A 144179-nucleotide genomic window follows, 5' to 3' on the forward strand; every position below is an offset into this window, starting at 1 on the left:
TAGTTGCAGGCACCGAGTCCTGGCTAAAAAACGACCATTATACAAGTGAGTTTTTTCCTCCGTTCTTAGGTTATACTGCTTTTAGAAACGATATATTGAAAGGCAAAGGCGGGGTGTGTTTCTTCTTGTTAAGAACAACTTGGTAGTCTCTGACCAAAATTACAAACAGATTGCGAAATTGTGTGGGTTAAACTTGAAATAAAGGGTTGTAAACCCATGTATATATCATCCTACTATATGCCACATGAGTCTGACCTTCAGAGCCTTCTTGAACTTGAAAAATCACTGGACCTTGTCAGCAAATTAAAGGGCACAAAACTTATTCTTGGAGATTTTAACTTTCCAAAGCTTACCTGGGATTCAGAACATACGCCACACTTAAAACCAAGTTTCAGTCCCTCAACTGTCTATGACAAATTCCTTGATATCATAAATGATCAAAACATGACACAGATGGTCAGTGAAAACACTAGAAATGATAACATCCTGGATATTTTTCTAACAACCAACCTTACATTTGTAGACAAAGTAAATATCATACCTGGAATTAGTGACCATGACATCATTTCAACCATTGTTAATGCCCGTCCAAACATACTCAAACAAAAGCCTAGAATTGTACCCCTATATCGAAAAGCAAACTGGGATGATTTCAAACAATTCATGAACACTACCCAGTCTGATATCCTACAAGGTTCAGACAGTCTATCAGTTGAGGAGATCTGGCTTAATTTCACAGATGCTATCGAAGGAGGTATTACTTAATTTATACCTTGGTTGCAAAAGAGCACTGCCTTGGATTACAAAAAAAATAAGAGACTTGTTCATAGAAGAGATAAACTTTATACAAAATTGAAAAAGATTCGCACTAATTCAAACATTAATAACATATTTAAATCATTAAAGGCAACCATCAAAAGTAAAATAAAAACGTCTCATTTAACCAACATTGAAAACATCCTTGATATTGCTAATAATGAGCAATCGGTTGACAATCCAGGCAAGTTCTGCACCAAAAAATCATACTCATTACTAAAAAACTCTAAACAAGACTCAAGAGTGTGTCATCGCTCAAAGATCCTGTTACGGATAGCTTGAAATCTTTATAACACTGAAAAAGCAAACATTCTGAATAACCAATTTCAATCGGTCTTTTCAAAAACATCGGGCCCTCTATCTCTAAAACAAGCTTGTTTGCAGAAATTGAGAACTCTTGTACCACAAAATTATTGCAGTTACCCCCAGATGAGTGATATAACCATTCACAGAAATGGCAAACTGAAACTTCTTGCCAATTTGAAACCCAACAAAGCTGCCGGACCAGATCGGATAAGCCCTCTTGCCCTTAAAGAGTTGAGAAACGAGATTGCTGATATTATAACAGTCCTCTTTCAAAAGTCACTAACCACAAACTCTTTCCCTGTTGCCTGGACGAAGGCTTTTGTATGCCCACTGTTTAAAAAGGGTGATTCCAGCAACCCAGCAAACTATCGACCAATCTCACTTACATGTATTTTATGTAAATCATTAGAACACATTATTGCCTCAAATCTCTCTGCACATCTGACCGAACACAATATTGTCTATGACCTACAACATGGTTTTCGAGAAAAGCGCTCATGCAAAACTCAACTTATTGAGCTTGCCGACGATCTTGTAAGAATCACTTCCTCAGGCAATCAATCAGACTTAATTCTTTTGGACTTCAGCAAAGCTTTTGACAAGGTAAATCATCTTAAACTTCTCTTCAAACTACAGGATTATTGTGTTTGTCCACAGGTTCTCAAGTGGTCTGAGGCATTTCTCCTTCATAGAAGTCAGACAGTAGTCTTGGATGGTGATCATTCTGAAGAAGTACCCGTAACATCTGGTGTACCTCAGGGCTCTGTACTGGGTCCCTTGTTTTTCCTGATTTATATAAATAACCTTCCTTCTAGTATCAAATCACAAGTTCGACTTTTTGCAGATGATACTGCTGTTTATCTTACCATCAATTCTCCCTCTGACTCTGCTGACCTCAAACAACTGGAATTATGGGAAAATGATTGGGATATGGAGTTTAATCCCTCCAAGTGTCAAGTTTTGCACACAACAAGGAATAAGCATATCATCAGAAATCCATATATACTTCATGGCCAGATCTTAGAGCCAGTCTCAAGCGCTAAATATCTTGGTGTTGATATATCAGCAGATCTCACCTGGAACACTCATATTTTAAGAATTACCGCCAATGGAAATAATACTCTTAACTTCATTAAAAGAAATATAAAAACAAAAACAGAAAGTGTCAGGACCTTAGCTTACAAAACCCTTGTCCATCCACAGTTAGAATATGCAAGCACAATTTGGCACCCACACACAAAATCAAACACCAATAAAATCGAAATGGTTCAATGTCGGGCTTTTCGTTGGGTTAAACATGACTTCTCTCCTCTCTCCAGTGTTACAAACATGCAGGAAGGTCTTGATTGGTGCTCACTTGAACAACGTAGACTAGATTCCCGACTTGTAATGTTTTACAACATATACCATCATCATGTTGCTATTACGCTGCCATCTTATATTCAAACACCAATAATATTTACCAGACTAATGCACCCACTATGTTTTAGACAAATTCAAGTAAAAACTGACTATCACAATTTGTCATTCTATCCTCACTCGGTTGTACTTTGGAACAGTTTACCAAATCATATTGTCATTATCCCCACCCCTGACACATTCAAGGTGGATGTGGCAACCATTAAGCATTAGATCAGCGAGCAATGTTTTTATCTTTTTACCAGTTCACCAATCACTTTTTATCATGTTACCTTAATTGTGTTTTCTTTTATACCCCAGTTCTCACTTTTCTGATGTGATTTGCTTCATCAGTGTTTTATTTTCTTTCACTAACAAGCTGGCGCGCACCGCCCATATACCATCATCATGTTGCTATTACGCTGCCATCTTATATTCAAACAGCAATAATATTTACCAGACTAATGCACCCACTATGTTTTAGACAAATTCAAGTAAAAACTGACTATCACAAATTTTCATTCTATCCTCACTCGGTTGTACTTTGGAACAGTTTACCAAATCATATTGTCATTATCCCCACCCCTGACACATTCAAGATGGATGTGGCAACCATTAAGCATTAGATCAGCGAGCAATGTTTTTATCTTTTTACCAGTTCACCAATCACTTTTTATCATGTTACCTTAATTGTGTTTTCTTTTATACCCCAGTTCTCACTTTTCTGATGTGATTTGCTTCATCAGTGTTTTATTTTCTTTCACTAACAAGCCGGCGCGCACAGTTCATGTCAGTAACACTTGGAAGAGGAGTTGACATTGAACAGAGATAGATAGACATATATTTTTGAAACCTCAAACTATTCGAAAAAAGTGAGAGCACATATGTTAAAAATAATGAAATGTCAAGAATAGTCACATATAATAAAAGAAAAAAAAATATTAGATCTAAAAACTGCTATGTGCCATGCAATGAATAGTTAAAAAAAAACGTTTTATCAAAATAATGTGTCAAGGTGACATGCCGACTTCTAAAGTATACTTATTCACCTAAATTTATCGTTTTGGTAAATACAGAAATTAAATATCGATAATGTATTTTCGTCGGAAATGGAGTGAATAACACCAAAATACCAACATTTTACACAAAGGAAAACAAAAACGTTTTTTTCATCACCTCTCCTGTTTGTTTACAACTCACACCGCCATTTTGATTTGGTTTCCGTATTGGAACCATCAGTGCGTTCAGTAAGGCGAGCGTTTACAAAACGCTCGCAAACGTTTTGTTTTGTATCTCTGTTGCAACGCAGCGCATACACGTTAAGCGGGAAACCAAACAGCAAACGTTCGCCACAAACATCTTTACTGAACGCGTTGCTGGTCAAATGGCCCCCATTTTGGTCAAATAGCCCCCACACTTTTGGTCAAATAGCCCCCACTTGGAAAAAATTGGTCAAAACGCCCCCAATTCGGTTAAAACGCCCCCATTTTGGTCAAATAGCCCCCACTCCTTTTTGTATGAAAGTATATTTGAAGGTAAATTGTAATATTTTTAAGATATTTGAATGTTAGTTGTAATATTTTTAAGATATTTGAATCATAATGAATGTATATTTTAAGGTTAGTTATAATATTTTTAAGATATTTATATTTGAAGGTAAGTTGTAATATTTTTCAGATATATTGCATTTACATAATTGCTAATCAAACACAAGCATTTGTTGATAATTAAAATGTATTAAAATATAAAAAATAATTTGCACATATTAAAGACTTATGAATTAGAGAAGATAGGGCATCTAAATTATCACATTGTGCAATAATCCTTTGAAGAAATATTAAAGTGGGTTCACACTTAGTTTTATGACTGACTTCAAATAATTTAGTTTGCACAATATAAAAGTCGGTTCACACTTAGCTTAATACTGACTTCAAATAATTTAGTTTGCACACCTTCTCTTTGTTATTTTTAATTACAATTTAGATTTAGTTTAAAGTGATTGATTGTTAGCAAAGCTTTTATTGTAGAAATGAGTTCATGAAAGTGGTGCTGGATGACAATTCTTAAGTGTATATTGGATTATTCATGTTTGTTAAGTCGTATTCACAATTTTTAAGTGTATATTGGATTTTTCATTTTTATTAAGTCATATTTATTAATTGTGAGTGTTTGTTTGCAAAATGGACTATCCTTGTGTAGATTGTGAGAAGGAGGTGGGGCCTAGGCAGCATGGAGTGGAATGCAAGTAGTGCGGGAGATGGCACCAAAGTTACAATATATATTTTGTTTCATGGCGATCAGTATGTAATTGTCAGTTGTTGTACACCTCTCTTAGCCTGTAGATAGTCACATGTTGATACAATTCAAATGTTAAAATTAGGATATTTTTGCTTGAAACCAAAGGAAGTAAAAAGTTTATAATGAATTGATAAAAAAATAAGGATACTCCAACCTGTTAGGCCGAATGGAACATTGTTTTCCAGGATGTAAATTAGAAAAAGATCTATGGATTGGCATTGAGTATTACAAGAGATACATACTGGGTGAGTACCTAAATCGGAACAGTAACTTATTATGGCACACCCATTATAAAAGTGTTTTTTTCCGATCAAGATCAGTTAATTTACGAGTTTAATCAATACAGACGCTTGCCTTAGATACAAGTTCCAAAGAACACAATTCTCCGGTAAGTATTTCAAATACTGCTATCATTTTTCATGTTCAAATGTCAAAACATGGCACGTGCTTGAAAGACTTTATGCTTGCCACAAATCACAGCATACTGGTACAGCCTGTATTTTACTTCAATCATCAAACTTTACTCACAAAAATGAAAAAAAGCAAAAACAAACAACCTGGAAATAACAATTATTAATTTACTTTAAAAAGAACATGGTGCAATAATTTTAAAAGAATACATAAAGAACGAATTAATGTGTTCCATATTTATGTACTCCAAGAGCGAAAATGACAGTCCTTGATTGTGCGGATAATAAAGTACTTTTCATGCAGATTGGTAGTATCTTGAACAATGCCATTTATATCAACCAATTGGTCTTGAATCCTAATATGCTGATGGAAATTTTTGAGTTGTGGTGCAAGTCTAACTAAAAATATTTCAAAAATAGTGCTGAAAGTGTTCCGATTTAGGTACTCACTAAGTATATTCAATGGTTTCAAACAAGAATTATACATAGGATTTTAGCTAAACTCACTTTTGTTTAAAATGAGTATTGTTAATGATAGATTATATCATGGACCTATAAACCATGGACTGGCAACTGCCCCATATCGGTAAAACGATAAGAAATAATAATTTACCCACAATCCTTAGTGCGCGCTCGGCAAATATCGGAAAATTCCGCCGAATCTCCGAGCGGTGATTAACGGCGATCTTCGGTTATTTCTGCCAACTCTGCTAATAATGCCTTGTTCGTTATATATTTAATTATAATTAATAACTGTGATTTTTATCAGATTCAATTGGATTATTATCAACTCAAATGAAAGTACAGCGCATTTGAGTCAATTTTAATTAATGTTTTCCTATATGTATATATTCGGCCGATGTCGGACGTCTCGATAATGACCACACGGTAAAATCTCGGAATGAAATCCCGCTGCTCGCGTGAGTTTGAGATTATCGCATTAATACAGATGAGAGTTGCCAATCCATGGTTTATAGGTCCGTACGTGATTATATACATTCTGTTTGTCTGAAAAGGAAACTTTGATTTATAGATGTGAATATAATGTGAATTATTTCAAAATAAAAAAAGTTAAATTAAATAATTTCTTGTTGTTACTTAAACTGATGCGTAATCAATATTAAAATAAAGAAAAACACAAAAAACTAATGGCAGTTAAAATGTCGATTTGATATATTTATATATTATTTATAAGTAATATTTTAAAACGTTTGATATTCTTACTTGGTAAAATTGTCAGATTTAATAATATACAAATAATGCTAATTGCACTTCATTTTGTAAAATAAAGGTTTAAAAATGTTTTGGAATAAAATATGTATGCATACATACATATCAAAAAAAAAAGTGGGGGCGTTTTTCGGGGGCTATTTGACCAATTTCAAAATGTGAGTGGGGGCTATTTGACCAAAATGGGGGCTATTTGACTTGGCTATTTGACTAGCGCCTGGTATAGGAATGACGTCAGCATTACGTCATATGTACTTCCGTTGTGTGTAAAATTCTCAATAAAAAAAAATGTTCTTATGATTGATAGATATGTTTTCACATGCTCAATACACTGTAAATCAAAACTATCATTATTCCTGAAACTTTTATACCTTAAGTATCTATTCTTGCTTGATTTATCATTTCGAGTAGAGATTAAAGCATAAACCGCTGCCCTATAGTTGAAAGGTCATTTTGGAAGAACTGTCATGGCGGACGGTGCAATTTTTAGAGTTTGTTTTTCAAGTGGAGTGATTTTTCTTAGGAATAACTTGACCCCCCCTTTTTTTTGGCTTAAAATGTAATTTAAAGCTTGTACTTTAAGAACATATGTGGTTATCATAGCCTGCATTCGCTCGAAATGCCTTTAACTGTTGTCTAAAAATTATAATTTTACATTGAATTATATACAAAAAACAATGGTGGTGTGTAACCTTTAGCTGATACCGGTCTCTTTTTGAAGAAAAGAGAATGAGGGTACTAGTCTAAGTTCATAAACAATTCACCCATCCGTTATGACTAGATCTGTACACAAGGGCAGTGGTTTTTCATGAGTGACATACGCATGCGCACCATGAACGGGCGGAAATTCAAAGTTGAACCAATTTAATATAAAGGATGTGTATTAAAACCTATGTTTAAGACACTAGGTAGGAAACATTTTGCTTATATTTTCATAAACAGCGAAAGGCATTGGTCCTTGACATTTTATTCAGATGGTATATCGCAATTTAAAATCAAAACCATAACAAATAAACAACTCGCCACGCTTGTTTATTTTCACAGGCGCAAGTCACATAATCAAAAATCGGCCTATATATATGTTTATTAGTCAACTATTACGTACAGAGACAATTGCGGTAGCAATACCAGACAATAAATGCCTGAATTCGTTCAATATCGGCCAAACTCGGCTAATATTAGCTAAAGAACTTCAGCGAACACGTTATATATTACCTTTTTTGATGTGTTCGCTGAAGAGAACGCCGTATCAAAACCCTACCAGAATTCGTGACATTTTTATGTCACGCTGTTATTTCACTTGTATGCATTGTACAGACAAAATAACTGTATTCTCAGGTAAATGAAGTAAAATGTAGTTCACAAACACATTTTCAACACCAAGAAACGCTTTAAAGATAGTTGAATTAGCATTTTAATAAATCCTATTACAAGCATTCCTTTCCTAGGTCATAGTTGTGTTCAAATTTAATCACGGGACACCAAGATTTTCAGAAAATCCCCATGTGACCTACATTTGACCTCACAAATGAAGTGTTATTTTGCTGTTATTATTTCTATTTCGAATAATTAGTAAATAACTAAAAACAAATTTGGAATAAATCAATTGTGTTTACTTATCAAAAGGTATTTTCAGCCTTACTGCAATTGGATTCAACTATATGAACAATGTGAATCCGATGCTATAAATAGAATCCATCGACGTCATCATGGTCATATGACTGCATTGCATCATCAAACTCAGTTGATTCTGGTTGACTTTACTATGGGGGTTACGCCATAACTTTAATGTGTAGTAAACATCAAAAAAATAAATATCAACATTAAAGTTATGGAAGTCAGAACTAGGCTAATATGAGTTTCCTCCGTTTTTATTGGCTACAAAACTCGCCTAATATAGGATTTGAGAAATGGGCCATTTTCATTGGCTGTCGAAACTCGCCTACTATGAAAAATATGCTGGAAACTACTTTTTAAAGATAGCCATTTTGTTTTCTGTTTTCCGACTGTTTGTTGTTGTTATTTGTCGAATTATGGCGTCGTCGTCGCCTATGGTCTCTATGTACTTTATCAAATATTTTTGCCGATATCATCTTTGTGCTTTATTCTATGTACTTGTACTATTGTTACTGTTTTTTTTTATGCCCCCGAAGGCAAACGTGGCCAGCACGTGGTTAAGATGGTGTATATTTGTGAAATATGACACAAAAAATGTATTGAACTGAAAAACCCACTATATAAACATAATACACTAACAAGGTTTCCAGCTTCAAAACTGCCTGTTTTCCACATGACTTTAATTAAGGCTATTTTTTAAAGAGCATTTTCCGTTAAATTAATAAAACTAAGCATTATTATATAGCCAACAAATGTCTCTACCAAAAAACATTTACCTTAAAAACATTTGTTCACGCATATTTCCACAATCGCCGAACAACCTTGGAAATATAGTCCAGTTTTGGTTAGTCCATCGAGAAGTCGCAACACCATTTTTCGTCACTAAATCCGTATTGTGTATTATGTTTATATAGTGGGTTTTTCAGTTAAATACATTTTTTGTGTCATATTTCACAAATATACACCATCTTAACCACGTGCTGGCCACCTTTGCCCGAAGGTGGGCATATTAAAATCGCACCGTCCGTCCGTCCGGCTCTGTAACTTTCTCTTGTATGGACAGATTTTCAAATAACTTGCCACATGTGTTCCACATACCAAGACGACATGTCACGTGCAAAACCCGTGTCCCTACCTCAAAGGTCAAGGTCACACTTAGTGTTTATTCACAATGGAGTGCTGCATATAAGGACATAGAGTATAGGTTGTCGTGTCCGGGCTGTAACTTTCTCTTGTATGGACAGATTTTAAAAAAACTTGCCACATGTGTACCACATACCAAGACAACGTGTCGCGTGCAAGACCCGTGTCCCTACCTCAAAGGTCAAGGTCACACTTAGTGTTTATTCACAATGGAGTGCTGCATATAAGGACATAGAGTACAGGTTGTCGTGTCCGGGCTGTAACTTTCCCTTGTATAGACAGATTTTAAAATAACTTGCCACATGTGTTCCACATACGAAGACAACATGTCACGTGCAAAACCCGTGTCCCTACCTCAAAGGTCAAGGTCACACTTAGTGTTTATTCACAATGGAGTGCTGCATATAAGGACATAGAGTACAGGTTGTCGTGTCCGGGCTGTAACTTTCTCTTGTATGGACAGATTTTAAAATAACTTGCCACATGTGTTCCACATACCAAGACGACGTGTCGCGTGCAAGACCCGTGTCCCTACCTCAAAGGTCAAGGTCACACTTAGGTGTTTATTCCCAATTGAGTGCTGCATATAAGGACATAGAGTATAGGTTGTCGTGTCCGGGCTGTAACTTTCCCTTGTATGGACAGATTTTAAAAAAACTTGACACATGTGTTCCACATACCAAGACGACGTGTCGCGTGCAAGACCCGTGTCCCTACCTCAAAGGTCAAGGTCACACTTAGTGTTTATTCACAATGGAGTGCTGCATATAAGGACATAGAGTATAGGTTGTCGTGTCAGGGCTGTTACTTTCCCTTGTATGGACAGATTTTAAAATCACTTGCTACATGTGTTCCACATACAAAGACAACGTGTCGTGTGCAAGACCCATGTCCCTACCTCTAAGGTGAAAGATACACTAAGTGTTTATTCACAAGGGAATTCTGAATATAAGGACATAACAGTGTAGGTTGTCAAGTATGGGTGGTATTTTTTTATGTTCAGAGGCAATTTAAAATAACTTGCCATATGTATTTGACACGTAAAGGCAAGATCAACTTTTCATGTACTGACCTTGTTCGTAGGTCAATGTCACATTCGGGGGCATTCGTCACATACTGTGACAGCTCTTGTTTACTCATTTTTTGAATCGGACAAATAACTAGGCCAATATGAAATCACCTAATTAATAACATTATATTATTAAGATATATCTTATTATAGTACATGTATATAGCCCATACTGGTTGAGAAGCAGTTTCTGACGGAAAGCAGTTTCCGACAAATCGCTTTTTCGCGTACTTTGTTTTGATCTTCATAAAGAAGGTATTGCAATTCAATTAAATATGGTTACTAGGCAATCAAAAGTTGGAAGTTTTTACTGAGACACGTAAATAGCTTTTATTATTATTTCATGTTTATTTTTCAATTTGTACACAAACTTGCACGTGGGGGATCGTCACGCGCAGCGCATTGCATATCTATGAATAGCTACAAGGTTGTCCTTAATTGACTTATACAAACGATGATCATTGTGTACATATTTGCAAACACTGTTGCCATGCTAGTTTCACACCCACATTCACTAAAATGATTACAAACACAAGTTCTTATTAGAAATGAAACAAAATATCATTGATATTTAGTGTCTGCCTGATTTCCAGAATGATGATTGACTGGCGTAAGTTTTTAGGTCTAAGTTTTGGTAAAAGCTGAAAAATTAAATAATAGTTTTCGTATTATAGTCTTCCATTTAGTATATTGAATAAATGGATAAAAAACAATAGGCACCTAAAATCTGCCGCATATTTGATTTGTCGGAAACCGCTTCTCGTCAACAGCTAATCAGAACAGTGTAAGTACCCTCTTGGCGCCCCCATTAGATACACTATATGTGATGTCACACATGTGAAAAATATATCGACAATAGCAGCTTGAGCTGTAGTTATCTAAAATGTAAACAATTTTAGTAGGAATTTTAACACGTATGAATAAATCAATAAACACTTGTAAAAACTGTCGGAAACTGCTTCTCAACCAGTATAGAACATTAAAAAAAGTTTGTGTCAAGTACCTGTGTTTATTTTCATATTTTAAAAATTAATATCTTCAAGTCTTCATCCTGTCCCTGATATTAAGATTAAATATTTTAATTGTTTGACTTTTTGTTACTTCTAAGCTGTTTTTATGCGCTCTTATACTTGAGATGCCTCAATATAAGACAAACTACAATAGGATGGAGCAAAATGATTTGACACCAGTACCTTTTTGTAGTAGGCCGCCTACCTCCTTATGCATTGGCCCCTCTTTAACCATAAACATCCTGTGAAATTCCCAATCAATTTTAAATAAACCTGTTAAATGGCATCATTTTAAACTAAGTATAAAAACAAAATCAAAATTTCAATTCCTGTGTTCTTATTTGTGAGCAAAGCAAAGATAGATCCGTCGAAGGTAAATTCCTGTTTGAATGAGGTTATAACCCAATGGAGGGTTGTTTTGCAGAACAAAATGTGTCATAAAAGCATATGATTTTCAGACACTTTAATTGGCTTACCCTCCAGCAAAGTCAGTTAATAAATTCTGATTACTATCGATCAGCAATTTGTTTGCCTTTATTACAAATAAGTTGATAATCATGTTTTCTTTTGACATTTATCAAAAAGAAATAAAGTAATTCATCAAATCAGTTTTTGCATGTTAACAAACAACTCTACCATGGGGAGTTGTCTGTTTACATACAGTTTCATTCACAGACAGTGGTTTTACTCTGTCATTATTGCCTGTTGTAAAACTTCCCTCAAAATATAAATTATACAATATATATATTTTTTTAATTGCGGGATTTTTATACCCAGCTGGGAGACAGTCTGGCAAGGATAAAAATTCAGAGGAATTTTACCCGCCATAGATATGCCATATATGTTTTTAGATTCCTTAAATGTTGTTTTAGAGTGATATATCTACTGCTTTATTGATACTTCAATCCATTAAACAGACTGGGGCGCTTATAGGAGAGAGTCTTTTGCAGGAGGTTTTCATCTTCGGATATTTACCATCTGTGAAAGTTCTCTCTTTGTCAAAAGTGTTTCATTAATGAGAAAGAGACTCTTTGGAGGGAATATTTTTGGCAGATAGTTTGTCTCTTTGGAGTGTATCTTCAGCAGATAGTGTATCTTTTAAAAGAAGTGTACTTATAAACATTGTGTTTTCTTTCAGTTGAAGTGTACCTTTTAAAAGTAGTGTATACAATTGGGTATTCTTTCAGATGAATTGGTTATTTTAGGAGATAATGCTCTATTTTTGATAGTTCCTTTTTCCACATGGTTTCTCTTTGAGCAAAGTGTTTGATTAATACCCAAAATCTTGAATTTAAGGGCTTTTTTCAAAATCACCAGGATATTTTGGGTAGAGGAAAACAAAATATCTTTTTCATAATTTTACTTTCATAGCAATCCCAGACAGATGATGGTATGAGAAACCTATTAACCTAACCCTTGAGTTTTAGATTTCAATCTTAGTCCTATACCGGTATGAATGACAATTGGTGTACTGGTCTGACAGACAGCTCCGTTGTTGATCTCAATCTGGGTTACCCCAACTTGAGTTTTTAAGCAAATATCTTCATCTAAGAGTCATCAATTTGAACATTTGAAATTTGTGTACATTTTTTGTATATTTATAACATCTTTGTTACATCAAAGAAATACAATTATTACTGTAATAATAGGATTATATAAGATTGTTACTGTTAAGGATTCTCCATTGTTTTAAGATTTATTTCAGGGTGACCGGTCTTATTTAAGCGAGTCGATAAAATATTAAAAAAAGGTTCATGTGAATATCATATGAACATTTTCACACATTTGGAGGAATTAAAAGATTTAGATTTGATTAAAAATTGACCCCGTCTTATAAACGAGTCGAAACAAAAAGTACCAAATTTCATGGGCAAAGTTAGGGGTCGTCTTATAAGCGGATCGCCTTGTAGTCGAGAAAATATGGTAATTGCTTTCTTTACCAGGTCCCAGCAATAAAGAGACAAGATGAGCTGGGCCGCTGATGAATGGAAGGTGGACCTGTCCCACCAGGCACGGCAGAAGGTGGAGCAGCTAGAGGGACAGCTCAATCGCCTCAAGAAGGAGGCAGAGATGAAACAGTTCAAGATGGACAGCATGGAACAGGTACTGACTACTGATTTGTAACAATAGGGCCACTTTTTTCAATTATGCATTGAAAGTAGATTTTTTTTTCCTTTCATTAGGCCACACCAAATTAATGTTTAGTTCCTCGGATTTTTGCCAAAAAAAATTGGAGCGAGCGAGCGAAAAAAAATAAAAATATAATTTTGTCAGTTTTCATAAAAACCGAAGTGAGCGAAGAGCGAAAAATATATTTTTCCTTATATTCAATATAAATAAGAAAGATTGTTCAAAATAATTGCCCTTAAACCCATTTTAATGCCATCTTGAACTGAACCTCTAATGGACATTGGGAAAATGTCGGAATACATACTATTTATTCATCCGTGTTCAGTACAAACATTATATGGATAAATCTAATTTCTTATATAATTAAAACGTACTTTAATATGACATTCATTTATAATAATAAATAACCTTGCTTTTAGTAAAAAGTTTGAAACGACTTATATAAATCTACCTGAATCAGTTTAACATAATATGCAACTGTATTTAGACATAACTTAGGATTGATTTTGGATTTGTAAAAAATGATCACTTACACAATGGCATCATCAAACATCAGATTCCATATAACATAGACTAAATTTTGTTTTTATTATCACAGGAAATGCAATGACATGTGCTTATTAAAACAAAAAGAATCAGGGTATTTTTCAGAGTACTTTTTTGGTTATTTAGATGATTTTATGCACCAGCCAATTGTATATGCCCCCCCCCCCCCCCCCCCCCCCCCAAGTACGGAATAGCGGGGACTTTGACTTCCGGTCTCTCAACACCCGGGTAAAATACCCAACCTACTGGGACACACTGCTGGTAAAATCCCTGCCAAATGACCCCGCAACCCTGAATACCTATGTGAGGCCCATTCCCGACAATTTTCAATATGAAGACAAAACCACATTCACTAGGCACTGCAGGGCCACCTGAAAGGTAAAAACACAGCCCATTGCCTCTGCTGTCCCCGGTTTACCCCTGGAACAAGGGCAAGGGGTGGGCGGGGCAGTGGTTACAATTGACAAGCGCATTACAATCCCGGATTATGTTGCAAATAAAAACAAAATATAAGGTGATAAACTTAGGCTTACTTATGTTGAGGTATATCCAGACCAGTGTTTATATCGCTATTTGTGAAAAGATATTTGTTCAAAACTGTTGCTTTGTCAGAATTTGATCAAAAATGAGCTTGATACAATCATCAATTTGGACCAAACAATGACTCATGTTCCAGTTAAGTTGACCTGTGACATCTTCAGCATCGTCGTAACGAGGTAAAATGTTGGTCCCTTGTATTATGACTTGAATAAAATAGTACTAAGTTGATCATTCCAATTTCCATTCAAAACGAGTCACTAATTACGCAATATAATCGCTACCAGTCTCAGATACACATGCTTTATTGCATAATGGTTGCTTTAAATAATGATCCTTTAGTGTATGAGACGATCAACAATGACTTCAAGCATGCTCAAAACATATTTATTGTCAAAAATAAGATTTTAACTTCGAGCCACATTGTTTATTATAGCGGCCATTTTGATTGAATTTATTGAACCCATGCTAAACCGATCGATATACAGTATAAAAACACTACGCATCGGTAACTTCTCTTTACAAAAACATGAAAACTAGCGTAGAAAAATAATACGTGATTATTTTTAGCCTTTTAATAAATTATTACCTGAAAAAAATCTGCTTGGCGATCAAAATGGAGGTGCGGGCGCACAAAAAAAATAAAAATATTTTTTTTACATTTTCAAAAAATAGGAGCGGTAAATCCGCGGAACGAATCAATTTGGTGTGGCCTTATTTTTAAGAGATTTTAGGTCTATTGTCAAAAACATGAACAGCAGTTTAGCTATAATATAAAGAAAGCAATTCCCTATTCCTTTAACCCTTTACTTCATAGATACGCAATTTTACTTATCTATCCATAGCTTCATAGATACGGATCTTAACGTTTTATCCATAGCTTCATAGATACGTAATCCTACGTATTCGTAATGTAGGGGCATTTATTTTCATACCTGATGCTTGTTTATGCGCTATAAATTCATATTCATAAAGTATAAACATCGATAAATACAATGCACTAAAAAAAACACTATGTTACTATTTAAAGAATTTCGGAAAATCGCGAAATAAGGTCACTGGTATCAAAGATGCGTAAGACGTTGACTGCGCAGGTTTGTGGGCATTTCTGTCTCGTTTTCCTCGTGGAAATTTACACAATACTGCAAGTTATAATTAACTACCAATAATACAACTATATTTTATTGATCACGCGCCTGACGTCACAGGTCATGGTTCGAAAACGTGTCAAAATGTCGGCCATGTTGGATAAACAAAAAATCATCTGGCTTGTATAAACAAAGGCCATAAATCATTATATGGGACATATGTGTCACTTCTGTTTCGCTAATCCGGTCATAAAAATGCGCATCTGCTTCTACAAATTGAAAGTAAGTACAAATGTGTTATAAAATAATGACTATCCCTATTGTTAAACTTTGACATGACCCAATTTAACATCGATCAGCTGTTGAAACACGTGTTTTCGAATACACAAGAATGCAATGTAGAGCTAATTTCTGCCCTTGTTAACTTCAGTTTAAAACAACATTCCTGTATAATGTCATTTATATTTCAGTGTTTGTCTGACGAATCGGAACATTCTGGCTTCAATTAAAATGAGTTTGAGACATTGAGTACGACGTCGAGAATTCAGACCTCGGCGTCACGCACACAAGGATACGAGAAATGAGGATTTTTAAAATCAAACCCAAATGACAATACATGGACATGCAATAAACGATATAAATTTAGTAAACAATAACATGCAGGCCTCATTTAGTAGTTGAATAATAACTTTATTTGTTCATTGTAGTGTTAAATAACCGAAAGTTATACGTACTGTGACTGTTGATCAACTTTTTTTTTCTTCTGTATCATATATATAAATATACCGTGCTTCTTTGTTGTGAACTATTTTTTAATTCTGTCCATCTTTGTTTCAATTCAGGTTGCATTAAATGAATTATAAAAATATGTTGTTTATATAATATTTCGTGTTGTGTTTGATTAATAAAAGTGTAATAAAAATTAATTTTCATCAAATTTGACATATTTTTCTGTTTGTTTATGAATATCATGCGGAAATAATTTAGATAACAAAATAAAATTTATATGACTGGATTGGAAATTTAATTCTCTATAAACTTTACATTGATGACTTATTGATTAAACCAAAAGAAATACTAAGAAAATAGGTTTGTAATACATTAGGGTTAAAATTCCAATAATATCAATAATCTCCTATGAAGTAGGGGTACTGATATGAACTGATAAGCCATGAACTGGCAGCCTGAAATGGCTTAGGTTTACATGAAGTAAAGGGTTAAGTTACATTCTCATTCTGCCCATAGGTTATACAAAAGGAGAAGCGACGTGCAGAAGATGAACGTTCTGAACAGTCCGCACTTAAGCGTGAGGTCCAGTCATTGTCCGAGGCCTGTCAGGATGTGGAACAGAAAAGACAAAAACTTGCCACTGACTTACACAGCAAGGACAGCCACATTAACGCTCTCAATGGGCAAATAGCCCACCTCAAGAAACAGCTGGAAGCTGATAATGCCAAGGTTCATATTTAATGTTATTTTTGAATACTTGAACGGATCACTAGGCACTGAAAAGAGACTATATCCTTAAAGGTTCGAATCATTTAAACTGTAATTTAGTTTTACTTAATGCTCATTGCTTTTATATAAGTGAATTAAAACATCTTATTGTAATATAATAAAATAAAAAATAATGGCGATAATCGCTCAGGTCTGGTAGTGTTTCAACATTGCCAGAGTAGATTTGCCTTATATGATAAAAAATGACTAAAAGTGCTTTTCTATATACCCTTTAATTATATTTAGTATGCAGATTTAGCCTGTTTAATAGTCAAAGACTAAGGAGGGCTATTTTGTTTTGCTCAGGCCAATGACTGATAGTTCTTGTTTCATTCTTTGAAAATGTCATTTGATTCACTTTTGCAGGTATCCCAAATGCAGGCAAGCATAGAACGTTTTGAAATGGAGCAGATGGGGCAAGGAGACAAGTATGAAAAACTTGTTGCAGACCATGAGAAACTGAAGCAGCTGAACCAGCACCAGACGAAAGACGCATCAGCACTGAGATCTGAATGTAACACACTGAAGCATAAGGTCTCAGAGCTTGAAGGTCAAATCCATACAATGCAGGCAGACAATGAGGATATGAAGATAAATTTGAAAGAAAAAGGGTCCGTGAAAGAGGCTGATTACAAGCACGTGTCTGAGCAACTAAAACTTGAGAAGGAAAATATGAAGATTATGGAGAAAAAGATGAGTGATGAGGTTAAAACACTGAAGGATTTGCTTGAAAAGAAGGAAAGAGAGTATTATAAGTTTGAAGCAGATATGAAGGCTAAGGATGAGAAGACAGCAACTATGATGAAAGCCATAAGTATTGAGGTGCAGAATCTTAAAGATTCAAACAGTAAAAAGGCAGCTCAGGAAACTCAAAGCAAAGCCAAGCTTGAAATGGAGATTGGTGAGTTAAAAAGTCTGGTTGGCGAAAAAGATCAAGAAAATGCCAAACAGGCCAAAGATATAAAATTCTTGAGGGATTCTTTGACTAATGCACAAACATTATCAGAATCAATGAAAACTGATTTAAAGAACAAGGACTCTGTAATTGCACAGTCTAAAGAATCAATTAATAAAATTCAGAAAGATTTGGACAAACAAACAGAAGACGGAAATGATAAAGTAAAGAATCTTGACAAAAGAATCAAAGCATTAACAACTGAACTCGAGAATGTTAAGGATGGTAAGAAGAACTCTGAAGCTGTTCTTGCAAAACGAGAGAGAGAATTGAAAGATTGCGAAGCTGAAAAGAAAAATGTGGAGTTAGAGAGAGACACCCTGGAAAAGAAGCTTACCGGTCTTGAAAAAACAAAAGATCAGCTTGTAACAGCGCTTGGTGCTTTGAAACAAGAAACCGAAAGACTATTGAACTTAAATGGATCTTTTAAGCAAGAAATAGAGCAGTTGAAAAATACATGTGCTGAAAAGGAACGTGAAATTTCAAACTTGAAGAATGAAATGGATCATAGAAATAATAATATTGAAAAGATGCAAATAGATTTGGAAAAGGCAAAGTCAGGCCAACACGCAACTGAGGAAGACAACAGAAATCTGAAAAGTGAGTTGGATCATGTAAAAACCAAGCATGAGAATGAGAGCAAAGATCTGAAAAACGAATTAAACAAACTTGAGAAAAAGCATGAGATGCTCATGGGTGACTTTGAAAAGGTTACAGAAGAAAAAAAGGCACTAGCTGAGCAAGTAATGGATACAAATGCAAAGATCAATGAAATGCAGTGTCAAATTGAAAAGGCCGATCAGGAGAAAAATGAGCTGTCAGAAGCAATGGAAAAAACATCAAAGGACAAAAATGATCTAGTTAATCAGATCACTCAACTGACCGAAACACTAAGTGAAGTATCCAATGAGAGACTGGGTTTGAATAAAAAGGTAGAAGAAACCTCCTTTGCATTAGAAACTGCACAGTCCTGTTTGAAGGAAAATGAGGAAAAGCTAAAAACCTTTGAAGATGAATGTCTCAGTACCAAAGATGACTTAAACAGCATCAGAAAAGAAAAAGAAAATCTCGAAATCCAAAATAAAAGTAAACAAGAAGAAATTGATGATTTACAGGAGCAACAAAAGAAATTGAATGACCAGCTTGTAGGTGAAAGCAACAGAATGATGCAACTTACAGAGGACATAAAGAAACTGAAAGATGAACTTTCTATTAAACAAACAGTCGAATCAGAACTGCAAGCAGAGCTTAACACGGTGAAAGAATCATTGAATGGTGAACTAAGCGAATGCCAAAAACAAGTTAGTGAATTAAAAGAAGAGCTATCGCACAAAGCAGAAAATGTGCAGAAAATTGAAGGGACATTGTCAAGTTTAATGCAAGAAAAGTCTGATGTTGAAGTCAGCAATAAAACACTAGAAACTAAGGTTGAAGAGCTAACATTTTCCATGGATAATTTGAAATCCAAAGAACAACACCAGAAAGAATTGATCAGTGGATTTGAAGAAGAAATTAGGCAATTTAAAGATATGATCAATAAAACTGAGATGGAAATGTCTGCAAATATTGCCAAGAAAACTCAAGAAGTTGAGGAACTGAAAAATGTGTGCGAGTCAAAGGACAATGATATTGAGAAGTTGCAAGCTGATGTTTCAGCAAAACAGGTTACTGTTGAACAATTAGAGGTAAAACTTGATAATGTCTCTAAGAATTCATCAGAGTTAGACATGAAAATTGCGGAATCAGAGAAAGAACTTGGGGCAGTCAAGTTTGCTTATGAAGAAATTGTTAAAGAAAGAAGTCAATTGCAAGCAAAAATTGTTGAGTTTGAAGCATTAAATACAGAGCAAAAGGATAAACTTGATGATTTGGCGCATGAAAAGGAATTTGCTTGCGTTGCACTAAAACAAAACATAGAAGAGATGCAGAACATTGCAGAAGGAAAGGATCATGAAATAAAGACACTCAAGGATGAAGTTAATCACAAGGTTAAAGAAATAGAGCGACTAGATCAAGATCTTCAGAGTGTTACCTCAGAAAGGGAAGAAAACCAGCTTAAAATTTCTGCAATACAGGCTGAATGTGAAGAGACCAAATTTGCCTTCTCAGAAATGCAAACAAAGTTTGAAAGTATAACTACAGAACATGAGAAGTTGGCTTCTGAATGGCAGCAATTGAAAGACAACATAAGTGATAGTAACATGGAGTACTCTGTGAATCTTGCAACTCTGAAGCAAGAAGTCTCTCAAGCTGTTAATGTAAATGAGGAAAAAGACAAAAGAATTACAGAACTTACTAATGAGTTGAGTCATAAAGATGAAGAACTGTCTTTAAGGTTAAAACAGCTGGAAGAAATCACCACTGAAAAAGAAATTCTTTCAACAGAAGTAATTGAACTTAAAAAAGAAGCAGAATCAGTGAATTTGTCTCTAAAAGAAACACAGATGGCTAAAGAGAAGCTGAGTGCAAGTGAAGTGGAATTAAATCAGATTATCAGGGAATTGAAAGACCAACAGGCCGAACATACATTGGCTGAATCATCATACACTGCAGAACTATCTCAAAAGATTTGTGAACTTGAAAATATGGTGTCTGGTAAGGATTCGGAGATAAATGGTCTTAGAGATGAAGTTTCACATCTGTCGATAAACCTTGAAAAGGTAAATAAAGTTTGCGAAGAAACAGTCTCACAGAAAAATGATTCTGATGAAATGATGAATGGGTTGAATAAGAAAATTGAGGAAATCAGTTTTACGCTTGAAAATACAAAGGCTACCGAAGAAAAGGCATTGGAGCAAGTGTCTGTTTTGTCGAAAGAAATTGAAGCATTGAAAGATGAAATCAGTGACCTATCTGTTGAGACTTCAGTGACTATAGCTAAGCTTAAGCAAGATCTCACTGGGGCTTCTAATTCTTTGGAAGGCAGAGATGAAACCATTAAAGAATTGCAGTTGGAAGTTGATCACCAAAAGGCAGATTTAGAGAAGAGAGAGTGTGCATTGATAAGCATAAAACAAGAAAAGGAAGACCTAGAATTGAAATTAAATGAAGTACAGACTTGTCTTGAAGAGACAAAATTCACTTTATCAGACATAACCTTGTCAAAGTCAGAATTTGAAAAACAGGTGTGTAGTTTGACAGAAGAAATTTCTCAGTTGAAAGATGACTTGAGTGACCAAGCCATGGAAGAATCCGTTAGACAAGCAACATTGAAACAAACAAATGAAGAATTGAAAAACATTATTCAAGGGCGAGAAGAGGAGATTAAAGCATGCCATGAAGAAACACAGCACAAACAAGAAAAGCTTGATTCAGTTCTGCTTCAACTTAATGATTATTCTGCAAAGAATACTAATGCTGAGTTGCATGTTTCAAAGCTTGAGGGAGAGCTACTGAATTTCAAAACATTAATTGATGAATTGCAAGAAACTGACAAAAGTCGCCAACTTAAACTAGCAAAATTAAATGAGTCATTAACCACTCTTCAAGACATTTATCATCAAGTGAAATCTGAAAGGGACAATCTTGAAGGAATGTATGAAACAACTCAGAATGAATTACAGAATATTACAAGTGGTAAAGAGGAAGAAGTTTCCAATCTTAGGACAGAATTGTCACATGTGAGTAAGAAGTATGACGAAAGTGTCAGCCAATCAGAAAAGTTTCAGAATGATTATCAAACAGCAGCACTGAAAATTAATGAGCAGAAGGACAATATTGAGTCAATGGAGTTCAAACTCCATGAATGTGAAAAAGATATTGCAGAAAAATCTGCTTGTGTGATAAGTTTACAAACAGAAATTAAATCACTAAAAGATGAACTTCACACTATGTCTGTAAGTGAGACGGCAAACAAAACAAAATTGACACAGGAAAATGAAGAGCTGAACAATCTAGTTGAAGGTCACAAGGAAGAAATTGAAAAACTGTATCAAGAACTAACACATGTGAATCTTGAACTGGAAGATGAAAGAGAGAAACTGAAAGTCATGGAAAATAACATTGAAAAGTATGAGACAGAATTGATTGAAAACAAACAAAGGTGTGAAGAACTGGAAAACATTAAAATGTGCATGGAAAAAGAAATGAGTGATGTGAGAGAAGAACTTAGTCATGCCAATGAAAGAATACTGGTTATAACAAGTGCTTTGGAAGTTTGTGAACAACAGAGAAATGAATTACAGTCTGAAATCACCAGTAAAACATCAGAACTAGAACTTGGAGAAAGGAAAATTGAGGAACTTCAAGACATGCATAATGATCAACAACAAAAGATGGTGGACATTGTAAGTGAATCAAACAGTCTTAAGGATAAAATAAATGTTATTTCTGGTGATGGAGCTACAATGTCTGCCAAATTAAGTCAGGAAATTGAAGGATTAAAAAATACAATGGAAGGAATGAAAGAAATAGAAAATACATTGTTGTTGGAAAATGAAAAATTAAAAGAAAACATTGAACGATATGAAAATGAACTTCAGGAAATGGCAAATTCAAAAACAGAGCTGTTAGGTAAGCTGTCAAGTGAGAAGAATGAAATGGAAGAATTAAAACATTGTTTTGAAGTGGTACAACAATCAGAAAAAGAGTGTGCAAGAAAAACCGAGAAATTGGAAAAAGAACTGGTTGCATTAAAAGATGAACTCAGCGATAATCAAGTTGAAGAGTCGATGCGAACAGCAGAGATGAAACAAGACATTAGTGAAAAGGAAAATATTATAGACAGTCTTGAGAAAGAAGTACAGTCATTGAGAGAAGAAATTGGCAATGTTACTTTATCACTTGAAAAAAGGAGTGCTGATCTAGAAGAAGTCGTAAAGGAAAGAGATTCCATAAATGTCAAATTAACTGAAGTAACAAATAGTAAAGATGAGGTTGTCTTTGAATTGAGTGAAGAAAAAAAGAAGAATGAAGAGCATTCTGCATCAAAAGAAAAACTAGAAAAAAAACTTATTAGTCTAATGGAGACTTTAAATGAACAGTCCGTGGATATTTCATCAATTCAAGCCAAATACTTAACAGAATTGGAAGAAAACAAAAATGTTATTGAACATTATGAAAAGAAAATTGAAGAGCTCCATACTGAAATTGAGCATGCAAATGATAAAATTAGTGCTCTTGATGTATCTAAAGATCAATGTAGTAAGCAACTCTGTGATACCCTTGAGGTCCTCAGAATAGAAAAAGAAGAGAAAGATCAGATTAACTTTGCTAAAGCTGAAATAGATTTAAATATGTTAGCAGCCCAGAATAAAATTGATGTACTTGAGAAAGAAACATTGGAGCTGAAAGACAGTTTAACTAAAAGCATGTCCGAAAATGAGCTTCTGCAAAGTGAGATAACTAATCTCAAAGAGGAATCAAATAATGTCATTGAAGGAAAGGATGAACACTTGATGGAATTGAAATCTACATTGGAGCGAATGGAAGAAGAGAAAGAAACTCTCCAGAAAAACCTTGATGAGGTTCTTGCTAAGCAGAAAGATGAGACTGCTTCCAAGATTGATCTTCAGAAATCATTAGAAGAAACAATATTTAACCTTCAGGAAACAGCTAAGGAATTAGAAAATAGCAAGAATGAAGTCAACATTCTGCAGAAACACATTCAGGAGTTGAAAGACAATGTCAGTGAACAATCACAGAGTAATGACCAAGAGAAAGCAAGCCTCAACTTGCAGCTTGAAGAAGCAAACAATGTCTCTAGTGGGACTTTGAAAAAAATCAGTGAATTGGAATCTGAACTTCAGCACAAAACGGAGGAAAATGAAAAGTTGCATGCATGTTTGACTGAAAAAGATGCAAAATTCAAAGAACTCGAAAGTGACCTAATGCAAGCATCAAGTCACTATGACGCTTATAAATTGGAGAGAGATCATTCAGCAGAAAATGCTGATAAAGAAGTAAAACAACTTGAAAAGAAGATAAGTGAGCTGTCGGAGAAACTAGACATTGAGAGGAAGGAAAAACAGAATGTAGAGGATCAGCTGCTTAAGAAGCAAGGCCAGTTGAAAGTAAGTCAGTGTGACTTTGAAGACATTCAGGAACAAAATTCAGAAATGGATAAGGCAATTGAACGTTTACAGAAGGAAAATGGTTTGCTTGAAGAACGTGTTAGTAGCTTGACAGACAGGCTTACTTCATTGGATATGGAGAAAATAAGCTTGCAACAATCGCTTACAGAAATGAAGAATATAAATAGTGGTCATGAGAGCAAAATTGCTGAATTTGAAGAAAGCCTGAAAACACTACCATCTAGATTAGCAGACAGTCAGGATGAAAGGGATAATCTGGAAAAACGCCTGCTTGATCGTGAAAATGAACTGTTTTCATTGAGAGATAAATATACTTCTGTGAAAGTAAATTTAGAAGAAAAAGTAAGTTGTCTAGATGTGGATATTGAATCATTAAATGAATCATTATCTACCACTAAGAGTGATTTACAAACAGTGTTAGATCAGAAACAAAATATTGAGAATGAGTTGGAAGCCCTCCAGATGCAAGCAAAAGAATCATCTGAGACTGTTGAACGTCTTGAAGAACAGATTGCACAGGTTACAAGTAATTGCAATTCTCTTGAGGAAGAAAAAACAAATTTGATTGAGACTGTTGATACTCTGAAAAAAGAAATAAGTGAATTAAAAAATGAGCATCATCACACAACAAGGGTTTTAGGTGATAAAGAAAGTGAACTGCAGTCAACACAAGTTTTTACACAGTCTCTTCAAGAACAGCTTGATCAAGTGGACAATGAATATAAAAATCTTCAAGAGCAAGTGTATGTTTTGACCTCAGAGAAAACAGACCTTGAATCTTCATTACAACAGTCCAAAGTTGAAATTGAAAGACTGCAAATTGAATTGCAAGAGAAGACTGTAAAACAAACTGAAGAAGTAAGTGAAGCTATGGGAAAGTATCAAGAGGTTCAAGAAAAAGTTTTCAGCCAGAGTGACACCTTGAGAAATAAAGATCAAGAAATTGCTCAGTTGGAAGAGGAGCTAAAGGCAAGTTCCAAAGAGCTCCAGCAGGCAAAAAAAGAAATAGAGACACTTATTGAAAAGCTTCATGTCCTTGAAAATGAGAAAATTGATCTTGAAGCATCAGTTAGTAATATGACCATTAAACTGACTGAAGTTCAAGAAAAACTTGATGAAACTGCTTCAGATCAAAAGTTTGAAGAAAAAAATAAGACTGTGTTAGAAAATGACAGAGCAAGGTTAAAGGATGAATTAGAAGCTTTGACATCCGAGTTGAATGATGTGCGCGAGACACTGAAGTCCAGCGAACAAGATTTTACTGAAAATACCATGGCTGTTGATGATCTTACTAGAACAAACACCTCATTAGAGAAAGACATTGAATCTAAGTCAAAATACATCACAGAATTGGAAGACTCTATACAAGAGAAAGAAGAAGCAATAAGAACATTGGAAGAAAATGTTAGTGATAACAAGAAGGAAATCAGCAGTTTAAACGGAGAAATTGAGACTCTACAAAATGAACTATCAAAGTTTGAAGGGGAATGCTCACAAAGAAGTAATGAGACTGATTTACTTGCTGCAGATTTAAGTGAGGCTAAAGAACAGATTAAGACTCTGACAATGGAAAATGAAACCGCCCTGGAAAGGCTAGGAGTGATCAAAATGGAGTGTGAAAAGTACAAGAAAGTGGAAGAAAATTTGCAATCTGAAATAGAAAGTTTGAAGATGACTTTGACTGTTACCCAGGATGAATTGAATATTAGTGAAGACAAGAATAAAGACACACATGCTAAGGTTGAAAAATTGCAGGCAGATGTTGAAACACTTGAAACTAAATTAAAGAAGATGGAATCAGAAAAAGAAGAACTGGAAGGAATGGTTGAATACACTAGCATGGAGAGTTCAGGAAAAGATGATGAGATAAATGAGTTGAAAGAGAAGCTGAATAATGTGGAAGGTAATAAAGGCAATGTGACAAAAGAATTAAAAGAAAAGGAAGATGAGTGTACAAAACTGAGACAACAACTGGCAGAAACTGAAGACTGTTTAACTGCTGTTCAGACTGAGAAGACACTTCTAGAAAAGGAAATTTGCAGTGGGCAAACTGATGCTTTGAAGAAATCAAGTGAATGTGAGGAATTGCAAGACAAAGTTAGGTCATTGGAAAACGATTGTGATAACTTTAAGGACATGCTGGAATCAATGGAATTTGAGCATAAAACATTGGTAGACCAGAATGAAATATTGGAAAAAGAGGTAAAGTCATTAAAAGACATTATTGAAAAGGAATCAAACAGTAATTTAAATGCTGAAAATATATATGAACAGAACTTGCGCTCAAATGAGCTGAAAATTAAAAATCTTGAAGGGGAGTTGGAAAAAATGAGAGTGAGGAATATTGAAATCGTAGACAGCTTGAATATGGAACTCAGTGACTTGCAACAGCAGTTGAATAGACTTACTGAGTCAGAAAGGGAACTCAATATAGAAAAGAAGTCTTTGGAAGACCAGATCCGATCAATGAAAGCTACATACAGTGAAGCTGATGCTATCCAGCAAGATTTGAGGGATGCCAGGACAGAGCTTGCCAGTCTGACTTCCGTGAGGCTGGATCTTGAACAGCGTGTAGCCACACAGGAGCGGGAGAAATCTGACCTATTGGGGCAGTTCCTGGCCCTCGAGGACAAGCATTGTGCCCTGCAGAAAGACACAGACACATGCCGGGCTCAGGTGAGTTAAATAGGAATTTTTCACAGTGCATGAACATTTCATTCTTGAATTAAAGTCTTTAACTAAATCATTTTAATATGAATGTGGTTTTTATTCAACCAGTGACCATCATTAAATGCCTGCAAACATAAGATTCAGATGATGATAATAATGACAATGATTTTGTTATACATGTAAATAAAAGTACTTTTTAATAATCACTGTTAAGATAAAAAAATTAATAAGTTCAATATTTGTATATGAACATAAAAATGTTATAATTAGCAAATGCGTGAATAAAACTAGATAACTAAATCTAAAATTCCTAATACAAAACTTTAAATTCAGTAATTTATAAAATATGAAACAATAAATTCCACAGTATAATGGGCAGATTGTTCAGAACTTTGTTATATTTAACAACTTTGTTAACGTCATTGTACATGTAGTTTACCATCAAAATGTTACTGCTCTGGAAGATCATATTTACTCAATTCTGTTCCATTTTATTTCTAACAAGATTTCAAACAACTGGTTCAGCTGTACTTGTTTATATTTAAATGTGTGAGCACATCAGCAAATATTTCCTGTTTGAAAGTTAACAACAATGCCTTTAATCTTGTGTTAACTTAAACAAATTTCTGATCAATCAGCCCAATATAACTTAATACTTGTATCAGGTGAATGAGCTGGAGGGTGAAGTGCAGGCTCACATGTCAACTGTAAAACAACTAGAGGTTGAACTAAGGGAGGCACAGCATTCAGCAAGTCAGGCCAGGAAAGATGCTGGCAACCTTAAGACTGAGATGAGCGACCTTAAACAGGTCAGTATAGGGCAAGGATATTTTTGGGGTTGAAGGGTATTAAGAGGACCAGGTTCTGGAGGTACAGGATACAGGAAGCTAGGCTAGGAAAGATGCCGACAATCTGGAGACTTGAGATGAACTACCATTGACCGCCCAGTGAGAATTGCTTGAGGGGTTGGATATGCTTAAATAAATGATAACAATACTTTCTTGCAAATGATCCGCATCCAAGTATTCATAATTATCATGGACATATCAGTGAATACTAATATGACATAATTTTATGTTTCTAATGTAGTTGTACGGTACATTGATCATCATTATTCATATTATACAGGTGAATGTGGAGCTAGTGGAAAACTTGACTGCAATGACCAGTGAGACTGACAGGCTGAGACAGGAGGTGACCGCTCTACAGGCTGTGAACGACCGACTACAAGCAGATAGAGACAACTTGATCGCGGTCCAGGGGGAGCTTGACCACTTGAAGGAAAAACTGACCACTTTACAGGACAGGGTGTTGTTGGTGGAGACAGAAAAGGTACATGATACAGATTTTAGCGTGTTAAACACATTTAACCCCTATTTATTGACTGTGGTTTAAGATCAATAAATTCTATTCAGTACTAGATATGTTCAATAGATTCAATTTAATGTAAATAAACTTAATTTGACCAGTCAAACAAATTATCTCACAATATAATTATAAATACTTATTATAATGAAGTTGTATGTTTTTCTTGTTGACTAGAGAAGGACATGTTACTTAAATATTGGTTTGTCAATAACACTCAATCATATTTATTCATGGTCTTAGTAGCATTTGCAAAAAGGTATGGCCCACAGTCATTTCAAACAAATCTTTGTTTCTCTTTACAGTCTGAGCAGAATGCAGTGCTGCAAGAATTAAAAATGGAGTTAAATGATATGAAAACAGACAATCAACGTTTAAAACATTTGGAGACTGAGGAAGCGGAATTAGGTCCCTTGAGGACTCAACTTGAGGCACAAGGAGTGGAGCTGGAGCGTAGGCAACAGGAAGTTGAGAGACTGAAGGGGGAGTTGGAGAAGGCGGGGCAAGTCACGCAGGAGCAGGGTGGGGCACAGGCCGACCAGGATATGAAGGCTGTAAGTTGTGGTGGCCTGAATAATTGATATTCATAAACTATTGTATTTAGTAAGAAAGGCACAAAATATGAATCCCTTTGAAAATTCAAATTATCAGCTTTATATTTGCAATCATATGCCTTTTTTGTAAATAATAAGCATTTAATAACTGAAATCCATCATATTTATCGAAACTTTGATTTCAAGATTAAAAACAAACTTATTATACATTGACACTTTGTAAAACACTTAACATATCACAACAAAATGTAGAGAAATTTAAAATAGTCTCCCCTTTTGGTTGGTCCCTGAAGTTTATATGTGGTAAATTAATGTTTGAAATCTAAGACAAACCAATCAATACATGTGTTTGTGATTCTTTAGACCCTAGAGAAGTGGTCGAGCCGGTGCTCTCGTCTGAACAGTCAGCTACAGATGGAGAAGAAGACTAATAGTAAACTCCAGGAACAGTTGGCTAATGTCAGAGCTAGCATTGCAGAAAAGGTATGACATAATCGGGGTTGTTGCTAGCAAGAAATTTTAGCAATTGCCATGTCATTTAACCATTAGTTGGTTATAGTTTCTTCCTGGAAGTTTATTGTTGGAGATATTATAAAGGTATAGGTTATTTTCCTGAAATACCGACAAATATAGACCTGATAAACAACACATTTTAAACAAATGCCAGTTTAATTGGGAATGGGTGCAAATTAAATACCATCGCCTTGTCATTTAGGAAAGAAACATAAGTTGTGTATGTTTTTGCATCTCATTTGATATTTCTCCTTTTTTACTACATTTTGTACCCTGATACAACTTAAGGCTCTTTTTTCTAAAAGCGGTCTTGGCTATCAAGTTACAATAAATTGGTGATTTTAAACATATATTTTGGACATGTTTTCAGCAGTTCAAAGAAATTTGAGCAAAAGGAAATGGTAGCATAATGTTTTAAGATGTGAACAATGGCAAGTGTTTTCCTGAAAGTGTTCAGCAACCAGCTTAAAAAAGGCTAAATGTTTATGTATTTCACCATTTACTTTAACCATAGGTATTTGAGGGGTGAAAACAATTGGCTGTAAGGTCAGAGGTAGACAGCTATTTGGAAATTTCATGCCCTTACATCCAGTGTTTACAACTTAAAGGTGTTGCTATTTAATGACTTCTCATGCTAAATCTGTTTGTTTGTTTTCCAGATATCAGAGGCCACAGCGAACCTTCAAGGTGAACTGGCGACTGCACGGTCAGAGGCCGACAGCTACCTAGACAGATACCACACCCTAACACGGCAGTATACACAACTTGAAGCCGAGTGTGGGCGCCTAAAGCAGCAATTACTGTTATCAGGTAATTTTTAATTTGATATAGAAGTGTTTGTAATGTATGTCATTCTATTGTTCTATTTCTTTTTTAACATATATTTTTTTTCAACATTTTTATCTGGATCAGGTCAGATACACTTAATTAAGCCAATTGTCTGGAGCCATTACTATGTAACTATTAGAAAAAAAGTAATGAAACCTGAGATATGAAGCATCTATAGCTGTAGTGCGGTGATGCTCATGACAATTTTATGTGGATGAGATAGTAGCACCTGTTTTCTTTAATTGATAAAAAAATGAACAGAAATAATGCAACAATTGCGTCAAACTATATTTGCCATTTGTTATTTAATTTTTTTAAACTTATTTGTTTGAAGCCATAAGTATATATAAAAAATAATAAAAAAATGTGACTTATAGAAACTTATTTTAAGTGTGGATAACAAGTGTTCAATAGTCATTTTTTTTTTTTAAATAAAATACTCCTTGCAGATCTCTGCAATCTTGAACTGTTTGGTTCTTCAGTAAGAAGTTCTTTGACTGGGATACTAAATCTATAATTTGCTTGTCATCTTAATTTTTGCACTACATTATTTAACTTCAGATGTTAAACCAGTGACAACATCCAGTGGGCAGGATTCCACTCCGGTCCCAACTTTGCGACGTACCAGAAGCTCATCTCGTCAGCGGTCACTCATAAATGCCACTCCGTCACCCTCCCAGACTGACACAGAGACGCCCGAGTCAAGGGCTGTTAATATGCGTACCTCTGAGGGAGGCGGAATTATGGCCGACCAGGGATCAACAGTTACGGTTGCCAGCGTTGGGACAGCACCTGTGGCTAAGAGATTGCGAAGTTCTGACCAGGGTATGCTACTCATGTCATTTAAATTTATTGTCTTTACAAGTTCTTCCCCTTATTATGTTTCAGAATAACCAGGTCAGGAAATCACTGATGTGCTGTAGAAATTGATACACTGAAACTGAATTTCAGTTGATAAATACATTGTAGTTAACAAACATCAATTTTGGCCTTATGCATGAGCAAATAAGACATCCTGCAAGCTTTGCATAGAAATAAAAAATAATATAAGAACTTCATCAAAAATAATTTTAAATTTACCAAAATGTAATAATTACTGGATCTGTTGAAATTCTTATCCAAAATAGTTATGTTAAGATTCAGATTTGAGATTCTAATGTTGATTACTTTCTTATGGAATATTTATAGACATAACAATTAGTCATTTCTGTTTACAGGAGTTGACAGCCTTGTCACTAAATTGGTTGTAGAAGAAGAAAAAACTCCAAAGAGGAAAAGTCCCCATAGTCTGTCAAGGTCCAAAAACAAGGCAGAGAAAAGCTGTGTAGTGACCCCTGACCAAAAAGACAGTACCAAAGTTGACAGTCTGGTCACACAAACATCGAGTTCAGCATTGATAACAATGTTTAGCAGGTCTGCTGAAGCAGATAATGAGAGCTTGGAGGTAATTGAAAGTGCCATTAAAACTGAAAATGAAAACAGTGAGTCACAGTCAGATAGTGCCAATTCTACTAAAAGCAATGTCACAGATAGGAGTATGTCTCCAGTTCTCAGCAAACGGAAAATTCTCCATGCAAACCAGACAGTGAAAACTTCTTTGGGAATGCCAATGAAGCCAAAGGGACTCCGAGGCAAGAGGTTGCAGACATCTACGGTTCCTATTGCTCAGGATTCTACTACTGAGACGCGGCCAGTTGTGAAGAAACTGGACACTTCTGCAATCCCGGCTCAGGGTCTAGACACTTTGTTGTCTACTTCTAGGTCAGGTCAGCAACCGAGCAAGAAAATGGATACCAGTGTCAATGTCACAAGGGTAATACTTTCTTTTCTATTGAGGAATTTTTCTAATAAATACAAAGGAGCTCTAAATGATAAACCATCTTTCAACTGACAGACACTTTGTTGTTGTTTTTATTAAAATCAAGTTTTGTTATTGTTGAGGAGAAGAATTTGCAAGAAGATTTTCATTAATGTAACCTTTCTGTTCTTACCTTCTTTCAGAAGAATCCCTTGGGGACAATTACCAACAGCCCTGTGAAGAAGGCTCCTGTATCAGGCGCAGGTCGTGTGGAGCGGGAGATAGGGGCCGCTCCCCTGGCAGGGCCTCAGCGTACGTTGAGTAGGGGTAAATCACCCAAGCCATTGAGGCCCAGGGGTAGGGCCGTGCAGGAGGAACAGAGTTCCATCACAGAGCAGAAAGAGGAGGTGCCCGAGTGTACAACACAGTGATGTTATTTTGACTAAGGTGTTTAGGTGTTACCCTGACAGGCTGTCATTTTGCTATCCTGAGCGTAAAACACAGTGAACGTTGAATGAAACTGGGGTGCACAACTCTGGATTTGCTAGTTCAGATACAACTTGGTGACAAGGAGGCTTGTTACTTTGAGTGTCAAACTTTATATACATGCTAGCCTGCAAAGTGTCTATTGAACAACATTTGGACCTTTGAAACTTGAGTGTGAAATTCATTATTGGAATGTAAAACACAGTGAATAGGTCTGATGATTAGCCTGCCTAAGTGACTGTGTTAAACCCTATTAAAATCATTAATGTAATGTGCAGCACCATAAACTTGCTTGTCTGGGTATGTTGCACTGAACTAATATTTAAAGATGAATGGGCTAGGAAAAGGTGTAAAACCTGTATACACATTCTAGCCAGAGTGTAAGACACTGCATTTGTGTGAGCTGAAAGTAGATCAGGGTTAAGGAACATGGTCATTTCAGAACATAGATATATGATGGATTAAGAATCTGGGATTTCACTGAAGCAGGAAACATGAGTCCCTTAGGCAATTTTCTTGCTGGGGACCCCTTTCCAACTTACTATGCATCACTTAGACAACCAAAATAAACTTTGAGTTTAAGCATTATTTTGGGGCAGCAAAATTACCAATATACCCCAATTTGTCAACCATGAGGATATCAGGACCCTCATTAGGAAATTCGTTTGGAAAACCCCGTGTAAAATATAAAAAATAATGTAATTCAGCATTTATAAACCATATAGCAACACTAGCAATGTGCACTGCTAATTAAGCCATTCATATGATCTCATTTGTTTAAAACAAGTACTTCTAATGCTTATATGTTTAACTTCCTATTTATATCATACTAGTATACATGTAAGTAGTAATACCTAGTGTTGCCATAAAGGCCTGCTGCTTCCCAGTGTTGTCATTCATTGTACATTCTTTGGTAACTTATTTCAAACCTATGTTTATGGTAAAATGTCTTTAACTTTATATTATGTAAGTGTAGTAATTATTTTATTATTTTTACTCTAATTTTAGTTCACTAATCGTCTATTACACTTGTGTTATGCTTATTGTAATTGTAATGAAAGACCATTTGTGCTCTGTTGGATATTCAAATGCCTGTATACATCTTTAAACAAATAAAACCCAGCAATTTTGTAATATAAGAAAATTAAAAATAGATGCTGTAGTTCTAAGAGTGTTTCTGTTTCCTACCCAAGTTATTGTTGTTTTTGTTCATCCAAACACTGACAGATTAGTCAACTTTGTTGTTATTGAGTTATTTATTTTCTCTACACGAACTTCACATATTTGATGTGCACAATTACTATCGAGTATTAATTTTCCTGCACTGGTTAGTTTTGTGTTTGTGCTTAAATTGTTTGTTTTGACTGTTAGGTATAATTGTGATGCCACGCTTCGAAGTATGTTATTATGTTATTCTATTCATCGGTGGTATTGTTTGTTAGTGGGGTGGTTATTTATCTATTCTGAAGGTTATCTGATGTACGCTTTGGAATGCCTGGTGATCACATTCCATAACCTTGGTATCATTTCAAATCGTTTAATGTGTGGATAAAAAAATGACCAAAAACAATATGAAAAAATCTAGGCTGTATTAGCCTCAATAGATTGAAAATAGGCCTTTCCATATCTGATTTTGGTTGAAATAAGGAACAGAAACTGTTATGTCTTTATCTATAATGGAGATGTATTTTACATATTAGTTGTTGGCAAGAAATACCCTTTCCTTTCTTTTTCTGTAGAGACTGAGGACCCCTTTTATTTGCCCCATAATAGGGAGCATGATGAAATACCCTTTCAAATGTTGTCAAAATTGTATTGGTTCATCAGGCATTCAAATTGAACATTATTGCCAATGCCTGAAATAATCGAAAAGCTCATGTGTACATCAGATAACTTCATTGCACCAGTGCTTATTCATACACTTGCACCAGTACATGTTGAACATTTTTTTTTTACATTCTTAATCCTGCATATTCTTTAGTGTAGAGTTTATATCAGTAATAAGTAGTTCATTTAGCTTTGTTTTTTCTATCACATTACCTGTCTGATATTTGTTTCAATAAATACTAGTTTCACAATATATCTGTGTTGTTCTTTCCTGAGAGACAGATCTATGCCAACTTAAAATTTAGACAGAAGTAGATCAAAAAGAACTATGCCTAGGATGTTTTTATGCCCCCTAAAGGGTAGTCTTTAAATCAAATCGTCTGTCCATCCCCCCAGTTTCCGATCAATTTAAAACACTTATTAGGCCAAGAGATCAAGACCTCAAACTTGGTAGGCAGGTTAGTAATGACCAGCAGATGAATCCTATTGATTTCGAGGTCAATAAGTAAACATGATAGAGTAATTTAAAAGTTAGCCATCCAGTGCTAATAGTTTTGTTTTATCATTCTCTTCAATATAAAAGTTAAAAACATTCATACATTGATATTCTAGATATTCATTTAAAACTTGAATCCTGTAAACACAACCTGTAACATAATGAGGTATTAGTTGTTGCCTTGATAGGACATTTTATCAATATCCTTTGATGGACGAAGGAGTGAGGAGTGGACACAAACTGCTTGATATAATATCTTGACCTTGGGTCAGTGTGGTTCCACAGTTAGTTTTGCTTGTGTCTTCATGAGAAAAGTTTTGTATTCTTGAATGAATGAAGAAAATATGAAATTGCAGGCAAAACCTAATTTATAGGACGGACAGAGAACAAAGCTTGTTTAAGGTAGTACAATTTTCGGTGGCAGAATATGCATAGTCACGCAGAATGGGGTTTATGGTGAAATCAGGAAATATAAAAAACATGAAGTAAGGGAGATAAACCCTTTGGAAAATTTCAATTTGGTAGACTTTAATAGTGGTGTGTAACCAACAATGTAGAATTACTCCCCTTTTCTACAAATATGACATTTATCACATGGGATACGTATTGCAATCATTAGTTTATTTCTGTTAGTAATGTCATAATTCTTATGATTTTAAGCAATAAATCATAAAATGGCGAGTTTTTCTCGTGTGCCTATGGTGGACGTGCATTCAGACAACATGTCAGAGGTTTGGCCGTCGATCATAATGGCCATGTCAAACGCAGATTTCGTTGCTGTTGATACTGTAAGTTGTAAGGGTTTCTTACCACTACTAGTCTTTTCTCAACCTTGTTGTGAATTGGGCGAGGGCAAATGATGATTAATAATTATGCAATCTTACTACCACACACTGCTATGTATTATTTTGTTTACCCTTTTTGTTAAAACATGCGAATCACAAATGTAAATAGTACAGCATGATTTTTATAAATGAATATCTTAAATGAAGGTTAACATAACTGAGCAACTTCAAATTTTCACATATGCCCTGAGAAGTCATTTCCCCACATGCTATGTTTTATTTTATTCATCACTGTAAATAAACATGTGTTCTAACAGGTTGTCAGGATTAATTTACTTTTGGGGATTGAAGCGTCAATCAGTAGAAAAGATGAAAAAAACAGTGATTAAGTTGTATTTTTAAGAAAACACCACCTTTTCAATACAAATGATATGGGAATCCAATGTTTTACTAAATAGATGTTGTTTTTTCAAAATTTTAAATTTTGCCAAGATCTTGATTGACAATATTCCGTATGAATACTGTTTTAATAACTATATTAAATCTCAATTGCTTTAACTTTGATCGACTAAATGGTATATTCATTTTATAGCCTTGGAAGAGTCTCTTTAAGAGAGTACTATGTAAAAAAAAAGAGCTTTTCAGCAGCAGCAATAAGTAATGGGGTTTTAGCTAAAGAATTATGAAAGTGTGCTGCTCCCTGTCCTTCAATTGGTAGCCCCCTTCTTCCCCCATGGAGACCAACATGGGCACCCTTCTGCCCGCATGGAGATCAGCATGGGCGCCCTTCTTCCCTCATGGAGACCAGCATCGGCACCCTTCTGCCTACCTAGAATTAGATGCCTTAAGATTCAAAGTTTACAATGCAAATGAAAGAGTTCGAAGGAAAAGGTTCTATCTGTTTCTTAATTAAATGTCATTAAGAAACTCTTCTCTTTTATCCTTTGAAATGCATTCACAATGGCTTAAAGCTAATACCGTCTACTTACCGTTTCTTTTGCCGATTTTGATCTGCCTTTCAACATAGCGCTTCTGTTCGGGAGTTAGTCCATCAAGTCCCTTCTCTTCTACCCTCACAATAGACTGGAAAACATCCTGCCGCATGCTGAAATACAGTTAGTAGTAATTAGTAAAAGACCCACGAGGGCCTATGCTCTACTGGCATGACTTTCTTTGGTAATGTACTGAACTCAATTTCAAAGGGAAGCAATCAGTAAAGTGAGTTATTGTGCACTGCAGTTTGTCTCATTGTCAAGGGATGTTTAGCAGGTACAAGAAGGATATGTGCTCTTTTTGCCTTTGCATCCTGCCCCTATTCTGCAGCACCTTTCCTTTTTAAAACTTGGCTAAAACTGTAAATAATAATCAGGCGAAGCTGATTGCGTTTGTTTGTCAGTATTACCTAAATAAATTTTGACATTACCTTTACCTTAGACAATCTCATGTATTTCTTTTAGGAGCTGAGCGGCCTTGGGGACAGAAGAAGGCTTAACGCAAAGTAAAACCTTTAATATCTTTGAAATGCATGTATTGCTCATTTAAATTTGGCTCATTATTACCTTGGTGACTTTTTTTAAAGTATGATTGATTAAGAAAGAGCCAACATTTAGATTACATGTAGTGAATCTTCATGAAATGATATGTGATACCAGCATATTTAGTTCCTTGTGAATACCACTGAAAATGTTAAGTTAAAAAATGTTTAAATGCATTTATTCCTCACAGGGCCATTGAGGAAAGGTACAGCAATATCTGCGAAGTTGCGAAGACACGATCAGTTCTCTCCCTTGGCTTATCCTGCTTCAGGGGCCTGACTTCGAGTAACCTCAACAGCCAATCACAGGCCAGCAGCTACATTGTACAGACTTTTAACATCCTTTTTCTCTGTGAAGATGACTTTCTTGTGGAACCAAAGTCTTTGAAATTCCTTGTTCAACATGGCTTTGATTTTAATAAGCAGTTTGCAAAAGGATTGTCCTACTACAGGGGATTGGATAAGGTACATAAACTTATATGATCATAAATTATAACCTATTTTTAGACATCCAACATAAGGGTTAATAAGACTACCAATACACACCAAATGGTCCCAAAATTGGCAAATACACTATTTCCTTATACTAAGCTTATTTTTCTATCTGAGCTGGTACATGGTGATCCATAAAATATGATACCATTTTGATGTATTTTCTTTTAAGCAAATGTCACACTTTTTTAGAAAACATCAACAACAACAACAAAATGTATAGATCTCAAAAGTTTAATTTAAAGTTTACATAATATGAATCCATTGATTTATATCAATGGAACTTACTCATCAAAATTTACAACAAATGTTCTATATGATGACATTTTCTGCCTCCACGATGTTAAATGTATGTGGTTGATATTTCATTATTTTACATGATTTAAGGAATAAATGCAACAATGATGTCACTCCACACATTGTCTCAGTTGAAGTTCCCTGTCTAAAAATAGTGTGGCATGGCTATCTCATTGTAAAATAGGCTTCAATAGTGTGGAATGGTTTTTTGAAAACCTTGCCAGTCAAATGATGGTTTCATACACTTACCTAGCAAGAGGTGTTTTATAGCAAATTCTCTGACATTTTCAGCAGTGTTAATCTCTTTCAAAAGTTTCCATCAATCAATTTCATCACCAATGTTAATATGTGTCTATGTTGTTTCGCAGCAGTTTTCTGCTTTCTTGCACTGTCTGACCTTTTGGGAAGTCATTAAGTGTGTATATTTAGCATAATTAGTGTCAATTAATATACTGACACTATTTTTAAACTTACTGGGAGACTTACTGGATATAAAATTATGCAAAAACTGTGAAAGATGTGTCATAAGAGATGTGATACATCAGTTAGTAAGATTCAATGCCTCATACACATACATATCAGTTTTATGTAAGTTTTTGACAATTATCTTTTTTTCTTGCAATTGTATCATCTGGCCCCAATTTCTCAAAACTTCTTAAGGTTAACAGGCTTAAGTATCTTAGTTCATAAAGCCAAAATACATATTTGATTTTGGTAAATGAAAAATGGTTTATTGGAATTATCATAAGGCTAATTACTATTTGAATTATAAAAAATCTCAAAGAAATAAATATAAACACATTATACAAAAACAAAAATGGTGAGCTGTAGCTTACTCCTGTTATAAGAGATTTAAGAAGTTTTGAGAAACTGGGGTCGGGTGTCTAGTCCTAACATCAATTTAATGATAGAAATCGATAAATATAAGGACTTCTTTCTTGGAAATGTCAGTGCGCATTAACTCACACTTGCATCAATATTTAATGAAAATAAGATGAAAATTATGAATGAAAATCAAAATGTTTCGAAAACGACAATGGTATACTTTTAATTTCCAGGAGAAAGACCACTCTTTCAAGACTCCAAGACAACTGTTTGCAGAGTTACTCTCCATGAAAGTACCTGTGGTTGTTCACAATGGACTGGTTGATCTTATCTTTCTGTACGAAAACCTCTACACCAGTCTGCCAGCCAGTTCTGCGACGTTTCTGGCAGATCTGGTGGACATGTTCCCGGGAGGTCTACTGGACACGAAGTACATTACGGAGTTTGAACATCTCATGCCAGCCTCCTATTTGGAATATGTCTTCAGAAAATGGTATGACAAAAATATATACTGTGAAATCATTAATGTTCGTGGGGCATTAATGTTCGTGGTTTTCGTGGGTTGGGTGATCGACGAATTCAAGATCCCACGAAATATAAACCCTTTATTCACTTTTTCAATTGCCTTGTTACGTACATACTCTAGTATATTCTTTACAGAGGTCGCAGTATACAGTGTTAAAACCTGTCTCACTGTATAACTTACGATCATTATTTTGTTAATATATTATAATTGCCTTTAACAAATAATGAACCAAATCAATTAAATGTGTTTTATGCAGCAAATGACAGTTATAAACACGTGGTTAAACGTGTGCTGTTAATGAAAATCTCCAAGTTTACAAGATGTCCGTGATGAGTGTCCATACTCGATTTTTTTATTTAATGAAATAATTAATCGATTACTAGTACATTGAAGGTTACTAAGCACCGAACGTGATAATATACGCACATTTTCGGTGTTTTCACAGTTTGCAAAATTCTGAATTGGCATTCAATGGCTTCCCCTATCTGTATTTATGATCAGGGTACATCTTCTTTTATTACCTTTATTCCCAATTAAATCGATAAAGTGACATGGGTATATGCACTAATTGGCATGTCGTACCACATTAGCGAGTGTCATAAACCGAGTGACGTAGAAGACGGAAATCACGGGCCAGCGCGTGGATATTATGCAGACGATCTAGGACGATCGCATCTTCGATTTTTTAAAAATCCACGAATTCAAGTACCCACGAAATTGTTTCTTTTCGGCAAACCACGAAATTTCATGCCCACGAACATTAATGATTTCACAGTAGTTATTATATATGAATTCATTTTGAGAATGACGATTATAGAGGCTTTTAAGCAGGCCCTAAAATCTTTTTCTACTTTTTTGTTAGGCTCCTTCTTTTCCCTTGTTTTTCTTAAAAAAGCTCTACTGTCCCTACTTTTTTGAACGAATAGTTCGAAAAATAATAGAAAAGATTAAATGAATTAATTGAAATAATCTAAATTTTGATTTTAATTAGGAGTCATTTCTAGTATTTTTGAAGGATTACTTTGATGCAGTAGGTGCTGCAAGAGGGGTTCTATGATGAGAATGAGTGGTGCATGTTGGCAAGTCAGAGACACCCATTTTAGGTTCATCTCTTCATCCTGTGAATAAATCCCTCTTAAAGCATTGGTTTCTAAGCAAAGATAACTACGTGTACATCACAATTGATGAAAAGGTTTAGTTTTCATTTATTTGCATCCAAAAAACCTAGTTTTTGCTCTCGATATCCCTATTTTACCCTACTTTTTCTAAAAAATCCTCCTACGGTATTTTTATCCCTACTTTTTTGTTATTGGTCACTTAAAAGCCTGATGAAATCTTGAAAAAAATTGCATACAAATGTTTTAGGTACTTCTTGGGCCCATGTTATAGATAAAGCCTTAAGGTCGAGTTCAGACTCAAGACACAAAACTTCAAATCTTCATTTCATTGTTACTTTACATCTAGCAGAGCTTTGATGGAAACCTTTGCAGCATTGCTGAATTTTAAAACTACTTTAAGTTTAACTAAGGTACAAAATTGGATAATACAGTTATATATTCTAAAGGTAAAGGTGTCCACAAACAGTTTCAACAACCATTGTACAATACCTGGCAAACAGTTTCTCAGAGTGTGAATAACTTCATATCTGACTTTTAAATGTTTGTTGTAGTTTGAAGCTCGGTGCTAATAAACCTAGGGATAGTTGTTTTACTGAACGCCCATCTGTTTCATTGAGGATACTCAGAACATATTCTTTTTATATGGGTGTAGTTAGGCGAGAGAATGTTTGTTGTTCAGATTCTCATCCCCTTCGAAGCCTGTTGGATACTGCTGCTGTAATATTCATTAAAATGAAAAAGAGAGATACTGTTGAGGAAACGTATAAAATGGTCTACAGCTTTCCTGATAGGTGTCACTTACCAGTCTTGTTTCCTGGGCAGAAGTCAGTGCCTGTGTCTATTCTGAGAGGCCAAGAGAGTGATTGTGGTTGTCATCTCACTGCTGGTTATGTCTGAGACCTTCCAAAGCCCAAGATTTCTTAAAGTACCACCTGTTTACAAAAAAACACACTAAAATTCCTAATTTCAAAAGAAAACTGGAAGTGAACACCTCATACTGCCTAAGTTGAGGTCCCTTTGTGTTGGCGTTGGGACAATGTTGACAAAGTCTTGTACATTTGGTTGCAGCCTGGTCTCTAAAAATGCAGTCAAAAGGCAGAGTATTGGAAGGGAGAAGATTATGGTGTGATTTACCTCTCCCAGTGTTTACTGCAGGAGAAGATTATGGTGTGATTTACCTCTCCCAGTGTTTACTGCAGGAGAAGAGTAGGGTGTGATTTACCTCTCCCAGTGTTTACTGCAGGAGAAGAGTAGGGTGTGATTTACCTCTCCCAGTGTTTACTGCAGGAGAAGATTATGGTGTGATTTACCTCTCCCAGTGTTTACTGCAGGAGAAGATTATTGTGTGATTTACCTCTCCCAGTGTTTACTGCAGGAGAAGAGTAGGGTGTGATTTACCTCTCCCAGTGTTTACTGCAGGAGAAGATTATGGTGTGATTTACCTCTCCCAGTGTTTACTGCAGGAGAAGATTATGGTGTGATTTACCTCTCCCAGTGTTTACTGCAGGAGAAGATTATGGTGTGATTTACCTCTCCCAGTGTTTACTGCAGGAGAAGATTATGGTGTAATTTACCTCTCCCATTGTTTACTGCAAGCCACCCTTTAAGTTTGTGTGGTATGTCACCCATATTACTCACCTTTCACACAACTGTGAATTTCCACAAACACAACCATGAAAAAGTTGCGTCAAGAATTATTCCACAAACTATCCTTAAAATTGAGGATGGCAACAAGTACTTGTTTATCATCTGAGTATTTACAGATGAGTTTCAAGTACTTATGCCAACATGACATAATAAGGAGTTCCACCAGTTCCCACTTGAGACATAATTTACCCTATCTAATATAAAGACAATAGATGTGAGATATTACATATAATCTAATTAAGGATCTCAAAATTGCACTTGTCATTGATGTCTCTAAATGATGTTATCATAGTGGTGCATCTTTCATGCAATTATTATTTTTACCAATTAGACAATAACCATAAATGTCCTATTAGGCGCAGTAGATGCATGTCTTTTTGAGAATCCTACGTGCTAAACAAGAACCCTTTTTCCCAAGGGGATTTCTTTCAAAATAATACCATGACACTTTCTCTTAGTATGCAATTAACATAGAGAGCTTTCAAAAGAAACATCTCAAAAGCATTTACTGTTGGTGTCAAACATGAACAAGATTTTAAAATATCATTATTAAAAAATTGCCTTTAGTACTTATGAATTATCAAAGTGTGTTTATTTTTGCGTTTTTATACTTGAGAATAGAAACTGACCATGTAACATTTTCTTCCTTGCAAAACAGTATTTCATTTTATGTTATTTGCCGCAGCTATGTTTTTTATATGTTATATAAATTAAGTTGGCATCCTCTTACACGGCAATACCCAGTTCTTTTAACAAAGCCATTCTTTCCTCGTAGTAGCACCGTTGGCTGAGGCGGTCCTTGTGCATTTTTAGCTCTACTGGCCAAAGGCCAGAAGAGCTTATTGGATGGTAATGTGTATGTAGTATGTTCGCCCGTGCGTCTGTAAACAATTGGATGTGAACACGATACAGTCTTCAATTTTGATTGTATCTCGATGAAACTTGTACAGTATCTAGATATCCATTAGAGCTAATGGTTCCTTTCGAAAACCAGCCAGATCCGACCATGCATGCCTAGATTATGGCCCTTGATAGTATAAAAAAAAGCTATTGTGTAGACAATTGGTTGTGAACACGATACAGTCTTCAGTTTTGATTGTATCTCGATGAAACTTGTACAGTATCTAGATATCCATTAGAGCTCGGTTCCTTTCGAAAACCAGCCAGATCCGACCATGCATGCCTAGGTTATGGCCCTTGATTGTATATAAAAATGCTATTGTGTAAACACTAGCTTGTGAACACGATACAGTCTTCAGTTTTGATTGTATCTCGATGAAACTTGTACAGTATCTAGATATCCATTAGAGCTTGGTTCCTTTCGAAAACCAGCCAGATCTGACCATGCATGCCTAGATTATGGCCCTTGATAGTATAAAAAATGCTATTGTGTAAACACTAGCTTGTGAACACGATACAGTCTTCAGTTTTGATTGTATCTCGATGAAACTTGTACAGTATTTAGATATCCATTAGAACTCGGTTCCTTTTGAAAACCAGCCAGATTTGCCCATGCATGCCTGGATTATGGGTCTTGAAAGTATAAAAAATGCTATTTTAAGCTAAGTCTATTTTTAGCCAAGACTACATGAGCGAAGTCTATTTTTAGCCAAGTGTACATGTACGGTAAATTCGCAATTGCTTGTGAAGGTTTGTTCAAATTATGCCCCTGGGATCATGTCAAAACTGGCACTGCCTTGGTTGTCACAATTTTCCTAGAGACTTATTTAAGAAATATTTTCAAAAACTTCTTGTTTCAAACCACAAGGCCCATACCTTTGATATTTGTTGTGGAGCATCATATGATGCAATTGAAAACATTTGCAATAATGCCCCTTCGGCAAAAGCTGGCCCCACCTCTTTTGACTTACTTATTATTTTTTTTAAAGCTACAGTAATGAAATTTTGACCATGTGAACAGTTTTGCAAACAAGCATTAATGTTGTCCTCGGATATCCTTGACTTTGACCTTTGACCGACTTTTTATTTTTAAGGCTACAGAAATGAAATTTTGACGATGGGTACAGTTTTAAAAGCAAATATTTCTTACCCTCAGAATACTTTTACTTGGCAAATATTAAAATAGTTCATGCAACTAATCTGCTTACAACACTTCCTGTCCTCAGATGTTGAATGTGCAGCGTTTTCAGCTAACCCAAACACTAAAAGTGAACTATATATTTGTTGCCTATTACTCAAACGTACATGCACTGGATTGAAAATGACCACAAGAGCCATGCCAGTAGAGCATAGGCCCTTTTGGGCCTCTTGTTTTACTAAAGTGTTAATAAATACAAGTATTATAAACAATTGCTTTAATTTCTCTTGAGCTTGGTTGCATTGTATAAACTTTTTTCAAAACCTAGCCAAATTTTTAATATCCCAAGTAAAGACAATCAAATATTCAAATCTAAATCTCTGTATGGCACATTTTAATAATCAAAGAACAAGCTGAAGCACAATTTTGAATGCACTTACATATCCTTATTTACTAAATATTGTGGATATGACAATCCACACGGCCATATCTTGCAAGTGAAGCCAGACAACTCAACGCTTATTGCACTGAACGTGGATTTGTAACAACCTTATGTTCTGAAATGTGTGTCTTTGTGATTAGTAGGATGATGGTGGGCAAGAAAGCTTTGAGAATTCTCATTCTGATGTTTTTTTTTAAATTTCAATCACTCCAAAAGTTAAAAACCAGTGCTTAATATAGGTCCTAGACAAACAAAACCGACAATTCTAAGATGTCTGTACAAGAGTAATATATCCATGACATGTACTTCTTGCTTCCAAACATCATCAGATTTCTTCCGAGTACTTAATCAGAAGGTTATCTGAGTACTTGAGTATTAATTTAAATTTTATTCACATTGCAATCCCTATTAAAGATAAGTTACTTCTTCATTTCATTTAGAAAAACCCAGTCCTAGTGTGAAGCTGAGGATGATGTGAATCAGACACCCACAAAACACAAATATGTGACAATAAAAAGTAAAGATGTATCGATCACAAAATCTCCTTAAAATGTGTGAATGAACTTGCCTTACCTGCAATATGACCGATGGTGCTTTTTATGAATGCCTTTTATTAAGAATTTAGACGATAACACAACCATTCAATATTAATCACTCACTGTTTTTTGTACCAGTATGTTAATTTGGAATAAGTACTGTTAAACCTAATCAGCTGAGGACCAGTCAGATATTGTAGAAACATCCTTCAAAAAGAATAACATATTTTTTGACATTTATATATTTAAAAAAAATATTTCAATTTGTTTAGAAAGACATGATTCCAACATTGAATCTACCGTCATAACAAAAGGATTTAGTCAGTCAATACCTGTATGTACTTGTTGAAAGATATCATGTTATCCAGTCTTCATTCATACATACCATACCCAGCAAGTTATATTATCATGATCTACATTCCTACAAAAACCGTCCATTAAAAAACAACTAAATATTTTGCATATTAAATTATAGAATAATAATGATATTTCATTTCAGCCAGAAAGACCAATGTGGTGATGAAGTGGGAAGTTGTGTTATCCACCATCCACATTTCCTGCCATCATATAAACATGTGACGTATCGAGATTGCTCCCTCAAACCGGCCTACAATATCGCAGACAATCCAGCAGCTTATAGGAATGGACTTTGCCCATCTTTTGCTGTAAGAAAAAGAGAACTTTTAATAATTATGATTGGTTTTTGGTTTCATCGCAGTTGTTTTTGTGGTATATGTGTGATTTTCTCACATTTTTTGCTGGTTTGACGTCACTACCCAGCAAAGCCATCAAGTTCCCATATGTTAAACGCCATGTTAAATGGGAATGCTAATGAAACAATTTGATTTCTATATTCATGAAGACATTTTGATATTTAATATGCGGTACTACCTTTATAAGAACTGTTTCATGATTTTATATTCAGTGGCAGGCTTAGCATTGTTCCCCGTCATTTCCCCAACAACACTCTAGTGTCACCAGCAATGTAATTAGTTCAAACATATTCAATTTTGCTAACTTCTGTAAAAGGAATATGCTCATTAATCATAAGAACAGTTTAACAAAACCCAGTGAAAATAGAAATATCGAATTGTTCAAATTCTTTCCAGGAGAGATTGAAGTTCTTTGAATGATGAGTTTTCCTCAGTTTATGGCTGGGTATTGATGATACTTAACATATCAGATTTTTGCCGTAGTTTTACAAATTGCTTTGCTCTTTTCAAAAAATCTTCTTACAAATTTCCAGGGCCATGGTTGGTGTGCAAAGGAGAAGTTCTGTCCAAAATCGCACGACATTGACCTAGTTATCGACATGGACAAATATACAGAGGGAAAGAAGTCACGTAAACGGAAACGGAGACAAGAAAATAAGGGAAAACGTGCAGCCATAGACCAGTCCCAGGATGAATTAGCTGCAGACGACAATGCATTTAGGGAAAAGCATGCAGCTTTGAAGCAGTCTAAAGACACATCACTTTCAGATGACAGTGAAAATGAATCAAGCGAAACAAACAGGATTGAAGCAGAAGATACAGAAAACAATGCAAAGAAAGTATCAGAAGAGGAAATTATGAAAATGTTAAAGGAGAAATCTCTGAACCAGTCTAATGATGTGAATGGGGGACACAGGGCTGGCTATGATGCTTTCATGACTGGTTTTATATTCGCTGTTTACAAGAGACGGTATTGCAATGGTGAAAGTAGAGATCATGTTCAAGACTGGAAAAACAAGTTGTACCTGTGTGGCAAGGATTATCCACTGGTTGTTACCAAGAGTAGTTTCAGTAAACAGTCAAAACACCACTTGGAGCAGATGAGTAGAATACACCTTACTGTTGTATAGTGTATGCTGGTATTAAACATTGTTGAAAATGTGTCTAGGATTTAAAGAGTGTCTGTTTTTGGACGATCAGTGTCTAGGTATTGTCATAGCCTTGATGTTGTTAGCGACAGTGTTTCCTAAAATGCAAACACATACCGTTCAAGATATTGAAAACTTGGTTCACATGTTGCCAATATGCACATAAATTGGAAGGGAAATAATTAAAGTTTTAATAAATGTTTTGTTAAGCCCCATGTTCAACCGAGACTTCCCCCTCCCCCCCAACCCCCCCCCCCCCCCAAAAAAAAAAAACAACAACAAAAACAACATCAACAACAGGTAAAGCATTGGCGTTCTCTATGCAGTGCTTTTGTTCATTTGAAAGCTCAAAACATACTCATATTTAACATAATGTGTAAGGTATGTATGCTGATATGAATTATGTTTTAGTCCGTGCCATCAGTGGAAACTAGTAATAATAGTGTTTATAAAGAGGTCACGAGGAAGCGCTCCTGGTAGGGCACAAACTTTGCACCCATTGGGTGAGAGGTGGATACCTTATCAATGGACCCTCTACCCTTGGTGTGTAATCACTAAAGCCTTGAGTCGGAGTTTGACACTCACACTTGAAAAAGCAAAATTGACATTTTGTTGTAAAAATGCTATTACAGAAAGAAAGATGTTAAAAAACAAGGTATTTGTTACAAATAATCTGTTATACAATCAGCCACACATTATTTGTCAATATTAGTTTTAATTTATATGTTTTGAAACATTTAAGAATTCATTGTTTTAAGCCCGAGTCCTAAACTCCTACTGAAGACGTTTAGTCAATATGGGCCCTGTTGTTAATCTCTTGTACAACACTATACTGTTCTACATGAGGTATTACACTGCACTTTATTGTAATTTGTTGACTAGTGATGTGCATCTTGCAGACTTATTTAATATCTTATTACTATTAGTCCACCAAAAGACATTTGAACAAGAGGAATTAATCAAATGTCATGTGCAGGCTGTTGTGTTTTGCAAATGCTGAACAATTTTAAATTTGATGACCATGCACATTCAATTAACCTCAATTCTGTAATTTACAATAATATAGTTATACTGTATTTAGAAATCCTGATTAATATTCATATCAACTAATTTTGTGGTTAATGTATGGTTTTTAAATGTCAATAAAGATTTTTTGTCACTGAAATACTGGATGGATATGTTGTATCAAGCATTTGAACAGTAAAAAAGAAAAGACAATGTGTCTTGTGCAATAATTTGAGCATTATGGGATGCTGCATTTATACACTTAGCTAGAGTATCTATGTCTGGGTTGTAACTTTGTCATGCACAGAGAGATTTAAAAATTAATTGACACATGTGCTTGGTACATAAAGGTGATTTGACGAGTGCAAGAGTATATTGTTGAAAATTTTCAGCATGATGGAAAATTAATTCGGTCAGGATTTGTTGTAATCCATACACAATGCTTTTGAGTCATGCTGCCATAGATAAGAAGTTAAAATCCTTTGTAGATTGTTTCCTAGACAATATAACATATTTGTCTCTGTGCTGAAGAAAACAACAACTCACTTACCAGCAAATTTCCTGAACCCGTTGAATAAAATAGTGTTTTATATGTTAATTTCTGGCATATCCTATATGTTTGGTTATGACCTACATGAATATAAATGTTACATAAGTATACAGCCAATATGGGGATTACAAAGATATACTTGTATATCAACAAATTTTTGTTATGTCTGTAAATATTGTATACCGTTTTTTGTGTCGCTGGAAGTGGAGACATATAGCCTGATATAGGTTTTACTTTTGGCATCTATTGCAGGGTCAGCAAAACTTTGTGCAGACATTTGTTATCTTATAATGATGAAACTTGGAGACAGTAGTAGTTTAATGTCTCTGTCACGTTTGATCATGGGCCTGATAGCCTCAGTGACCCCCGCAGACTTTCTTATTGTTAAAGGGTATCATAATCAGACATTCTCATTTGTACTTCAATGTTTTGCTCTCTATTACACCCCCTTTAAAGAAGATGGGGCATATTGGTTTTAAAATGGTGTTAGTTCTGTTGGATGGTTGGAAGATGTTCAAAAAATATATCTTAAACAGTTTTATCTAGGACCATTAACCTCCACCAGAAGGTTGCCCTAGACCAGTCGATGAACCCTATTGGTTTTGAGGTTTGTAGGTCAAATAAATACTTTTTTTGGAAAATGGTCTTCAGAACTATGACACAGTTTAGCCAAGGACCATTAATCTAAAACAGTATGTTGCCCTTGACCAGTAATTGACCTGTATTGATTTTGCTGGTCAACATGTCAAAGGTCAAGGTCACAGGTTACTTTTTTTGGTAAAATTTTCTTTGTACAATAACTCTTAAAAGGTTTTACACTGAACTATGATCAGTAGATGACCCATTCTAAAATTGAGGTCAGTTGGTTAAAGGTCAAAGTCATGTTGACCTTAATTCAATCACTGGTGTTTGCTTGATATATAGAAAACATGTTTCTATGATCCTAAACCTTGGAATATTGCTCATGAACAGTAGACGACCTCTATTAAATTTGAGGTCAGTAGGTCAGGTATGAAGATCAAGGTATCTCTCCGTATAAATACACCTGGCATCAAAACAAGATGGATATGGATGGTCATTTCTGACAGAAAACATGTCCAATTTAGCGGAATTCTAGTTGCTTTAAGAGTGGAAAGTCAAGGTCACAGCCATCATAAACACTTTAATACAATCCAGCACATGTTTCTTACAAAGAGGGGTTCAGGAGGCATATTATTTTAAACAATATCTGTTGTTTGATCTTAACTTTTTTGTATATGTTGCATTTGTGATTTAGTGCAATCTCTGCCCTTCATGCATAATTTGAAATGTTCTCTCTAATTTCTGAGAAAAATAAAGCAATTCTAGATGACTCAAAATATTGTTGAGTTTTTCCCCATAGTCAACAGAGAACAGGCGTGCATAATGTCATCAGCTTTTAGTGCGCATGTTTCATGCTGTTTTAAAGTCTGTTTTGATATCTTCAATAACCTTATTTCAATAGGAAGTCCAAAATTATTTATCTCTTTTAGCTGGACTTTGGAAGAATGAGAGCTATTTCAGACACACTCATCTTGGCATTGTCGTTGCATCACCAATTTTGCAATCCACTTATAACCATGCACTCAGTGATACTACATCAAATCTCCATCAATACTATCAGGGGTATCAGATAACCATGTTATATAGCTTGTCAGCAACCTTCCATGTCTTTGATTTAAAGGATTGGATAGCTCCGCTTGAATATTGTTCAAAAAAGATTTGCCAGCACAGTGAAATTCTAATTGTAAGTATTTAAATATAATTCTAACCATATCCCCCTTAATAAACTAAGAACCATTGGTTCAAGGTTTGCACGTTTGCTACTCATATTTCATTTCATATTTTATTATGCCCCCTTTTGAAAAAAGTGGGGTATATTGTTTTGCACATGTCGGTCGGTCGGTCTGTCTGTCTGTCGGTCGGTCGGTCGGAATACCAAATGGTTTCCGATCAATAACTTGAGAACGCTTTGACCGAGGGACCTCATACTTGGTATGTGTATTGGTCATCACCAGCAGATGAACCCTATTGATTTTGAGGTCAGTGGGTCAAAGGTCAAGGTCAGTGTGACCTTTACATGAAAAACGGTTTCCGATCAATAACTTGAGAACGCTTTGACCCAGGAACCTCATACTTGGTAGGTGTATTGGTCATGACCAGCAGATGAACCCTATTGATTTTGAGGTCAGTGGGTCAAAGGTCAAGGTCAGTGTGACCTTAACATGAAAAACGGTTTCCGATCAATAACTTGAGAACGCTTTGACCCAGGGACCTCATACTAGGTAGGCTTATTGGTCATGACCAGCAGATGAACCCTATTGATTTTGAGGTCAGTGGGTCAAAGGTCAAGGTCAGTGTGACCTTTACATGAAAAACGGTTTCCGATCAATAACTTGAGAACGCTTTGACCCAGGAACCTCATACTTGGTAGGTGTATTGGTCATGACCAGCAGATGAACCCTATTGATTTTGAGGTCAAAGGTCAAGGTCAGTGTGACCTTAACATGAAAAACGGTTTCCGATCAATAACTTGAGAACGCTTTGACCCAGGGACCTCATACTAGGTAGGCTTATTGGTCATGACCAGCAGATGAACCCTATTGATTTTGAGGTCAGTGGGTCAAAGGTCAAGGTCAGTGTGACTGTAAGCTGAAAAAAGGTTTTCTGATTGTCCATATTTTATTTTCTTATATAGTAGACAGTAGAAATTTATATGTCACTAAATGCATGAGTTGAAGTATCAGTTTTCAGTGAACATCTAGTTTAATTATGCCCCCCTTCGAAGCAGAGGGGTTATATAATTGCTTTGCACATGTCGGTCGGTCTGTTGGAAGACCAAAGCTTGTCCGAGTGATAACTCAACAATTCCCGGACCTATGGTCATCAAACTTGACATGAAGATTAGGTATGACCAGTAGATGACCTGCCTCATATGCATCCAATGACAAATCAGCTGTCATTTCAGTCCATGCATATTTCATTCAATTGTCCAAATATTTCTGGCAACTTGGCGCTCAGGGGGCATAATGTTTGACAAACATCTCTTGTTTCATTATACATAGATGTTAATCTGTATGTTTGAAAACCATGTACATTATAAGCTTAAGCTATTAAAATGGATGTTCCCATGCATAAGGTAAAGAAGTGCTGTTTAATAAAGTACCAATAGAGTGTTATGCCAGAAACATGTATAAAAGGTTAAGGTGATGTGAAAGAAACACTTGATTTAAAAGACTTATTGTTCTATTTAATATGATAAGGTTTAGGAAACTTTATTCTCAGGAGTCTACGCGTCTCCTGTAGGCGTCACTGACTCAACCAAACGGATTCGCGCAAGCATGAAAAGTATTTTATGATATTAAGATTGTAATTAAAAATGCACTTTTATAGATGTCTTTGTACTTTTGTAAAACGCATTAATTTTTTTTATACCTATCAATTTCATTATTTCGTGTGTGTTTTGGGAAAATTGTACTTGCATGACCTGACATGGTGATTTTTACAAGATGGTTGGTGGAAAGCCATTGACAGAGGCAGAGCTAGCGAGTTGAACCAAAAAACTTGATCCAGTTATGAAAAAGATTATTTACCAAATATTCTATCATGAAATCTTGAATATTAAAAAGACTTTGAAACCTTCCTTAATGGGTACATCATTTACACACTCCAGGTAGGATTCCCTTTTGAAGTGACTATTTGTAACAATGAATTTGTGCATTGCAAATTGTACATTTTTGGTATCATACTGGTGTGGGTTCAAACCAACAACCACTGGAATAAAGTCATCCTGCTCTACCAACTGAGCTAACTGATCGCCATCATGCTTTACCATCTGAGCTAACTAATTGCAATCATGCTCTACCAACTGAGCTAACTGATCGCCATCATGCTCTACCAACTGATCTTACTGATCCCCATCATGCTCTACCATCTGAGCAAACTGATTGCCATCATGCTTTACAAACTGGCCATCACCCTTTACCAACTGAGCAAACTGATCGCCATCATGCTCTACCAACTGAGCTAACTGATCGCCATCCTGCTCTACCAACCAAGCTAACTGAATGCCATCATGCTCTACCAACTGAGCAAACTGATCCCCATCATGCTGTACCAACTGAGCTAGCTGAATGCCATCATGCTCTACCAACTGATCTCACAGAACAGCATCATGCTCTACCAACTAAGCTTACCGGACTGCATCATTCTATACCAACTGAGCTAACTGATCGCCATCCTGCTCTACCAACTGAGCTAACTGATTGCCATCATGCTCTACCAAATGAGCAAACTGATCCCTATCATGCTCTACCAACTGAACTAACTGAATACCATCATGCTTTACCAACTGATCTAAGAGAACAGCATCATGCTCTACCAACTGAGCTTACAGGACAGCATCATGCTCTACCAACTGAGCTAACAGGATGGCATCATGCTCTACCAACTGAGCTTACAGGGCGGCATCATGCTCTACCAACTGAGCTAACAGAACAGCATCATGCACTACCAGTTGAACTTACAGGACTGCATCATGCTCTACCAACTGAGCTAACAGGATGGCATCATGCTCTACCAGCTGAGCTTACAGGACGGCATCATGCTCTACCAACTGAGCTAACAGAACAGCATCATGCTCTACCAACTGAGCTTACAGGACTGCATCATGCTCTACCAGCTGAGCTTACAGGACTGCATCATGCTCTACCAACTGAGCTAACAGGATGGCATCATGCTCTACCAGCTGAGCTTACAGGATGGCATCATGCTCTACCAATTGAGCTAACAGGACTGCATCATGATCTACCTACTGAGCTAACAGGACTGCATCATGCTCTACCAACTGAGCCAACAGGACTGCATCATGCTCTACCAGCTGAGCTTACAGAACAGCATCATGCACTACCAGCTGAGCTTACAGAACTGCATCATGCTCTACCAACTGAGCGTACAGGACTGCATCATGCTCTACCAACTGAGCTTACAGGACTGCATCATGCTCTACCAACTGAGCGTACAGGACTGCATCATGCTCTACCAACTGAGCTTACAGGACTGCATCATGCTCTACCAACTGAGCTTACAGGACAGCATCATGCTCTACCAACTGAGCTAACAGGACAGCAACATGCACCTGCATGAACCAGACGGTTGGCTTTCTCACTACGGGCATCAGGGGGAAAAGAGCCACATGTATTAAAGAGCTATATAATGTTAAGAAGTAGCCAGAAGTCATTCATCAGTCTTAAAAAAGATTATCCACTGAAATGTTTGTTTGGGCAATGGCCAATGCACAGCAATTTTCAGGCGGCCTTTGCTACAGTGTAAATGAGTTCACATTTGATTCACCTGAAAATGTGTGCTTATTTTTTTATGGGAAATAAATGCCAAATGGGGTAAACAAGATTTGTTATGCTTTAGGGGAAAATCAAGCATGGTTGCATTAAGTTCATTCAACTTCTTGGCCAATGATAAAAGTGTTTGCCTTGAAGCATTGAGTTTTGCAAGATCTTTTTATCATAAAGCTCCCTATTTTAGTACTGGTAGTTCTCATTTTGACATTTAATAAGGTACACTTTAAGTTTAATCCATTATTTTTATAGATCATATAGATCACATTAGCATATTTAATATGACATTAATTTTAAAGCTGATAATAAAAGGTCGTCGTTTTTCTTTATATCTTTATCCTTGAAATGTCACAAGGGTTAGAATGATATTAGATTTAGCAAACCAATTCGATTGATCACAATACCATTTCGTAAGTGAACCGAAAATGTTTATAGCGAGGAATAAAAAGGCATTGGCTACGTAGTGATCTATGGGTTTTTGACTTTGTTGCATTTTTATACGCCCGAAGGGTCTTATTATGTTATGGCCTCCATCGTCTGTCCGTCTGTCTGTCCGTTTGTCCGTCTGTCCGTCCGTTAGCAATTCCGTGTCCGGGCCATAACTTGGTAACTAATAAAGCGATTTTCAAATAACTTTATACAAATCATCACTACATTAAAAGGATGTGTCGCGCGCAATTTCCAGGTCCATACCTCAAAGACTAGAATCACCATGGGGGGGGCATTAGCCATTCTGTGTCCGGGCCACATCTTTGTTACTCGTCCGCTAGCAATTCCGTGTCCGGGCCATAACTTGGTAACTGATAAAGCGATTTTCAAATAACTGTATACAAATCATCACTACATTAAAAGGACCTCAAGCCGAATCTTCTTCGGGCGTATAATGCTCCGTTTCACGGTGCTCTTGTTTAATTACTGTCAAGGAAGACTGACAGTCAGTTAATTCTTCGAATTTATTTCATAATTTTTAAGTATAACTATTGTCTATTGGTACAACTGCTATAACTTGTATCTTCATCTTCTCATTTCAAAACAGAGGAAACGAGTGCATGGTGTGTGTGTGTGGAGGGGGGCTTAAGTTATGACTATGACTGCCGGAGCACTAGCACTGACACTAAGTACTATCTGAGCAAACCATTCAACTGGTTATTACCCATGTCACATCCCTCACTCATGACAACAGTGAAGTAAACCTGCAATGAAAAGTCTGTTTGTTGCAGGCCTCCCCCAAAAAAACATGACCTCTGGAACACCCACACAAAGCTCTATCTACCAAACTAACCTGATGGCTGGTTCTGTTCCCATGCACACTACACTATACACTGCTAGTTGTTTTGCATGCTTAAGCAACTTAATAGGAATCTAAGAGTTTGTTTATGAACCAAGATCCTGTTTAAAGGTGCAAGGATCAAGGCCAAACAAACACCAAACAAGGAAAACCACCTCCCATGTTTTAAAAGATTTGGAGATAAGTTTTTTGAACTTGTATTGACTTATAAAGTCTATTAGACTTTACAAGTTAATACAAGTTAAAAAAACTTATTGACAACACAGGTTTGTTTGAACTGTTATAGGGTCATGGCCACATTGGGGAAGCACTAGGTGTTTCCTCCATCCTCCAGTTATTCATGTCTAAGGACCTTTTCTCCGCAGGAATTTAAGTCATGAAAGGTCTGGTAATTCCAAGGACAATGATTTGCAATGTGGAGAGGAAAACATTTCCTGGAAGAGGAATCCTTCGGGAGCACAAACTTCATCTGAAGAATGAAACCAGCAGTCTCTGTTTAATTGAAATTGTCATGGACATCAATGATTAGTATAGCTCTGTCAATTCCCCCTTTAAGTACTAAGCACTGATTTATGCCGTATTCTGTTTCCAGGAAACATAAATACATATTTGGTGATCCTGATGGACGATAAGCTAAACAGCTAATCTGTGGACAAAATACGGAGGGAATGTTAACAGCCGCCACACAGGACTTACCGCAAAATTAAAGGGGCACAACCATAGTTTTACACGTCATTGACGCACAAAATAAATGTATTTATTTAAGGAATAATTAGGTCAACTCTTTTGACTTTTATGATCAAAGCATAAAAAGGAATTTGATTTGTGAACAAATAAATCAGTTACATGTATATTTGTTTGCGCTATTAAACTTGGGAATTCATGGCCACATAGCTGTTAATTGAAAACCCCATCTAAGTTTTAAGGCTATTATTTTTATAATGAACACAACACTTATGTGTTTTTTTTATATTTTGATCAGTAAAGTCAAATGAGTTAAATATAATAATGCACTATAATTAATATGTTTCCTGTGTACATCATCCTGTAAAACTGTATCATGCCCCTTTAAAGCTGCACTCTCACAGATTGACTGTATTGGCAACTTTTTATTTTTTTGTCTTGGCTTTAGCTATTTTTTTGTGTAAATGTCTGGAAACCAATGATATAAGACTGATAACAAAAGATCAGATTGCAGATTTTCATATTTACGTTTAAAAAAAAAAAAGGTTTGATGGCGTTGCTTACCCTCAATCAAGCAAATGCGATCTGATCAGCAGTCTTATATCACTGGTTTCAAGACATTTAAGCAAACATTGACTCATTCGAAACAAAATTTAAAAAGTTGTCAAATCGGGTAATCTGTGAGTGTGCCCCTTTAATATATTCTGGAAGAAAGAGATCATTCAGAAACTTTATGCGGAAGTGATTTGAATTTAGATGAAGGCTCGTGTAAAATACCAGGACTGCTAAACTGAACCATTCTTAAATGCATGAATTCACTCAGGTGGTATCTGATAATTGCTGAAGAAAACTGTAATCAGGTCATCATTGTAATTTAAATGTTTGAAAATGACATGTTTAGCATTTTAATGGTATGGTGGACTATTGCTTTGAAGTATTTTTACTTCCTTGAATCTTAAATTCAATACATATTTATCATACAGTTTTCATAATTGTTTGTGAGTTCACTGAATATTGTTGGTGTACTGTGAACTCCTAGTCAGTAAATATCACAACAGCAACTGTATGCAGTTTCACCAAATAAACCACACCAGTTTTATATGTGCACTACTAGAAAGTATATGACAACACTAGTTATATGCACTACCCACCATATATATCAAACTGCAAGGAAGCACTACAAGACAATATATCACAACACAAATCATGCACTACAAGATGGAATATCACAACACTAACTATGCACTACAAGACAGTACATCACAACACTAACTATGTGCTACAAGACAGTATATCACAACACTAACCTTTGCACTAACAAACTAACAGGATATCACAACACTAACTATGCACTACAAGACAGGATATCACAACACTAACTATGCACTACAAGACAGTATATCACAACACAAACCATGCACTACAAGATGGAATATCACAACACTAACTATGCACTACAAGACAGTATATAACAACACAAACCATGCACTACAAGATGGAATATCACAACACTAACTATGCACTACAAGACAGTACATCACAACACTAACTATGCACTACAAGACAGTATATCACAACACAAACCATGCACTACAAGATGGAATATCACAACACTAACTATGCACTACAAGACAGTACATCACAACACTAACTATGTGCTACAAGACAGTATATCACAACACTAACTATGCACTACAAGACAGAATATCACAACACTAACCTTTGCACTAAAGATCAGACAGGATATCACAACACCAACTATGCACTACAAGACAGGATATCACAACACTAACTATGCACTACAAGACAGTATATCACAACACTAACTATGCAATACAAGACAGAATATCACAACATTAAACATGCGCTACAAGACAGAATATCACAACAATTACTATGCACTACAAGACAGTATATCGCAACAGTAACTATGCACTACAAGACAGTATATCGCAACAGTAACTATGCACTACAAGACAGTATATCGCAACAGTAACTATGCACTACAAGAAAGTATATCGCAACAGTGACTATGCACTACAAGACAGTATATCGCAACAGTGACTATGCACTACAAGACAGTACATCACAACACTAACTATGTGCTACAAGATGGTATATCACAACACTAACTATGCACTACAAGACAGAATATCACAACACTAAATATACACAACAAGACTGAATATCACAACACTAACTATGCAATACAAGACAGAATATCACAACACTAACTATGCAATACAAAACAGAATATCACATCACTATCTATGCACTACAAGACAGTATATCACAACAGTAACTATGCACTACAAGACAGTATATCACAATAGTAACTATGCACTACAAGACAGTATATCACAATAGTAACTATGCACTACAAGACAGTATATTACAATAGTAACTATGCACTACAAGACAGTATATCACAACTGTAACTATGCACTACAAGACAGTATATCACAACAGTAACTATGCACTTCAAGACAGTATATCACAACAGTAACTATGCACTACAAGACAGTATATCGCAACAAGACAGTATATCGCAACAGTAACTATGCACTACAAGACAGTATATCGCAACAGTAACTATGCACTACAAGACAGTATATCACAACAGTAACTATGCACTTCAAGACAGTATATCGCAACAGTAACTATGCACTACAAGACAGTATATCGCAACAGTAACTATGCACTTCAAGACAGTATATCGCAACAGTAACTATGCACTACAAGACAGTATATCGCAACAGTAACTATGCACTACAAGACAGTATATCGCAACAGTAACTATGCACTACAAGACAGTATATCGCAACAGTAACTATGCACTACAAGACAGTATATCGCAACAGTAACTATGCACTACAAGAAAGTATATCGCAACAGTGACTATGCACTACAAGACAGTATATCGCAACAGTGACTATGCACTACAAGACAGTATATCGCAACAGTAACTATGCACTACAAGACAGTATATCGCAACAGTAACTATGCACTACAAGACAGTATATCGCAACAGTAACTATGCACTACAAGACAGTATATCGCAACAGTAACTATGCACTACAAGACAGTATATCGCAACAGTAACTATGCACTACAAGACAGTATATCGCAACATTAACTAAGCACTACAAGACAGTATATCGCAACAGTAACTAAGCACTACAAGACAGTATATCGCAACAGTAACTATGCACTACAAGACAGTATATCGCAATAGTAACTATGCACTACAAGACAGTATATCGCAATTATAACTAAGCACTACAAGACAGTACATCGCAATTGTAACTAAGCACTACAAGACAGTACATCACAATAGTAACAATGCACTACAAGACAGTACATTACAATAGTAACAATGCACTACAAGACAGGATATCACAATAGTAACAATGCACTACAAGACAGGATATCACAATAGTACCAATGCACTACAAGACAGGATATCACAATAGTAACAATGCACTACAAGACAGGATATCACAATAGTAACAATGCACTACAAGACAGGATATCACAATAGTAACAATGCACTACACGACAGGATATCACAATAGTAACAATGCACTACAAGACAGGATATCACAATAGTAACAATGCACTACAAGACAGGACATCACAATAGTAACAATGCACTACAAGACAGGACATCACAATAGTAACAATGCACTACAAGACAGGACATCACAATAGTAACAATGCACTACAAGACAGGACATCACAATAGTAACAATGCACTACAAGACAGGACATCACAATAGTAACAATGCACTACAAGACAGGACATCACAATAGTAACAATGTACTACAAGACAGGGCATCACAATAGTAACAATGCACTACAAGACAGGATATTACAATAGTAACAATGCACTACAAGACAGTTTATCACAATAGTAACAATGCACTACAAGACAGTATATCACAATAGTAACAATGCACTACAAGACAGGACACAATAGTAACTATATGCACTCCCCGTCTCAACTTTAGCTGAATGCATTACCAGCTAACATTTATTTTATGAATGTGTTTATGATCGGAATTGATTAGGTTAAATGTGGTAGTGCATTTATATTTGATATGTTACTATTGGTTTTATAAAATTTTACATTTTTCTCGGGGACAAACTAGTATTAATGATATGCTCAATTGGTTGTAATTCATTTGACTAGGAAGCAGGTTGTAATTCACATCTTATAAAATAATAGCTTATTTATTATTATAATTATTATCGCAAAATAGGATGCAGTTGTTTGTTGATTATCAAACAAGAATATTTTTCAGTTTGTTTACTGTTACCAATGTACGAGTGCAGATTTTGTTCTTGTCGTGGGCGGTGAGGGGCATAGATTCTGGACATTACCAAATGCAGGAGCAATAATCCACTGTGTATCAGGACATTTAGCCATTCATTAGTTTGGCTATCCAGAGGAATCAGTGCCTGTGTGCATATGTTTTAAATTGAAATAACATATGAAATAAAATACCCTGCTTAAAAAATGGAACTCCTACACTGTGTTTATTTGTTTATTTAACTTGAGGTTAAGATCATAAATATTTTATGTTTGGCATAAAATGAAATGAAATAGAAAATAACTGTACTTTTATATACCACATTTCTGACTATGAACTGTACTTTAAACTTACATAACTGTATGATATTTACACTCCTATGGCGCTTCCTTACATGGATGCATATCCTTTCCATTGCTTTCATATTCCATGAACGCAACATCTATGGAATAACTTTGATAAAACAAAAACAGTGCTTGTGATTGGTCAAATGACATTTTATTGCAGTTGTTGCTAATGAAACAAGTGACATCATTGACACTGCCACTGTTCAAACAAACAAATTTATACTACTATCTTTTGTCTTGGAAGCATTATTTTCAGCGTTTTAGTTTGATTATATCAGAGTTTTTTTTACAAATTTTCAGTGAAAATACATCATCAGAAACCGTGGTACTACTTCTGTTATGCTTCTAACATAATGTGGGAAAATTGACCAACAAAATTTTGTTTGAAAATACATTTAAATACAATTAAAAGCTTTTCAATAACCCTGTATTGCCAGTTGTCTCCACAGGTGAGTGGTCTAAGTGTCTGTTTTAAAATTTGAAGTGATCTGGCGACTAAGTACAATTAGAGCTTTCAACAGAATACCTTTTTTTTCTATCAGAATATATTAGTACGAGTGTCTGTGCATATTTCCGCATCATAAAGTTCCTTGCGGAACCAATAAAACGGCCCCATTAGTTATTAATGATTATGATATTTTCTAAGCCAAATCGTCTATGCATAGCACAGTAGAGTATCGGGGGTATCCGGTGATGGTGTAAATATAGATATTGACTATTTTAGAATTTTATCGCTCATCTGTGTACAGAAACATTTGTTCAGTGCAAGGATAATTGTGAAGTCCTCAGCATTCACTGACAAAATTTTCATATACTCCTGAACCGAAATACTTTAACATTCAATCCTTAAATTACATTATATGTTTCAGCACACAAAACTTAGAGTTAGTCAGGGCACCATGGGGCTTACTTATGTATTAAAAGTACAAGGTTCAAAGCTCCAACACTTTATGGTTTGTTAGTCATAATTTTGCTATTAATTGTGACTTCTTGGCATTTGGACCTCCAATGAGAGGCGAGACATTTAGTAAAATGAATCTAATGCTCAATGTTCAAGGTCACATTTGGTTTTCAAGCCCTATTTCTGTCCATGTCAGAATACTATTACATGTTCCCCTCAACTAATGTTTCACTGCTTAGAAATAACTATAGATAACTCTTTGGTACCTCTCTGCACTGTTTGCCATTTTCACAACACTTGTACAACAAACCTGTTATAACTGCATGAACCATAGCAGGTTGATAGGTCGATGAGTTCCATATTTAGTACTATTGACATTTAATCTTGATAATGATGTTCACATACAAACTGCTGTTGGTGGACAATTATTTCATGTTTACGTGACAAAGTACAATGTCTCAACAGCACTAGTTAGTTCTAGAAAAACCTGTCCACTCATTATTCACCGATATTTCAATATTGGCACGAATGATGGACATGCTGACATTGGGAGACATTTTAAGTTGATTTTTTTATGAATGGTCAAGCCAGATACAAAATAATCATAACACATGATACTAGTTAGAAGACACAGAAGTTGTGTTTGCCTGCCTACTAACTGTAGATAAAGTATGTAAGTTTACAGGTTAGTCAACTAAAAAGATAAGTTTTGAAGGTACATGTATGAAGTATTTTGTAATATCCCTCTTATTGTGTCTATGTGTCATTAACTACTGCTAGTGACTTTTGTTGAAAGACAGTCCATTGTTACCTTCCGTACCTGTGTGATGGTGTCAACAGATATGAACATGTGATCTGGCTCATGATCGGCTCGAAGGGTTCACATGGTACAAAGTAACAGACACCAAGTTGACAGAACTGGACAATCTATTGACCTGTACAAAATTAACAAAAGAACATGCAGCCTTTCTCAACCACAAGCTAATTTTGTTGTATGGTACTCTTCTTAGAATTAATTGGTTTTAAGCTTGTCCTAGATCACATGTAAGTACATAGTTTCCAATTGCCATAGTTTAATGTATCAAATAACCAAACATCTCTCGTATTTTGTCTGACGATATATACTGCTATCAACTGTTGCAGAAATTGATAGCTTACGTTCAACTTATATATTACAGTATTACAGTACTGGTATGTTTCAGCACACGATGGTTGTCTAGCTAATATTTTGTCTAATAAGCTGTATCAGATATACCCAACTTATTTCTGAACATACTTAAATTGTCTCATAAGAGAATCTAGACTGTTTGAACATTTCCCAAGGAGATGATTCATGCTAGACATGCTACATATCTTGCTAGCCATGGTATAACATTGTATATATCTTGTACAAACATTGATAAAACAAGGAAGAGATTTTGCTCTTTTATAAGAATTTAATTATTATATAAAAAACACAATAAACACAGGCAAATACACAATTAAATAAAATTCAACAATACAACCTCCAAAATGTTTTGAAGGAGCATAGAAGATACGACTCTGGATCGTGAAATGTTAGCCGATACATGCCAGGTTTTCTTCTGATTATTATTTGCCCATTTTAACCATTGACATTTTTTTTTTTACACAACATTTAAATTTTAAAGTAAAGTGATGTTAAAGCCAAAGAAAACATTTTTTGTTGCAAAACAGGTGTTTTTTGAATTATGGCATTTTTCAACCATGGTATATTAAACAATCCAATATAAGAGGTGGGGGTGGGGATATCTATGGGCTGAGGATGTAAAATCGTGGCATGTATGCTAAAAATGAACTGCCATTTATGTCTATAAGTTAAACAAAAGCAATAAATAAGATTTAGAAAATATAATACACAAAGTACAAAGAAAGGATCAGTCTAGCTCCATTATAATTGTTTCAACAGCGTCAACATATACATGATAGTAAAATAAGTATACAGTGATATAGAACTGGCCTTAATTGTTCCTTGATTTTACAAAAATGTGATGGATGTCATTGACTTTACAAAACTTAATGGATATTATTGATTTTACAAAAATGTAATGGATGTTAATTGATCTTACAAAAATGTAATTATGTTATTGATTTTACAAAAATGTAATGTATGTAATTGATTTTACAAATAAATATAACATGTTTCTCCTAAAAATGATGAAACAGAAACAGTTGACAGTATTCTTCTTAACAACTTACTAAATCCGTTTATAAAAGTAAAAATTGAAAAATGTACCTAAGTCCTCAATTATATCGTAGAAAATGTGAAACTATACAAAGGTATGCTACTAACATATCTGTAACTAGTTCAAACAAGCACACACTAGATAGAAATACATATATTAAACTCCGTTAAATGTGGAGGTGATATAAACATCCATAATATTTTAATACATGTATTTAAACCTCCATTTTACATGCTTATGTACAAAGCCTGTTTATCTAAATACTGTAAATGTTTGTATTGTTTTCCATTTTAATTTGTGTTAAAAATTAAAAAAGGTATTTTCTTTATTTTATTTTCTTTTTTTCTTGCATATATTTCGATAAACTATTTAACAAACTTGTTTGCTGAAATTTCTCATTAAGCTTAAAGACTTAAGTGACACTGATTTACTATGTCTTTATTCAACAAATAAAATGCTATCTCACTTGTGACAAGTATCAGCTGGTTAAAAAAAATGTTCTAAGGTTAAGTTTAGGATTAAAATTGCACCAGAATACACTCGGCCTTCATAAATATTCTAAAAGTGTCACAAAAATTATTAATATACTCTCTCTTGTCAGAAAAATGTCAGTTTGTCCCAGTTATTCAAATTACCGAAATTAGGTCTAAATTAAAATGATAAGGTGAATAGGTATAAAATATAAAACAATTTAGGTTAATCTTCATGGAAAATAACAAAAATGCGACAAAAATGTGTTTTATCTAAAATATCAATCAGCGTTTGTCAGTATCATACAAAAATATCAAATAAATATCACAAAACTGTAAGAACCAGCAGGTACAGGTATGAAAATCAATGGAAGATAGGCGCATTATTAAATCGAACTAAGCTACAATACAAACAGTGGGGGTGCAGGGATAAATGCAAAAAAAGTTCCTAGTCCTCCTATGTTACATGCTACTTGAAACTTTTTTACATTCACCATTCAAAGTGCAGGGATATATTATATGGCAAATATGAACAAATCTCATAGCGTCTAGTCCTATCAATGTTGCCTTTAACTTGCGGGACAGCTACAAACTTACAAACTATTTCTTGTATAAAACATTGTAACGCTTCTTGATTTGCTGACCTCTGACAAAATGTCAAACAATTGTTCAACCACGGATGACATTTATTATCCCTCATTGCAATGTTTTATCTTGTTTTTACATAACTCATTTAACTTACAGTATGTACCATATTTCGTCAATTTCAACATACATTATACATGCTGATGTTACAAACAGAACAAAACATGTCTTAACACAAATACATTGTTACAATTATTGACACAACGTCTTGCTTACAAATGGTACATAATCTGACAACTGTCCATAACAACAACGCCATTAAAATAACCAGTTCTCCAACAAGAACAACCATCAAAGTCCCACCAAAATGTCTGCAATGGCACCAAAACAAAACATGGCTGCCATTTTACGACAAAAATGGCTGACAAGCCAAACAAATGTGTCTAAAGGGTTAGACACGCAAAATGTGAACCCGAATGAATCTCCAGTAGTAGGCTTCAGACGAGAACACTTTCTTGCTCCATAGGGGCGGAGGAAGATGGCTGGAAAGATGAACTTGATTCTGGATGTGACTCAGATTTTCCCGCCATTTCAAGGTCTCTCTTTACAGCAGACTCGTAGTTTGTGTTTTCCCTTGCCTTCATCCTCTGGTACACATGGGAAAGCTTGTTTGGCCACTGGTAGGGTGCACGTAGGCCTCGTTTCTCTTGGCGACGCAACTTTCTTTCCTCCATCATACGTTTTAACGTCTTGACCTTCCCCCGCAAATTTGCATCCCCGCTATTGTCATTATAACTTCTAGTTGTATCTGTAAGTTGAAAAAAACATATTTTGACATTAGATATTAGGCAATATTGAATAACTGTTGAGTATACTAGACATAGTTAGCAGTTGTCTTTTATAAACTGACTTGTTAGCACATGCTATAAACCAAATACACTGCCAGGTAGGATTAGCTTAATTTGACCAAACTTTGTCTTAAATTCACGTACACCAATGATCCGTATACATGTACATCTTATTTATAATACAGAATGTATATATTGATATCTTGTAAAAAAAGTTTGTTTATTTCTTTTGAGGAAAGATATTTATATTCAGTTGTATATTATACCGGTATTATGTAGTTAAACTATTCTAACAGTGAAAAGAAAAATTACAACACTTTATTTAGATATACGATAGCTTAAATTCTTGTGATTTCTACAATCACTTACTTGCAGAAATGATATAACCACATTTAGCAATAAAAGTGTTTGAAAGGGAAGAGCAGTCATATAATAACTTAGGCATTACTCTTTTGTATTAAAGTGATAATACACAAGAATGTCAATCTTCTATACATGATAATGATTATTTTACGTAAATGTTATTCCATGTATGAAGGGCATGATGGAAAGTCATTTGTTATTAAGTTATAACTTGGATTGTAAATGTCAATCATGATTTTGCCAAGCTAAAAATGGCATGAAAAATATACAAGTCACTTTCAAAAGGTTAAGAAATAATGCAAATACTTTGAAGTTGTTCACACATCTTTTGCTTTTTTTCAAAGGCATTTGATGATGATCATATAACTGCATTAATTTGTGAATTTGAATTATAATAGATTGACTTTAAAGATCACTTTGTCAGATCATTTACCTGGTGAAAATTAAAATGAGTACTTCACAATTTTAAACATAATGTAGTATCTAAAATATTTTTTTTGTTAAAGCATACTTTGAAGTAACAAATGCTTGACATTATAACTGAAAATAGAGAAAATATCAAATCAATTTAAATTCAAATTCAGCAAAATCTAAAGGTCAAAGAAGGTTTGAAGATTTAAAATATTCATCAATTGTTACCGAAATGTCATTGGGGAAAAAAGAAATTTACATTATCAGAAATGTGTACAATTACTCAGTCAAATAATCCTCATTACAATTCAAAGTGATTCTTTCTTTAAATGCCAGTGCTGTTTGATAAAATAAAACTGCCAATGCAAATCATTGGAAAATATCAAGTTCTATATAAAATAATCTTATCCCTTAAATTGAAGTTGTAGGTAGCCATGCTCTGATGCTGTTTGTAGACACAAGTGCCATTTTAATTATCACTGGTAGCCAGACGCGGGTTCTTCTAATACTTGACATTTTGAGATGTCTTAACATTTAATTCATGTGACATTCAAACTTGCTTTGTCATTCAAGACACTATTTACTTTCGCCCCATTTTGTAATAATACTGAAGGACAAAAAAATCTGCATTCAGTATGACTTACATACAGTGGCCTAGAGGTGAATTGTGAGAATTTTTTTTATCTGGTAGCCACGACTTATTGACTCGTTCCCAGGACTTTGTGGCCATGACTTACTATCTCGTTAGCACAAATCAGAAGGTCATGGCCACAACTTAAAGTCTCAGAATTCTTCAAAATGAGAAAATATCACAAATTATGCAAAAACAAAAACTGAGTGCTTAGCTTGATCCTATTATAATGGACTGAAAGTATGTGGTATTGGAGCCATGTATAATGAGTAATGACTTAATTAAGTCAATAATTGCATTATATAAGACTATAAACATTTGACTACCAACCTAAAACAGGTTGTTGACAGGGTGGAGAGAAGTTTTTGTCAGAACTAAAACACGAGCCTCCAGACTCTCGAAACTGGGGCGATGCTACCAGCAGGTCGTTTAAAATCTGAAGTATGGTGTTGATGTCACGCTTCGGTCGCCCAGCCGGATCCTGAATAGTTGGGTCAAGAGTTCCTGAAATCAAAATTATTCTTTGCTAGAAAAATAAAATAAACATTTAACTATTTATGTGTTAAAATGTCTGAAAATAACAGTGACAAGTTATCTATGGTTGAATACCCTTATAATGTCGCATTATATTTCTGTTCAACATTCATATGTCACACTCCATTCTATACACGAGAATTTATTATCCAATATGGAATGATATACTTTGATACAAAAATATTCTGAAGAATTTTTCACATATCTAAAATATTGTTCAACCTTTCCTGTTATCTCAAATAAGAAAATAAAACCTTACTTCAGTGCAATATTTACTGCATGATCAATTTGTCTAAGATATTCTATTGTCTTGCTTTAGGCCCAATCTAAGATCAAAAGCAGAAAAAAATACCCCCCCCCCCCCCGGCTTGTTTTTCCAAGGAACACACAAGATGGAGAATTGGAGAATTTATTACTTCAATTGAATGTACTTAACAAGTTTTTTACATACACCAAATACCATAAAAAGCGATGATTTAATGTGGGATTACCAAAACAGACTACTGCATAATTGTAAATAAAAAAAAAACACTGACATTTTATTGCGACTCTCAATTTAAAATAACATACCAATGCATTTTTTAATAAAAACAAGTACTGTTTTGTAAACACTGGGAACGTGACCAAATCTTGATGTGTTTGACTTTCATGACAGTGTGTTTGAACAAGAGAATTTATCACAATATTCTCCAAGAAGACAAATGTCACTGGAAGGAAGACAATTTCAATACCCACTCACAACTCAGATTAATTGAAATTTGCTGATTCACCGAGTGTTCAAATAATACGTAGGAAGTGAAAAAGTGGGCTTTCCGATTTCTTCTGAAGCTTATGTATTATCTGAAATATCCTTTTATGTAAAAGAAAAACATGGCCCTATTGTAAACTGACCTCATGGGGACCTGTATTAAAGACATTCGTTTTATTGGACTTGATTTTAAAATTCTGTTTATGTAAAGTGTTGAATTTATTGAATAACTATTATAACTACATTGAATATCTTAATTCAAGTGTGGGTGTGTGGTTTTGGATATAACGCAAAAACACAGCAAGCTATTATACAGGAAAAACTTCCTGGTATCCATAACTTCAGTTTTTTACCCTATTGCTTAACACAAATATTGTGAGAAAACATCTTACATTTTAACTTTGATAAATGAATTGTTCATTTATTTTAAGGACAACATCTCAGGACATAATTTAATCCCAACATTGTCAAATCAATGGTTTCATCTTAAATACATGTTTCCTGACTATCGCCCAAGAACACCCTAAATATGCTTCAAATTAGATTCTATTTCTAGGACAATTTTGAGAACAATAAAATTAATTTACTGTTGGAAGGAGCGAATTAAAATTACAGGAACCCTCTTATTGAATCAAATTCTCCTGGAATTGCATCCATCTCTGTTTTGAAACTTTCTAAATTTTGCAGACAACAGGAACAAACAATTAACAAAATAGAGACCATCCATATAAAAGGTCTTTTGATCTCATGTAGACGGAAAATTCTGACCTTAAAGCGTGTTAATTTAATGGACAAATTTATTCATGGACCTTCCAAAACTTCCTCTGACAGAACATTGCTGTAGACAAAGTTTGAGTGTTGGGGAGCCAATCAAACAAGGGTGGTAATTCAAAATTATTACAGCTGGAGTTATGGGCCCTGCTATAAATAATTTAGTACATATTGTTTCTGTCAACATGTGAACCAAGTTCCATTGGAAAATCTTGAATGTTTCTTACTTATTGCCGAGGTACATGCTTTTCACAATGACACCGCTATGACCATTACTGAACTTTTTTTACCAAGGAAAGCAGACGCGCTAAAAAACTGACTGTCTTACATTCAGATTGTGACCATCATATACATAGGCCCAGAAACATAAGCTGTCTTAATGCCAAACAGGAAACAGGATTACATATTGGACAAGGCAGTTGTTGATATTGGCCGCAACGATAAATGATACTCGCAATAATCCAGCTTTGGCACATCTTCCATTAGAAAACGCAGTTTGTCCCAGTTTTTTTTAATTTTTATTTCATGACAAGGACTTCTGATACAAGACCTTTTGTTACAAGAATGGTAAATAAAATTGCTCTAGATTTACGACTGCAACTTAGTTTAAAGGCTTTTAACAAATGCCTTTAAATGACAGTCGTGAAACTGGTACACCCATATTCACAATATATAATGATTCTGTGGATTGAAAATGTGGAAATACTAGTGTCAGACTCTGATTTGAATAATGGCAGGCTTGACCTCACTGGAAATACTACTGTCAGCCTCTCATTTGAATGATCCCACTGGAAATACTTCAAGGTGGTCTCTCATTTCAGACACCACTAGAAGATTTGTACTGGTAAAATGCACATTTTTGAATAATAATACTATGAGTCATCATCATCATCATCATCATCATCATCATCATCATCATCATCATCGTCATCATCATTATCATCATCATCATCAACAAACTTACCTGAAAATTTACCCGAATAGACCCCTTGCCCAAGATGGTTGACACTGTCGATCACAGCCCCTGAATTACAACTGTTCAACCCGCTATTCGGAGATGGATTGCACTTCTGTATGAAATAAAACAAACAAAACAACATGAACACCCCATCTTTGTGTTTAAATAAAGGATAGTTGTTTCTGAAGTCAAGACATTTTCTTTCTTTTTTTTTTAACACCAAAGTTCGATGACTTTTGACATTCTTTTTTCTTAGCATTTTTCTGTGACAATAAGGTTTAAAATGTGTACCACTCTTTTAATTTAAGTTAGCTAAAAACAGTTCTCCATCTACACTGAAGTTATTATCATTTTGAATTGAATGACAAACATGCATAAGCAATATTGGTTCAGTTAGTCATCTTAAAAACTGCTGATATCACGTAGGAAGTGAAAACAGCTGTTACAAGCCGTTTCCCCCACACGTACCATATTTTGCCCTCACAAACAGACTGTCGCCTACCATTTTAAGACACCAGTGCATTAAAAAAATAATTAAAAAAAATATGTAATGACATAAAATTATTGGTGTTGTGTAACCTTGTAGTTGCAGTACATTAGGGTAGTTGTTTATTTCAATGATGTCATAATTATACAAATGATAAACAAGTAAAATTAGATAATTTTTTCAAACTTTGTAGTAAGTTTGGGCATTGCTCACACATCTGGTCTAGATTAATGTATGTGAAGTAAATGCAATGAATATGAATTTGCGCATCCTTCAAAATACATGTTTGCATGTCACCAAGGACTTATACAGTATTGTACAATTAGTCATCATGGAAATTGTTGATGTAGGAAGTAAATACAGCTGTTACAAGCAGTTATGTCATATCTTTTGACCTGCCACCACAAACAGTAGTGAAAACCCTTTGAACATCATAATTCTAAATCTGTACTCATTGTCTTGTAAGCCAGAGATACATGTATGCAAATGATGGTGAGAAACCTACTGCATTTGTTGCAGCAGAAAAAAGAAAGAACTGTCATCTATGCAAACTCATTTTATTTTGAGATTCTTGTGGTTTTTATTGTTTATATTGTTTTACTGGATTGCTATATATGGTAGGACAAGAATAAACACAATCTTGTATAATAATTATATTGCGGTATTTGTGAATGATTGTAAATATGACTTCCTTACTTAATAAGGTAATGATATTTATAAAACTTTGATATGTAAGTGCATTCCACTTTAATTAAATTCATAAATGAAACCACAATGCACATTAAAATATTTGTGTTGTATTGTGATGACTAAATTTAATTGGGTGTTACTTTAGTGCTTTACTACATAAAAAAAAAGTGCTTTCTAAAAAACGGTATTACACATACATTTCATATTCATTTGCGGTAATTTTAAGTGTGAAATAAAAATTACTCTGGCATTCAAGTTAAGCTTAATTGAAACAATTCAAATAAATCAATTCAATTTTTTGTATGGTGTTTGACATTTAAAATAAATAATTGTTGAACAGATTTTGCAACCATCATCAATAAAATTTGTGTTTTCAGATAAGACAATATTTGCAGGTCCTACCATGAAATATTATATCAGGACTCAAACACATAAAGGCCCCAGGACACTAGCCCTACCAATTGTGTCACCAACACACACACATTTATTACCTCTGACGACGTATTGTTGCTATGGCTGCCATTGCTGTTCCCGTGGGCGCAATGCGTGTGATTGGTGCGACGTCGTGAGCTGCACGAGGAATTGGACAGTTGCAGTTGCACGAACATCATGTGTTCCCCCAGCTTCATGGCGAGGAGTAGTGGAGCGCGACCGGTCAGGAAATCATTCACCTACAATAATTTATCAAATTGATAAAAAATAAAACGGTTTCAAAATAGAACTGAAACCTTTTTTTACAACACTCAATTATTCTGTTATAAATAAAGGTCAATCCAAGGCTAAATTCATAAATATAAAATCAATTTAGAACAGCATTTTCTTTCTGTGTTCGCTATTAAGTGTCATAACTAATCTCAAACTGAACAGGCCATAAATACTAGACTCAAATTAGTCTGGCCTGTAAATAGCTGATAAAAGGATCAGCACAGTATGCTACTAGTGAAACAAGTATCGTTTTACACCTTAAGAGGAGCTTCAAATTGCCAACTGTCTTATTCAGAGACATGATTGTGGTTATAGCACTCACCAAAATAGGCCCTCGTTTCATATATGGCACATTTATCGGTAGCTTGCTGTAGTAATTATACATTTGGCTGTTTGGACTATATTCAGAAGTCTAAAAAAGGTTTCTATTGCTGAACAGATATATTCAGAAATTCTAAATATGCTCTTTATAAAAATAGTGCTATTCTTTTCGGTGGTACCCTACAAATGAGCTGTCATTTCCACAAATCCAGGCTATAATGAAAAAAGGAGCAAGTTGACGATTTTATGTCCGTTTTTATCATGTTGTGGATGAATATAGGATTTACATGTCAATTCAGAAGTATTTACTTTTATCAGCATAAGACGTGTTTTGAAATATCTGTCATTATTTGATAAACCACTCCAAAACCATTCAAGTGCTTTCCTACAGAAATAATATTGTGATCTCCATTATTTCGCAACTTTTCGATCCTTAATATTTGTATCACAAATAACAAACCAGACATTGACCTTATTAAATCAGCTCTTATTTTACTAACAGCCCACCTAATTCTATGATATTCAATAATAAAATCGGTCAAGCCCAAATTAGTGCGCAATATTCTGTACCCTAGTAACTGACACAGGTACTCATGGCTCGATAGTATAACCTAAAGTGTAAAGTAATAGTATTAGGGAAAAAGTTTTATCAACGAAAATATGTAATTTTATACTTAAGCTTGAAATTGATGCTTAAAATGTCCTCTGAGGTTTCACTATTTTGAATACCGTAAATGACTGGGTATTGGACGCACTTTTTTCCCTCAGATTTCGATGTAAAAAAAATGCCTGCGTCTAATAACCAGTAACAAGCTTTTGAACTTTTTTTCTGAGGTCAATTTCAGGCCGAGAGTTTGTTTAGATTTATGTAGAAAGGGATGTTACTCGCGTCATATCGATCGAGTATATACGGGTTAAAACGGCAGTAGAAGATCGGGATACGGTACATCGTAAGACGTTTATAATTTAAAACAAAATATTGTACGATTAAAATTATTCAATATTATTTTGAATAAAACAATAATTAAACATGCATATAAAAAAGCAAAGTTGGGCACTGTCAATTTTTTTTTTGTCAGTTGTACGATAAGGTGTGAAAAATTCGCACTGCCTTTAGACCTGTTTAACATACCAATACTACAAACTGTTGGGATAATGGTCTTGTTTTTTCGCACTTTTCCACGTTCTTTATTCTTTTCTGTAGATGTTGACATTTTGAGAACAATTCCATACAATATAAGGTTTTTGCATAACTTCACTTTTCATTCTTAACAGGTTATCGTTTACGATATTCTGTTAGAAAGAAATCTTACAAATAGTCATAAAAGGTACTTTTCAGTGCCATCCAGAAACAAATTGTCACACTAAGTACTTTTCAGTGCCTATCCTAACATGAAACGAATAAAAATGAAACATATTTTGCATGATCATTGTATGGTTTTAAAGATAACCGCCACCATTTTCACGAAATAAATATTTTTTGTCACTGTCAACAAACATGGTGGCCAAGATTGGCAGACGATTTTGACATATTTTCTATGCGACCTTTTACCCAAAACATAGAATAAGTTTTTTCTCAGATTTTTCACGGATTTTTTTGCATGCGTCTAATACCCCCTATCGTCTTATATCAAGTCATTTACGGTAAATACAGTTTAGTACAAAAGTATCATATTTGACTTCATTTTTAACCAAAACTAAACTTTTTCCTGCAATATTCTATTTTTGAGCCATAATGATCATTATCTTTTGCAACAGGTTTTTTTTATGAAGATTAACAGTTGCTATAAACGCATTTAGTGTTATTACTCACGACAGTCTTCACCAAAGGGATACTGATTTCATTACTTAAGTTTCTGAGAGAAACAACAGTCAAATTAACATTTTACATTTACATTTTAGTAGTTTTCATAATCCAGCCTGCTGACCAGTAATATATATACATTCTCATCAACATTAAGAAAGTTATTATTTATTTCTGCTTTACTTCCTATTAAGTTGGTAGCCTGGCTGCGCCTGCTAAAGCTGACTTAATATTTAAGTCAAGCAAAAATAAAACAAACTATTACTTATATTAGTGAGTAACGTTACCTGGGACTCTGATAGATTCTCCAATGCTTGCATCACTCGGGAGTTTGTCGTCATGTTCTGAAAATACACACAATAATTGATATTTAACACAAGTGTAATATTCCAGATGATGGAGAAATTACTGTGCTATTTAGTACCAAAGAAACCATCCTGGATGCTCTAAAATTCCACAGATACCTTCAGATGCGGTACCCATTTCTGAGAAGTTCAGGCCTTTTACATTGCAAGAATCATGCTTTCTTAGTAAAAACAAAACAAAACTTAAAGTAAAGCATAGAATAACTATATACATTATAATATATATATATATAAATCAGGCAATGCAATAGTTTCCATTTTAACGTGATTTGGTTCAACAAATCAGTAAATACTCATTTAAAACCACATGACATACTTTTTATTATTTTATATGTGCGATTTCAAAATATTTGAATATTTTTGATCCTATGATCAACTAACATGTTGGGATGAAAGCACACATGAAATAATCAACATGAAAGAGAAAAATTGTCTCAATCGAGTATTATAATAGATCTAGAATCAGAGCTGGCTTGACATTTATTGATATGAAGTTCATCTTATTATAACATTCAAGTTTTCAAACTCACAAAAAAAGCGAATAAGAATGTCTTTACAATAAACATCTGATCACATTCTGAAAAAATAACTATTCATAATGGATGTATGTAAATGGGATGTATGTAAATGAGTTGTATAATTTGAATATTTGTGGTTTTCCAGTGATTTAAGACTTTTCCTATAGCCATATAAGGGCATCAAGTTTGTATTTATTGAATTTGTATTTTTATCCATTATATGACGGGAAAAACATTGAAATCCTAGTGGTTTTAACAAGAATCAGACTTTATATGTTAAGAAACAACAAAGACACATCATTATTTGTATAAAAGTGAATACGCCTTTTTTTAGGGCAACTTTGTACAAAATAAAATCCTCAGTATAAATAAAAAAGGTTAGGGCGTGATATAATTATCTGAATTTGTTCTAAATTTAACTTAAAATTTCAACTCCTGTGTAATTCAGTGTAACATATCTAATAACGTCTGATAGTAGAAATTTTAATGTCGCTGTGGTATAAAACAAACTACACGCATTCATAATCATTAAACGCTTAACTTTAGATATCAAATTGTAAAAAGAACATTACTTATTACTGTGAAACAATAACCAATGCTACATATAAGTGTCTGTCATGCAAGAGTCTTTAAAAATGATAATTCTATCAATTGTGTGTTTAACGCCAGAAGATACTAAAACCTTTTGTACTTTAATGTCATTTGGTACATTCTGGCTCTATCCCAACAGTTTAATAATGCTGAGTCACTGATCAATAATAAAAGAAAGTTTTTTAAAAACATTCAAATCTGACAGACGAAAAACCAACAAAGATTTAGGCTTACCATCATGACCGCTTCTGAAACTCTTTGCTGAATATCTTTTACAGTTTCCATTCTAAATATTATCTATAAACTCTTTCAATTACAAGTTTTCTTTCTTTCAGTTACAATAGTTTCAAATCACTGTAGGAGTAGCAAATGATTTAACCGAGGATGTTTTCTGATGTATTGATCACAAGGAGCAGAAGCGATTACTGAGAAACCAACCTGATGCCACAGAAATGTCAATATGATGTAGCAATGACGTCAGAGCTGATCTCTCCCAGTGCTTAATCTCCCGGCAAGGTTTCACTATAGATTTCTGGCCTACAGAATGACGATCAGAATTCCTTTATGGTTTTGATCACAATATATAACTATTCTTTTGATCTTATTGTTGTCAGTATGTAATTCCGTTTTGTTTTTTTGTCCCTTGATGTTGTTGCACTGTTTGAACTTTAAAGTATTTGTTTTCTTTCCGATAAATGCTCCAATTGTCATAAAATTGGTTTAACTTCAAATTTGTTTTTGTTTTATCACTTTATTTATTAAGAATAAAATTCATCAATTATTACGTATGAAATAATTAATATGCAGCTGACCCTGACACGATCCTTCACTTAAAAATCTCCAGCAATTCCAATTCAGTATTTTGCAAATATTTCTTTAAAGCATTTAAACTCGAAATTTGGAAAATATTCGTAATGTAAACGTACAAAGCAACAACTAAGTATAGTTTGAAATTATAAACCCTTATAGATGTATATCCACCTCCAGTATTTGTACGTTGTGACTGTTATCGCACTATATCAAACTGAGTTGAGTATTTCTCCTCTAGCCGCCCACACAGCGAATAAATTGCAAATCTTGCTATAATTGCCTATGAGTATGTATTATTTCCGTTAAGACGTCTGACAAAGCAATCTTGAGTGAAATAATAAGAATAAACACTAACCGATATGAAATAAAACCATATGTAAGCCAAGTATTTCAAGGAAATTATTATCTTTTCAAGACAGACGGGCTGTTATTGCCTTCCTACTCATTTCCTTTGAGACCATTGTGCAGTGTGTTGAACAGCATGTTAATGTTATTCATAATGCTTTAGATCCGCTCTATGACTCTTAATTGATGTTTCGGCTAAAGGTTCTTTTCAAAATACTTAAACAAAATCATCACCATTATCTACTACTTGCAAAACTAAATGTTGACCTTTTTAAAGTATTCTGAAAAAGGCCTTAATGTAAATAAAGAGTTAAATAATGGATTTGTACAGTAATATTAAATGAGAATTAATGTTACAAATTACGATGCTTCAGTCATTATTGAAAAAAACTCATACTGTTTTGAATAGGTATTGGCGAAACAAAAGCACTGCAAGTGGACATAAATGCTAATCTGTTTTTCTCAAATGGTCAATGGATATTATAAAGCTTATGTATACTGGTTAACAAATACTTTAGCCTGATGTTTGCAAGTTGCAGCTTGGTACTTCATAATAGTTATATGCATCTGTCGACAATTAACAATGTAACCATTTAATAGTTCTCCATTTAACTAGTAAAATAAAATGCTGTCAGTTTTACAAGTGGCTTACGAACGCTTTCAGATACATTAAATACATCATTTTCCATCACATTTATTGTAGGCAATTAATGAATTAAATCTGATCCATATCTCCAAGTACTTTTCTTTTAACCAATTACTTAACTGAGTTTGTGGGTGGCAATGTAATCCATGTACATTGGTAATCTAAGTACAAATAAGGTCATAAATCAATTACTATCAATTGCAAGGATGTTCAGTGATATTTAATGTAAGTGAATCAATCCTTCCGCATGCTTTCTTTCAGCTACACTCCTATATAATAGTACTTACGGTATATATATCAATATCATATCCAACATAACTGACGCAATGCCACTGGTCCAGGACTGGTCACATGGTGACCCCATGTTATTGGGTCATTAAATTTATATCGTACCAAAATGAAGTCTATTTTCTGATTCCGATGAATAAATGAAACATTTAAACATGTAAATTGTCTGCGTGATGGGGTTAGTGACCCGATATGGGATATACAGGGCGCAGGAAACCGCTCTCACCCGATATGGTTTCCTTTGCCCTGTATATCCCCTATTGGGTCACCTACTAAACCTGTAACTAATAATACCATTTCCAAATCAAAGTCACTTCAATTTTAAAAATCATATGTTGAAGCCTTACTTTGAACTTAGAGACGGCAGATTTCCTACATGCAGTGACTGCCATGGTTTCTACATGCAGTGACTGCCATGGTTTCTACATGCAGTGTCACTGCCATGGTTTCTACATGCAGTGACTGCCATGGCTTTATAACGAAAGGTTGAATTTAAGTGGAAAATTGACTTTTTTCTAAGCTGAATTTCAAGAACACTATATATGCAACACAGTGTGTACAAAAAAAATATGAAAAAATGCAAGAAAATGGAATGAATAATACATTCAAATCAATTATTATATAGCCGTGATGAAAACGAAGTAAAATGGAGTTCAGAAAATGTTGTCAAACAATTTGAAAATTTTCACTGAAGTTGATTTTTTCACTAATATGATAAATGAATACAGCCCTAGAGGTTCAGTCAAGGCACTGCATTTATATTAGTTTATACATATAAAAACCATGATTTGAAAGGTGAAAATGTTCACACTCTCTTTCACATGATTCCTTAAAAAAATTCTCAATAATTTTGTTTCGTTATAATTTGGTGTGGGAGAGGAATATTGGCTGAGAGAATATTGTATTTGCCAAACATTCAGTTCTTCTCAGTTAGGAGATGTCTCATTAAATAAAATAGGACCTTTCTTACATAAATGGTAACAATTATTGACAACTCCTCTGTGTATTTCATATCCAGCATCATTACGAATCCATTCCTGAAGTTGTCGCCCACACAAATTGCACAAGAAATTAGAATTTCTGCTGACTATCAGCAATTATGAATATCCATCAGCAACTTCTATATAATAAGGAGTAGGCCTAAAAAAAAAAATGTTTTGGGTTACTCGACCCTACCTACGAAATAGGCACCGACCCTACCATTTTTATAGTCATCCAGTTGTTAAAAAAAAATTAAACGTATGAATTTATATGTTGTTTAAAACCTTTAAAGCTTTATACAGAAGGTTATGTAATTTAACACCATTATCCAATGATGACAATTACATTCTTTTTTTAAAAATAGCCTACCTACCACACCTGTTTTTGAAAAGGATGTCACCCTAACCAAACCATTTTTATTTTTGACCATATATAGGAACACTAGTAATTTAATACCGTAAGCTATCAACTTTCAGGAGGTCAATTTAGTGCTCAGGCTCAATGCCTTCACAAATGGGACTGCACGATTAGTAGTGCCAAAAACTGCCAAATTTCCTTTTCGTATAAAAACAACCGCCATTTTGCATTTCCATACAGTCATTAATTGGTTTGATCACGTCAGCTATTTAGAAGCTCTTACGCACACTGCAGCTCATATGGAGGCATTTGATACAATTTTTTGCGCTGAACACTTAAAAAGTAAGCATTTATTTTTAATATTCTTAACCATATGTTATGTCAGCGCGCTGCTTAGTGCCCAGCCTGTCGAGTTAATTGTTCAAAAGGCCATGAATAAACACTAATTATTACATAGTACTGCAAATAAAACCTAGAGAATATTTCTCCTAATTTACATATTGCAATTTTACATAATTGAAAATATTGAACTGAACAAGCCAAAGTGAGTATGCCTTTGTAATGTGCATAATTCTTTTAAAATGCCCTTAGTATTTGTATAAGCCCAGAAAGCATTTCACTGAGTGTAGTCTTTATAGTTTTTAATAAGTCAGTGGATTGTCAACCTTACTAAAAAAAAGACTAAATTGCGTAACTTTTTATTTGACCTTGTGCATGTTTCAAGGGCTTGAATGGACAAGTGAAGAATCCCTTCATTATCAGTAGCCAGTGTCCCTGTTGTCAACAAGGTACTCTACAGATGAACATAAAACAATAGAAACATTGAAATGTCGAATAAGTGGATAGACACAATTTCTTTCACCTGACCTTAATTTTGACCTCCAACTAAAAACTGTACAATTAATCTTACATAATTAATAATTCTCAACATATTATTGTAGGCACAATTTGTGGTTAGAAAAAATCGTAATATCTAGGTAAGTATTAAATCAGGCGCAATTTGTCAGTCTCTTTTTATTTAGATGACCCGATCACGAGTAAAAGAAAAAAAATATAAATGAATAAGAGAACATCTTTGAGGATAATTCAATCAATAACCTTATAACCTTAGACAAAAAAACTAAGACAAACAAAAAGATACATGAGGACAATTATTTTGCTGCATGGTTAATTACTACATTGACTCTTGAAAGTATAAAACAGATCATACCCTTGTGCATTCAGTATATATATATATTTATACATATATTTATATTATAAGTTCTTACAGTAACTGATATTGAAAAATGGCAACAACAACCAGGAAAAGTAGCAACACCAACGTTGTAAACTACCAACACGCTTGGCATTGACAAGAAATCTGACTTCAGTAGCTTAGCAATGTTGTGTGTAAGAGGCCTCTTAAATATAGATTAGCCTTGTCCTTGCTGTGAACTTATATATAACCTGCCCGCTTGACCTCTGCCGTGATTATTTTTTTATCACCCACACATCTTAATACAATCATGATGTTTTCATCTTTCCATGAGCTTTTAGTATAATTGCTTTTATAAACTCATCAACACCTGAAGTATTTCTTTTCAATTGCCATACATGTTGAGATGTAATGTTTCGTAATTTCACAGAGAATTCTGAATCTTGTTAAATTTCTTAATGATATGCAATACAAGCTTTTAATTCTTAACAATAACAATCTTATTTAAATAATGAAATATGAAATTCACTGGGCAGAAACTTGAATACATATTGTCATAAAGATTTACTTTTATGCCAAACAATTTTACGTCTTGAGTCAAATTCATCAGACGGTAAAACGACCTTTAATTCATAAATCATACGATATGATACATCTCGCCCCCATTGGATAAAAGTATGATTGAACCAATAACAAGTATTATGATGGTGTGTCGAAGTGGGTTGGTAAATGTACGAATATGACCTGATTAATAATATGAGAGTGTCATGCATAACGATATGACACATATAATGAATAGGGAACCAAAATATCGTAGGCCGCTGTAATTGACTTACCATAAAGGAGAGGTGTCAATGAAAGAACACTTTTATATGTGACATCCTTTTTTTCAAATCTTGACATGATTTGTGAGAGTATTCAAACTAACATGGCCTTTATTGATACTTTAGATACCCTGGTTTTAGATTGTATTGTCTTCAGTTAAGAAGACGGCAGTGGGCCTGGGAAAACAAGCTCTTCCCCAATGCTCACCTAACACATGTAGGTGTGGATTATTATATGAACTGCATCATGACTTGTCAGAAATCTTTACATCTCAAAACATCATGAAGCACTTTGAAAAGGAACATTAATATACTCAACCCAATATTGTGCATGTATTGTGCCTTACGTCTTCGAAAAAGGTTTTTTTTAAGTAATGGCTTACGTACATGTTTTCACAACACCTGAGCGAGCAAACCTCGTATCCATTGACAATGACACACAAACACCATGACAAGATCTCACATTTTTCAAATAAATCATAACTACAGATATTCAATGTAATGTAAGGCGACTATAAATCAATTGCTATATTTTCATCCCCACCGCCCCCTCTTTTTCCTGCCACCCATAATTTTTATTGTCTCAAATAAAAATGTTGAACTAGCGTCTGTATTTGCATTTTGGTCCAGTACTAACCAGGAATCTACTTTTCATACCAACAGTGTCGATTTATAACATTTACATGTAAAAACGGAGAATTGTTATGATCGTTTTCCAGGTTTGTCAAGAAACACATGTATAGCCAGTCCCTTATGCAATAAGAAAGTGCATGAATACATATTCAACGGTGAAACAAGTCATCTAAGAAAAATAAATAATAAAATCACCCCCCCCCCCATTTAAAAAAAAAAATGGATGAAATTTAGCAATAAATTTATATTGGCCTCAGATAGATATGAGCTGGTTTCAATATTTAATTATTTCTTACATGTGATCCGGTTTCCATGCTTGGGACTATTGTAAGAACTCCGCCATTCCTAACATCGTTGTCTGCCAGGGTGCCAGCCAATAACAACCTGAAATAATACAATTAAAAAAAATCAAAATAACGATTTATTATAAATCTTTGAACATGTTCATTAGGCAATATTATAAAATGGTGATGCAGTCTCGATCAGACCCAAGGGGTCTCAGGACACCTCTTTATTAAATTAATACACACTATATATACTCTTGCAGTCTTCGTCGTAACTCAGGGTTGGCCGAAACCAGGGACAAGTAAATACTGTTTCAAACAAGTCAAAATTCCCAGGTGGGTGCCCAAACGGGCAAGTGCATTTTTCCGAAATTTAAATCCCTCTGTTTTCATAATTTCTTCAGCAACAATTCACAAATCCTGAATGAACGTTCTAAATTATTGGCTTTTGTCTATTTACGCATGAACCGGTGACGTCACTGTGAGCATTCCGCGTGTTCAGCATTGGTAGTATTCAATTAATAAGTGTCTGCCCGACACTTAGACGCTTATTAATTAAATACTTCTCTCGTCTGTGTTTTTGTTTTGTTTACAAAATGATGAATTTAAAGTATTTTGATGACTTAGAGCTGACTGGAGACCTGTTGTTTTCAATAAGCTGTTATCATTTAGGGAAAAAATGAACACTACACTTTAATTCTTGTTGGATTTTATTTTAATATTTTAAGGGAGGGTAAAAATGTTTAAGGGCAAGTGCATGGTTTTCTTCAATAACTTGCCGAAAGTGCTGAATTTTTTTTTAAGGCAAAGACTGCTCTTTAATGTCATTTTAAGGAGAACAATTGACAAAGATGTTGTGTCAGAGCTGCATGTACACTGAGACCCTCAAAACTTAAATTTATTTAGTTAAATATTCTTTGCTACCCTGGGCCCAGTGTTTCATTAAAGATCATAATTATATAAGGCTTAAGAACTTTCTATGCATTATGAACTCCAAGTTTTTGTGTTGTGAAGACCCTGATACCATTATGGCATATATACTTATTCTATACCCTTGAATATTGCATTAATCTAAAAGGGGAAATTATTTTTATTCTTATCAGCTAAAATGTCCTTGAATCTTGAAAAAAAACCTCACACAATAAAAACAAAATACAGGAAGTAAATATCATTTCATTGCAATTTTAATTTTTTATTTGTTAATGTGATCTTTCATATTTAATTATTGATCTTTGATTGCCTCTAACTGATTGTGTTAACTGATGTTTTTGGACATGTCTTGATTCAACTTGTTGAAGATAAAATTAAAATACCTTTTCTTAGTATTTTGATCAAAAAAATGCTTTAAAAAGCTACAGGTCAGAATTAAATGGGTCCACCATGCATACAATACAATTCTTAATCATTTAGATAGCTTTTCTGAACTAGGATATAAATGGTATGTATTAAACCAGGCACCCATACAAAATTGCAAATAAATGAACCATATAAAATGTACTGATAAAAAACATTTGTATACCACAAAAAGAACACATTTGTAATTAACTGCATTCTTTGTTACAAATTGGTATAATTCATTAACTTAAAAGGTAGCACAATGACAGATTTAAACCACTTCAAATATAAACGGCTCATTAACTTTGCATAAAAAATCTGTACATCACAATATTTTGTGTATTAATCAAATTTGAAAATAACAACAGAAGTATATTCATTGGTTTCATCATTCATTTTAACATATAAGGTATTATAATGAACAGTGAAACCATCGAGCTTCCGAGCCGTCAACTTTTGATTAATGGGCTTAAGAACTGACTTAACCCACACTTAATATGGGTTTTTCCCCAATAATCGTAAAATGCTTCTCATTTGCATATTCATTTTCAAAATATTCAATTCCTGTTATAAAACATCCAGGACAAGATGTCACTCAGTTCGTTGTAAATCATAATTAATAAAATGAAGTTTTAAAGATTATTTCAGTTCTTTTGCTAAAGTACATACAAATATAAAATAACAATACAGGATTGAATACTGAGAACAGCCCAACCTAAAATACTTGAACTTATATGTTTTATTTCATATCATAAAATATGAATGACTAATAAAAATGTGAAGAAAATATCTTCAATAAACCAATTGTTGAATGAGTTATACCTTTTCAAACATTGCAATATTTTCGAGACTCAAATACACACACGATTATGAAACACGTCATAGAAGATGCCAATGCACTTCTGTATTCCCCAGTCAATTAAGGAACACTTCATGGGTGTATAATATGATAGTGTGTAATAATGATTGGTGCTAATATCTGAAACCATATTCAAGTTTATAATATGATAGTGAAGATCATCATTATAATGTGCACCAAGTTTAGTTTTAATATCTTAAACCATATTCAAGTTTATAATGGACTCCACACACTTAAACCAGCCCAACTGCTTTCATACCCCTGATAATGACATCTGAGTCATGCAATTCATTCCTTCAATAAATCTCAGTTTTGTCTGGAAAAAAAACTTCCTGATTTCAACTGTTGTGTGGGTGGTACAAATCAGCTGAATAGCCACAGATCAATACAACTCCGGTCAAGTGGGCTCTAATAGCTACGTTTAACCATAATGGCCGGGAACAATTAATAGGAAATTGATTACCACAAAGAGAAAATGTTCAAGTTAAATGTTCCTTTCATAAGGCCACATTAAAAGCTAATATCCAACTGCTTCAAAAAACACATGCAACCCATTTTTTTTAGCGTCTGCATTTTTTTATTTTTTTTTGTTGTCTGATTTTTTTTTTATCTTTATATAAAAAAAAAAAAAAATTCTAACTAATTTAGTAAGACACCGAAGGTTCATTTGCAGTCTTTAATTGGATTGAAAGGTCAATTGCATTTTGTTATTAAGTCTTACTGGACTGAATCACCTTTTATAATGAGCCACAAAGTGAATTAATTACATAACCGGTGAGGTATAGAAATGTAAAAATGACAGTCTTTATTTGCATCCTTATGTTAATGAGACAATTTTGAAACATCAATCAGGGGGCGTTTCAAAAAATAGTTTTAATTGTACTTCAATAGTCTCAAATCTGTATAACCATCACAAATAGCAAAACATTTATTTTTCATAACTTCCTCAACTATGTGTTCAAGTTAATTTCAAAACTAAAATCAACTTGATCTATGTTGAAACAGCCCCCAGATATTTCACAAAATTAAGTTTAAAAAAGTGTCATTGGGTTACAAACAGGTGATAAGACACACCTACAGTCATGATACATATCTATAAGTTAACCATAAATAATAGCTTGTTACAAAATTTTATAGTTAATGTTTATGTAAATATAATATTTTATCACCTACCGATGTAGATTACAATTTATACTTTGATAGATTAAAATTACAAAAAATATAATGGTCTTATAATTAGAAAACTGATATGTTCTTATCTAACCACAGTCGGACATTAATTTGTAACTAATTTTGTTCTATCTACCGATTTTTGTCCAGCTTTCCTTTTTCTGGAAATAAATAGTTCTAGGAAAAGGTCGAAGGGTGTTCAATAATGTTAAATATCATTATTTACATGGAAAAAGAACACACATGTTCAGAAGCTTCCAATAATGACAATAAGCTTAAAGGTCATGGGACTTCTGTTTATGTGGTTGGAAAATGTCAACAGTGAGTAAAAGATTGTATGTTTTCAATATATTGAAAACCAGCTGCCAGTTTTTCTGCCTGTATTACTGTTGACCTTTGCTTGCGTTAACAGTTCAATTGCACCTCCTAATTATCTGATATTTATTTTACTTCAAATAATAACTGGAAAGCCAGGATCAGCAAGTGCAATACATATATTAATACAGAGGCTTCACACGGCAGAATAAATTTCATGTTTTAAAATTAGTTCAATAGGATATAACAACAACATAGTTCAGAAAAGTATTTACACTGACCACTAAAATTGCAGAAAAAAAATGATGGGAAATAAGATTGTTCTTTTAGTTACACCTCATTTGGCAATGATACAGAGACAACCAGAACCTTGCACATAGTTGCCTTATTGCTGGGCCACCACTACTTGAAACAGCCCACTGTGTCAGTCAATTTAAAACATCCTTGAAAGCTATGATATCTGCTTCAGAATCTAATTTTGCATAAACTGTTCCAACTTAATGACATACAGACATGGCAAAACTATTTCACAAACAATTAAACTATATCTGTCTCAGTTAGTAATAAATTATGCACTGAAATGAGAAAACAAACAAAGAAAAGCGCTTTCAAAATTAAAAAAAATGTTGCAAAATGCATTTATTTACAATGACTTCAAAGCTGGCACAGTCAGGCTTCTATATGAAATTTTATACCAACTGAAACATGAACAATTATTTGAGGCCTATTGCTGCAAATATTGGCAGCTTTTACAAGTAAACAATGAACTGTCTGGCAGTAGGTGTTTCAGAGGTATGTTCCTTAACAAAAGGCATTCTAGTATTTCAAATGGCATGTGTGTCTTCACCCCTATTCTTTAAGATTAGATCAGTCATTTTTTTTCTGTTTACCTAAGCAGGTAGAAATCAATGATCTTCAAGAATAAGAAGAAAGAAAGAAATTTGACTAAAACATTTTTATTGCTAGCAAAATGCCTACATGTAAACGTTATGTAACATGTATGTAATCAATAATATAGCTTTAGAGGGTGATTCATTGTTGTTACAGGGACTTAAATGACATCCGTCAAACAATTGTGAAGAAAGTCCTCAACCAAAAACCTATTTATATGTTTAATTTATGAAGCTATTATTATCCAAGCTGAATTGTTCTTATGATTAATTTTAACATCAACTTTAAGACCAGCTTAACTCAAATTCTATTTTCAGAGTCAGAAACCTATTTTGACTTAACACTGTCTTCATTTAAAAGATGTTAACTAAGTTATTTCTTCATTAACTTTCAGAAGCTGAACTCCCACATAACAAAAAAACCTGCTATGTAATTCTGCAAAGTACTTTTCCGAGTTTAACTGGAAATCCAGGTACTGTCAAGTGGAGATTCAGCAGAAAACCAAAGAGAGGACAGGCTATTAATTTGTGAATCTTAGGTTTTATGGATGCAACTGCACAGATATGTTGGCAATAATTCTTGGTCTATGTAATGTCCCACTCACATTTCATGTGAAGGTTAGAGTTTATTAAGTAATTTCCTCATGAATAAGTAACCCTAAGGGAGGTGAGCAAACACTAATGATTGGTGGGGAGTTGTGACTAAAAAACTGACTAATGTTCATCTTATAGTTTTAGGGATGCAATTTCAGTTACAATGCTCAGTCTATCAATGAAATTTAGTCAAAATTCAATTGATAATGCTGACTGCAACATTTAAGATGGGCTGATGTGAGAATGCCATCATTTGCCTTAAAGTATATGTAGCTGACGGTTAACTTGAAGACTGGTTGATTCGAATTTAAGTTTTCAAGTCCATTATTTGCCTTTTAGTCAATGTAATGATCCAGTTATATTTCAGTGGGTTGATGGAGAGTGTTATGTGGCTATTATACTGATTTGCCTTTCAGTCTATGCAATGATCCAGTCATATTTCAGTAGGTTGATGGAGAATTTTGTGGTTTAGTGCAACTTTGAACTGTTTGATTCACCACAATGATATCATTATTGGAAGTGACATTCAGAGCTTCATGGACAGCTTCAATACCTGATTTTTGTTAGAAAAACAAATCTATTTCCTCATGAAACTTAAGATCTTAGCCCAAGTCATGTTGCACAGTGAGGAAGTTTTAAGTAAAAACCAAATTATGCCCCAGTCATGTTGCACATTTAGGAATTTTTAAGTAAAGACCAAATTATGCCCCAGTCATTCTGCACAGTGAGGAATTTTTAATTAAAGACCAAATTATGTCCCAGTCAAGTTGCACAATGGGGAACTTTTAATCAAAGACCAAATTATGCCCCAATCAGGTTGCACAGTGAGAAACTTTTAATCAAAGACTAAATTATGCCCTAGTCATGTTGTACAATGGGGAACTTTTAATCAAAGACCAAATTATGCCCCTGAGTCAGGTTGCACAGTGAGAAACTTTTAATCAAAGACTAAATTATGCCCCTGAGTCAGGTTGCACAGTGAGAAACTTTTAATCAAAGACCAAATTATGCCCCAATCAGGTTGCACAGTGAGAAACTTTTAATCAAAGACCAAATTATGCCCTAGTCATGTTGTACAATGGGGAACTTTTAATCAAAGACCAAATTATGCCCCAATCAGGTTGCACAGTGAGAAACTTTTAATCAAAGACTAAATTATGCCCTAGTCATGTTGTACAATGGGGAACTTTTAATCAAAGACCAAATTATGCCCCAATCAGGTTGCACAGTGAGGAACTTTTAATCAAAGACTAAATTATGCCCTAGTCATGTTGTACAATGGGGAACTTTTAATCAAAGACCAAATTATGCCCCAATCAGGTTGCACAGTGAGGAACTTTTAATCAAAGACTAAATTATGCCCTAGTCATGTTGTACAATGGGGAACTTTTAATCAAAGACTAAATTATGCCCTAGTCATGTTGTACAATGGGGAACTTTTAATCAAGGACCAAATTATGCCCCAGTCACTTTGCACAGTGGGGAACTTTTAATCAAGGACCAAATTATGCCCCAGTCACGTTGCACAGTGGGGAACTTTTAATCAAGGACCAAATTATGCCCTAGTCATGTTGCACAGTGAGGAACTTTAAATCAAAGACTAAATTATGCCCTAGTCATGTTGTACAATGGGGAACTTTTAATCAAGGACCAAATTATGTCCCAGTCATGTTGCACAATTGTTATGTTGTGAACTTGTTTGTTTTTGAATGCATGGCAATTAAAATTTCAACTCTATACATATAATGTGAAATTGTGAAGTAATTGACTTGCCTAAGTCGTAAATAACTGAATGCAGAATAGTATTAAAGATCAATATACAGATATAGATATAAATAAACCATTTCAGGTATACATGTGAGTGGCGTAAATGATTTGCTTGTAGGTATAATAAAGTAAGAAAAGAACAATAACTAGAAGGTCGTAAAACAGCTCACTCCTCCCACACACCAAGCTATTACATAGTACATCGATAAAACGATAGTTTAAAAACCTTACAATGCAGCCATTACAAAATACTTGGGTAAAATAGAAACCAAGGGCAATGTTTGTTTATACAAGTCTGTTTATTTTTAATGTTTTCGCAGCTACATGGTCTCCAGGCAGACATTCTTGGCCATTTGTGTAATTTTCGTATTTAATATTTAACTTTTCCTGAATCTGGAGCACGAGGATTTCTTCCTGTTTATGTTTTGTTTCTATTTGAAACCACAAATATCTGATATCAGCTGACTCTGTGGTTAACAGCGCCATTGTTAACACACTGGGTTAATGCACCAGTAATTTTTGTGGTTTGACTGCTTTTTAAAAAGAGTAATGTTTACTAAATTATTCTGCATTGTTAAACAAGCTTGTAGTCTTCGAATCCCACACAAAATCAACCATATTTACTACAGGGTTACTGATTTTTTGGTGCAATTTACTGATTTTTTTCCCCCAATTTGATAAATGCAGATTACTTTGATGAATAAAAATGCAATGAATTTCTTAAAAAGCTCTTTTACAGCATAAATGTATGCATAAAAAAGTGAAAACATGTATATTTGTCATTGTATAGGCTGTTTGGCCAGATTTTGTTTTTCCCAATGATGACTTTTTTCCCCACTTTGCAAGGTGTTGGAAATAATTTTTAAAAAATCACTAGGATGCAAGGTATGTGTCTTTATAAATATTAATAATGTGCATCACCTTAACATATGAAGGACACTGTCTAATGTGACTCTTGGTATTTCATTTCTTATGAGGAATTTGATAAATTAAGATCTGATTAAAAGGGAACAAAAAAAATATCAATGACATTTTACTAACTACAACAGTAGCATGACTCGAAATAGTTGGCATTTCTTGTCTTATAACTTTTAAACTTTACTTGAAAATAAGACAATACCCAACCCAATATTTTCCTACTAATTCTTGGAAAAAGATCATTCTAAATGCCACAGCAGGTAATTAGAGAGGTCTGATATCTTTACGAAGTGTATCCTGATATTCTAAATATCATTCTGTAATTCTCTGGAAAGTAATATAATGGTCTACAACCTCACCCATTGCCAAATAATCATGGTATTTTCAAGTAAAACAAAATAAAAGGATCTGATGAATTACTTGTAAAAAATCAACATGATAGAAAGGCATGAAAAAATAATAATCTTAAAATCCATTTATATTCTTTAAAACATGTTTAACGTGAATGTGTTGTGCATCCTAACTTTTGGAAACAGGGGCAGGGCTTTTTTCAATATTGTTTTTGTTTCACTGAAAACTTTAGATTTATTGGTATAAAAGGAGTCAAAAAAAGTCTGCAGACTTTTTTAATTAGAATTTGTAATGTACATTAAGTAATAAAAATATGATTTTTTAAAAATCTAGTGAGATCAATGACCACTCAGTCTGATACTAAAGAGCTATCCTGACATCAATATCCTTTTAAATTGACATTTATTTCACATTTTTTATCAGCAATAGAGCACTTTCTCTATTTTGAAATAATCGGGCAAAAAAAACACTGATAGCATATAGGGGCCAAGCATTGTGTCCATTGACTTTTGTTTACTCTTTTCACATTCAAGTGGGTGTAAAATATTTTGGTAAGTCACTGACCCCGCGCATGTATCTAATCCTACCTCATTCTAGCCTACTTTATACATTAGAGATCAGTTTTGTAGCGAACAAAGCTTTAGGCACTTAAATAGTTGTTGCTCATACTATTACGTTAATTCAAAGGCATAAAACTGGTGATATTAAAAAATGTATGAATATGAATATAACGAAAGTAAATCTGTAATCAACATAATTTCATAACCATTTTATAAGTACACTCACTAATTAATTATCATTAATTTGATAAACAGTAAGTCCCCCACACGCCCCTAACCTACGTACATGACCAATCACCCTAGACGGTCCCCCACACGCCCCTAACCTACGTACATGACCAATCACCCTAGACGGTCCCCCACACGCCCCTAACCTACGTACATGACCAATCACCCTAGACGGTCCCCCACACGCCCCTAACCTACGTACATGACCAATCACCCTAGACGGTCCCCCACACGCCTTGACCTACGTACATGACCAATCACCCTAGACGGTCCCCCACACGCCCCTAACCTACGTACATGACCAATCACCCTAGACGGTCCCCCACACGCCTTAACCTACGTACATGACCAATCACCCTAGACGGTCCCAGGACATTGACAAAATTATACTTTGATGACAACGAGGTTGTTACCAGGATAAATTGTAGTACATATTTCCCTTTCTATGATAAGTCTGTGTTTGTGGCTTGATGAAAAATGATCAAAAGAAATGGCAGTCTATATATAACTTTTTTTCTTTAAATAGCTCTTTAAACAGTCACACAATCATGAACTTTGTCATATTATCAGTTTCTTTGTACCAAAAAGACACGAAATTGCAGCCATTGACGTAAGAGAGGTACAAACTTAGCTATCTAAGGTTTAATACTCACCTTGTAAACACCTGAACAGGTATATCAATGAGGGGTGGTGACGTCAGACCAATGTTTGTATACCTACTGTAGCATTATCAGTATTGGTTCATTAATGTTATGAAATGCATTGTGGGTTTGTATTATACTCTCACAACAGAAAACTCATAAATTGAGAAATACGGCTTTACGAAATAATGTTTGATTACCAATACTTATACTTTGTTTACCAATAAGAAAGTGAATAGGTGCACAAATGTGGACCATGTGTTCTTGTGGGTGGAATGGTTTTCCTCCTATTAACCAAAGTGATTAAAACTTACACCCTGAAAACACACATAATCAATAATAAATAATTTTGAAAATACCATAAACACAAGAATGTTTTCAATCATCCCAAATATTAGTACCAAGTCACTTGTAATAATTATAAGTACAGAAAAGGTGTGATTTTAATCCAGAAAGAATTGGAAGGGTGTGACAGGTCAATCGGTATAAGATCAAATTTAATTACTGAACTTCCTTCCAAATTATAGTAAGTTATGGAATGAGTGTTGGGTAAAAATATATAAAGAGAGAAAGAGACATCATTTTATGTTACAAAAAGCTGAATTAAATATATAAAGAGACACTTGAAAATTCCTATAGTGTTCAATAACATTAACAATCATAAAATTATTGAGTAAATACTGCTGTTTTCTTGATATAGATCAATGACAAAAATGATAGTATGTCGAACATTAAAGTTTAAACATGTTATTCTAGATGGTTTCTCCATATGTGTGCGGAGACCTATATTAATCACAAGTGTGGTGATCACAATGAGGAAAGTTTCGTTAATTTAGTGACACAATAATAACAAGACCTATAACATATCAACAAACATTGTTGTGGAAACAGACACAAACAACAACACTAGGGTATGACACCACAGCAGTGGTATCAGCATCGGAAAAATAGCATCGGAAAATACGGCTTGCACCCACATATCCAATACAAGCCGAGTCCAAGTAGGAAAAGGGGGTGAATCTAATCAATAGAGGAATGTTCTCAAAATCGGAATCACTAATGAACAAACAAAGGAAGATAATGATGATGACTCAGCTGTCCATACAGGAAAGTAAACAATAATAAGGAGGATTTCAAAATTCTGTTTGAACCCGATCTTTTTTGCTACAATCTTTTAAAAGTGTATTCAATAAAAAAATATGAAAAAGTTGAAAGACTGCTTCCATGATTTTAGGCATAACATGGGCTTGAACTTCTTTACCAGAATGTGTAGTCCCAAAACCCCCTCCTACACATGTGCTAGAAATATAATTCCTGGGAGCATGGCTGCTCCCCCTCCCTACCCCCCATCCCAACCCCCTGCCTTACTACAATTTTTATAGTAATACTCCTTCCACTTGAGGCTTCTAGACCTATCCTTTTAGTATGAAAACCATAAATATAGTGAACATGTGTATGAGCAACACTATGCTGCTGTTAACACTCCCCAACCACCTCCGTTTCCACTCCCTATGCCCTTCCCCACCCCCTACTAGGTCCTCTCCTCCCCATTTTCCCTTCTACACACCCCTTTCCTGTTTCCCACCCTGTACCCCTTCTCCACCCTGTACCCCTTCTCCACCCCCAACAAGATCCTCCCATCCCCCTTTTCCTTCTTAACCCCCTTACCCCTTCTTTACCCCGCTTTACCCTTCTACACCCTGTACCCCTTCTCCACCCTGTACCCCTTCTCCACTGCCTACCCCTCCTCCATCCCCCTATAAAGCATTACTTATGTAATGCATACAACTACATTGTATTCTGCACAAAACACTTTTGGAAATATCTGTCCTTAGTGGTTACACCTCATGAAAACCATCCTAAATTTGGGAAGGAGCAGGGCATGTTGAGATAGTAGCACACACTTGGGAAATCAGAAACACAATCAGGGCATAGCAGCCATGGTCTCGGAAAATGATGCAAAGTCAGTGATATCTTCAATCTGATATCAATCTTTAATGTCTATTTCTGATGTGATAAAAGCCATAATACTTGCTATAATCTGAACATTGTAAAGTTTGATTTCAAGTTTATTTAGATGAAATTGTTTCTGGGACAGGCCATTAGTCCAGTAGGATACTTTGTAACAGTCTTTGCCACAGGCTCCATTAACAATGGTATGCCGCATTCCCTGGAGTCTAAGACATAATTATTTCTTGGGCAAACCAATATAGCTACATCAAGGATCTCAATCATATATTGGTTCTAAGACATAACTTGTCATAGTTAGATAAGATTCCTATATCAAATTATTGAACTTGTTAATGTATAAATGTTTTAAATATCATTTTATTAAAGATGCACTATTACTACCAAATAAGATTTACCACAATTAATACAATTGTTTAAATATACCAAAAACGATGAATAAATGTTGAAAACATTGATTCTTAAATGAAGGATTCCGAGTTTAATTTGAAAGAAATGTGCAGAAAACAAGGTTACAACACTTATTACCTAATGAGACTATAGTAGATCACTGTCAATCTTGTAGCATTCACCAATCATATCATTTTTGGGGGTTTTCAGTTATTAAATACCTTGTATACAATCTAATTCTTGTTATCAGTAATTAATATTTTCCATAAATCCATTATTAAGTTAAGTAGTTAAAGATGTATCACTCAAAATTTATGTTTGTTATACATGTGTTTGTATTGATTTTGAATAAGAGTGCCACTTTAAGTATAAAATACATTTCCATTCTTCATAGTTTTTGGTTGTTAATTTGCACTGATATAATTTTTATACATGTGCACATCAAACCACTCAATTACCACCGACTTATTTACTACTCATAAATATTAATGGGATTCATCTGATTCTGTTAGCTTAATAACTAAATTATTGGCACATGGTTTAAGATAGCTGAAAACATTGAGATAGTTCTCTGCAGATACAATTTGCATGCAAATGGTAGAAATCTGGAACAGTATGAATAAAATTTAGATATAATTTTGCTAATGATATGAAAAAGAAACAGTGGATCTAGTCATTTTCAGAACCTAGCTTAGTTCATTTAGTACATTTCTCTTCTTAATTGCACACTGATGAATCATTTATTTATAAATGTAATGTCTTATTTGTGAATTATAATATTTACTATATTCATAATCAAAGCAATAAGCCCACAGTAAAAATACATCATTTAATATTTCCTGAAGAACTTCTACAAACCACAGTCTGTAATGGTCAAGACACTACAAGATGCAGCATCCAATTACATGCATCAAACATAATATTTGGGTTTATGGGTCAAGCATTTTTATATTTAATAAGGTAATGAAACATATTTAATATGATACATTTGTCTTAATGTGTGACTTTAATATATGGAAGACTGGGGGGATTTGATGTCTTACAAACTACTCATTAACATAATATGCCATTATGCCTGATTACTTTGCATACAAAATCTAAAGCTAATCAGTACAATCTGATTTGTAAATATTACAGCCTGGGAGAATATAGTTTATATTGGACACTATTTGAGTATGTGTCACCTGCCTGGGAGAATATAGTTTATATTGGACACTATTTGAGTATGTGCCACCTATTTCTTCCACTAAGTCGTGATCATGTAATTAGATAACCCTTCAGTTTCATATTCCGCGTTACCAAGCCTTTGTTTGGCGTCACGTCGTCCAAATTGAACTTCACATGTACATGTCATGTGGTCACCATCAATACACCGTCCATTAATTAACGCAATTTCCAATTAACTAAACGAAGCAATAAACAATTTTGGATAACTATATGAAATGCTTTAAGATTTTATGAAATGACTTACCTATCTTTATACAAGAGACTCGTGCGCCCTGCAAGTAGCCTGAACTTTCGAGCCAAAGCGTATTTTAATCCTATCACAGAATCCAAGCCGGACACAGTTATTCGGAAATGCGCGCCTGTGGTTGTTGCAATTGTCAACTCCAATGGCAACAGTAACTTGTGTGATTTAAAACACATCCTCTGATTGTCAACGTCCATCTTCTCTGTTCGACTATTCAGTTTTGCAAAAACAACGTAACAAAAACCGCGTTCAATACACAACAGTTCTACTACTAAAGCGTGAGTACGCTACGATGAACTGAAGAATCTACTATATCATACAGCAACTGGCCAATCAAATTATAGCGAATAATGAACTCGACCAAAAGGAGGTTACTCATATTATTTCATAAAAATGCAGTCTTTTGATAGACAAAACAAGAAATTTGTTCAAGTCAGATCAAAATTCACTAAGACAAATTAACTATCAAATATATATTTTACGTCACATTAACTGATTTAGACTAAGGATTTATTATTGGCCAAGTTGTTTCCCCTATTGAAATGTAGGTCAATGTATTGTCAATCAAAGGTTTGCATTGACGTCAATGGAGAATCACGTGATATTGTTTTTCTCAATGAAATTGTAGTAAAGAATCGATTCCGCTAGATTTCAGCAATCGAGAGCCCTGTAATGCGTTCAAAACAACCCATATTGATAAGAACGCATATAATACACCAATACTGCGATGCTTGCGAGATAGAAAGCGTTCTTATTTCATTTCTTCAGTATCAAAGGCAACTGCGCTGTTTTCATAATGAATTGCATAAAAGCAGTTTTGTTAACTATTCAAGAGTTATCTCGCTTGGTCTCGAAACAAACAATCATAAATTAATATCTTCTGTATGGGCTTTAAAGGAGTACAAAATATTAGCTTTTATTAATGTTTTTTTTTTAATTAATAGCTACGTGGTCTCAAAAGCACCAGAATTAAAAACAATATATTTTGCATCAACGTATACAATGTTCATGAATCGGCACCAACATTTCACCCAGGACAAAAAATTTAGTCTTAGGTATTTATGATGCCAGCTTGATTTTTAAAAAGGTGATGTTTGGTACACTACATGAGCCCCGATGACGTCATTACACACGCTGACGTTTGATACGTGGCAATATCTGTTGTCTCAACCTTATATATACCAAAATGCATGCAGAAAAATAAAGCGCAAACTATTCGGCAAATAACTGCCTTTCTACAAACCTGCTTCCCACGTAAGCCAAGTAGGGCGTTTTTCACGGAAGTATCTGTGGCCAATGTGACGTCCTTTCAACCACATGAGGCGACCCACTCGTCTGGATTTTTTTCTTTCTGTGTGAAACTTTTTTTCATATGTTTTGGTTATAGCCCAAACCATGATCATACATGTACAAATTTTGTTAAAAAGGTATGATCATTACTGAAAAATTGAAATTACTAATCAATAACTGAATTCCCTTGAATCGTTTCTTTTTATCGCTTTGGTCTTTTTCTCCTTTCTTTCATTCCATATATTTTTATTATTATTTTTTTCTGGGAGGGTGGATAAAAAAAATGGTTAAACTATTGAGACCAGTGTGAAATTGATATCTTAAAAACCGGCGCTCCAAATGAACACTTCTGGGGTTGGGTGGTGCGAGTGCGTGTGTGTGTGTGGGGGGGGGGGGAGGGGCTTATGCTGTAACCCCTACACCGTTATTTATAGCACCAAAGCTCTTAATATGACAACATAATCATATTGTGGATAAAATAATTGAAACAGTTTTCGTGTTTAGTATGCGACATAACGAAGTGCTGCATACCTAAAAGTTGAAGCTTTATTTCATCTGACGAATGTTTTGAGGCTTTCCCTGTTTGGTGCTATTGTATCTAAGCAACATTAATAAGAGTGTATAAATTTTCAGTTGTTTTTATTGATTTAATATTTGTATGTGATCACGCAATGATATATTGTAAAAATCAACGTGAAGAAACTGTAGGTTTAGCATTTTAAAGTTAACATACTAACGATGCCATTTCATTCATGTTGTTCTACTACTTGTTGCTGTATAGTGATTTAAGTTTATGTATTATGAGCTGCTCATGTTTCTTGTTTGTCATTTTGCTTCATTGATACAATTACCACATTCTTAGAGAGAATTTTTAATACTTGTGGACTTGTTCTGTGTTGTTACTAGTTATTGCAAAAGTAACTTTTTGTATTCTGAATGAAGCAAATATACTGACAAGTTGTGACCAGCCTGTTATAAGTCACAGCACCACTAGGAGTGCTTGTATATTATGTAAGTAAGTTTATATTGGCGTACATGTATATAGGTTTCATACTCAAAAACCTGTTTAAACCTAAGCCGCATCGTTTTTTTATGATTATTTTCACTTACAATCGCAGTATGCTTATTGTTGCATTGTCGTAGAATGGCTGTGGACTGAATACAACAGGGGATAGTTTCACGAACTGTGTAAGACGACATCCTACACTTCGATAGGACAGTAACAATAACAATCCAATCAAATAGCTAAAAAGTCTTTAGTTTTCAACTTTTCAGACTCATGCCTCCGCCAATGTGATCGCCTTTCAGATTCACAAAAAAAAACATTTAGAAGAGCTCTAGACAACCAAATATCGATTAAGCAGATAATAAACACCAACTCCATTTAGAAGCGAAAACACCCGCCAAATTTCTAGTGAACATATCACGTGGTTTGTGACGTCACATTTGGTTATCGCAAGAAGCAAAATACATCTCGTATCAGATAGAAATTTTTTCATATCAACTGTTTCAAAACAGGCGCAGGCTAAGGGGGGAAATGCACACCATACTCAATAAAACTACAGAAACAAGCTCAGTAGCTGAAAATTTAAACATAAAGAAGGTAAGAGGTAGGCCATTCTTACTCCAAGTTCGATCCAAAATACTTTAAAGAAGACATCTACGCAAACTAAAATGAATATGGTGGCAGGGTAGCCGGGTTATACTCAGCCACGCACAATCGAACCAACTTACCATGAAAGAAGGACTTGCCATTTTGGTCAATTAATAATCTAAAAAGCGAAAAGCTAATTCTAAAGCGAAGAAAATATTCAAAAGGAGACCATGTGATTGTCACTACGATACGACCCTATTACATTTACGTCATAGCTTTCGCTTGTGCTCAGATCTTCTTTAAATACTCACTTGAACAGTGTTTAGCATCATTGATGGCGGATGTTTGCGCTACTAACATAGTCGCCTTTTAGCATCGAGGAATGTGCATACGCACTATAAACATGCCTTTTTTTCTTCTAAAACGTACAGTGCAGCACAGCACAGGGTTTTCACATTATTTCTCAAATAGTTTACAACCCCGCACATATTATCTAAATAGCAACTAAGTCTAGACCATTTTTTTACGAATGCGTAGGATATGCTGCTGTGAATGATTGAGCACTGACAAGATAGATAAAACGTTTTGTATTAACTGTTAAAAAGGGACTATACACCAGATGGCCCCAATATCACCATATGCAGAACTTCCTCAAACAAGCCTAGACTTTCAATACGAGCTAGTATGAGGCTGATAATGCATTACTTTACATGATTAAAAAAAGTATTTTATTGCTGTCTCAGCTGAGTTTACCTGTTCAAAAATAGCACATTCTGACTTCCAAGTAAGTTTATAGTGTGTCTATTTAATATGTAAAGGTCCCGTGATTAGTACAGATACATATACCGACGATATTTTTTAATTTACTGGAATTTACGTGGTAGATAAGTTTTTGACACATTTCTTTGTTGTTTTGTCGAATGAGATGGCAGTATTAAAATGTTCGTATATTCAATTTAGTAAGTCAGTATCCACTTGACATGTTATAAGTACTGTAACAATGATTAAAACAAATAATGCAATTGAAGCTATTTTTATTAGGAACAAGCTAAGTTTCCAAACATTGACAATCATCTTGTTTGATGGTTCGTGCTGTGATATGTTTTAACATAACCCCCTTTTTGATATATGTGATTATAATACATATGTTTATTTATACATTATTGATATAGTATGTTTGTATGATCACATGTGTTGTTAACTTGTTACATTGATATTGCCGTAGTAAAGGAATTTATTTATAATGCTACGCTTACATAATGTTGAAAACCACAAAACTGCACAAACTTTGTAGAGCATACCTTTGTCAACAACTCCTTATAATAAATGTTATATTTATAAACACGAGACACGCTCATATCTATGCAAATAGGTTTTTTTTGTTTTTTATTGGTTGAATTTGGGGCATATTTTAGGCTACATACTCGAGAAACAAGTCTAAATCCACGACATAGTTCTTACATAATTTACTCAATTTACTTATTTACTCAGAATTTACTTAAGATATCTGTTGGTACATGTTTTTTTTAAGAATCGACATTGTAGATGTATACTTTATATTTACGGTATTTTACAAGATGATATCTGACCTACGCGCACGTATTAATATAGATTTGTTTATTTTTTTAAATAATGTGTTTCTATGCCTTTATAGTTGCTGTATGAAACTGCTTAGATGACCGTAAGTATTAACTTCGTAAAACATTAATGTTCATTCTATTAACCGTGTTATGCATGGGTCCCGTTCGTGAACGTTTTTTCACTAACCGTTCCAAGACAGTTTCCCCCGTTTTTTATAACGCTTTATTGTTTATATTGTCTGTGTCAGTTGTCTTGTGACGCTGTGGGTCTACCTGAGTATATGTTGCACTTTAAGCCTTCATTGCCTTGTGCCTTTAAATGACGCCATAGTTCAAATTCCATTGTATCATTGAAAACATAACGTATAGTGTTGCATTGGATATGGATTTGGTTTTCTTTTGCCTCTATTTGTTGAATTGATCGTTCTACAATTAATGCTTGGTCTTTGGGTTGGTCTTTGGTAATGGTTGGTCTTTGATAATGGTTGTATTTCATAAAGGTTGTATTTGATAATGGTTGGCATTTGATAATGGTTGGTAATTGATTATAATTTGTTTAATTATAATATAATATAAGTGTTATCAGATGCATTTCCGGGAAAAATAAATGTTGCAAAAACATAAGCGATTCCATTTTAGGTGACTCGCTTATGTTTGGTAAGATGCCTTCTTTTTTATTTTGAAATGAAGTGTGGCAAACACTCAGGAGTGTAAAAACTAAGATACCAAAAGCTGGAACCCTTCAGCTGAATACCACAATTTTCATCAGCGTTAATAACGGTTTTGTTGTTGCGTGATTGGATGATTGACATTATCACGTGATGTTATCAATATATTGTTAAAAAGTAAAAATATCCATCCATTTTGTATATGGTTTTCTATTTTTATTCTTTACTTTAATTACCGCCGTGGGTTTGCACCCTAATAAAACCAAAACACTTTTTTATACTAAAACTTTATTTGTTCTTCAATTTCGATATCATAGAGTAACATTATTATATAAAAAAAAAAATTCATATAGTCTAGGAGAAAACTCATTTTTGATCCAAAGACATGAGCGAATGCCTTAAACAAAGAAAACGTTCTTACACTTGCGCGATAGTGGAAACACACTGGTCATTACTTAATACATATCGTGAAATGAAATCGTTAAAAAATGAATGTGGTTGACCTGTGATTGTTTATTACATCATTTGGACATAATTGTTGCATGTACAATTATCTATTTTGATTAGATATTATGAACGATTCATACATACAGATATATAAGAAGTCCGAATTTTTATTTTTCAATATTCAAGTTCCATTAAGACAATATGTATTTTAAGCTCTTATTTTCCATTGAATTTGTTGCATCAATGCGTACTTCATGTGATCCAGTTTAAAGACATCACGAACAAATGGATATTGACCCACACTATTGGTTTTAATGCTTCTATAAAAATGACTACTGTATTCATATGACGTAAAACGCCCATGCCGATTTGAATAATTTTTAATATTTTAAAACGTACTTTTGTCTATATTTACATCACGTTTTGAATTGCAAATTGAAAATATCAAATATTCAACAATTCATCAAGAAACTGTTTCATCATATTTTCTCCCTATGAATTGAAGCATTAAAATGTGCCTATGAAGCACATTCAACGCCCGCTTGCAACACGTCACGCCGTGTTCAGTGTACGGAAATTGCTCAATCCGTCAAATTGGACGTGTTTACAACGTTTAAGCTTGTTGTGACGTCACGCGCATAGCCTAAATGAAAGGAGACACAACGCATTGTTGTAGGTCATAAAACGTACTTATTTGGCTTGGACGTATACATTACAGTGAATGTAGGTTCTGTAACGTCAACAATCAGTACGAAAAGGGGAGATATTTTTAAGCCAATCAAGTAACGCTTGGTATACGAACACGTCATTAATAATGTCAACATTAATGTTTGTTAGTTCAATTCTGAGCAATAATAAATGATCAACTTGTATTTGGTTACTTTGTAAAATTCAAAATTAAAAATATGTCAAATAATAATAACAAACAACTCGAAAGAAGGTGTTGGAATTGTATTGGATGCACGTTGGCAAAACGTTAAAAATCTCAAAGCGGTATTGGATGAAATACTTGAACCTATCAGATGTCAGTTTTTAACAATACGGTTATGCACAGGTTATATCATTAACATCAAAGCCATCAATAAAACTGACATTTAGTTCAAGTTTCTCTTACTCACCTACGCGTTAATAGCTCTCAAATCCTATCCTTTTCTACAGACGATAGTTACCCTAAAAACATAAAAAATATTTACTGATACTGTATTAAAACTGTGTTTATTGTCTGGTGTGTTTCATGGTGAGTGTCTGTAATTACACTTCTGATACGTGTTCAATTAACACGGGACTAGACACCATATGGTACAACTGCAAGAAAAAAAAGAAAATCGTCAAAAACTAACATTACATTAATATCGTTGTGTACAACGCACTGAATCATAATTGCTGATGTAACACATGTATCTTTCGAAGCTTTTGAGTATTTTTCCAATTCGATATTTTACTGTGTCTTTGTACAGCGTGAATCGCATTTAATTTAAAAATAGCGTCGGTATATGAACATGTACTAATCACATGATTTTTCACATGCTAACTATACACACTTTAAACTGGAAAACCATTTAATATACGCTATTTTAAACGGGTCAACTGAGACAACAACAAAATATTATTTTTATCATGTAAAGTGATGAATTATCAGCCTCATACTAGCCCCTATTGTCAATTCAAGGCTTCTATGAGGGAATACTGTATTTGACGATTTTGAAACCATCTGGTGTCTAGTCCCTTTAAACTCTATAAAACGACTTGTCTCGGACCTGTAAGTGTGGTTTCCATTTGCATACCTCGAGGTGTGGTCCCTTGATAGTTCTTCTCCCTTAAAGGGCCTTCCACAGTGCAAAACTAAATGGGGTAGGCCAAAAATTAAAATATTACAAAAGTTCATGTTAACATTGTTTTGAGGAACATTTACTTTCAGAAGTAAAACATACATCCTTTACAACATGTTTTGGGGGTAATAAGGAGTTATTAGCAAAATTTAGAAAGGAATATTTTACCGGATTTTGGATGAAAAAGCATTTGCATTTTGTCGGAAATGTCTGTCAATCATTTAAAAATGTTTTTGTGTCAAAATGCCCAAGACTTACAATCAGAAATGTTTTGTGGGATCTATATGATATTCAAATAATAAAGATAATCAATAACATTATGAAAAAAAAACTTTATTTAATGTATTTCCTGGTTACAAAAAATCAAATATCCTGCCTAAAATAGCTGCAATCACCACAAAGCCCCAATCTATTGTTTATCGGAATGTCTTGAATGTTTTGACAAAAAACGTTTTCATTTTGCATCAACATATTTCCGAAAAATGCAAATGCTTTTTGATTGAAACTCTGATAAAATCTTCTTTCGTACAATTTGCCCAACTTCTTGTTACATCAACAAATGTTGCAACGGATGCTTGAATACTGCTTGCTAAATATTAGGGATGGCAACGATTAGTAAAATTGGTACTCGAGTCCTCGGACAATCTTTCGAGCGAGTACTCGGGTACTCGAAAAAAAATAATTAGTTTTTGGGAATAACAAGATCGTGTATACATGTATCGTTCATGACTTATATTGTGCGTTAGTCGTATTATTGGTAATTTTCATCTTTAAATTAGACTTTCATTATGTTTTTTAACAGAAAATTGAATAGAAGGAAAACAATTGCTGTTTTATGCTTTTAATTTTGTCTTTTTCATTTCACCTTAATGATTTTATATAAGAATGCACTGCAAATTAGCTACAATAAAGCTGGAAAGTTAAACCCGGATTTTATTCGAGCGTCTTGATAGTCGAGATTTATAATGAGCATCAATCATAATTACAATGAACGAAAATTAATGGCATACATAAAAATAATGAATGAATTACTTCGTATTGTATTATTATTGTTGTTTACCTCATTAATATTGTGTATGTTACTAGACATGTACGAATTGTTTAATATTTTCTTAAACTGTATCAATTTAAAAGAGACAATTGCATTTTATACAATACATTGCAAAGCCTTCGATATGATGCGGAAAATAACGCAAATTCAAACATTTGGTGTTCTGATGTACGTACTATATTACAATATGCAGGATTCAATGAAGTATGGTTATATCCAGAGTCGATTAATATTGATTATTTTATTCCTAATTTTAGAAGAAGGTAAATCGACTCGTTTATTGGACATTGGAAAAATGATATAAACTCATTAAGTTCACTAGTGTTATACAGAGAACTAAAATGCACTATACATATGTCATCGTATATATAGATAAATTGTATAGCTATAGACTTAGGAATATTATTGCTAGATTAAGATTGTCCTCTCATATGTTAAATGTTGAAAGAGGAAGATATGTTAATATTGAAAGAAATCAACGTAAATGTGTTTTTTGTGTTCATAATGATATCGAAGATGAATATCTCTTTGTTTTGATTTGTCCGAAATATAATGACATTAGGAAAAAATACATTACCAAATTTTACTATGCAAGACCAAGCATGTTTAAATTCATTCAATTATTAAACTCGGAAAATGCTGCATGTCTACGAAAACTAGCTTTGTATTGCAAACATGCTTTTAAGCTACGATATACTGCTTTGAATAATAATGCTTAACTTTTAACATGTTGAAATCATTGCTAGTTCATATATGTATATATGTATAATGCACTCTCGCATTTATCAACTATTGCCATGCCATGTGTTATGTTATTGTAACAACGATGAACTGTATATGTTCAAGTTAACAATAAATTTTCTGTTCTGTTCTGTTCTGTTAATATTCATAATTCTTGATTTAAGATTTCAACCAATCAATCAATTGTGATAAACATTGCAAAAATAGTTAAAATACGCCCATTAAGAAATCAATGCTCGTAACGGTCGGTAGTAAATATTGAACCTAAAAACTAAATGAACATTTTTGAAACATTTTATGTTTTGGTCCGTCAAACTTGTGCACCGTGGAAGCCCCTTTACCGAATTTAGGTCACGATCGTATTCAATGGGCAGTATATCGGAAATAATATTATGGTGCCCATTTAATTGTCTAACGCTTTGTTTTTATCTTACTACGGATTACTATTTCAGCAAATAACATAATCAAATTATAATTAAATCGTGGACAGAAATGAATACCAGGTATACATAATATGTTCAATCAAAATGTACTTTTGCATGGTATACATTTTACAAACAATAACAGGTTCACGAAATCGCTTTGTTATAATATTTATATGAAAAACTACAGAAACAAGTCCAATAGTCGAAAGTTTAAACTTATACCCCGTTCAATAACACAGGGTCAACGCCAATGACATAAAACCGAAATAACAACATTATAAGCCGTCAATGTATGCCCCATCTTCCTGTACCATAAAGCATTTCTGTAATCACAAGAGTGGTCTACACCTGGTATATGTTTAACGCCCTGGCAAATTTTGCCTCAACTTACATTTCTAGTTATATTACTCCGCCCCGAAAATACATTTGTTGAAAATATTAAATAGTCTTAAAGACTTAACTCTAAAAGACAGATACGACGTTCAAGCACAAAATCGGGTTATGAATGATCTCGGACTGATTCTCTTTCTTGTATATATAAATATCTTTATTCGTTATATACAGTCACAAGGTCTTCTTCATGGTCTTTTTTGCAGGTGATACTGCGTTGTACATTATTGTAGATTATATTCTTGCAGATAGTCAACTGAACGACGACATTGGTAAGATTCATACATGGGAAAAATGGTTGGTATCCGTCGAAAGAACACAACTTGGCTTTATTTCTATAGAATTTTTCTATTCAACAAACCAGTCAATCCACCTGTCTTAATGCATAACATACAAATCAAAAAGGTTACACCCTACAAAGATTTGGGAGTCTCACTGTTCCTTGGTCCATCTAGCAAAGGGCCCGCTAACGTAAACATATGATGTGGTCTTTCAAATATGTCCCTGACAATACTTTATACAACGTTTATATGACCTTTGTTTGAGTATGATGATGTTGCATTTGACAATCCTTCGCAAGCAGGGATGGATGACCATGAGAGAATCAATGTAAAGCTGCATTTTTGTGGTGAAATACGTCTTGTGTATATTAACAGCCTTTATAATATGGAAACTGACCTCGAGTCTCTCAAGGATATAAGACGTAAACAGGAACTCATCTTGTGTTCTATAACATGTTCCACTCATTGACACTACCATACCTGTCGTCTTAGCCACAATAATGCGCGTTTAGGGAACTTTTTAAACATTTAGATATTCATTTTGTTCCCTAAACGCCACAAGCCGACTGATTCATACCAATGTAAAATATATTTTTCAACTGTCACTCCACAATTTAAGACCGCATTGTTAAATAAAAACACGTAAAATATTCTTAGATGAAACACTTATTCAGATCGACTTTTGTCAACAAAGCATCGCCATTTTGGAACCATCTAGAAGATGCCCGTTTTTTTCCGCTCAATATACTTAGCGCTGGGATCTGTCATTCTTGGCTAGGAGAACAACAAGTGGGATATGGCATAGAGTCGCCAAATCAAAAATCGTAAAAGACTCTGAAGCGGGTGTTTATATGGACTACTGTCGTCTATGATTCCCTTACATATTGGCAAAGCCACATCTTATCATCTTCGGAATTCGAGAAGTCGCAGCAACATTTCATGAAAGTCGCGGCTTCTATCAAACGCGCCTCTTCCTTCTACAAAAACCTAATGAAATGGCCTCCCATACGTTCAGGAACAAGCAAAAATCACGCGGAAACAAAACTGTTCCACAGTTTAATTACGACGGATATCGAAAGTCGAGTGTCAATCATGCAAGGCTACGTTTGCATTGCGAACGAATATTTATTTTCTAATACTGTTGTAGAACGTCATTGTGCCGGGATATTGAAGATACCTTCCAATGTCCATTTTACAATGACAAACGACAGGCCATCTGTATCTAGTGGCTTTCCAACTCCTCCTGCTTTTGTTCAAACGACGCCACGGACCAGATGAAGTCTGCTTACTTAAAACATGTCCTTACACACACTCGACAATCAAACCGATTCTGAGCTTGTCTAACTAAATAGGGACAGACCCACGAGTATACATGATGGTATTGACTTCTCACACTACTCTCCTTTCTCCTCTACTTTGACATTTCCAACTTTTCTCTCGTCCTGTAAAATAAAAAAAATATAATATTTTTGTTTTTATTTTGCATTCAATGAAAGACTAGATATTGCATTCTTATTTTCAATATTCGCAATGTATTCAAAAGCAGGAATTTTGGTACTGCAGAAGCTTAAAGCTTTCTTTTCAGTTCTGTCAATATACCCATACGTACAACTATGCGTTTTTGTGATGTTTTTTTTGTGTAACAATGAATTTCTTCATTGTATTTGCTTGACGGTGTTTAATGTTCGTATATCTAACTTGAACAGTTAAGTCAAATCAATACTGTTTAAACAAACTCTTCAAAGATCGAAATCGACGATGCAATTTCTATTTGGGAATGAGCGAATTTATAATTACAATTCAAAATATAATTCATCACACTTAAAAATTAGTGAACTCTTCTGCAGCTCATTGTTTAAGGAAGGTTATAGACGCTTGTATAAATGAATAGCCGATACTAGTAGCGCCGTATACCATTTAGTCCTGCACATATGCTGGTAAATCTGACACCATACCGGTCTGTGTCTGTAAACAAGGGTTTCTATATATCAAAATAACGGACTAAGTCTGTAGTTTACAAAAATGCATGTTGCAGTTGCGAACACAGTGGTGCAACATTGCTTTCCAAGATGGCGTCCAAGATGGCCGCCGAAAATTATCAGAAGCTTTTACTATTGCCTACATATTCATTATGACTAAAAAATGCAGTTAATAAAGTCAGAATACCATAAAAACATTATTTAATACATAAAAATGATAATATGAACACATTATTGTGCTAAAATTATAGAACTCTACCCAGTATATCTAAGATTTTTACAGAAAAAGACCAGACTAAATTTCAAATGAAGATAATATGTCTGAAACAGCACAATAAAACCTTAAGCTCAAGCAAATTTAACTGATATAGATTATATAAACAATATTTAGAGAAGTATACAAAATGAAAAGGTAATTGATGCATGCAATAACGCATGCTATGACATACCATGACAGTAAAAAATGTTTTAAAGTTTAAGAGTTGCTGCCCTTTGTTAAACATTTGTCATGGTTTATATGTCAACAACAGAAGGTCATTGTTCAATATCACTGCATTTTTATGCATTTTCACCAAAGAAATGAAGAAAATGGAACATCCTTTTGGCTAAGGTAAGTTTTATGAAAATCACTCTTTGATTTTTTTATAATTAAACAGCTTTACCGGGTATTTTTTTATAATTAAACAGCTTTACCAGGTATATATTTTTTTCCACAAAAAAAAAGAAATCTATTATACAACAATATTCCAATAGACTAATTATCCTCGACTAACCATGATTCGCGGATGTAAGGAATAAATAAAAAATGATAAAGTTGAGCAAAACAATGAAATAATTTAACTACTTTTGTCAGACATGCCATTTATTTATCCATATTTCCACAAGTATTTAAGAACAAACGGTCAACAGTTCACATAAATAATGTCAACAGCGTACAGACAGTGAAACTAGGCCGCCATCTTGATTCTAGTACCTTGATTCGCGAGCTCTGACGTAATCTAGGTCAGCACGTTTTAATTAGGCCAACACTATTTTGATCAATTGTTTTTTGAGAAAAACAGTCAAACATATCTTTAAAAATGTTAATTTCAAAATTTCAACTTGTAATAAAAGATTTACAGTATTTTATAAACATAAAACATTAAATCATGTCAAATTACTCGTAGTGGGGGAAATATAATTTAACCCAAAGACAAAACTGTCTCTTTAAGTGTATTTTCAGGAACGCCGTATAACATTTAAATTTGGTTAAATGACGTTGTGCTAATCCAATAAAAGCAAACGATTGAAATAAACAATGAGTTATATAATATGAACGTAACGTTTTCTCTCTACAAATAATAACGTTTTTAATGAAATGACACAGTATAGATATTGGCAAGTGTGTACAAGAATACTTTTTAAGTTTTATCAATTGCATAGCTTTTATTAATTGAATGTTCTTCTTCATTACTGTATCAAATTGTACGAACGCTCGAGATTTATGTAGATACAGACTTGACTATTATGTAAGTTTTGAGTAATAGGACGAATATAAGGAAGAAAGTTCATTTGCAACATATTTTCGAAGAACCGTCCTACAAAAGGGCGAAATACGTCGACCAAAGAATGCAGTTTTCAGAAGGTCAAAACAAAAAAATCGGAGGTTATAAGTGATAAAAATATAAACATCTCTGTTTAATATCACTTGGAATATTTTCGCTTTCATTTAATATGTTGTCAAAGCGAGTTTGCATCCCATCAATTGCACGTGGCCTACTTTTAATATGTGATATGTGACGTCTGCTGGACCAAGTCGTCTGGGTCTGCGTGGACATTCATTACAAAAAATGTCCAGGACACAAGTCTGCATTAGACATACGAAACATATGTTTTGACAAGGATATGACATGAACTAAGATAAAGTAAACAAAGAACTCATGTCTCCGCAAATGGAATCGTCTGACGGATTTTCTTTTAATCTCAAATAAAACGACCGCTAATATTCAATTTAGTCATTAAAAGGTTTTATAAATTGGTCGTTCAGTGGTTTGCGAAATTGCTTGCCAGCATAGAAACATCTCGCACTAGATACTAAGGTAGTTATTAGTAGTATTTATTTTGTGTCTTCTTAACAATAAAGATACAACAAAAATATATTGTTTGAAATACCAAACACAAACAATGGGCCGATTATTTAAAACTTTTTCAAGTTAACAACGTGATTAACGGCATCATTGTGAGGTTTTAAGCGTGAACAATTTTATGATGTGCACACATAATAGAAGCTGCACTCTCGCAGACTCACTGTTTTTACAACTTGTTTTGTCTTGGAGTGAGACAATTTTTGCGTGCATGTCTGGAAAACAATGATATAAGACTGACGACAAAAGATCACATCGTAGTTTTTTATATGTACGTTCGACAATTAATGTTTTATGTCTAAACGCGTTACTGACGCTTAAAGATAAATAAGTTTTTCTGCAGTTTTCCACACAAGATCTGATCGTGTATGAATGATTTTAAGGCATTGGTTGCCAAAAACAGCTGATTCCGGGGCAAAAAATAACAGAACAGTCAAAACTGTCCATCTGTGAGAGTGCAGTGTTAAGCTGCAACAGGTGTCTATAATATTTTTAGAAATACCACAAGTCACAAATTTATTCAATAAACTTTCAAACAATCTTTTTTGAAAGCTAACAACGTTTCCTTGACTTTATTTTTTGCGAACAATGCTATAAGACATCAATCAGTTTACATTTTCAATTTTGGGAGATCAAAACTGCTGTGAAAACGTTAAAAACAGGTTTGTTTTTCTTTAACGACAGCACATATTTTGCTCGAAGAAAGTGTAACCGTAAAGAGCAATACAAATACTAATCGAGCATGACTGCATCTGCATCACTAGCATTATACAAATGTTGCCTCCCACTGTTTCCTTCAAGAGGGACAATTAATATTCTATTTATTACAACTAAAAAACTTACTTTATTTCTCTTCAAATATGGGGCTAGTATTTTGCTAAAGTTACATAGCATGACATATTTGACAAATTGTTGCAAACCTTGCCTTTGCTTCTGTCGTCTGAAATCAAATTATAGACAAAGCGCCTAAGTGGCACAGACGCAACAGTTGAATGTAAAACCCGTATCGTATCGTACCAACGTCAGCGAGTTACAATGCTAGAGCGCCTAACAGTGCGGAGTAAAAGTGAACATTGTTTCCCGCTGAAGTTTGTTATATATATATTGTATACAAAAGAAGTGAGGTACATGTATACTAATAACAACTTATTAAAACTTTATAGTTTACACATTTGTTTTTAGAAACCAACGATATATGACTAAAACGAACTTGATTGTCTTTGTTAATCCATTTGCCCCCAAACATATTCTTTGTTTCCTCTAACATCACTTCTTTTTTGAAAACCGGAATTCTGTATCAAACCCCAAGACCTATATCAAGCTCTATCACTTTCGTACAAAATTTCAAATATAAAATATAATATGGTCGGAAGGAAAAAAATGGGTCGGTAGGGTTAGCAACATTTTTGTTGCGTCTTATAATCTGTGCTTGTGCTCATAAAAATAATAGGGCATACAACATGAAAATATGTATAGATAAGTATATAAAAGGATTTACTTACTTAGTAATACATAATACTTAGTTTTGTAGTGTATTCAGTCATATCTGTGTTGACTGTAAGACTGGTTATACATCTTTAGAATGTATGATTATTGTAACAATGCTGTTCAATGTTTGTGTATAAATCTGAGATGTTTTAGTGCTTTTTTAATACCCTACACACAGTCCTCACTGTCTCGAATTTTTCAGAAAGGCCCGACTTTTATGCCCATAAAATCGTCTCATATTAGATTAACTAAAACGTCTGGCATCGTCTTAAGACCATTAACAAGTCACCATAAGCCACCTAAAGTGCGCTTCTTACTCGCGAAGTGGAGTAATAGCACAAGAAACGCGGACACCCTAGGGAGATTCGGTTTAATGACTGTCATATTATGCAACATACGTCGAAATGATTTCTCAAGGAGATTTACATCCCTGCAAGCGTTCTATCAGCCCTCACATTTTCCGAGGAGAATACTCACAGTGTATTGAACCAGATTCCCACAGCCGTCTTGTTTTCCACCAGTGCAAAGTCCCCGAGTCTCACGATTTACATTGAATGACGTCAACAGCGGTGACATTAATTCCAATCAAGACAGGGTGCATTCCTGCGAGGAAATCAAATTAGAGATAGTCAATGGAAGCCCGCACTAACAAGGTGAAGCCTCTGACCGAACTCATGTGAGTAAATAAGCACTTAAGCACGACTTTATTGAAATGTACTGTTAAGAAGCAGATAAACAGAGTTCCAGTTAAGTTAATCATTATGGAATTGCCATTTGCGTCAGATGGTCCCTATCTCTTCCAGTAATAATACAAGTCGTGCATGTGTTTTTCTTGCCTGTCTCTGTGATTGTCCGCATGGCATTGGCCTTCGATCTGTGTTGCTATCATTTAAACGAATAAAGGTTGTAATTGGGAATTAGCCGTTGGGAGTAATGCAAATGTTTTATACCTGGTGACCTCACATTTGGACGGGCATTGCTTGCAGATAACTTATGCTGGTAGAATTATTGCAGTATATGTTGTGTTTTTTTTAATTTAATAAGAACAGGTATTAAACATTTTATAAAGCTGTATTCTAAAGCGCAAATATAATCGCATATATAATATGATTTTCGGTATAATTTCGATACATTATCGAACTTTCTACACATACAGTCGCATTGAAGCCATTTAAAATGAAACGAACATGATATGGACTCACATAGTGTACTAAATGCATGTTATTATACGTCGAATATCACATTGAATTTGTTTGTCTGCTGGCCGGAACCCTGTGCCTTCAGATCGTTTAATGATGTACATGTACAATGTATAATCATTCGTATATATATTTTTAAACATAGCAAAACAACAAGTGCTCTTAACAACAAAACAGTATTTCTCTACAATGCTTACTAGTTTGCATGTCTTTTTTTCTTTTTGTTGGTGCCTAAATTCATTTGTTACTATTTCTTACTAATTATCTTTCGAATTGTGAGCACTGAAATGAATAATTGAAGGCAAGCATCTGATACTGATTTTAAAATGTATGAAAATAATGATGAAATTTAAGGGATGGGACAACGTTATCTTAACGTTTTGTTAAAAACTTCGATCGATTTTTTTCGCGTTTTTTTTAAACTAAAAACAACATTATCCTATGTCCTGGTCGTTGTGATAGACGCAGTACAATGTGATACCTTGTTTGATTAATGCACGTTGAGTAAGTTACTATTACATATATGCCACGAGGATGGTTTAAGCTTATTCACTTAACGCCATAACTGTATTGTACATGTCAACTTGACCAATATTAAGTGCATGATTAAGAACGTCAGATTCGAATTATATATTTTTCTTTCCTCCAAAAACATTATAAACAAAACTTAACTTTACATTATATAATTCTGGACAGTTGCCTTATTCCGGACACTTTTTAAGGTTCCTTTTAGAAATACTAAACAAGTAGATACTTGTAAGCGATTTCAAATAAAAAAATGCTCATGTTTTTAAGTGACAATATCATATTGTGAGTAAAGGCTTTTTCTGAATCCGAATGTTTACGGTAAAAGCATTTTACGATTATAATGATAATTTAGGATTTTCTGTACAAACCGCTAAATATTACTATATGTTTAACTGACCTCCAGGATGTTGTTATATTAATCCATTGTTAACTGTCTTTAAGTAATTGTTCCATTATAGTTGTAAATTCTGACAAAGTTCTCGTATCGTTTCATAGTGTCCGCCATCTTTATCTCGTGCTATTTTGCTGTTGCGTCACCACTTCATGTGTTGACGTATTGTTTGTTTACTTCAGACGATACATGTATAGATGATGTTATTGTAGCTGTCAACTTACTATTTGATGAGTTTATATATTTTCATCTTGTGAAAATATGCATTTAAACAGGCAATTGATGTATTAATGCATTGTTAATTGATTGCAAGCCAAAAATCCAAATGTTTAACTAAATTTAGTAAATTCTGCCAGATAGTTCTGCCGTGACTTGCGGAATTCCGCTACTTAATTCCTTCATTTTTCGCAGCCTCATGTTCTTTCATTCCAAAATCTTGCAGTTTCACGCTTTTTTCTGCCAAGTTACGCTAATTTTAGCGGAACTCGTTTTCATGTTATAACATTATGTTTTTCTTACATCAGGAGTTCTGGCAAGAAATTTTCTTGAGTCAAGGTGCATATTTATTATTTAGGTTTACTAAATAAACAGAACTCCTAATTCTAAGAATGAAATAACTGATGAAATGGTATTGATATTTGCATAATATGAATTGCTGGGAGTAATGTTTAGTGAGTTATATGCAAATAAATTGTATATGAACTGTTATTCCAGACTTTGTACTAATATCTATGTGATTAGAGTCAAAAGTAATACCTCGTGCTACCACATAATCGCTTGACCGTCACAATATAATGTCATAAACCCCCTTTGCTTCAAATTAATTTAATTAAGATTTATTTGGAATAATTTAAAAACTACAACAAGAGTGTGAGTATGATTCTTTTGCTTATTTTGATTCATCAACATAGTTCCATCTTTCACTTGACATACAGCGCTATAAAACTGTTTGATATTGTTGCAACGGTAGTCCATAATGATATAACAACGTTATGAATCTGAAGCAACGAATATAAAGCGTCGGTACAACGTTTACTATACATGTAATGCAGGGTTGTCTCAACGCTGTAAAAATGTTGTAGGAAGGTTTTGTATTGGTTGCCAACGTATCGTTGTTTAAACGTTAAAAAACCTTCACATTCATTACGTTAGCGATGACGTTGCTACAATGTTGTCACAACGTTATGATATGCCTTCTGTCTTATGATATGCTATTCTATAAATTTTGAATAAAACATTCAATTAAGGTATTTAGTCATATGGAATTGAAAATGAGATTTTAAGTAATGGGCTGTGAACTCCTATATCTGTATTTACATGGCGGCCATTCATTGGTGCCACAACATTTTGTTATGCGTTAAAGTTGCTTCAACTCGTCTTTCGTTGTAATGCAAATGAATGAAAAAAGGAAAACGGTGCTAAGTATGTAACTTTTGTTATTGTCTTTTTCTGAGGCTAATACGAGTAAAAAAGCTTGGCATTATGTCCCACTTAAGATTGAATATGTGTTGTTTTAAATGTAAACGTTCTAAACAAACTCTAAATCTGTCGTATAGAAATTGCTAGCTAGAGCTTAATATTTATAGCTTATAATTTTTCTCGTTTAAACCTCTGAAAATGAAAAATAAGAGATCACACTCCTGTTTACGTCCATTTACCACTCATTGGCACTACAACTTGGCACCAATGATTGCCCGCCATGATATAGTGTATTTATAACTAAAGTGTCAGCATACAAGAAGAAACTCATTTACTTTTCAACCTACATTCTTTGCCAATGGACTCGCAAAAAGGCACGCATTAAGTTCTAGGCTTAATCATAAAGAATTTCAACTTTCGCGGGTTTTCATAGGTCTGCCTACTGCATAACATCCGATACACACTCCCTGCCTCAGAGTTTGCGTTTACAGTGTTTCAGCCAATAAGTTGTATTCTCAGTCAGTAAGATGACCTGAATTATATCTTAATCATTAAAAAGGTTCGTTTGCTCCGCTCACTCCGCCTAATCTTAATTATTAAAATCTTACTCCATGTCATCTAACTGTTATTTAAAATACTTCTGAGGAAATAAGACTAGTAAATGCAGTAACCTATTTGACATGGTGTTGAAAATACATGTATTCTTCTCTTTGTTTTCAATTTTGTATCCAATTAAGAGCGAGTCCAGGCTAGTCGTGCATTTACATTTATATGACAATACTAGTCTGCATGCAATAACTAAAGCAATAGTGCTAGTTACACGTGTCATCGTGTACTATTCTTAAAAGTTTGAATTTGGGTACTGATATCTTTACCAATATTTACCAAATTACAATTCTACCCAGTAGCTCTGTCGAACTAACAAGTGGACACTCATTATCTTCGCTCAGCAAATGATAAATCATCGTGTCTCTTTGATTTGCATTGACGTCATTTACAAGATCACAATTTACGGCACGATTTATTGAATTACTTTCTCCTGTTGGGAGTAATTATTTATCGAAACATATACCAGAAAGTTCACTGCTGTTTTATATCGGAAAATAAGTACAGTTTAGACGCCTTTACACCACATGTGTCACTTGCCTTTAATTGTTTCTAGGAAATATGTGACATTTAACAAGGCCGTGGGGGTAACTATTCTTCTTTGTTAGAGGCCATAAATGTCCTTACAATGTGGTGGAAATTGGTTCCTGAAAGATAAATTGCATACGTCTGAGGAATTGACATTTGTTAGAGTCATTCATTATATGTTACATCACTGCAAACATTTCTCAGAATTATAAATCGGGCATTTTAAAAAAACAACAACATATGTTTGGCACTTTGTCCGCGCAATTCATTATGGTGACGGAGAAGAGCCCTTCAGCCAACACTTTAGCCTTGTTCAGTGGCACAATGCTGGAACGAGACCTGTAGCCAACACTACAGCCAGGACCTTGTTTAGTGTCACAATGTTGGGACGAGACATGTAGCCAACACTTCAGCCATGGCCTTGTTTAGTGTCACAATGTTGTGACAAGACATGTAGCCAACACTTCAGCCATGGCCTTGTTTAGTGTCACAATGTTGGAACGAGACATGTAGCCAACACTTCAGCCATGGCCTTGTTTAGTGTCACAATGTTGGGACGAAACCTGTTGCAATCACTTCAGCCAGGGCCTTGTTTAGTGTCACAATGTTGGGACGAAACCTGTTGCAAACACTTCAGCCAGGACCTTGTTTAGTGTCACAATGTTGGGACGAGACATGTAGCCAACACTTCAGCCAGGACCTTGTTTAGTGTCACAATGCTGGGACGAGACATGTTGCAAACACTTAAGCCAGGACCTTGTTTAGTGTCACAATGTTGGGACAAGACATGTAGCCAACACTTCAGCCAGGACCTTGTTTAGTGTCACAATGTTGGGACGAAACCTGTTGCAAACACTTCAGCCAGGACCTTGTTTTGTGTCACAATGCTGGGACGAGACATGTAGCAAACACTTCAGCCAGGACCTTGTTTAGTGTCACAATGCTGGGACGAGACATGTAGCCAACACTTCAGCCAGGACCTTGTTTAGTGTCACAATGTTGGGACGAGACATGTAGCAAACACTTCAGACAGGACCTTGTTTAGTGTCACAATGTTGGGACGAGACATGTAGCCAACACTTCAGCCATGACCTTGTTTAGTGGCACAATGTTGGGACGAAACCTGTTGCAAACACTTAAGCCAGGACCTTGTTTAGTGTCACAATGTTGGGACAAGACATGTAGTCAACACTTCAGCCATGACTTTGTTTAGTGGCACAATGTTGGGACGAAACCTGTTGCAAACACTTCAGCCAGGACCTTGTTTAGTGTCACAATGTTGGAACGAGACATGTAGTCAACACTTCAGCCAGGACCTTGTTTAGTGTCACAATGTTGGGACGAAAAATGTAGCCAACACTTAAGCCAGGACCTTGTTTAGTGTCACAATGTTGGGACGAGACATGTAGTAAACACTTCAGCCAGGACCTTGTTTAGCGTCAAATGTTGTGACGAGACATGTAGCAAACACTTAAGCCAGGACCTTGTTTAGTGTCACAATGTTGGGACGAAACCTGTTGCTATCACTTCAGCCAGGACCTTGTTTAGTGTCACAATGTTGGGACGAAACCTGTTGCTATCACTTCAGCCAGGACCTTGTTTAGTGTCACAATGTTGGGACGAGACATGTAGCAACCACTTCAGCCAGGACCTTGTTTAGTGTCACAATGTTGGGACGAAACCTGTTGCAATCACTTCAGCCAGGACCTTGTTTAGTGTCACAATGTTGTGACAAGACATGTAGCCAACACTTCTGCCAGGACCTTGTTTTGTGTCACAATGTTGGGACGAGACATGTAGCCAACACTTCAGCCATGGCCTTGTTTAGTGTCACAATGTTGGGACGAAACCTGTTGCAATCACTTCAGCCAGGACCTTGTTTAGTGTCACAATGTTGGGACGAGACATGTAGCAATCACTTCAGCCAGGACCTTGTTTAGTGTCACAATGTTGGGACGAAAACTGTTGCAATCACTTCAGTCAGGACCTTGTTTAGTGTCACAATGTTGTGACGAGACATGTAGCAAACACTTCAGCCATGGCCTTGTTTAGTGCCACAATGCTGGGACAAGACATGTAGCCAACACTTCAGCCATGGCCTTGTTTAGTGTCACAATGTTGGGACGAGCCCTGAAGTCAACACTTCAGCCAGGACCTTGTTTTGTGTCACAATGTTGGGACGAGACATGTAGCCAACACTTCTGCCAGGACCTTGTTTAGTGTCACAATGCTGGGACGAGACATGTAGCCAACACTTCAGCCAGGACCTTGTTTAGTGTCACAATGCTGGGACGAGACATGTAGCAAACACTTCAGCCAGGACCTTGTTTAGTGTCACAATGCTGGGACGAGACATGTAGCAAACACTTCAGCCAGGACCTTGTTTAGTGTCACAATGCTGGGACGAGACATGTAGCAAACACTTCAGCCAGGACCTTGTTTAGTGTCACAATGCTGGAACGAGACATGTAGCAAACACTTCAGCCAGGACCTTGTTTAGTGTCACAATGCTGGGACGAGACATGTAGCAAATACTTCAGCCAGGACCTTGTTTAGTGTCACAATGTTGGGACGAGACATGTAGCCAACACTTTAGCCAGGACCTTGTTTAGTGTCACAATGTTGGGACGAGCCCTGAAGCCAACACTTCAGCCATGGCCTTGTTTAGTGTCACAATGTTGGGACGAGACATGTAGCCAACACTTCAGCCAGGACCTTGTTTAGTGTCACAATGTTGGGACGAGCCCTGAAGTCAACACTTCAGCCAGGACCTTGTTTTGTGTCACAATGTTGTCACTGACACCTTAGCCTTGTTTAGTGTCACAATGTTGGGACAAGACATGTAGCCAACACTTTAGCCAGGACCTTGTTTAGTGTCACAATGTTGGGACGAGCCCTGAAGTCAACACTTTAGCCAGGACCTTGTTTTGTGTCACAATGTTGTCACAAGACACCTTAGCCTTGTTAAGTGTCACAAGGTTGGGACGAGACATGTAACCAACACTTCAGCCAGGACCTTGTTTAGTGTCACAATGTTGGGACGAGACATGTAGCCAACACTTCAGCCATGGCCTTGTTTAGTGTCACAATGTTGGGACGAGACATGTAGCCAACACTTTAGCCAGGACCTTGTTTAGTGTCACAATGTTGGTACGAGCCCTGAAGTCAACACTTTAGCCAGGACCTTGTTCAGTGTCACAATGTTGTCACTGACACCTTAGCCTTGTTTAGTGTCACAATGTTGGGACGAGACATGTAGCCAACACTTTAGCCAGGACCTTGTTTAGTGTCACAATGTTGGGACGAGCCCTGAAGTCAACACTTTAGCCAGGACCTTGTTTTGTGTCACAATGTTGTCACAAGACACCTTAGCCTTGTTTAGTATCACAATGTTGGGACGAGACATGTAGCCAACACTTAAGCCAGGACCTTGTTTTGTGTCACAATGTTGGGACGAGACATGTAGCCAACACTTCTGCCATGACCTTGTTTAGTGGCACAATATTGGGACGAGACATGTAGCAAACACTTAAGCCAGGACCTTGTTTAGTGTCACAATGTTGGGACGAGACATGTAGCAAACACTTAAGCCAGGACCTTGTTTAGTGTCACAATGTTGGGACGAGACATGTAGCAAACACTTCAGCCAGGACCTTGTTTAGTGTCACAATGTTGGGACGAGACATGTAGCCAACACTTAAGCCAGGACCTTGTTTAGTGTCACAATGTTGGGACAAGACATGTAGCCAACACTTAAGCCAGGACCTTGTTTAGTGTCACAATGTTGGGACGAAACCTGTTGCAAACACTTCAGCCAGGACCTTGTTTAGTGTCAAAATGTTGTGACGAGACATGTAGCAAACACTTAAGCCAGGACCTTGTTTAGTGTCACAATGTTGGGACGAAACCTGTTGCTATCACTTCAGCCAGGACCTTGTTTAGTGTCACAATGTTGGGACGAAACCTGTTGCTATCACTTCAGCCAGGACCTTGTTTAGTGTCACAATGTTGGGACGAGACATGTAGCAACCACTTCAGCCAGGACTTTGTTTAGTGTCACAATGTTGGGACGAAACCTGTTGCAATCACTTCAGACAGGACCTTGTTTAGTGTCACAATGTTGTGACAAGACATGTAGCGTACACTTCTGCCAGGACCTTGTTTTGTGTCACAATGTTGGGACGAGACATGTAGCCAATACTTCAGCCATGGCCTTGTTTAGTGTCACAATGTTGGGACGAAACCTGTTGCAATCACTTCAGCCAGGACCTTGTTTAGTGTCACAATGTTGTGACAAGACATGTAGCAATCCCTTCAGCCAGGACCTTGTTTAGTGTCACAATGTTGGGACGAAACCTGTTGCAATCACTTCAGTCAGGACCTTGTTTAGTGTCACAATGTTGTGACGAGACATGTAGCAAACACTTCAGCCATGGCCTTGTTTAGTGCCACAATGCTGGACAAGACATATAGCCAACACTTCAGCCATGGCCTTGTTTAGTGTCACAATGTTGGGACGAGCCCTGAAGTCAACACTTCAGCCAGGACCTTGTTTTGTGTCACAATGTTGGGACGAGACATGTAGCCAACACTTCTGCCAGGACCTTGTTTAGTGTCACAATGCTGGGACGAGACATGTAGCCAACACTTCAGCCAGGACCTTGTTTAGTGTCACAATGCTGGGACGAGACATGTAGCAAACACTTCAGCCAGGACCTTGTTTAGTGTCACAATGCTGGGACGAGACATGTAGCAAACACTTCAGCCAGGACCTTGTTTAGTGTCACAATGCTGGGACGAGACATGTAGCAAACACTTCAGCCAGGACCTTGTTTAGTGTCACAATGCTGGAACGAGACATGTAGCAAACACTTCAGCCAGGACCTTGTTTAGTGTCACAATGCTGGGACGAGACATGTAGCAAACACTTCAGCCAGGACCTTGTTTAGTGTCACAATGCTGGGACGAGACATGTAGCAAACACTTCAGCCAGGACCTTGTTTAGTGTCACAATGCTGGGACAAGACATGTAGCCAACACTTCAGCCAGGACCTTGTTTAGTGTCAAAATGCTGTAACGAGACATGTAGCAAACACTTCAGCCAGGACCTTGTTTAGTGTCACAATGTTGGGACGAGACATGTAGCCAACACTTTAGCCAGGACCTTGTTTAGTGTCACAATGTTGGGACGAGCCCTGAAGCCAACACTTCAGCCATGGCCTTGTTTAGTGTCACAATGTTGGGACGAGACATGTAGCCAACACTTTAGCCAGGACCTTGTTTAGTGTCACAATGTTGGGACGAGCCCTGAAGTCAACACTTTAGCCAGGACCTTGTTTTGTGTCACAATGTTGTCACTGACACCTTAGCCTTGTTTAGTGTCACAATGTTTGGACAAGACATGTAGCCAACACTTTAGCCAGGACCTTGTTTAGTGTCACAATGTTGGGACGAGCCCTGAAGTCAACACTTTAGCCAGGACCTTGTTTTGTGTCACAATGTTGTCACAAGACACCTTAGCCTTGTTAAGTGTCACAATGTTGGGACGAGACATGTAACCAACACTTCAGCCAGGACCTTGTTTAGTGTCACAATGTTGGGACGAGACATGTAGCCAACACTTCAGCCATGGCCTTGTTTAGTGTCACAATGTTGGGACGAGACATGTAGCCAACACTTTAGCCAGGACCTTGTTTAGTGTCACAATGTTGGTACGAGCCCTGAAGTCAACACTTTAGCCAGGACCTTGTTTAGTGTCACAATGTTGTCACTGACACCTTAGCCTTGTTTAGTGTCACAATGTTGGGACGAGACATGTAGCCAACACTTTAGCCAGGACCTTGTTTAGTGTCACAATGTTGGGACGAGCCCTGAAGTCAACACTTTAGCCAGGACCTTGTTTTGTGTCACAATGTTGTCACAAGACACCTTAGCCTTGTTTAGTATCACAATGTTGGGACGAGACATGTAGCCAACACTTAAGCCAGGACCTTGTTTTGTGTCACAATGTTGGGACGAGATATGTAGCCAACACTTCTGCCATGACCTTGTTTAGTGGCACAATGTTGGGACGAGACATGTAGCAAACACTTAAGCCAGGACCTTGTTTAGTGTCACAATGTTGGGACGAGACATGTAGCAAACACTTCTGCCAGGACCTTGTTTAGTGTCACAATGTTGGGACGAGACATGTAGCAAACACTTCAGCCAGGACCTTGTTTAGTGTCACAATGTTGGGACGAGACATGTAGCCAACACTTAAGCCAGGACCTTGTTTAGTGTCACAATGTTGGGACAAGACATGTAGCCAACACTTAAGCCAGGACCTTGTTTAGTGTCACAATGTTGGGACGAAACCTGTTGCAAACACTTCAGCCAGGACCTTGTTTATTGTCACAATGTTGGGACGAGCCCTGAAGTCAACACTTTAGCCAAGACCTTGTTTTGTGTCACAATGTTGGGACGAGACATGTAGCCAACACTTCAGCCATGGCCTTGTTTATTGTCAAAATGTTGGGACGAGCCCTGAAGTCAACACTTCAGCCAAGACCTTGTTTTGTGTCACAATGTTGGGACGAGACATGAAGCCAACACTTCTGCCAGGACCTTGTTTAGTGTCACAATGTTGGGACGAGACATGTAGCCAACACTTCTGCCAGGACCTTGTTTTGTGTCACAATGTTGGGACGAGACATGTAGCCAACACTTCTGCCAGGACCTTGTTTAGTGTCACAATGTTGGGACGAGACATGTAGCCAACACTTAAGCCAGGACCTTGTTTAGTGTCACAATGTTGGGACGAGACATGTAGCCAACACTTCAGCCAGGACGTTGTTTAGTGTCACAATGTTGGGACGAAACCTGTTGCAAACACTTCAGCCAGGACCTTGTTTAGTGTCACAATGTTGGGACGAGACATGTAGCAAACACTTCAGCCAGGACCTTGTTTAGTGTCACAATGCTGGGACGAGACATGTAGCCAACACTTCAGCCATGGCCTTGTTTAGTGTCACAATGTTGGGACGAGCCCTGAAGTCAACACTTCAGCCAGGACCTTGATTTGTGTCACAATGTTGGGACGAGACATGTAGCCAACACTTCAGCCATGGCCTTGTCTAGTGTCACAATGTTGTGACGAGACATGTAGCCAACACTTCAGCCAGGACCTTGTTTAGTGTCACAATGCTGGGACGAGACATGTAGCAAACACTTCAGCCAGGACCTTGTTTAGTGTCACAATGCTGGGACGAGACATGTAGCCAACACTTCAGCCAGGACCTTGTTTAGTGTCACAATGCTGGGACGAGACATGTAGCAAACACTTCAGCCAGGACCTTGTTTAGTGTCACAATGTTGGGACGAGACATGTAGCCAACACTTTAGCCAGGACCTTGTTTAGTGTCACAATGTTGGGACGAGCCCTGAAGCCAACACTTCAGCCATGGCCTTGTTTAGTGTCACAATGTTGGGACGAGACATGTAGCCAACACTTTAGCCAGGACTTTGTTTAGTGTCACAATGTTGGGACGAGCCCTGAAGTCAACACTTTAGCAAGGACCTTGTTTTGTGTCACAATGTTGTCACTGACACCTTAGCCTTGATTAGTGTCACAATGTTGGGACGAGACATGTAGTCAACACTTTAGCCAGGACCTTGTTTAGTGTCACAATGTTGGGACGAGCCCTGAAGTCAACACTTTAGCCAGGACCTTGTTTTGTGTCACAATGTTGTCACAAGACACCTTAGCCTTGTTTAGTGTCACAATGTTGGGACGAGACATGTAACCAACACTTCAGCCAGGACCTTGTTTAGTGTCACAATGTTGGGACGAGACATGTAGCCAACACTTCAGCCATGGCCTTGTTTAGTGTTACAATGTTGGGACGAGACATGTAGCCAACACTTTAGCCAGGACCTTGTTTAGTGTCACAATGTTGGTACGAGCCTTGAAGTCAACACTTTAGCCAGGACCTTGTTTAGTGTCACAATGTTGTCACTGACACCTTAGCCTTGTTTAGTGTCACAATGTTGGGACGAGACATGTAGCCAACACTTTAGCCAGGACCTTGTTTAGTGTCACAATGTTGGGACGAGCCCTGAAGTCAACACTTTAGCCAGGACCTTGTTTTGTGTCACAATGTTGTCACAAGACACCTTAGCCTTGTTTAGTATCACAATGTTGGGACGAGACATGTAGCCAACACTTAAGCCAGGACCTTGTTTTGTGTCACAATGTTGGGACGAGACATGTAGCCAACACTTCTGCCATGACCTTGTTTAGTGGCACAATGTTGGGACGAGACATGTAGCAAACACTTAAGCCAGGACCTTGTTTAGTGTCACAATGTTGGGACGAGACATGTAGCAAACACTTAAGCCAGGACCTTGTTTAGTGTCACAATGTTGGGACGAGACATGTAGCAAACACTTCAGCCAGGACCTTGTTTAGTGTCACAATGTTGGGACGAGACATGTAGCCAACACTTAAGCCAGGACCTTGTTTAGTGTCACAATGTTGGGACGAGACATGTAGCCAACACTTAAGCCAGGACCTTGTTTAGTGTCACAATGTTGGGACGAAACCTGTTGCAAACACTTCAGCCAGGACCTTGTTTAGTGTCACAATGTTGGGACGAGACATGTAGCAAACACTTCAGCCAGGACCTTGTTTAGTGTCACAATGCTGGGACGAGACTTGTAGCCAACACTTCAGCCATGGCCTTGTTTATTGTCACAATGTTGGGACGAGCCCTGAAGTCAACACTTCAGCTAAGACCTTGTTTTGTGTCACAATGTTGGGACGAAACATGTAGCCAACACTTCTGCCAGGACCTTGTTTAGTGTCACAATGTTGGGACGAGACATGTAGCCAACACTTCTGCCAGGACCTTGTTTTGTGTCACAATGTTCGGACGAGACATGTAGCCAACACTTCTGCCAGGACCTTGTTTAGTGTCACAATGTTGGGACGAGACATGTAGCCAACACTTAAGCCAGGACGTTGTTTAGTGTCACAATGTTGGGACGAGACATGTAGCCAACACTTCAGCCAGGACGTTGTTTAGTGTCACAATCTTGGGACGAAACCTGTTGCAAACACTTCAGCCAGGACCTTGTTTAGTGTCACAATGTTGGGACGAGACATGTAGCAAACACTTCAGCCAGGACCTTGTTTAGTGTCACAATGCTGGGACGAGACATGTAGCCAACACTTCAGCCATGGCCTTGTTTAGTGTCACAATGTTGGGACGAGCCCTGAAGTCAACACTTCAGCAAGGACCTTGTTTTGTGTCACAATGTTGGGACGAGACATGTAGCCAACACTTCAGCCATGGCCTTGTCTAGTGTCACAATGTTGTGACGAGACATGTAGCCAACACTTCAGCCAGGACCTTGTTTAGTGTCACAATGTGTGGACGAGACATGTAGCCAACACTTTAGCCAGGACCTTGTTTAGTGTCACAATGTTGGGACGAGACATGTAGCCAACACTTCAGCCAGGACCTTGTTTAGTGTCACAATGTTGGGACGAGACATGTAGCCAACACTTTAGCCAGGACCTTGTTTAGTGTCACAATGTTGGGACGAGCCCTGAAGCCAACACTTCAGCCATGGCCTTGTTTAGTGTCACAATGTTGGGACGAGACATGTAGCCAACACTTTAGCCAGGAGCTTGTTTAGTGTCACAATGTTGGGAAGAGCCCGGAAGTCAACACTTTAGCCAGGACCTTGTTTTGTGTCACAATGTTGTCACTGACACCTTAGCCTTGTTTAGTGTCACAATGTTGGGACGAGACATGTAGCCAACACTTTAGCCAGGACCTTGTTTAGTGTCACAATGTTGGGACGAGCCCTGAAGTCAACACTTTAGCCAGGACCTTGTTTTGTGTCACAATGTTGTCACAAGACACCTTAGCCTTGTTTAGTGTCACAATGTTGGGACGAGATATGTAACCAACACTTCAGCCAGGACCTTGTTTAGTGTCACAATGTTGGGACGAGATATGTAGCCAACACTTCAGCCATGGCCTTGTTTAGTGTCACAATGTTGGGACGAGACATGTAGCCAACACTTCAGCCAGGACCTTGTTTAGTGTCACAATGTTGGTACGAGCCCTGAAGTCAACACTTTAGCCAGGACCTTGTTTAGTGTCACAATGTTGTCACTGACACCTTAGCCTTGTTTAGTGTCACAATGTTGGGACGAGACATGTAGCCAACACTTTAGCCAGGACCTTGTTTAGTGTCACAATGTTGGGACGAGCCCTGAAGTCAACACTTTAGCCAGGACCTTGTTTTGTGTCACAATGTTGTCACAAGACACCTTAGCCTTGTTTAGTATCACAATGTTGGGACGAGACATGTAGCCAACACTTAAGCCAGGACCTTGTTTTGTGTCACAATGTTGGGACGAGACATGTAGCCAACACTTCTGCCATGACCTTGTTTAATGGCACAATGTTGGGACGAGACATGTAGCAAACACTTAAGCCAGGACCTTGTTTAGTGTCACAATGTTGGGACGAGACATGTAGCAAACACTTAAGCCAGGACCTTGTTTAGTGTCACAATGTTGGGACGAGACATGTAGCAAACACTTCAGCCAGGACCTTGTTTAGTGTCACAATGTTGGGACGAGACATGTAGCCAACACTTAAGCCAGGACCTTGTTTAGTGTCACAATGTTGGGACAAGACATGTAGCCAACACTTAAGCCAGGACCTTGTTTAGTGTCACAATGTTGGGACGAAACCTGTTGCAAACACTTCAGCCAGGACCTTGTTTAGTGTCACAATGTTGGGACGGGACATGCAGCAAACACTTCAGCCAGGACCTTGTTTAGTGTCACAATGCTGGGACGAGACATGTAGCCAACACTTCAGCCATGGCCTTGTTTATTGTCACAATGTTGGGACGAGCCCTGAAGTCAACACTTCAGCCAAGACCTTGTTTTGTGTCACAATGTTGGGACGAAACATGTAGCCAACACTTCTGCCAGGACCTTGTTTAGTGTCACAATGTTGGGACGAGACATGTAGCCAACACTTAAGCCAGGACCTTGTTTAGTGTCACAATGTTGGGACGAGACATGTAGCCAACACTTCAGCCAGGACGTTGTTTAGTGTCACAATGTTGGGACGAAACCTGTTGCAAACACTTCAGCCAGGACCTTGTTTAGTGTCACAATGTTGGGACGAGACATGTAGCAAACACTTCAGCCAGGACCTTGTTTAGTGTCACAATGCTGGGACGAGACATGTAGCCAACACTTCAGCCATGGCCTTGTTTAGTGTCACAATGTTGGGATGAGCCCTGAAGTCAACACTTCAGACAGGACCTTGTTTTGTGTCACAATGTTGGGACGAGACATGTAGCCAACACTTCAGCCATGGCCTTGTTTAGTGTCACAATGTTGTGACGAGACATGTAGCCAACACTTCAGCCAGGACCTTGTTTAGTGTCACAATGTTGGGACGAGACATGTAGCCAACACTTTAGCCAGGACCTTGTTTAGTGTCACAATGTTGGGACGAGACATGTAACCAACACTTCAGCCAGGACCTTGTTTAGTGTCACAATGTTGGGACGAGACATTTAGCCAACACTTCTGCCAGGACCTTGTTTAGTGTCACAATGTTGGGACGAGACATGTAGCCAACACTTCAGCCAGGACCTTGTTTAGTGTCACAATGTTGGGACGAGACATGTAACCAACACTTCAGCGAGGACCTTGTTTAGTGTCACAATGTTGGGACGAGACATGTAGCAAACACTTCAGCCAGGACCTTGTTTAGTGTCACAATGTTGAGACGAGACTTGTAGCCAACACTTCAGCCAGGACCTTGTTTAGTGTCACAATGTTGGGACGAGACATGTAGCAAACACTTCAGCCAGGACCTTGTTTAGTGTCACAATGTTGGGACGAGACATGTAGCAAACACTTCAGCCAGGACCTTGTTTAGTGTCACAATGTTGGGACGAGACATGTAGCAAACACTTCAGCCAGGACCTTGTTTTGTGTCACAATGTTGGGACGAGACATGTAGCAAACACTTCAGCCAGGACCTTGTTTAGTGTCACAATGTTGGGACGAGACATGTATTCAACACTTCAGCCAGGACCCTGTTTAGTGTCACAATGTTGGGACGAGGCATGTAGCCAACACTTAAGCCAGGACCTTGTTTAGTGTCACAATGTTGGGACGAGACATGTAGCAAACACTTCAGCCAGGACCTTGTTTAGTGTCACAATGTTGGGACGAGACATGTAGCCAACACTTTAGCCAGGACCTTGTTTAGTGTCACAATGTTGGGACGAGACATGTAGCAAACACTTTAGCCAGGACCTTGTATTGTGTCACAATGTTCGGACGAGACATGTAGCCAACACTTCAGCCAGGACATTGTTTTGTGTCACAATGCTGGGACAAGCCCTGTAGCAAAGACTTCAGCCAGGACCTTGTTTAGTGGCACAATGTTGGGACGAGCCCTGAAGTCAACACTTCAGCCAGGACCTTGTTTAGTGTCACAATGTTGGGACGAAACCTGTTGCAATCACTTCAGCCAGGACCTTGTTTAGTGTCACAATGTTGTGACAAGACATGTAGCCAATACTTCAGCCAGGATCTTGTTTAGTGTTACAATGTTGGGACGAAACCTGTTACAATCACTTCAGCCAGGACCTTGTTTAGTGTCACAATGTTGTGACGAGACATGTAGCAAACACTTCAGCCAGGACCTTGTTTAGTGTCACAATGTTGTGACGAGACATGTAGCAACACTTCAGCCAGGACCTTGTTTAGTGTCACAATGTTGGGACGAAACCTGTTGCTATCACTTCAGCCAGGACCTTGTTTAGTGTCACAATGTTGTGACGAAACCTGTAGCCAACACTTCAGCCATGGCCTTGTTTAGTGTCACAATGTTGTGACGAGACATGTAGCCAACACTTCAGCCATGACCTTGTTTAGTGTCACAATGTTGGGACGAAACCTGTAGCCAACACTTCAGCCATGGCCTTGTTTAGTGTCACAATGTTGTGACGAGACATGTAGCCAACACTTCAGCCAGGACCTTGTTTAGTGTCACAATGTTGGGACGAAACCTGTAGCCAACACTTCAGCCAGGACCTTGTTTAGTGTCACAATGTTGGGACGAAACCTGTTCCAAACACTTCAGCCAGGACCTTGTTTAGTGTCGCAATGTTGGGACGAGACATGTAGCAAACACTTCAGCCAGGACCTTGTTTAGTGTCACAATGTTGGGACGAGACATGTAGCCAACACTTCTGCCAGGACCTTGTTTAGTGTCACAATGTTGGGACGAAACATGTAGCCAACACTACAGCCAGGACCTTGTTTAGTGTCACAATGTTGTGACGAGACATGTAGCCAACACTTAAGCCAGGACCTTGTTTAGTGTCACAATGTTGGGACGAGACATGTAGCCAACACTTCAGCCAGGACCTTGTTTAGTGTCACAATGTTGGGACGAAACCTGTTGCAAACACTTCAGCCAGGACCTTGTTTAGTGTCACAATGTTGGGACGAGACATGTAGCAAACACTTCAGCCAGGACCTTGTTTAGTGTCACAATGTTGGGACGAGACATGTAGCCAACACTTCTGCCAGGACCTTGTTTAGTGTCACAATGTTGGGACGAAACATGTAGCCAACACTACAGCCAGGACCTTGTTTAGTGTCACAATGTTGTGACGAGACATGTAGCCAACACTTAAGCCAGGACCTTGTTTAGTGTCACAATGTTGGGACGAGACATGTAGCCAACACTTCAGCCAGGACCTTGTTTAGTGTCACAATGCTGGAACGAGACCTGTAGTCAACACTTCAGCCAGGACATTGTTTTGTGTCACAATGTTGGGACAAGACATGTAGTCAACACTTCAGCCAGGACCTTGTTTAGTGTCACAATGTTGGGACGAGACATGTAGCCAACACTTCAGCCAGGACCTTGTTTAGTGTCACAATGCTGGAACGAGACCTGAAGTCAACACTTCAGCCAGGACATTGTTTTGTGTCGCAATGTTGGGACGAGACATGTAGTCAACACTTCAGGCAGGACCTTGTTTTGTTTCACAATGCTGGGACATGACATGTAGCCAACACTTCAGCCAGGACCTTGTTTAGTGTCACAATGCTGGAACGAGACCTGTAGTCAACACTTTAGCCAGGACCTTGTTTAGTGTCACAATGTTGGGACGAGACATGTAGTCAACACTTCAGCCAGGACCTTGTTTAGTGTCACAATGTTGGGACGAAACCTGTTGCTATAACTTCAGCCAGGACCTTGTTTAGTGTCACAATGTTGGGACGAAACCTGTTGCAATCACTTCAGCCATGGCCTTGTTTAGTGTCACAATGTTGTGACGAGACATGTAGCCAACACTTCAGCCACGACCTTGTTTAGTGTCACAATGTTGTGACAAGACATGTAGCCAACACTTCTGCCAGGACCTTGTTAAGTGTCACAATGTTGTGACGAGACATGTAGCCAACACTTCAGCCAGGACCTTGTTTAGTGTGACAATGTTGGGACGAAACCTGTAGCCAACAATTCAGCCAGGACCTTGTTTAGTGTCACAATGTTGGGACGAAACCTGTAGCCAACACTTCAGCCAGGACCTTGTTTAGTGTCACAATGTTGGGACGAAACATGTAGCCAACACTACAGCCAGGACCTTGTTTAGTGTCACAATGTTGTGACGAGACATGTAGCCAACACTTCAGCCAGGACCTTGTTTAGTGTCACAATGTTGGGACGAAACCTGTAGCCAACACTTCAGCCAGGACATTGTTTTGTGTCACAATGCTGGGACAAGCCCTGTAGCAAAGACTTCAGCCAGGACCTTGTTTAGTGGCACAATGTTGGGACGAGCCCTGAAGTCAACACTTCAGCCAGGACCTTGTTTAGTGTCACAATGTTGTCACAAGACATGTAGCCAACACTTCTGCCAGGATCTTGTTTAGTGTCACAATGCTGGGACAAGACATGTAGCAAACACTTCAGCCAGGACCTTGTTTAGTGTCACAATGTTGGGACGAGCCCTGAAGTCAACACTTCAGCCAGGACCTTGTTTAGTGGCACAATGTTGGGACGAAACCTATTGCAATCACTTCAGCCAGGACCTTGTTTAGTGTCCCAATGTTGGGACGAAACCTGTTGCTATCAATTCAGCCAGGAATTTGTTTAGTGGCACAATGTTTCGACGAGCCCTGTAGCCAACACTTCAGCCGGACCTTGATATGTGGAACAATGTCCAAGGCCTATTACGGCTTCCAATTCTACGAAAATCACGCAGGTAAATGCAATGTAACACAACAGTCAATGGATTAAATGACAATATGGTATTGTGTTGCTTTCCTTTTCGTGCGGGCCATTTTAATACACATTTGTCTGACATACATTTGCAACCACATAGCTTTCCGACATTTCTTAGTATTAACATACTTATTCAGTTCAATGAAATACGAAAATAAATGCTGAACTGACAGAAGATTATTAACGCAAAAAGAAAAGAAGTGGTGTTACACATATTGGCCAGCAGTCCGTAAACAAAGAATCATCCGTACGACACTTAAAGATGCACTATTACTCCCAAATAAGATTTACCACAGCTAATAATAGTGTTTTAATATTCCAAAAAGGATGAATAAATGTCGAAAACAATGGTTCTTATGAAGGATACCGTGTTTAATTTGAAAGAAATTAGTATAAAACACGGTATTTCTACCTTATGAGACTATAGTAAACCACAGTAAATCTTTTAGCATTCACCAATCATTTTAAAAATTTGCGCTTTCTGCTATTAAATACAAGGTTACAATCTTATTATCAGTATTTTTTTTTCATAAATGCAGCAATGAAGTTCTGAAGACGTTTGAAGAGAACTTTGTTTTCTTTCAAAGAGGAATGCTCGTTGCCGTACAAATGATTGTTGGTTGTTGAATTGTGTATATCTCGAACTCCGTAAATGGCTGTGAGTCGGTTGCCCACATATTCGTACTGGTGATTCTGTGAGATTGGGGCGATGAAGTTCAAATAGCAGAGTGCTGTACCCAAGTCGAAGGCGTGCACGTGATGTGACAGACTTAGCACCGTTCAGCTTTGACGTTGTCGTTTAAAAGCCTGGAGTGTGGATCAGTTCGTCCGAAAAAGTTTGTTCAAATCCCGAATGGTAAGGGGTAAGGAGGAACCGCAATATTATGAACTGTTGGAACACCGTTAGCAGAACGCAGCGAGCGACTTGGTTGTTATGAGCTGGAATGAGATCAGAGAGGTACGATGTAGTAAGTCTATGTTGAGGATTCGAAGTAATTCTTGAGGTCATTTGAGCAGTTATCCAATGTCAATTCAATGTATTCAGGGCATTTCTTAGTTTTGTTTATGATTTCCAAAGCATCTTTGGATAGTGAGTTCTCTATTGATTGATATACCTGTTACAAATGCAAGAAGGTTTAACGTGAGTTATAGCAAAAATGTCATTTCATGTAGGTGTATTAACAAGCAAAACCGTGCTTTACCAGTAGAAAACGTGTATTATTCAGTGATTTCACGTGGCGTTAATAACCGGATTTTTGTTATACATATTATATTGAAACTTTTGTTTCTGATGACTATTTTACATCTTGAACTTGTCCCGTTGAGTACCCATAGATTTATATTTGTGACATACAAGTGACAGATCATGGATCTCCAAAAGTTCATTTAAAGCTGCACTCTCACAGATATACCATTTTTACAACTTTAAATTTATTTTGAAAGAGCAACATTTTGCGTAATGTCTGCAAACCAATGATATAAGATTGCTGACAAAAAATCAGATCGTAGAATTTTATATTTCTGGTCGAAAATTAATGTTTTATGGCCTCAACCGTTTGAACTTAAATATAAAATTCTGCGATCTAAGTTTTGTCAGCAGTCTTATATAACTGGTTTCCATGGAATTTCGCAAAAATTGGCCCGCTCCAAGACAAAAAATAAAATAGTTGTCAAAACGTTCAATCTCTGAGAGTGCAACTTTAAAATGCAAAAAATCAAAATCATCATTCCGAATTTTAACCTACATGAGTTGGTATACATGTATAATTGAAAATATTTCTGTAAAGCATACTCACTTGCTTTTCGAACACTCGAAATATGACATCGAAGTTGCTTTAAATGTTTAGATTTAACAAAAACATGTTGACGTCACTACCAAATGACGTCACACAACTGCTTGTTTTGGGTTAGGTTAATTTAAACTAATCAGGTGTTCTTTTCCTCTCATTTCAACATGATTTTGCAGAATATAGGGACGTTGTATAGTATGGTTACAATACAATTATAGCGAAAATATATCCTCTTTGGTCGTTACCCTCTGTTTATGCCCATAAATACTTTAAAGCCCTAGTGCTATGAACACGGGCTCTAAATCATTTTACGGGCCCCTGCAGACTGTAATAACCTCCAAAATGTGCATGAACCCTACACTGTAAACACTTCTTTCTTTGCTTCTTTTGACGAACGCATATTCTTACAATTTAATACACCCAACATCTTACAAATTCGTCTGATAGTACACAGACGTTTGGATGTGATGTCGATGTAACAAATGACGTCAGTGATAAATTGAAAAGAGAACTTGTTTAAATTGTAGAAAAAGTAAAAATAAAATTGATTTAATGTTTTATTTTTTTCATAATTTAATAACACAGTGTTCAGAACAATTATTCATACAAACGTTGCATAATCGATACAATTGCAGTACGTATACATGCAAACATGTATGTACAGTGACGTAACGAGAGTAGATCGTATGTATATATACATATTTAGCATACACAACTGCTTTGTCGAGAAATATCGGTTATTAGATATAATCAAAATGCAGTTTTTAAGCCCAAATGCGCAATATTGTAATTATTAATATTATCATTAGTAATTATTCTATCAAATTAAAGAACTTTATTGTGTGTTTTGTGCAGGAATATTTAAATAATTCATTTAGCTGATACCGCCACCGATGCCGTCAACAGTTATACAAAATAAATAGAATACAATAGCATTTTTTTTTGTCACAGAAATACATAATTTGACAAAAGCATGTTTAAGGATACACGTGTTTATAAAAGTTTATATGTAGTTTCCGTAAGGTCACATCTAATTATATCTTTGTTCGCCGGCAATTTTACAACAAAAAAGGAGAGAGCGAGCGAAAAAATAAAAAAAACAACAACAACATTTTCTCATTTTTATAAACACCAAAGCAAGCGTAGAATATTTGTTTTCACAAAATAATTGGGGTTTAAACCATTTGAACAACATTTTGAACTTAAAGGGGTTGTACTCCGTATGATAAAATAGCGAAAAAAAAAAGAAAATTGTTGAAAACTGACATTAACTTGGCATCGATGTGTACAATGCAATTGAAACTTACTAACTGAAGTTCCGTATAGTTTACAATTAATTTAAGTTTAGCAGTTATTTCGCATTTTTCCATTAAAAAGATTACTGGGTATGTCTACCAGCGTGATTGGCTAGTCGGTGTTATCACGTGATATTACCGAGATAGGTGTATAGCTTAAATATGTCACACAATTAGAGTGGCTCAGTGGATACGACGCTGGATTGCAATTTTGGTGACAGGGGCTTGAACCCGGTCTCCGACACATTTTTTTTTTACACTTTGTTACTTTTTTACAATTATGATATCGAAGCGTAACACATTCTATTAGATAATTGTCCTGGGATTCGTTACAGAAAAAATTTGTTGCCAATCTCGTGTACAGTCCCTTTTATGCCAAATGGACAATGGAAGTATATTCCAATATATACTATTTACTCAATTGTTTTGAGTAATCGCAGACATGGCTGCAAACCAAAGTTTAAAAGCAAATGTTAACAGATTAATCATCATTGTTATTTATAATAACCCTGCTTTTTTGGACAAGTTTTGAAACAACTTATCAAACTGAATCAATTTGACATCATTTTCAACTGTATAAAGGCATTTATTACGATTGATTTAAGATTGACACAAAATACGCTGTCCTATTTTCCTTTTTTCCCGTTCTTTGTACGGACGTATACAAACAAAAGTTTATATATATTATTATATAATATTAAAGGGCGACTGTTAATCGACAATAAACTTTAAATGAATTGGTTAAAGAAGGCACTTAAACAGTTGCAAACAATAACACTGCAATATATTCATAATGCTCCAGCATAGTCCGTCCCGACTGCAATGTCCTTTAGGAGATAGGACGACTAAAAGTCAATAGATGGTGTCTTGTCGTGTGACAAAGTCAATATTAAAGTAATCCTAAAACAAATTTGCTTGATATCAAGTCACAGAAGATGCATTATTCGGATACTGTATAATTCTATAGCCATGCATGTCCATCATGTGGTTGCAAACATGTTGCAGTTTTGATACAAATGCGGGTCTGATGACCCGTTTCCACGAGTCAATGTGGTCCAGTGAGCTATCAGAGCGATCTCCAATCTGCCACACCTGCCGACAGACTTCACATTCGCTCCGGTTGCCACCAACAGTCACCGCAACCGCGAACTCCGCCACCGCCACCGGAAGTGTCCGCCCAAGGAATGAGAACATACGCCTTACGGTCGTGAGTGGCCGGCTGGCTATGTCCTCATATTTCACGTCGAGTAGAGAATTCTTTGGAAAATCAAGCTTGATTTTACTATCTTGCGTTACCTGTTGACAGTATTGATCGGCACAGCTTAACAAATCTAAGGCCCCACATGCAATTCTCTTTGACACTGCAACAGATCTCGGATCTCGAACAAGGTGAATCACCTTCAGATTATCAACGACCTTGGACAGCTTTAGTGCCATGGACATGGGGGTCCGGATGGTTTTTACAACACGAACACTCGAGTTAAGGCACCGCTGTCTGAGATCCTCTACACACTGAAGGAACACGTCTTTTGGAGCCATTCCCACGGGCCTGCGCCGCCGACATTCATTGAGATGTTTTGTTTGCTTGCCGAGAGCAAGGAAGGTGAAATCGTCGAAAGATTTCAAGTATATCCGGGAGAAATCGCACGTAAGCCAGCCCCTAAGCGTCTCCACGTGCACGTCCGCCACCTTGTACTTTCCGGGCAATCTGCTATAGAACACGTGTTCATGTGCAAATAAGGACGTATACAAAAGTTTGAACACGTTAATTTTTGTCCAGATGTTAAAAAATTGTATTACCACATTTTTTAAACTTAAAACATGTCGTTATCGAAGTTGACTTTGCTAGAAAATGCATTGCTGTGGCCTCGTAAAAAAGAGCGAAGGTCAGAAGGCCATAGTAAGGATAGTAGGACAATGTAGAAATTTATTTGCAAAACTGTACGCACGGTTCATATTAATTTATTAAGCACTGTAGCTGCAACATTAAATAAACGTGTCAAAATGTAAATGTAATTCCAGGAATAACAATCGCAAACTAAAACTAAATACACTGTACATATTTCAGTGCCACAATTTCAAACAATTCGCAATATGATTCATAATAAATTAAACTATCCAATATTGTAACTACTAAACACTTCAATACATTTACACCAAGCAAAAGTATGCAACAATCATAACATTACAGAACAATAAGTCTGCATACACACGTACCTGTTTGTTTCGTACAGAGTACGGAGAGGCTCGAATACGTAAAACGCGCCCGGAAGTTGCTGGAGTATCTCCCCGGTGAGGGACGATCCGGTCCGCATGTAAGTAAGCAGCAGCACTGCCTTCGTCTGTTCCCGGGCGGCCAGTCGGCTTGAGGTGTTATTGAACGGTCCATACACATCGTCATTACCGGATGTGTCAAGCATGCCCCAGAATTTCTGCCGCCCCGAGTCCGCACACAACAGGAATACTGAATCATAAATAAATCTATAGAGTTAATCATGGAAACCAGATACCCTTTTAGTGATCACCAAGAAGGCATTGATAATAAATCAGTATGGTTTAAACATTTGCAGAACCTGAGGACAATGTAACGAAACACAACTTACAGGTAATATTAAACTACTAGAGCAATGCCAGTTTAAGAGGGAATGTCCTGAAACTGTTATCTAAAAGCAGAAGTTACAAAAGTTCTCAGAGACTAAGACAGCATTGTGCACTTACCGACTACAGTGGTGATGATGGCCAGGAACGCAAGGTAACGTCTCACACACCGATGCTTGCAAAAGTCTGATGACATGTAGCTACATAGATAAGATTTATTTGGAGTCGTCAAGATAGTAACAAATACGACATAAGTTCGTGTGAGCTTTATAACCGATTATGTTTTAACATACAGTATAAGGTTTACCAATCGTATAAAAGCGGCATTGGCAAATTTACTTATGATTACAATAATATGAACACATACAATAAAATCACGTTATGAATTGATGATAATAAGAACAGTTTTAAAAACAGTGTGGCAGCACAGCTAAGCGAAAATTCATTGAAAATGGCGAACAATAACAGTGATATGGCAAATGGCACGGAGCAAAAAATGCGCCCTGTTAGTGTTCATGCGGGAGTTTGGATTCTTAGGCCACAAACGCCCTGATCGGTCTAAATGAAATATATAAAGCAATCCCTTTGAGGCTGTATCATCTCACATCAAAGAATAGCAGCAAATCGAAGCCATTTGCCGAATTTGTGTTTATAAAGTAAGACTTTGCAGATAGCGTAATTTCAGGCACGCGTTTACCACCAAGGCCAAGCAAACTCGGTTACTCAAATTGATCACAAGTGCAACAAATGTCTACAAACCGTATACAAATAATTTGATTGTCCAAACGACTGGGGGTCTCTGCGAACGGAAACCAGTCGGGACACGCGAAAACAGACCGTCTGTTATCAGATACGTTGTATGATTCTGAGTCTGACGTCCATGACCAAGACTTTTCGGAAGAGGAACCGTTAATAAAACAACTCCCCAGCGGGTTATAATCAATGAACAAACGACACAATCCGTAGCATCAGACACAAGCAAGAAGGCAATCAGTCAGCCACGCGAATTTTCCAGATCAAGCGATCAAAGCCACAGACTATTACACAATTTGTACGTATGGGCAATGCAAATACCGCAAAGGGAAGCAGCCATGTGCACCGACACGTTCTCCGCCAACTCAAGTTTAAGTGATTCACGAACCAGATACGACTTCAAAGAAGAAGAAAATTAAGAAATCATTGCATCATATATATCACATGCAATGACTGATATCCCGGGCTCGAATATTTTGAAAACTGATGGGCCATGGCATTGAACAACACGCGAGATAATCACGCAAAACTAGTTTAAACATATATGGCTATCTAAATATTGTCATTTTGTATGACAATTATCATTATAAACTATTTCAAACAATATTCTAAATACTGAAATACATGTGCATATGAAGTAGAATGCATGTGTACGAAAATCATTATATATGTTGTATTGGTCATTGCATTAGATGTTCAAAATCTGTATCGATTTTTCTATCGGACGTGTATTTTAAACATATAAATTCTCGATTGCTATGTATACAATTGTTTTCTCCCACCTCAGAGAAGTAGATCCAATAATTTAACCATGCTAGAAATTCTTATCTTGCCCACGGGCGAAGATAAAATGCCCGTATGGAACTCCTTTTTAATGGTCGCCACATTGTAATTACCTCACTTGTTGAAGACTGTCCATTGAAGCATCATGGAAACTATGTGTTGTGGCAATATTTAGAACGCTAATTAATTATTTCTCGCTTGAAATGTCACCATAAATCAGTTTTCACGCGCCTTTCAAGAAATAATGTTTCACTCTCCTTAAAACTATTTAAAGACCGATTTGACTATAAACATAATCTGAATCTACGCGCATATCCATGACAACCACGAATTATTGCATATCCATACGCAATTATTTTCACTTAGCACAAAAGAGTTCCAGCAAAACAAAATTTTTTTTTACTTAATTCTGTTTAACTGAGGTGGGAGAAAAAGCATCTACCATAGCCGCTCTTGTAAGGTTCAACCCGACCCCCGCGCAGGGTGTTTTGCGAAAACTCGGTAAACCTCGATTCAACAAAACACCCTACGCTCGGGGCGGAATCAACCTATATTACACTCTCGGCCATGGAAGATACTTATTATCCTTATTTAATATGTTGTTGTCCAATAACTTTACCGACTGTATTAAAAACCGAAAATATCATAAACTTAAGTACTGTCTAGTAGGAGAAACTACGTCCGAATTTGGATATACTAATACCATAATAGGAGATACTTTGTCCCAACCTTGACATAATAAGACATAGTAGGAATAACATAGTCCTAACTTGGATATACTTTATATGAGATACTTAGTCCCAACCTGAACATAATAATATCTATTAGGAGAAGCATAGTACTAACTTGGATATACTAAGACCTGTTAGGAGAAACATAGTACTAACTTGGATATACTAAGACCTATTAGGGGAACATAGTAATAACTTGGATATACTAAGACATATAAGGATAAACATAGTACTAACTTAGAAATACTAAGAACTATAAGGAGAAGCATAGTACCAACTTGAATATACTAAGACCTATTGGGAGAAGCATAGTACTAACTTGACTATACTAAGACCTATTGGGAGAAGCATAGTACTAACTTGAATATACTAAGACCTATTGGGAGAAGCATAGTACTAACTTGGATAAACTAAGACCTGTTAGGAGAAACATAGTACTAACTTGGATATACTAAGACCTATTGGGAGAAGCATAGTACTAACTTGGATAAACTAAGACCTGTTAGGAGAAACATAGTACTAACTTGGATATACTAAGACCTATTGGGAGAAGCATAGTACTAACTTGGATATATTAAGACCTATTGGGAGAAGCATAGTACTAACTTAGATATACTAAGACCTATTGGGAGAAGCATAGTACTAACTTGGATAAACTAAGACCTGTTAGGAGAAGCATAGTACTAACTTGAATATACTAAGACCTATTGGGAGAAGCATAGTACTAACTTGACTAAACTAAGACCTATTGGGAGAAACATAGTACTAACTTGAATATACTAAGACCTATTGGGAGAAGCGTAGTACTAACTTGACTATACTAAGACCTATTGGGAGAAGCATAGTACTAACTTGGATATACTAAGACCTATTGGGAGAAGCATAGTACTAACTTGAATATACTAAGACCTATTGGGAGAAACATACTACTAACTTGAATATACTAAGACCTATTGGGAGAAACATACTACTAACTTGGATATACTGAGACCTATTGGGAGAAACATACTACTAACTTGAATATACTGAGACCTATTGGGAGAAACATACTACTAACTTGGATATACTAAGACCTATTGGGAGAAACATAGTACTAACTTGACTATACTAAGACCTATTGGGAGAAGCATAGTACTAACTTGGATATACTAAGACCTATTGGGAGAAGCATAGTACTAACTTGAATATACTAAGACCTATTGGGAGAAACATACTACTAACTTGAATATACTAAGACCTATTGGGAGAAACATACTACTAACTTGAATATACTAAGACCTATTGGGAGAAACATACTACTAACTTGGATATACTAAGACCTATTGGGAGAAACATACTACTAACTTGGATATACTAAGACCTATTGGGAGAAACATACTACTAACTTGGATATACTAAGACCTATTGGGAGAAGAATAGTACTAACTTGACTATACTAAGACCTATTGGGAGAAACATACTACTAACTTGAATATACGAAGACCTATTGGGAGAAACATAGTACTAACTTCAATATACTAAGACCTATTGGGAGAAACATACTACTAACTTGAATATACTAAGACCTATTGGGAGAAGCATAGTACTAACTTGGATATACTAAGACCTATTGGGAGAAACATAGTACTAACTTGACTATACTAAGACCTATTGGGAGAAACATAGTACTAACTTGAATATACTAAGACCTATTGGGAGAAACATAGTACTAACTTCAATATACTAAGACCTATTGGGAGAAACATACTACTAACTTGAATATACTAAGACCTAGTGGGAGAAGCATAGTACTAACTTGGATATACTAAGACCTATTGGGAGAAACATAGTACTAACTTGACTATACTAAGACCTATTGGGAGAAACATAGTACTAACTTGAATATACTAAGACCTATTGGGAGAAACATAGTACTGACTTGAATATACTAAGACCTATTGGGAGAAGCATAGTACTAACTTGAATATACTAAGACCTATTGGGAGAAGAATAGTACTAACTTGAATATACTAAGACCTATTGGGAGAAGCATAGTACTAACTTGAATATACTAAGACCTATTGGGAGAAACATAGTACTAACTTGAATATACTAAGACCTGTTAGGAGAAACATAGTACTGACTTGGATATACTAAGACCTATTAGGAGAAACATAGTATAAACTAGGATATACTAAGACCAAATAGGCAACAATAGCTCTAACTTCGATATAATAAGACCTGTTAGGGGAAACATAGTACTGACTTGGATATACTTAGACCTAATAGGGGAACATAGTATTAACTTGGATATACTAAGACCTATTAGGGGAAACATATTAATAACTTGGATATACTAAGATCTTCTAGGTATAAACATAGTAATAACTTGGATATATTAGGTAATTAAAACTTTTTTTTACAATAAAATAATTGACATGAAATAAATCATTCGAACATATATTATATTCTAGGAGGCTTCCATAGTGAAGATGCACTCCTGAGTCGGACTCCTCGCTAGAAAACTAGAGCTGATGTATTTTAAGGGCCATGAAAAAGGACAACTGCTTGACCTCAAACCCATGACCTATGGAGTGAAAATTGGACTCATTAACACTCTTACCATATCAAATACAAAACTTAATACGAGCAAAATTTCTTAGAAAGAAATATGACAACTTTATTTACAAAGGAACAAAAAATAATAATATTTTTTTCACTACAAGTAAGTTGTTTTACTACCACATATATATCTTCATAAATACAAATTGTTAAAGAAAAAAATTAAGTGGTTCACCTTGGTTACGTCGTTCCAGAAGATCCGAATCTGAATGGCTACAGTTTTAACCTTTAAGCAAGGTTTCGAGTCGCACATCTGCTAGATATCCTTTTGTTAGAAATACATCATGTTCACACGCACAATACAACATCAATAAATTTCCGCACCTTTTTTTCAAGCCTAGACCGAAAGTATACTAAATTGTCCATCTACTTAAATGTTGTTTAACGGAAACAAAGGCAAACTTATTTAAGTTGTCCTGTTATAATACAAATTCAAGAGAATCGATAGAAACAAAGTAATGAATCAATACTCGTAGCGTTTGGATTGTTGACATTTGAACTAGAATTAACTATCGATATCTGCAATGCAGACCCGTGTTGTGTCTGTATAATGACAAATAATCGTGTTAATAATTGATAAGCAGCACCGTGCGGTTCTCTTGGGGTACAGTTTTATTTAAGCGGCCACAAATGAGGACGTTTGGATAGTCACATAAAGTTTTGTACTTAGAATTAAAGCGGTCGCATAAACATGCAACAGGATAAAACATCATAATATTTCTTCATTCGTTAGGACGTCTGAAATTACCCTGACTTCCTGGAAAATTCCCAGAAATCAACTGAATGAAATTAAGATTTTTATTGGTCATTATGACTTTAAACAAGAAATGTCATTTCGGGTCGTGCTAAAGTGCTGACCAATTAGCTGACGATATAGAAATATACGGATACTGCTGACCAATTGCTGACTAATTGCTGACATTGAAGATACAGGAGGAAATCCTTCCTAGTAAAATGAAAGTAGTATGAAGTAGTTTGTTTAATATTAATTTTAAAATGATATGTTATTTAAGTTCTTTCTTTGTGTTTCATGAGAGCGTTTAGTTGCAAGCCACAAGCAAACTGCCTTCAATGTCGATCATCATAGTCAAAACGAATGTTCTCAAGAACGCAGCTCCTGCTGGTCATATGTAATGAAAACAACAACAACAACAACATGTGTTTGGTCCAACTTTGTAGTTCTCTAATACTGTGCATGGTTAAGATGTTTCTTTCGAAAAGCTTCACCGACTCAACAATTAAACCAAGAACAATCTATATAATACCTGGAACATGCATCGCATTCAAACACAATTCAAACACCAGTCATCCCGCTGGTTTACCAAGGCGAATTTTCTTTTTTTAAAGAAACTTCTTGATTTGGAGTGTAGACATAGTTAAAAATAGCTGATTGAGATGATAATGCTAACTGCAGATTATCAGAGGTGCGCAAGAAAAATAGTGGTTAATAAAGAGCAGAACCAAATAAATCTAAGTTTGAAATTATGAAGTTCTTAATGATTTAATAACTTACTGTTTTCTTTGTTTTGGGGCCAATGAAAATCGAGTATTTTTCAACGTTTACAACTTTTCTGCTCTTTAATTTTAAGTAGATCAATTCTGACAAAGGCTCGCAAAGAACATTCCAGTCAGACTTTTTTCCACCATGGCTTAATTGTTAGTAACAGGTATTTTGTGTCTGCATTTTATTATGGGCAAATGACATCGATATTTTTTTCTATTCATCAATTTACGTAGGTCGGTTCAAGCGAATTCACCAAAAAACAACAAATAAGTTAGAGTCCAATTTTGACGTTCTACATAATTTAGAATGATGAGCTACCTTGGTCTGCGGTCAAAATTGAACAGGTTGTTATACGACAGTTCCATATACAACAGGTCCATATTCAACAGGTCGATTACAACAGGTACATATACAACAGGTCCAATACAAAATGTCCATATATAACAGGTCCATTACAAAAGGTACACATACAACAGGACCAATACAACAGGTACATATACAACAGGTCCATTACAACAGGTACATATATAACAGGTCCATTACAACAGGTCCATATACAACAGGTACATTACAACAGGTCCATTACAACAGGTACATATATAACAGGTCCATTACAACAGGTACATATACAACAGGTCCATTACAACAGGTACATATACAACAGGTCCAATACAACAGGTTCATATACAACAGTTCCATATATAACAGGTCCATTACAACAGGTCCATATACAACAGGTCCATATATAACAGTTCCATATATAACAGGTCCATATACAACAGGTCCATATACAACAGGTCCATATACAACAGTTCCATATACAACAGGTCCATATACAACAGGTAAATATACAACAGGTCCAATACAACAGGTTCATATACAACAGTTCCATATATAACAAATCCATTACAACAGGTCCATATACAACAGGTCCATATACAACAGGTCCATATACATCAGGTCCATATACAACAGTTCCATATACATCAGGTCCATATACAACAGTTCCATATATAACAGGTCCATTACAACAGGTACATATACAACAGGTCCAATACAACAGGTTCATATACAACAGGTCTAATACAACAGGTACATATACAACAGGTCCATTACAACAGGTCCATATACAACAGTTCCATATATAACAGGTCCATTACAACAGGTACATATACAACAGGTCCAATACAACAGGTACATAAACAACAGGTCCAATACAACAGG

The 144179-nt window shown here is 35.8% G+C and overlaps 4 protein-coding genes across 4 annotated transcripts; 2 read left to right on the forward strand and 2 right to left on the reverse strand.

Moving 5' to 3' along the window:
- Positions 1-7278: 7278 nt before the first annotated feature.
- Positions 7279-34376, forward strand: LOC128213725 (centromere protein F-like). The gene is made up of 12 exons (XM_052919747.1): positions 7279-7366; positions 13241-13400; positions 16844-17056; positions 17462-26758; positions 27418-27561; positions 27881-28084; positions 28423-28671; positions 29035-29154; positions 29844-29994; positions 30574-30837; positions 31230-31825; positions 32014-34376. The coding sequence occupies exons 2-12, from the start codon at positions 13263-13265 to the stop codon at positions 32239-32241; spliced, it is 11604 nt and encodes a 3867-aa protein (XP_052775707.1). The 5' UTR covers positions 7279-7366; positions 13241-13262; the 3' UTR covers positions 32242-34376.
- Positions 34377-35224: 848 nt separating this feature from the next.
- Positions 35225-49627, forward strand: LOC128213152 (target of EGR1 protein 1-like). Its single transcript, XM_052918700.1, has 6 exons — positions 35225-35407; positions 36862-36902; positions 37130-37403; positions 38786-39045; positions 45359-45524; positions 46106-49627. The coding sequence occupies exons 1-6, from the start codon at positions 35294-35296 to the stop codon at positions 46700-46702; spliced, it is 1452 nt and encodes a 483-aa protein (XP_052774660.1). The 5' UTR covers positions 35225-35293; the 3' UTR covers positions 46703-49627.
- A 12966-nt stretch (positions 49628-62593) lies between these two features.
- LOC128214580 (midnolin-like) lies at positions 62594-95297 on the reverse strand. Its single transcript, XM_052921132.1, has 7 exons — positions 95006-95297; positions 81561-81648; positions 73999-74055; positions 71373-71552; positions 69711-69816; positions 67024-67197; positions 62594-65248 (listed from the first exon to the last, which is right to left on the reverse strand). The coding sequence occupies exons 1-7, from the start codon at positions 95200-95202 to the stop codon at positions 64938-64940; spliced, it is 1113 nt and encodes a 370-aa protein (XP_052777092.1). The 5' UTR covers positions 95203-95297; the 3' UTR covers positions 62594-64937.
- Positions 95298-134906: 39609 nt separating this feature from the next.
- On the reverse strand, positions 134907-136370 carry LOC128215125 (carbohydrate sulfotransferase 1-like). The gene is made up of 2 exons (XM_052921846.1): positions 136203-136370; positions 134907-135696 (listed from the first exon to the last, which is right to left on the reverse strand). Exons 1-2 carry the CDS (start codon positions 136298-136300, stop codon positions 134907-134909), a joined length of 888 nt encoding a protein of 295 aa, XP_052777806.1. The 5' UTR covers positions 136301-136370.
- Positions 136371-144179: the final 7809 nt, after the last annotated feature.

This window comes from Mya arenaria, chromosome 13 (assembly GCF_026914265.1).
Source record: "Mya arenaria isolate MELC-2E11 chromosome 13, ASM2691426v1".
Classification (NCBI taxonomy): Eukaryota; Metazoa; Mollusca; class Bivalvia; order Myida; family Myidae; genus Mya; species Mya arenaria.

Coding starts and splice junctions, on each gene's coding strand:
- LOC128213152 (XM_052918700.1), top strand. CDS start 35,294: ATGGCGAGTTTTTCTCGTGTGCCTATGGTGGACGTGCATTCAGACAAC. Junction 35,408..36,861: donor ATTTCGTTGCTGTTGATACT/GTAAGTTGTAAG, acceptor TATTTCTTTTAG/GAGCTGAGCGGCCTTGGGGA. Junction 37,404..38,785: donor ACTACAGGGGATTGGATAAG/GTACATAAACTT, acceptor TTTAATTTCCAG/GAGAAAGACCACTCTTTCAA.
- LOC128213725 (XM_052919747.1), top strand. CDS start 13,263: ATGAGCTGGGCCGCTGATGAATGGAAGGTGGACCTGTCCCACCAGGCA. Junction 27,562..27,880: donor AGATGAGCGACCTTAAACAG/GTCAGTATAGGG, acceptor CATATTATACAG/GTGAATGTGGAGCTAGTGGA. Junction 30,838..31,229: donor ATTGCGAAGTTCTGACCAGG/GTATGCTACTCA, acceptor TTCTGTTTACAG/GAGTTGACAGCCTTGTCACT.
- LOC128214580 (XM_052921132.1), bottom strand. CDS start 95,202: ATGGACGTTGACAATCAGAGGATGTGTTTTAAATCACACAAGTTACTG. Junction 74,056..81,560: donor GCATGGAAACCGGATCACAT/GTAAGAAATAAT, acceptor GTGTATTTTCAG/AACATGACGACAAACTCCCG. Junction 71,553..73,998: donor AGAATCTATCAGAGTCCCAG/GTAACGTTACTC, acceptor AAATTATTGTAG/GTGAATGATTTCCTGACCGG.
- LOC128215125 (XM_052921846.1), bottom strand. CDS start 136,300: ATGCGGACCGGATCGTCCCTCACCGGGGAGATACTCCAGCAACTTCCG. Junction 135,697..136,202: donor ACTCTGTACGAAACAAACAG/GTACGTGTGTAT, acceptor CGTGTTCTATAG/CAGATTGCCCGGAAAGTACA.